General features: G+C 47.2%; 1 protein-coding gene and 1 long non-coding RNA gene across 2 annotated transcripts; both read right to left on the bottom strand.

Moving 5' to 3' along the window:
• Positions 1-21,917: 21,917 nt before the first annotated feature.
• LOC140424864 (uncharacterized) lies at positions 21,918-65,722 on the bottom strand. The gene is made up of 7 exons (XM_072508401.1): positions 65,652-65,722; positions 64,619-64,702; positions 55,548-55,694; positions 52,496-52,551; positions 52,236-52,310; positions 27,946-28,038; positions 21,918-22,590 (listed from the first exon to the last, which is right to left on the bottom strand). Exons 2-7 carry the CDS (start codon positions 64,698-64,700, stop codon positions 22,540-22,542), a joined length of 504 nt encoding a protein of 167 aa, XP_072364502.1. The 5' UTR covers positions 64,701-64,702; positions 65,652-65,722; the 3' UTR covers positions 21,918-22,539.
• Positions 65,723-70,209: 4,487 nt separating this feature from the next.
• Positions 70,210-119,935, bottom strand: LOC140424872 (uncharacterized). Its single transcript, XR_011947713.1, has 3 exons — positions 119,779-119,935; positions 107,544-107,624; positions 70,210-70,284 (listed from the first exon to the last, which is right to left on the bottom strand). It is a non-coding gene; the product is annotated as an uncharacterized lncRNA (long non-coding RNA).
• Positions 119,936-129,368: the final 9,433 nt, after the last annotated feature.

Below are 129,368 nucleotides of genomic sequence, written 5' to 3'. Positions count from 1 at the left end.
GGAGGTCACTAAGATGATTGATGCAGGTAGGGCAGTAGATGTTGTCTATATGGACTTCAGTAAGGCCTTTGACAAGGTCCCTCATGGTAGACTAGTACAAAAGGTGAAGTCACACGGGATCAGGGGTGAACTGGCAAGGTGGATACAGAACTGGCTAGGCCATAGAAGGCAGAGGGTAGCAATGGAGGGATGCTTTTCTAATTGGAGGGCTGTGACCAGTGGTGTTCCACAGGGATCAGTGCTGGGACCTTTGCTCTTTGTAGTATATATAAATGATTTGGAGGAAAATGTAACTGGTCTGATTAGTAAGTTTGCAGACGACACAAAGGTTGGTGGAATTGCGGATAGCGATGAGGACTGTCTGAGGATACAGCAGGATTTAGATTGTCTGGAGACTTGGGCGGAGAGATGGCAGATGGAGTTTAACCTGGACAAATGTGAGGTAATGCATTTTGGAAGGGCTAATGCAGGTAGGGAATATACAGTGAATGGTAGAACCCTCAAGAGTATTGAAAGTCAAAGAGATCTAGGAGTACAGGTCCACAGATCACTGAAAGGGGCTACACAGGTGGAGAAGGTAGTCAAGAAGGCATACGGCATGCTTGCCTTCATTGGCCGGGGCATTGAGTATAAGAATTGGCAAGTCATGTTGCAGCTGTATAGAACCTTAGTTAGGCCACACTTGGAGTATAGTGTTCAATTCTGGTCGCCACACTACCAGAAGGATGTGGAGGCTTTAGAGAGGGTGCAGAAGAGATTTACCAGAATGTTGCCTGGTATGGAGGGCATAAGCTATGAGGAGCGATTGAATAAACTCGGTTTGTTCTCACTGGAACGAAGGAGGTTGAGGGGCGACCTGATAGAGGTATACAAAATTATGAGGGGCATAGACAGAGTGGATAGTCAGAGGCTTTTCCCCAGGGTAGAGGGGTCAATTACTAGGGGGCATAGGTTTAAGGTGAGAGGGGCAAAGTTTAGAGTAGATGTACGAGGCAAGTTTTTTTACGCAGAGGGTAGTGGGTGCCTGGAACTCACTACCGGAGGAGGTAGTGGAGGCAGGGACGATAGGGACATTTAAGGGGCATCTTGACAAATATATGAATAGGATGGGAATAGAAGGATACGGACCCAGGAAGTGTAGAAGATTGTAGTTTAGTCGGGCAGTATGGTCGGCACGGGCTTGGAGGGCCGAAGGGCCTGTTCCTGTGCTGTACATTTCTTTGTTCTTTGTTCTTTGATAGCGTGGGCCTCTTTTTCAACGGATGAGTGCCGAATTTCTGAGGCATGAAGGGTGCGGGAAAAGAATGGCACAGGTCTGCCTGCCTGATTGAGGGCGGCGGCTAGGGCGTCGCTCTCCACTTGAAAGGGCAGCATCTCGTCTACTGCGTGCATCTCGGCCTTGGCGATATCGGCTCTGATACGGGCGAAGGCCTGTTGAGCCTCGGCCGTCAGGGGGAAATGGGTGGACTGTATTAGTGAGCGGGCCTTGTCCATATAGTTTGGGACCCACTGGGCGTAGTATGAAAAGAACCCCAGTCAGCGTTTGAGGGCCTTGGGCAGTGGGAGCTCCATGAGGGGGCGCATGCGGTCGGTGTCGAGCCTCGATAATGCTTTCCCGATGCAGCCGCTGGACCTCGGACCTGATGAAGGTCCTGTCCTGGGTGCTGTACCGTCTGCTCCTGGTGGCAACGGGTTTGCAATCCGAGGTTAGATTTGTGAAGAGGGGGACTTCCGGTGACGGTTGGTGGGAGGCAGCCGCACAATGGAGGGCTTCCATTCGGGAATGGCACTTTTGGGGCTTTAAGCCCGGTCCCAGGGTCCACGGAAGCGGCAAAAGCAGGGAGAAGGCACAGAGGAGGCACAGTGAAGGCACAGTAAAGGAAAATGTCGAGGGTGAGCAAAAAGACGGCCGTAAATAAAACAGCTGAAGGTCCGTAGGGGAATGGAAAGGTCATCACGGGGTCACCAAGGAAAATGGAGCTGGAGCCCCAGGGGAGGCCGCAATGCTTACGGCTGAAGAAATAACTAAGGTGATGGCTGCGGAATTCGAAAGGCAGTTTACAATACATGGAGACAATTAGGAAGGAGATGAGGGAGATTTTGAGTGTGCTGGTGGAGGAGGCGATTTCCCTGGTGACGACGGCGGTGACGAGCACAGTGGCGGAGGTGCGGGAGCAAGGGGTGGCACTGAAGGAAGTGGAGGAGACATTATTGCAGCACGGTGATCAACTTACCTTGATGGGGAAGGAGATGCGGAAGGTGATGGAGATTAACAAGGATCTGCTAGGAAAAATGAAAGACCTGGAAAACAGATCCAGGCGACAGAATTTGAGGATTGTGGGGCTGCCCGAAGGAGTTGAAGGACCGAGGCCGACTGAGTATTTTGCCGCGATGCTGCCAAAACTATTGGGGGAGGGGGAGGAGCCCTCCCGATATGAACTGGATCGGGCTCATCGGTTGTGGAGACTGTACCAAAGGCGAGGGAGCCGCCAAGGGTAGTGACTCTGTGTTTCCGTAGGTACAGGGTGAAGGAGAAGGTCCTGAGCTGGGCCAAGCAGAAGCGGGTGGTGCAGTGGGCTGGAGCTGGTATACGTGTATACCAGGACTTTACGGTGGAGCTGGCGAGGAGGCGGGCTGCCTACAACCGGGTGAAGAGGGCACTGTACATTAGCAAGGTGCAGTGCGGCATTGTATATCCAGCGAAGCTGAGGGTGACTTACAAGCTCAAGGACTTTTATTTTGGAACGGCGGAAGCAGCGGAGGAGTTTGCGAACGCAGAAGGACTGTGCAGAACTGAGAAATGGCCATGTGCCGATGTAACCTCATGACTGTATTTTCTTCTTTTTTGGTTTCACTCCGTGCGGGTGTATGGGCTAAAGGAGCCAATGTTGTATATATTTGGACAAGGGAAGTGATGGGACTTTCACTCGAAATGATGGCTCTTTGGGGTGTAGGTGGATATGTGGGGTTTGTGTGCTAAAAGGGGATTTCTGGGCTTTCCTAGGGCCGGGCAAGGGGGAAAGGGACCCGGGCGGGAGCCTCCACGCTGGCCGGTTTAAGCCGGCCAGTGAATGGGAGTGAGGTGGGGGGAGGGGCTGCGGCCATCGGAGCCTGGCAGAACGGGGTCCGAGTGGTCTAGCCGGGGTGGAAAGTCGGGGGGAAGGAACCGAGGTTGGGGGGAGGAGTTTTACAAGAGGCAGTGGGTGGGAAGAGTTGGAGAGGGGGCGGGGTGTTTACAACTCTAGGGTATCATGTATGGTACTCTTTCAGAGGTTGGGTGGCGTTGAGTGTGTCGGGGGATGGGGGGGGGGGGGGGAGTGGACTCTATAGGTCAATGGTGACCATGGGCGGTCCCGGACTCCTTTTTCTTTTTCTCCTTTGTTTTTTGTTTCCACCGTGAGAGGTTTTGTTTTATTGGATGCATATATGGACAGGTGGGCTGTTGTTTGGGGTGGTGGGAGGCTGGGATCGTTGTTATTGTTAAGGGGATTGATTTTGTATTTGTTACGGTTTACTGTCTGTGGGTGGGGTGTAAATGTTGAAGGAAAATGTGAAAATGGAGAATAAAAACACAAAAAAAAAGATTTGCGAAGAGGGAAGGTGGGTTGACCTTCAGGGTCGCGAGGCCGCACACAGTAAGGGGTGGTAGGGGCCAGCCGAATTTCAGGGTTAGGCTCTGGAGGTTACACTGGAAGTCCAGGCCGAGTAGTAGGGCAGCGCAGAGATTAGGGAGGACGTAGAGGCGGAAGCCGCAGAATTCTACGCCCTGGACCGTGAGTGTGACTGTACAGTATCCCCCGGATCGCCACGGAATGGGATCCGGAGGCCAGGGAGATTCTTTGATTGGCGGGGTGTACCGCGAGGGAGCAGCACCTTATCGTATCCGGGTGGATGAAGCTTTGGGTGCTCCCGGAGTCCAGCAGGCAAGAGGTCACGTGTCCATCGATCTTAACGCTGGTCGATGCAGTAGCCAGGTTGTGCGGACGAGACTGGTCAATGGTCACTGAGGCGATTCGTGGTTGGTCGTCGCTGGTGTCGGATGATGGGGTGCCCCCGGGGGGCACGGGTCCTGGAACGCTGGTGGTGCCCATGTGCCGTGGGGGAGACAAGATGGCGGCACCTGAAGATCTTGGGGAGAACAAAATGGCGGTGCCCATGGGCCGCACGTAGCGGGGGTTGAAAAAGATGGCGGCGCCCAAGGGCCACACATGTTGCGCGGAGGGGAGGATGGCAGCACCCACTGGCCGCGCTTAGTCTGAGGGAGAGAAGATGGCGGCGCCCACTGGCCGCACATGGTCCGGAGAGGTGAAGAGGGCGGTGCCCATTGTCCGTAAACGAGGGGGGTGGGGGCGATAGCGACGACTGCGTGGGCGTGGGCCTGGCACACCGTGACCAAGTGCCCCTTCTTACTGCAAGCCTTACAAAGGGCAGCGCGGACCGGGCAGCGTTGGCTGGGTGTTTCTGCTGGCTGCATAAGTAACATCGGGGACCCCCCGGGTTCACTGGCTGGCGCGTGGCGCAGGCGTATTGGCTGGGTAAGGCCCCCGCTGGGGCGGCCGTCTGTGGGGTCCACGATGCGTAGGAGGGGTGGGCTGCGCGGGTGGGGGTGTAGGCCTGGATATTGCGCAAGGCGACCGTCATAGAGAGCGCTAGCTTCTTTGTCTCTGTGAGATCGAGCGTGGCCCCCTCGAGAAGTCGCTGGCGTATGAGGTCCGACCCAATCCCCGTAACAAAAGAGTCCCGCATAAGGAGGTTTGAATGTTCCGTGGCCGTAACGGCCTGACAGTCACAGTCCCGGACTAGTGGGATTAGGGCCCGCCACAAGTCTTCTATAGACTCTTCTATAGAGAGCGAGTGGCGAGTATGTGCCTGGCGAAGAGCGTGTTCGTCTTCTGGGCGTAGTTTTCTTTGAGTAGCGTCATGGCTTTACGTAGTTTGGCGGGTCCTGGATCAGCGGAAAGACGTTGGAGCTCAACCTCGAGTACAGTCTCTGTATTTTCTGAGCCTCCGGAACAGGGCTTGGCGCCGAGTTGATGTACGCCTCGAAACAAGCTAGCCAGTGCTGAAAGTCCTTTTTGGCGTCGCTTGATTGTGGATCCAGCTGCAGGCGATCCGGCTTGATACGGAGGTCCATCTTCTGAAAATCTTAGAGCAATAAATTGATGCACGATCAATTGCACAAAGACGAGAGTTGAATACAACTGAGACTTTATTGCTCTAAGATGCGTGGCCTCCCACAGCAGCTGGCGAAATGGCTGCTGCATGGAGGACACACATATTTATACTCTGCCTACTGGGCGGAGCCAGCAAAGACATAGAGCTAAATTTAAAATGCTGTCTGAACTGCTTCCAAATACTGAGGGTGAACATCACTACTGGATTCAAAGAAAACATTGCAGGTGAGAATGGCAGCAAGTCAGTTACTAATGCACCCAGGCTACAAGAAGTCGGCTTCATTTGTCCCCATATGGAACCCGGATCACTAAACCATCCCAGTACTTTCTCAATATTGGCTGCCCAGTAATAAAATAATAAATGGGGTAAAGCTAGACCACCTGACTGTTTATCCCTCTGGAGAAATGTCCTACGAATCCTTCGGGTCTTACCAGCCAAAATGAAGAGGACACTAACTTGTTATCTCTGACAAAGAAGGACTCGGGGAGAAAAGTGGAGAGATGCTTAAAAATAAATAAAAACCTCGAGAGGCCATTAGTTTTAATAGTCTGAACCCTGCTCGCCAAGGACAGGGGGAGGCCATCACACTTCTTTCTGTAAGTCAGATTTGACCCCCTTGACCAGACTAGCATAATTTAATTTATGAAGCGAGGCCCAATCGTGGGCCACCTGGATACCCAGATAACAAAAGCTAGATCTGGTAAAGGTAATATCCCCAGATGGGCTTCCCTCCCCAGGGGGCTAACTGGGAAATATTCGCTCTTTTCCAAATTCAACTTATACCCAGAGAAAGAGCCAAATCTCCTAAGTACCTTCATTATCTCCTCCATAGTGGATACTGGTTCCATAACATAAAGAAGCAGATCATCTGTGCACATCTGCGTACAAGGACACCCAATGCTCCCTCCCTCTCCGATTTATCCCCCTCCACTTACTGGAAAATCTTAACTCTATGGCCAGCGGTTCTATTGCCAAAGCAAATAAAAGCAGAGACAATGGACATCACTGCCTCGTACCCCTATTCAGCGGAAAATAAGACAGGTTCAAGGCATTTGTGCAAACACTAGCAGCGGGGGCCCTACACAGTAAACAAATCCAGGATATAAACTTTTGCCCAAAACCAAACCTCTTAAAAATCTCAGAAATATCCCCACTCCCCCATATCAAACTCCTTTTCAGCATCCAGGGAAACAATCACCTCCGGTTCGGACACTGGAAAGGGGGAAAAGGACAATATTTAATAGCCGACATATATTGGCCGACAATTGCCGACCCTTGACGATGCCTGTCTGGTCTTCTGAGATCACCTCTGGGAGGCAGGATTTCAACTGCAGTGCCAGCACTTTTGCAAGTAACTTAGCGTCTGCGTTCAAAAGCAAAATAGGTCAAAACACCTTACATTCCATTGGGTCCTTGTCCTTCTTAAGGATCAGGGAAATCAAGGTAATGAACCCCAGGACAAGGACTCTTTAAACATATCTAAGATTAAAGGGATCAATTGTCCTGCAAACTTCTTATAAAACTCAATGAGCAATCCATCACGGTTGGGAGCTTTACCTATCTGCATCAACTCGATGCATTTCATGATTTCCTCTGGGCCCAGCGAGGATTCCAACTCTTCACACCTCCCTCTCTGCACCACTGGGATAGATAACCCATCCAGAAACTCTGTCATGGCTGAACTCTCCACCAGGGGCTCCGATATATTGAGATCCCAATAAAATGTTTCAAAAGCCGCATTGACCTTAGCGGAAACCAGACTGGCACTCGAGTCCCTTATCTGCACAATCTCCCAGGAAGTTGCCTGCCGCCTCAACAGGAAGGCGACTGGCCTGTTCTGTGTTCATATACCTCATTCCAACATCACAGCTGGCCCACCACCCCACCTGTTGATAGTAACTCACATTGTGTCTGCAGCTTTTTCATGCATGTCAGCAACTCTGGGGTTGGGGAGGGGCGGCACTGTGGTTCGCACTGCTGCCTATGGCGCTGAGGATCTGGGTTTGATCCTGGCCCCGGGTCACTGTATGTGTGGAGTTTGCACATTCTCCCAGTGTCTATGTGGGTTTCACCCCCAAAACCCAATGATGTGCAGGTTAGGTGGATTGACCACACAAAATTGCCCCTTAATTGGAAAAAAAACTAATTAGGTACTCTAAATCTATTGCAAAAAATAAGTTTTTTAAACATCTGGGTTGGGGCAAATGAATATTGATGGTCCACCAGCCTCTGCTGATCCACCCTTGCAGTCCTTTCCATGTGTCTATGTGTGCATTGCAGGAAATTATCTCCTCCTGATGACCACTTGAAGGGCTTCCCACAACTTAGAAGGTGAGATAAACTCATTCTTATTAAATTTAATATATTCCCCAATTTTGGACATGTGTTCGCAAAATCTTTTGTTTGCCAACAAAGCCGTATCCAATCTCCATGGCGGATGGTGGCAGGGGTCAGACTCCAGTATCAAATCCACAAAATGGTGGGGGGGGGGGGGGGGGGGGGGGATGGTCTGAAATCAGAATCGCTGAATAACCCACCCTCTCCACCAAAGGGAGGAGAGACCTACCCACCTCAAAAAAGACAAGGCATGAGTATACCATCCTGCTGGACATGGAAGAAAAAAGAAAAATCTTTATCGCTCGGGTGCAAAAAACGCCACGGATCTGCTCCGCCTACCCCGCCAATCTGCTCTATGAAAGCCAACAATGCCTTTGCCACCCCTGATGTAATCAAGGATTTGGGCCTGGATCTACCCACCCTGGGATCCAGAACACAGTTTAAGTACCACCACCACTCGCCCCCCCAAGATTAGCTGATGCGAGTCCAAATCAGGAATGGAGGCTAGCAGCTTGTTAATAAAACCTGTATCATCCGAGGTTGGAGCATACACATTAATCAGGACCACCAAGGTGCCAGCCAAGGATCCACTAACAATCGCATGTCTACCATTGGGGTCCGCCAAGATCTTAGGGGCAGAAAATTGAACCCTTTTATGGACTAAAATTGCCCCACCCCAGGCCCTATCATCAAAACCCGAATGAAAAACTTGTCCCACCCACCCCTTCTGCAACCTTGCCTGATCGCTGACCCGCAAACCACATCTGCATTCAAACTTTTAAGGTGACCAAATACCCTCAACCTTTTTCACTGGGCCATTCAACCCCCTTTACATTCCAGGTGAACAAATGAATTGGGGGCCTCCCAACCCAAGTGGGCAGCACGGTAGCACAGTGGTTAGCATAGTTGCTTCACAGCTCCAGGGTCTCAGGTTCGATTCCCGGCTTGGGTCACAGTCTGTGTGGAGTCTGTACGTTCTCCCCATGTGTGCGTGGGTTTCCACCGGGTCCTCGTTTCCTCCCACAGTCCAGAGATGCGCAGGTTAGGTGGATTGGCCATGCTAAATTGCCCTTAGTGTCCAAAAAGGTTGGCAGGGTTACGGAGATAGGGTGGATGCATGGGGCTTAAGTAGAGTGCTCTTTCCAAGGGCCGATGCAGACTCGATGGGCTGAATGGCCTCATTCTGCACTGTAAATTCTATGAACCCCTTGATCTGAGTCAGTCATTTCCACCAAGAGGGATTATCCAAGAGCTACATAGAAAGTACAGCAACCAGGCCCACCCAAGATGGCCGCAAAACCCACCAGCAAGACAAAACAATGAAAAATATGCAATCATCATCAGCAAACCATCTTTGTCCCCACCCTCCCGTCCCCAAACAATACCACACCCAATTATACATACGAGAAACAGTAATGCAAACAAAACCCAAAAAAAACTACTTCTACCAGCACGATCCCCAAACAGAACAAAAATATCTAGCTCATTACCTAAAACAAAACTAATATAAGGAGTTATAATCACCCCCACCGCTCCGCTCCAGTTAGCTAACTCTTGGGCTAGCAGGGCGGCTCCTGCCCAGAATAAAAAAAGTAAAAGATACTAACAGAAAAATGAAACAAAATATAAAAACCCTTCAGAGCATAGTACTCCAACAGGGAGCTATGTATTTTCGCAACAGTTATAGCAAGTAAAGCAAATCCCCCCCATAACATTAAACCCTTCACCCAAGTCCAACGTTTGAAACACTCAACCCACACAAAAACGAAGAAATGCAAACATGAACAAGGGACCCCAACAACTCCCCACCCTCAACATCCAAAAAACTTCAAAAACCTCAAAATAATTCGCACCCAGCCTATGCTTCTTTTTTTACAAAAGAATCTGCATCTTCTGGCGATTCAAAAAAGTCTTTCCCTCAAACGTCACTTGTGCCGGGGACACCATCCCAAATTGGACTCCACTTTTATACAGGGCGGCTTTGGCCTTGTTAAATTCCGCCTGCTTCTTTGCCAGTTCCAGTCTTAGCATCTTGATAAAGTCTGATGGCATGGCCTTCCCACTTATAGTCGCGATACTTCTTTGCCCCTCTCAAGACCTGTTCATTTTCTTGGAAGCTGTGAAACTTCACAATTACTGCTCGTGATGGTTCATTGGGATGGGGCTTCTATCAGTGTCCGGAGTGGGCTCAGTCCAGTGCAGGAAGGGAAGTGAGTTCACCCTCCCCCACCATCTTCCCAAACACCTTCATAAAATATCCTGTGGGAGTTGGGACTTCCAACCCCTCTGGCATCCTGCAGATATTCAGGCGGTCAGTCATGGAGGGGTTTGATGGATCGGGTGGGTGGTCAGTCAGGGTGGGGAGTAGTTGGGAGGTGAAGGATTGTGAGGGTGTCAGAACGTCCAGTGGGGGGGGGGGGGGGGGGGGGGGGTTGGAAGGAATCAGTACAATGGTAACCAAAGAGTTGGAAGAGGTTTTAATTTTTCTAACCCCTCCTGGGTAACTATTCTGCAAGGAGAATCAGTACCATTTAAATTAGAGTTTTGGTTGCTTCCTAGTGCAGTGTAATTGCACAAAAGTTTGAACTGACTGGATAACTCCCAGACAGTACTTGTGTGGGGAAGTCGGGGGCGGGGGGGGGGGGGGGGGGGGGAGTTGGGTGGAGAGGTGTGCTTGGCGGATCCTCCAGTGCACCTATAATCTATAATCTTTATTGTCACAAGTAGGTTTACATTAACACTGCAATGAAGTCACTGTGAAAAGCCCCTAGTCGCCACATTCCGGCTCCTGTTCCTGTACACAGAGGGAGAATTTAGAATGTCCAAATTACCTAACAGCACGTCTTTTGGGACTTGTGGGAGGAAACCAGAGCACCCGGAGGAAACCCACGCAGCCACGGGGAGAACATTCAAGTTCCACACAGACAGTGACCCAAGCTGTGAATCGAACCTGGGATCCTGGAGCTGTGAAACAACAGTGCTAACCACTATGCTATCATGCTGCCCCGTGGGATACCTCCAGGCTATGGCCCCCCTGGAGATTGGAAGTTTTGCGCCAATGTTCCCCAGAGTTCCAGAAAAGTGCAACTTTGTATTGATGTGGGAATGTGGGCAGGACCGGATCTTCCTGCATAAAGGCAGCTTTCTTTCAAGTTACAATTTGCAAGAAATGAGGCACCTTTGAGGCCAACATTTGGCATTTTACAAAAATAGTACCCTAAGGTATATTTTGTGCATTTGGTTTTGTGTATTGTTAAAATAATTAAACAAATGGATTTTTCAAATCCATCAAGCATTGACGTAGTTGCTGCAAAGCTGAACAAAGCGATAAAAGGCCACATGTGCCAAATAATTGAGTGTTCACTCATACATTACTTCTTCCATCGGGCAGGAGATACAAAAGTGTGAGAACACGCACAAACAGATTCAAAAACAGCTTCTTCCCCACTGTTATCAGACTCCTAAACAACCCTGTTATGGACTGACCTGATTAATACTACATCCCTGTATGCATCACCCGATGCTGGTGTCTATGTATTTACATTGTGTACCTTGTGCTGCCCTATTATGCATTTTATTTTATTTTAATGTACTAAATGACCTGTTTGAGCTGTTCGCAGAAAAATACTTTTTACTGTACCTCGGTACACGTGACAATAAACAAATCCAAATCCATTACGAGAGAAAATTGGCATGTATGTCACACAACAGAGATCTCCAGTGCATGCACACATGCAGTCTAACACAAAGGTGATAATAAAATGAGATTTATCCTGCGGTCATCCTCTGAAACCCACTTAAGGGGCGAGATTCTCCGACCCCCCCGCCGGGTCGGAGAATCGCTGGGGGCTGGCGTGAATCCCGCTTCCGCCGGTTGCCGAATTCTCCAGCACCGGAGATTCGGCGGGGGCGGGAATCGCGCCGCGCGCCGGTTGGCAGGCCCCCCCCGGCGATGCTCCGGCCCAGATGGGCCGAAGTCCCGCTGCTAGAATGCCTGTCCCGCCGGTGTGGATTAAACCACCTCTCTTACCGGCGGGACAAGGCGGCGCGGGCGGGCTGCAGGGTCCTGGCGGGGGGCGCGGTGCGATCTGGCCCCGGGGGGTGCCCCCACGGTGGCCTGGCCCGCGATCGGGCCCACCGATCCGCGGGCGGGCCTGTGCCGTGGGGGCACTCTTTTCCTTCCGCCTTCGCCATGGTCTCCACCATGGCGGAGGCAGAAGAGACTCCCTTCACTGCACATGCGCGGGGATGCCATGAGCGGCCGCTGACGCTCCCGCGCATGCGCCGCCCGGCAATGTCATTTCCGCGCCAGCTGGCGGGGCGCCAAAGGCCTTTCCCGCCAGCTGGCGGGGCGGAAATCAGTCCGGCGCGGGCCTAGCCACTCAAGGTTAGGGCTCGGCCGGTCAAGATGCGGAGGATTCCGCACCTCTGGGGCGGCGCGATGCCGGGCTGATTTGCGCCGTTTTTGGCGCCGGTCAGCGGACATCGCGCCGATTGCGGAGAATTTCGCCCAAGATCTTTGAAACTATTTTGTGTCAACATGAGAGAACCTATCATCATGAACACTGCCTTGCTCCCAAACACACAAATCCCATCCTGTCCAGGATGGATTTCACCAACAAGAAAAAGTGCTATGGAAAATGGCAGTTCTCAATAATTAAGATTCAATTTATAAAATTAAAAAAATAAAAATTTATTTTTTAAATTGAGTACCCAATTTTTTTCCAATAAAAGGGCAATTTAGCATGACCAATCCACCTAACCTGCACACCTTTTGGGTTGTGCGGGTGAAACCCACGCAGACACGGGGAGAATGTGCAAACTCCACACGGACAGTGACCCAGGGCCGGGATTCAAACCTGGGTCCTCAGCACCGCAGTCCCAGTGCTAACCACTGCGCCACCGAGCTGCCCCGATTCAATTTGTAAAATGTTCAAATCTCAATCTAATAAAATAGAAAGAATTTGGACTGTGCCGCAACTGTGCCATAATGAAAACTAGACACTAACAAATTTTTAAAAATACTTCTGGGTGGAAATATTTAATCGTGATACCATTTGTCCATTCCCTCATCGTGACACCGTATAATGATCTAATGTAACATTCACACTGGGCGAGGCCCTACTGTTCAGAATGCTGCACTCATGGTCTGACGCTGATCAAGCAACTGAAATGTGGAATTTGGCATTCGCTTAAAAGGATAATTTCTCGTGACCTAAAAATACTTTGATGTCTCATCCACATTTTCAAATAAAGTGCTTTTTAGTGCTAATTTTCACCTCTTAACATTTCACCAAAGTGGCTTGTGTTGGTTTGTGAATCTCGACTGTAAATGTTGCTAACTTCCTCTTCCATGGCACAACAGTTGAGCCCAATTCTGATCTCACTCAACACCCAGACATGCACACCAGATCACTCGATGTTGGTCATTATCCCCACCACCAGCAGTTTTCCAATCATGATTGTGAGGCTGAAAGCTGTCATACAGCTTGACCAGATGCCTCCTTTATTTCAAAATTATCCTGACTGAATGACTAAATTGAAGGAGATAACGAGGGAACAGGTTAACAAAGATATGGGGTTAGCTACGGCACTATTCTCACGCTTTTGTTATTGATGGTCGAGGGAAAGTTGCTACATTTTGCTCATAGTACATGTTCACTGCCAGATTAAAATGAGCCGGTGTTCCTTGGTGCAATGCCAACCAAGGTATCATTTACCACAGTATAATAACATGATATCTCAAATAGTTTTCACTGTAATAATTTTAGTTTTTTGTGGCACTTTTTATTATTTAATATTATTCTTGCCAGAGGTGCAGCCAAAGAATCATGACTATTCTGATGATTAAAAGGTCTGCAGCCAAAGAAGTTCACCCTTTTAGATTTCCAAGGACCGTCGATGGCAGAACCTGTGCTTGCTGTGAAAACACCTGTAGATAAAGCGAGAAAGTAGATCAGGGAAGGAAGAAAGTGGAAAGACAGAAGAGAGAGGAAAGAAGTTAGGAGCAATGCTCGAGGAGGTGAGGGAAGGAGAAAGAGTGGGAATGGAAAGTCCTAACCAAGGGAGAGAGGAAGAACTGCTGAGGTAAAATATATCAGCCTGAGCTCTTGGGATTGGTGAAACAGCAGCAAAACAGCAGCTTGAACAGGAGAAAGTGGAAGAGTAGTGTTGCTAACTTTTCGGTTGGTTCAATTGCTCTGTTTTATTACCTTTGCTGTCGAGTTGCCAGGTATCTTTATGATACCGCCACGAGGTTAAAGTCCAAGTAATGATCAATAACTCAATACACCGATTAGTAAGATTCAAATCAAAGCACATTTATTATACACAGTAATCGCTACTCATGCACAAATTCTACGTCTAAGCTACTTCTACAACTAACAGGCCTATACTTAACTTCGGATTGGCCCACCAGGTCAGGGGAACAAATAGCCTTTCGTTCGGGTTCTGAGTCTGCGGGATTCGAAGTTGGTACGGATTGGTAGCTAGGAGCGCCTTTCTCATAGCGAGTGTTGAATTAAGACTTACGGTCTTTCGGCGGTCACGGTCAAGGTTGGTTCACATTGCTGGGTGACCCGGGCAGGAAGAAGAGAGCGAGTTGAACTTGGGGGCTTAACTTTATAGTCCCCAGGGGCTTCCCGCCTTTTGGGCGGACCCCGTATCTGGTCCCAAGTGATTGGACATTGTTCCAATCGCTTGGTTCGATTTCTCCAATACTGGAGCGGTTCCCTGATCGATGGGCGGTCTTGAGGTGTCCGTTAACCTCTTTTGTGTTGGCTCCTGCTGGCGCCGGGGAGTCTGGCTTTGCTTTGTTTATCCCAAATGTTTCAATTGCACCCTGGTATTGCGCATTAGTATGTAGATGGCTGCTACATTATTATGCTGATGGTCTCTGGTATCGATGCTGTCTGGGCTTTTGCAGAGTTTTAATACACAGCAAACCTGCACCTGCTGGTTTCTGCCTGTGTTGGCTGAATTTCCCTTCAGCCTTTGCCGTTCGCCATTTTAAATCGGGAGTTGGCCAACTTAGGTGGCTACACTAGCAACTAAACTAGGCGGGAGAAAAAAGATTGCAGGTTGAATTGGTGTTTTAGATTCCCCAACCAGCAGAAACCATCTCTCAGCAGTTATCCTATCAAGCCCCCATCAGCTGGTTAAAAACTGGTTGCTTTCAAATATTGCTTGTTGCATGACTTTTTGGAAAATTTAAAATAAAGACAGAAAATTAGTATATATTAAGTTTGCTTTGCACGTCACAAATTCCTTATTTTGGCATCCTCACTTTTTAAACACTAGACAGGGATCCATAAGCATTGATTCTATACTTAAAACCTCAGGATAGAGGATGACTTGCTTCAACTCCGGTTCGATGGGTTCAGAGATGGCAGACTGCCACGTATGGGACAGGTGGTGTTTGGAAGGTTGGTAAATGAGTTGTTTGGAGCTGTGCGCAATCACCAATACCTCAACTTCGCCACTGCATAAAAGTCTCTTGATGTGTTTGATGCTTTTTTGAAGGGACTTTCTACATTTCCGTCTGTCACATGCCAGTGGCAATGTTTTACCTCTTCGGGGATAATTTTGAGGACATGGCTAAATCATTTGCACTGTCCTCCGAGGCGTATCCCGCCAAGATCAAGCCCCACAGAGTAGTTGCTTTGGAAATCTGGTGTCAGGCAAAACATTGCATGTTCTGCCTAGCGTTGATGAGTGATTAGTGCTTCAATGCGGAGCATATTGGCTTGGGAGAGGATGCTGCTGTTGGACCACCTTTCTTGCCACTGGATTTGGAGGGTCTTGCAAAGGCACTGCTGATGCTACTTCTCCATTTCTTTGAGGTATCTACTATAGTTGTCCAAGTCTCCAAAAAGCATTCATGAGTTCAGGGATCATTGCTGCCCAGTAAACCATAACCTTAGTCTTGTGTTTGAGATCCTGACATACTCTTTTCCTCAGTCGGCCAAAGGCTGAGCTAGTAGTACTACTGCATTGAAGAAATTTTGCTTTCTCGTCACTCATTTGCTTCATCTCATTAAGGATTTCTCTGCACCTTTAGGGGCCAAGCCCTCACCTCGAGGGGCTAGGCCCGCACCGGAGTGGTTGGCGTGCCACCGGATGGCGGGAAAGGCCTTTGGCGCCACGCCAGCCAGGGCGGAAGGGACTGCGGCGGGCGGCGGACGTCCGCGCATGCGCGGGAGTGTCAGCGGCTGCTGACGTCATCCTCGCGCATGCGCAGGGGGGTCACTTTGGCATCGGCCATCGCGGAGGCTGTGGGCGAGGTGGAAGGAAAAGAGTGCCCCCACGGCACAGGCCCGCCCGCAGATCGGTGGGCCCCGATCGCGGGCCAGGCCACTGTGGGGGCACCCCCCCCCCCCCCCGGGGCCAGATCGCGCCCCCCCCCCCAGGACCCGCCCGCGTCGCCACTCCCGCCGGTAAGGTAGGTGGTTTGATTCACGTCGGCGGGACTGGCATGACAGCAGCGGGACTTCGGCCCATCGCGGGCCAGAGAATCGCCGGGGGGGGGGGGGGGGGAGCGGCGCGGCACGATTCCCGCCCCCGACGAATTTTCGGTGCCGGAGAATTCGGCGGCCGCGGGATTCACGCCGCCCCCCCCGGCGATTCTCCGACCCGGCGGGGGGGTCATAGAATCCCGCCCCATGTCTTTCAGGACTTGTGGGAGTAAACCGGACCACCCGGGGGAAACTCACGCAGACACAGGGAGAACGTGCAGACTCCGCACAGACAGTGACCCAAGCCGGGAATCAAATCTGGGACCCTGGCACTGTGAAGCAACAGTGCTAACCACTATACTACCGTGCCGCCCATGGTGAATTGGACACTCTGAATTCTCCCTCAGTGTATCCGAACAGGCGCCGTAGTATGGCGACTTGGGGAGTTTCAATGCAATGTTAACGTAGGCCTACTTGTGATAATTAGAAAGATTAGATTAGACTATTTCTCTCGGTCATCGTTTAACGTCTCCCTGATGCAAAAATCAATGTTTAGGGCCTTCATGTTATGCTTGAAGCAGTTTTGGGCATCTTACGGTCTTCAGGTTCTGGCTACATAATAATTTAGAAAATCCTCAGGTACACCGGTCTTCCACCCTGTGAAAGTGCCTGAGCCAGTGAAGTCACCTGTTTGGTGAATGCCAACATGCTTTGCAGATTTGGTTTTGAGGGCATGGAAGGGACTCACATGAGGCGGGCATTCATGATTTTGTCCTTCCATGAGATGTACAGAATGCATAGCAAACAGTGAAGATGAAAGTTAATGAGCTTCCTTTCCTGCAGGCTGTCATTGGTCCATGTTTCATAGTCATACAAGGCAGTATAAATACAGGCCTCAAAAAGCAGTACCTTGGTCCCAAAAGTCAACTCGATTTTCCACTATGCACCCGTCCTGATTTGGACAAAGATGGCAGCTGCTTTACCTTTGCGTTTATTGGATTCTGCATCAAGAGACAGAGTGTCGGTCACTGTGGAGCTAAGATAGCAGAATTTGTTAACCACTTCAGTGGGGGTTTAGTGGAGGTGTGAAAGGACGGAGGTGTGACATTCTGTCCCATAGCCACAGTTTTCATGACTCTATCTTAAGGCAGAATAAGTTACAGACATGGGACTGCAATTGTAGCCAAGTTTGTGTGTGACGAGAGCATCATTATCAGCTTAGTTTGCTGATCAAGATGTGCTGTCTTTTTGTCTTCACTTTTTCTGGGCAGATTGTTGAACTTCTGACCTAGTATGCAGGCAAAGTCCTCCCATGTTGGTAGGGAAGGCAAAGGTCATGAGTCTGGAGAAGAGAATACCAATAGAATGCTGGAAGATGCGCCAACAAAGCGTAAAACGATTAAAATTTCCTGGGAAAATGACCACGGCTAATTCCACCCAGAAAATAAATTCACATAAGACCGGAGTTTCTCTTGGAAAAAATTCAAACTTCACAATAATTTCCTTTTGCTATACCATAATTTTTATTCCTCGGTCATTGCTGTATTTTAGTTCAAGATAAGCCATGGATTTTAGCTTCCACAAAAAAAATCTGAAACTGCAGAATATCAAAAACACTAACAAATACTCTAAAAATGCCATGTAAAAAAGAAATGCAACTTATTCAGACACCGTGAAGCAATAGTCTTTAGTCATAGGCCTTTTCTCAGGGTTCATTTTCAGCTGTACGATTCAGCATTATTTGGAAGCTTGCTTTGTTAAGCTTTCCAATTTTGTTGGATGGTATGAATAGGCTTGTGACTCTCATACCCTGATTCCATCATCCTTTCAGGACATAAAATACACAAAGTGAAATAACTGAGCTTGATCCAGTTAATGGACAAAAAAGTAAAAGTACAGATTCCAAGTATAATCAAGCATAATTCTGTTGAGCATGTACATAAAAACATAGGGCATGAAGCTGCACATGTCTAAAGGGTGAATCAAGTGCATTGCTTGCACTGGTTTGCATGTACTAATTTCTAATACGTGATCTGCTATATTAATTAGTACATATAATTTCACTCTTTCCATTCTTCCTTCAGCACACAGTATTCAAGTGATCAAAAACCAAATGCACGCATTTCTGTTTGGCTCCTTTTCCCAAAGGATCTTAATATACAGATCGAATGCTGTAAGTTTCTGTACTGTTGGAAAATAGTTTTGTTTGCAAACAGCAAGAGGCTACGCAATTACTTTCATAATATTTGCAACTTTGGCGACTAGGTGCTTTTCCCAGTAACTTCATTTGAAGCCGACTTGTGACAATAAGCGATTTTCATTTCATTTCAACTTTTGTGCTGGCAATTCTTAATTCATAACACTAATTATGGAGGATTTCTCTGGGTAATTTCTGCACAGCCAGATAGAAGTAACATTCTATGTCTCTATTACAGTGAAATCTCGAAGAGTCAAACTCGGATGACACAAAATTCTGCACGCGTAGAAGTTACCGCTGGCAGAAGAACAAAAGCAATGGGACAGCACCGGTGATTGTCCAGAATTCCACAGCGGTTGATCCAGCCTAGCCGAACTTTGGCAAGGGGAATAATGTTGAAATTAGGGCTCGTGACGGGCTGATCAGAGCAGGATGGCTAGACCCAAGTGCGCTCAAATTATTCCGTGAAGTAACATGCAAAGAAGGCAAGTATGGCGAAACCTATGAGGAAGTTAAATGTGTTGTCAATCGGAGAAAAGGTGAAGCTGATGGAGCAAGTAGAAAACTGTGGTGTAAAGCGGAAAAGCTGGCATCACAAAAAAGTGGGAGGTTTGACCTTCCAAGTTTGTCCATCATTCTGAGAAAAAAAATGAAAACCACTTATTGTCACAAGTAGGCTTCAAATGAAGTTACTGTGAAAAGCCCCTAGTCGCCACATACCGGCACCTGTTCGGGGAGGCTGGTACGGGAATTGAACCGTGCTGCTGGCCTGCCTTGGTCTGCGTTAAAAGCCAGCTCTTTAGCCCTGTGCTAAACCAACCCCTTCTGAAAACCAAGGAGAACATCTTGGAACAGTACAACAAGCAGGCCTTCTCACCAGCAAGGAAAAGGATGAGAATGGCTACCTATCCCCATGCCGAAGATGCTCTGTTGATATGATTCAAGAAAGACCGAGAAGAGAACATGTCCATCTCTGGTCCAATCCTGCAGGCAAGGGAAGTTGCCAGGGTAAAGAAGCTGGGATACATGGAGTTCACCTGCAGCGATGGCTGGCGGGACTACTACAAGACAAGGCACAACATTGTCGTCCACTTGTTAAGTCGTGAAAATGCAGTGGTTAAGGCAGCAGTGACAGATATTTTGGAACCTGTCAGTCGCATCCAAGTCTTGAACAAGTATGCACAAAGAGAGATTCTTAACGCAGATGAAACCAGACTGTTTTACCATCTTTTGTCAGATGCTCTATTATATTTAAGGGGGATGTGTAACTGCGGAAAGTAGAGTAGAGAATGCATCACTGCTTTGGTCATTGCCAACGTGTATGGCACAAAAAACTGCTGCTTATCATGATAGAAATCCACCAAGCCACAATGGTTTTGGCAAAGTTAAGACACTACCTACACAGTAAGAGACAAATCAAAATACCTGGATAACTTTCAGCATTCTTGAGGCATGGGTCAGGAAAGCGTACAAAATGCATCAACGAAAGGAAGATTGCCATCATCGTGCACAACTACCCCACACACCCTAACATTGCTGGTCCAAAGGTTGTCAAATTGAAGCTCCAGCTCATGGCTTGGATGGGGGTAGGAACTTGAAAACCCGCTACTGATGGCAGCTGATCTCTTGGCTTATCAAGGCCATTGATAATGTCATGAGAATGTCGCTTTAAGAAATGTTTGGCTGCTCATATTACTGCAGTGATGTCAGAGTGTGGGTGGAGTTGGGCTGTCAGTCAGCTTTTTACTTTCGTTTTAGGGTTTTTGGTATATACCAATTCAAAGTTATGCCATTTGGCATGAAAAACGCACCAGCCACATTTCAACAGTTAACTAACAAAGTTGTTTCAGGATTACCCAATAGTGCGGTATACATCGACGATCTGGTAATTTTCAGTCAGACATGGACAGAACATTTGAAACATCTGATGGAGTTATTCGATCGACTTCAGGAGGCGGGTTTGGTGATAAACCTAGCCAAAAGTGAATTTGGAAAGGCCCAAGTTACTTTCCTTGGCCATACAAACGGACAGAGTCGAATGGTCACACGGGATGTGAAGACAACAGTTATTAGGAGTTTCCAATACCCTCATCACAAAGGGAAATAATGCGATTTCTTGGCATGAGTGGATTTGATCGAACATTTGTGAAAAATTTTGTAGCGTGATTGCTCCACTGATGGACTTGCTGAAGAAACGTCAAAAATTTCAGTGGACAGCGGACTTTCAACAGGCATTTGACGGCCTGAAAGCTGTGATAACCAATGCTCATGTGTTGGAGAATTACAAGGGACTCTGTGATCAGATTGAACTGAAGTATCTGACTTTAAAGAGACTTGTCGAGGCGTAGAGAAATGGATGGATTGTGCAGAGACCTTGTTGTTCAAAGAGACGGTCAATCGAGAAGGATTCCAGTTGGAGGAAGAAGAAACAAATATTGTCTATATTATTATACCTGTTTGCGTGTGTTGTTTTTTGAAACGAAAAAGTATATTTACTGTGTGCATTTCTTAAAGGATAGTGAAAAGGTGAAAAATGAAACCATCTTGAAGTTGATGGTTTTGTTTTTTTTCTTGGGGGGAGGTGTCAAGAGAATGTCACTTTAAGAAATGTTTGGCTGCTCATATTACTGCAGTGATGTCAGAGTGTGGGTGGAGCTGGGCTGTGTCAGCTTTTTACTTTCGTTTTGGGTTGTGTGCTGCAGGGTGTGTTTTAGTTTAGTTTTCAGTGTTGGAGCTGAAGCCAGACAAAGCAGGTGTACTGTTGATCTCTCTGCCATGAAAAGACTATCTCTTGATCATTTGGTGAATTCAGAATTATAAAATGTTCTCCGTAGTGAATGTAAACCTAATGTGCTTCTGTTAAAAGGTGTTTCTTTTGTCTTCTGGATGTTGTTTGGGAAGTTATTAAGGATTACTTAGTGTTGTATTCTTTGGGGGTTGTATTTGAATTGATGGTTGCCAAGATGTTCACTGTATGTTTTAAAAAGGTGAACTTGAGTTCATAGAATAAACATTGCTTTGCTTTAAAAAATACTTTCCATTTCTGCTGTACCACACCTGTAGAGTGGGCCGTGTGCTCCCCATACCACAATCTATTGAAAGTTGTGGGTCAGGTGAACTCCATGATACACTTTGGGGTTCTCTAAACCCTGGCCCATAACAATAAGCAGGGCTCCAAAGCCCACTGTACTCAAGGCCATGTCGATTCTGAAAAGGGCATGGAAGGTGGTGAAGGAATCCACAATCACAAACTGCTTCAAACTTGCTGGATTAAAACAGGTTACGGTTTCACAAGATGATGAGAATGAGGAGGAGCAGTGTGATCACAACCAACCCAATGTAATTTTCACCTGCGTGAGACCGGTATGGAAATTCTAGCAGGGCAACAATGGAAACTTATGCGGAAATGGACAATGCTGTATTATGCACAACAGAATTAAAAGATAATGCTATCGTAGATGTAGTACGTTCTTCAGCTGAGAAGGCCAAAGGAGGCTGATGACCCTGAAGAATCTGATGAATACACACCCACTGGCCCACTTGTTTCCCTGGCCAATGACACAAAGGCCTGAGAGATGCTCTGGGATCTCGCAGTGCAGCACAAAAACATGTTTTGACTGTGCTGACAATGTGGTGGATTGTATTGTGCACACCTGAAAACACACTAAACAGAAAGATTGTGGGGTTTTTCCAGTGCCAACCCCAGCCTTTCTCAAGGTCAACACAATGTAAACTATGAAGAAATGATAAAGGTATTTTACACATTTTACCATATGTTTTTTATTCTGCATTTGAATCTGAAAAACAAAGTAATAAATGTTAGATGCATTTGTAGGCATACTGAGTTACACAGATGCATTTATGTGGCAAATTGGGCCTCCTCAGCTATCACAAAGTTCTGCTTTAACCGAGTTGAAGGTGGCTCCCCTGGGATTTGACTCATCGAGAATTAACTGTATCGCCATTATAATTATGATTAAAATTAATGTCCATTGTATTTTCTCAGAACTTTTAGATGTAAAAATATTTGTAAACATTGCCTGAATAAGAAATTCTGTCCAACATGACAGCTTTCTGAGCGATGAAACAATCTGAGCTATGATGAACACATTTTCCAAAGTTTGCTTCGGTAAAATAGAGAAATATCCTGAAGGACCCCGTCGTGTTTGTTATTTAATGCGTAATGCAAGTTTCTCAAAATGATAGTCATATTTCAACACAACCTTTACGTCTCCAACAGAAAAGTCTCTGTTGTCCACTTTTGAAGGGATGTTCCTTGAGCTATAAACGAACACATTGATCTTCAGTGACAAAGTTCATGCTGTTAACAGACTCCTGTATTTCATGTTTTAGAAATCCCATTGACATGCCTCTTCCCTACATTGCCGAGTTGAGGAACTGAAGGAGTTCAGCTCGATTTCGGTCTCTCTGTGGGATTGGAAAATAAATTATGGGTTCAATCGAGTGTATGCATGTCATAATAAAAAAAGGTATAGTCTTCATTATTGATTTAACTGATTGGAGAACCCAGTGCATTGGGCGCCTGAGTTCCTGATGCACATTCCTGGGGTACAGGTTCCCAGTCAAAAGGCGAAGTTTCATTCCTACACTACATCGCAACAGACATAATTTAAAAAAAATCTCCCATGCTGGAAATCCAGAAAGAAATTGCTAAAAAATTTTAAAAATGAATAGCAGGCTGATCAATATTAAGAAAAAATATTTGAACCATGTATTTGAAATGTTCACCTAACTTTCTCTTTCAGGTGCAGACCATCTTGCTGTGTAATTTCCATTTTAATTTTATTTAAAAAAAAATTTAGAGTACCCAATTTTTTTTTTTCCAATTAAGGGGCAATTTACAGAACATTACAGCGCAATACAGGCCCTTCGGCCCTCGATGTTGCGCCGACCTGTGAAACCAATCTAAAGCCCATCTACACTATTCCATTATCATCCATATGTTTATCCAATGACCATTTAAATGCCCTTAATGTTGGCGAGTCCACTACTGTTGCAGGCAGGGCATTCCACACCCCTACTACTCCAAGTAAAGAACCTACCTCTGACATCTGTCCTATATCTATCTCCCCTCAATTTAAAGCTATGTCCCCTCGTGCTAGCCATCACCATCCGAGGAAAAAGGCTCTCACTGTCCACCCTATCTAATCCTCTGATCATCTTGTATGCCTCTATTAAGTCACCTCTTAACCTTCTTCTCTCGAACGAAAACAGCCTCAAGTCCCTCAGCCTTTCCTCATAAGGTCTTCCCTCCATACCAGGCAACATCCTGGTAAATCTCCTCTGCACCCTTTCCAATGCTTCCACATCCTTCCTATAATGCGGCGATCAGAACTGCACGCAATACTCCAAATGCAGCCGCACCAGAGTTTTGTACAGCTGCAACATGACCTCATGGCTCCGAAACTCAATCCCTCTACCAATAAAAGCTAACACACCGTACGCCTTCTTAACAACCCTATCAACCTGGGTGGCAATTTTCAGGGATCGATGTACATGGACACCGAGATCTCTCTGATCATCCACACTGCCAAGAATCTTACCATTAGCCCAGTACTCTTGTTATTCCTTCCAAAATGAATCACCTCACACTTTTCTGCATTAAACTCCATTTGCCACTTCTCAGCCCAGCTCTGCAGCTTATCTATGTCCCTCTGTAACCTGCAACATCCTTCCGCACTGTCCACAACTCCACCGACTTTCGTGTCATCCGCAAGTTTACTCATCCATCCTTCTACGCCCTCCTCCAGGTCATTTATAAAAATAACAAACAGCAGTGGCCCCAAAACAGATCCTTGTGGTACACCACTAGTAACTGAACTCCAGGCTGAACATTTCCCATCAACCACCACCCTCTGTCTTCTTACAGCTAGCCAATTTCTGATCCAAACCGCAAAACCACCCTCAATCCCATGCCTCCGTATGTTCTGCAATAGCCTACCGTGGGGAACCTTATCAAACGCTTTACTGAAATCCATATACACCACATCAACTGTTTTACCCTCATCCACCTGTTTGGTCACCTTCTCAAAGAACTCAATAAGGTTTGTGAGGCACAACCTATCCTTCACAAAACCGTGTTGACTATCCCTAATCAAATTATTCCTTTCTGGATGATTATAAATCCTATCTCTTATAATCCTTTCCAAGGCTTTGCCCACAACAGAAGGCTCACTGGTCTATAGTTACCGGGGTTGTCTCTACTCCCCTTCTTGAACAAGGGGACAACATTTGCTATCCTCCAGTCTTCTGGCACTATTCCTGTAGACAATGATGACATAAAGATCAAAGCCAAAGGCTCTGCAATCTCCTCCCTAGCTTCCCAGAGAATCCTAGGATAAATCCCATCCGGCCCAGGGGACTTATCTATTTTCACACTTTCCAGAATTGCTAACACCTCCTCCTTATGAACCTCAATCCAGTCTAGTCTAGTAGCCTGTATCTCAGTATTCTCCTCGACAACATTGTCTTTTCCTGTGTGAATACTGATGAAAAATATTCATTTAGCGCCTCTCCTATCTCCTCGGACTCCACGCACAACTTCCCACTACTGTCCTTGACTGGCCCTACTCTTACCCCAGTCATTCTTTTATTCCTGACATACCTATAGAAAGCTTTAGGGCTTTCCTTTATCCTACCTGCCAAGGACTTCTCATGTCCCCTCCTAGCTCTTCTTAGCTCTCTCTTTAGGTCCTTCCTGGCTAACTTGTAACTCTCAAGCGCCCTAACTGAACCTTCACATCTCATCTTTACATAAGCCTCCTTCTTCCTCTTGACAAGTGATTCAACTACTTTAGTAAATCATGGTTCTCTCGCTCGACCACTTCCTCCCTGCCGGACAGGTACATACTTATCAAGGACACGCAGTAGCTGTTCCTTGAACAAGCTCCACATTTCAATTGTGTCCATACCCGGCAGTTTCCTTCTCCATCCTATGCATCCTACGTCTTGCCTAATCGCATCATTATTGCCTTTCCCCCAGATATAACTCTTGCTCTGCGGTATATACCTATCCCTTTCCATCGCTAAAGTAAACGTAACCGAATTGTGGTCACTATCACCAAAGTGCTCATCTACCTCCAAATCCAACATCTGGCCTGGTTCATTACCCAGTACCAAATCCAATGTGGCCTCGCCTCTTGTTGGCCTATCTACATACTATGTCAGGAAACCCTCCTGCACACATTGGACAAAAACGGACCCATCTAAAGTACTCGAACGATAGCGTTTCCAGTCAATATTTGGAAAGTTAAAGTCTCCCATAACAACTACCCTGTTACTTTCGCTCCTATCCAGAATCATCTTTGCAATCCTTTCCTCTACATCTCTGGAACTTTTCGGAGGCCTATAGAAAACTCCCAACAGGGTGACCTCTTTTCCTGTTTCTAACCTCAGCCCATACTACCTCAGTAGACAAGTCCTCATCAAACGTCCTTTCTGCCACCATAATGCTGTCCTTGACTAACATTGCCACACCTCCCCTCTTTTACCACGTTCCCTGAGCTTACTGAAACATCTAAACCCCGGAACCTGCAACAACCATTCCTGTCCCTGCTCTATCCATGCCTCCGAAATGGCCACAACATCGAAGTCCCAGGTACCAACCCATGCTGCAAGTTCACCCACCTTATTCCAGATGTTCCTGGCGTTGGAAGTAGACACACTTCAAACCACCTTCCTGCCTGCCGGTACACTCCTGCGACCTTGAAACCTTACTGATGACCTCACTACTCTCAACCTCCTGTATACTGGAGCTACAATTCAGATTCCCATCCCCCTGCTGAATTAGTTTAAACCCTCCCGAAAAGCATTAGCAAATTTCTCCCCCAGGACAATAGTACCCCTCTGGTTCAGGTGTAGACCATCCCATTTGTAGAGGTCCCACCTACCCCAGAATGAGCCCCAATTATCCAGGTATCTGAATCCCTCCCTCCTGCACCATCCCTGTAGCCACGTGTTCAACTGTTCTCTCTCCCTATTGCTCGTCTCGCTAGCACGTGGCACGGGTAACAACCCAGAGATAATAACTCTGTTTGTTCTAGCTCTAAGATTCCATCCTAGCTCCCTGAATACCTGCCTTACATCCCCATCCCTTTTCCTACCTATGTCGTTGGTGCCTATGTGGACCATGACTTGGGGCTGCTCCCCCTCCCCCTTAAGGATCCCGAAAACATGATCCGAGATATCGTGGCCAATCCACCTAACCTGCACATCTTTGGGCTGTGGGGGTGAAACCCACGCCGACATGGAGAGAATGTTCAAACTCCACACGGACAGTGACCCAGGGCCGGGATGTGAACCCGGGCCCTTACCGTCACAGTCCCAGTGTTAACCACTGCGCCACCTCTATTTTCCATTTTTAGTTGGCATTTTCTCAGATGCAATGTGCCCATGCTACATTTTTCACTGATTCAAAAAATTCAGTTTTCCTTCATTTTATTCCCAATTTTTAAGAAATAATGATCTGAGATTGAACAGCCTCAAACACAATATGCACATAACGAATATTACATGAAACGTCAGTGAGTAAAACTATCTGCTTAACATTCCAAGTCTTTTGCTGACAATATAGAATGTGATGGCAGCGCCAACCATTAATAATTCCCAAAGGGAACTTTTTTCATTCCATTCAATCAAACTGTACGATTCCTTGTCACAACTTGGGTGGCTCATGCTTTGGAGTCATCCAGACTCAAAACATTAGCTCCCTTCTCGCTCCACAGATGCTGTCAGACCTGCTAAGATTGTTCAGTATTTTCTGTTTTTGCTTCAGATTCCAGCATCCACAGTCATTGGCTTTTAATTCTCTTGGGACATGGGTTCAGATCCTACTTGGGCAGCTGGTGGAATTAAACCTCAATTGATAAATCAGGAATTGAAAGCTAGTCTCTGCAATGGTGACTATGAAACCTCCATCAATTAACACAGAAACCCGCCTGGTTCACTAATATCCTTAAGGAACGGAAATCTGCTGTCTTTGCCTCGTCTAGCTGACATGTGACTCCACACTCTCAGAAATGTGGTTGATTAACTGCCCCCTGCAATGGCCTTGCAAGCTACTCAGATCAAGGGCAATTAGAGATGGGCAATAAATGCTGACTTTACCAGCGACACCCACATCCCATGAAAGAAGATAGAAAAATCCAAGTTGTCAAATCCAACTGCAGAATTATGGACAATGACAAGGGGTAAAGTCAGTCAGACCTCCCTCTCTTTATCACCGCTGGGAAGTGTAGATGTGAGGCCATCAGATGAGAACAAGATTGAACTCAGCTATGATGACTGTCTTGATAGAATAGTCTTCAGCTACACCACAGGCTGACACATAAATTATGTTATGTATTGTGGTACCAGAGGGCGCGAGGCACCTTCGAACCTAACCTCAGCAAAAACCTCACCTTCATAAGATGCGCTGAAAAACTGTATATTGAAAGAACAGTGAAACAGAAAGGACAGCAATCGGTTAGAAAGCCAACAGTTCAAAACCCTGCAGCAACCATTATGGGAGACAGAAACTATTTCAATTTAGGGGATAGTACAAATTTCAAAAATGGGTCCAATTGTGCAATTTCTAAAGCTACGTCAGATGACTGTGGGGTATGACTTAGCGCCTAAAATGTGTGTCCTCCTGAGGGCTGAAGTGGAAATCATGGTTTCTCAGTTGGCATCTTAAATATTGCATATCAGAAAATATGACAGTACATTTAAATTACTGTTCTCCTTTAAGTTAATCTGCTCTGAAGAGTAAAATAAGTTACGTACCTCTTTATCATCTTTGGTCTTTTTAACTTTCATTTTTATTTTCTTTCCTGTAATCATGCTGTATTTATCACTTTTGTCCCTGTCTTTCAGAAACTGCAATGAAAACCAACCATTTTGTAAACGCAAATCCACAGACATTGAAAACCAATGCATTGATCACCATCTTGTGCTCAAAAGATGGAACTGCTACATGTTGGAATTCTCATTTGAACGAGACGCTGGATAACTTCTGGACAGGGATTTAAATATCTCATTTTACTAGCTGGAAGGAAAAGAAAGTCCCTCAACTTCCGAAACACTTTCTTAAGAACATGCAGGGCTGAGAAAAATCGTTATTTTTATAACAGTGAAACATTTGTCACAGCCCACAATGTCATGTGACTTGGTTATGAAGTTGTGGATGCGTAAAACCTATTTAACTTTCTATTCACTGAACATCTGGTGGAACGTTTGTTTCATGGTACGTAGGTGTTGCTGGACTTTAATGATATCACCCGACATCTTCAGAAGGATTTGAATTTGCCAGAATATTAATTTCAAGAGAAAAGCACAAAATGGAGAGTCATAACAGGAATGTGTATGGCTTTTTGAAGTACTATTCTAAATCGTCTAAGTTTCAAAAAAAAAAAAACAGGAAGCATCCATTAGTTAAACCATGCACATGCACAAATTGTTACTGTGCAACTTTAATTTAATTAAAGCAATGAAACAATTATCTACTAACAAGTCCAAATTAGCTGATAGCCGAGCTCTTCCTGCTTCTCACTCATTCCAATTTGAGCTACTAACCTCAATACTTTAGATATAGTGCAAGAATAATATTTGTCTCCTGCTAGTTTATCCCTCTAGAGAACAAAGTATCCAAGTAGATGACTTGCCTGTAAAAAGGGCAGTTCCCTGATAGCTCTGCTTCCTTTGCTCTTTTAGATCAAGAAAACCCCATGAAGCCAATCCTTGAGGCACCATCCACTTTTTTGTTACCTTAAAAAGTATTCCTGACATACTCTCAGCAGAGCAGGAACACTTCTACAAAAGACAAGTGCAAAGTGGCCTCACCTCTGGTGGATCAAATATTGATGCCCAACATGCCTATTGACCAGTCAAGAATATAATTGCCCGCTACGGGTGGCTTATGTTGATCTTAAGAGTATAATAAGAGACATAGGCCATATGGCCCCTTGAGCCTGCACATCATTCAATAAGATAATGTCTGATCTGCTGTATCAACCTCCACCCCCACGAATCCCTCGATTTCCGTAGCATCCAAAAATCTAACAATCTCAGCCTTAAATTTACTCAAGAGCTGAAAATTCATAGGTTTCTGAGAGAGAATTCATAACCCTCTGACTGACAAAAATCATCCTCATCTCAGTAATACAAATCTAATTCCTTGTCTCGAGATCCCAGGGGTCTTTGTCTGGGGGGTTAGGGAGCTTGGGATGCTGAGGGGAAGCACTTCAGTTTCTCCTGGTCACAAGTAGTGCTGTAACGACTCTTCTTCAGGAGAATGAGGAACATAGCAGCCATGTTCGAATGGCGGAGCAGACTCGATGGGCCGAAGGGCCTAATTCTGCTCCTATATCTTATGGTCTTAATGAGGAACCAAAATTTATATAGTAAGTGCATTAATATTTGTAGAGGTCCGATGATCAAACATCCAAGGATGTGATGTTAATATTGGGTATGAAGGAGGCTATGATATTTGTTGTGTTGTGTGACAGGCAGGTTAGGGGAGCATGCTTATTAATGCAGCAGCGATAGACAGCAAAGTCGAGGTGAATTGTATTAATATTAGTCGGAGTGATATTTACACTGTATAGTAATAACTTTTGAAATATCATTCAGGACCCAAGTTCACACTGAAGACACAAAAAAGGTATCCCCTTTATCTGTTGGTTTCTAAGAGTCCAGAAAATAAACCAGCCTCAGTTCAAGTTCCCATTGTTATCACACCACAATGCTTCTTTCAATATTGATTTAGCAATCCCACTTTTATGATCCGTAAATGTAAATAAAAAAGGAAGCATCAAGATAAAGAAGCATGATCACTTTACACAACAGGGCAAAACTTCAGTGTCGCCTTTGCTCAATCAGCACCTCATGAGGATAATATGTCTGACATTCTTACGCTAGGCATTAATATTGGTTATAATAGCTGTTTTAACCACAAATTCCAAAAAGACAGTATATTTAATATTAATTGCAAAATTTAGCAGAGACGGATACAGGCCTATTGTGGATGAATTAGAAAGTGAGATTGTTTTAGATGGACATGATGTGTCTCCTTCCATAGTGTGAACTGCTATGGTTCAAAAATCACTGAATGTGGACTTGTGAGCTGACAATAAATCTCAGGGCTTGAAAATGTACCCCCTCCCCTCCAATTGAGGCAATTATCTAGCATTGCTATGCTTGAAAAGAGGCAAAGAAATACTCCCAACCAGTTAGTAATTTTAAGAATAAATGGGGAGCTCACAATGGGGGTCCAGGCTTGAGATTTTACCTGACCTCCATAAGAAATTACACTTTTTCTCTCCTTTCTTGTGTCAAAAGTGGAGGAAAAGGACATTTTGGACTGAAGAGGATGGTAACCTAAGAAAGGGAGAAGATTGTTGAGAACACTAGAATAATTGATGAGAAGGAAACGGGATAATCTTAAACACAATGGAGGGAGTATCCAAGTACAATCCAAAACAAGAGAAAGGAAAAGATAGTTATCGAATAAGTTCACAAGCTCTTGCCTGAATGAAATGCGAGACATGATCTGTCATTCGTATGTTGTATATGTAACTTATCATAAGTTTTAATTTAAAAATGAAATGTGAGTGTTGAGTTGTTAACAACTGAGCCCTGATTTTACCAAACCCATTTGGTTAAGTGTGAAATCAGGCAGTGAATAATCGGCATCAAATCTAAACTTATCCCATTGCCTATGATTTCACAAGAGTTTGTAAGGCAAAAAATGTGACCTCTAACCATACCAAAAAAATGGCAACGTATCAGTTCCGGTGAGAAAAGTGGTTGAATCCCCACGTGAATCACGTAGTGCTCTTCATGGCCTTTTGCTAATTTGCTTGCTCCGGGGAAACTTAATCACTTGGGAGCTCCATATAAACTCCTTCCCTGCACCTGCTCAAGAATCATTCGAGTGGATGGCTGCCAGGAAGCCAGCACTAAGTTTCTCAGAGGGAGCTCTGACCAGGATATTGTGCAGCAGAGGTGGGACATTCCAGAAAGTGGCCCACCAACAAGGTGGCCACCTCTGCCTAGAAGAGCATTGCAGCTTTCGTTAGTGCCAGCTCCCTGCCGAAGAGGACGGGCAACAGTGCTGTAAAAAAATGAATGACCTTCGTCACGTGGCCAAGGTAAGTCTGCCATCTCAAGTCTCCCACTGCATCACATCACCCACCCCTCCCTCCCACCCACTCAGTCACCTCACAGGTTGCCCACCTTCCACGAGGCCCTCTTCCTCCACCCTGCCTCCTGCCCCCCAAACACATTGGTGCCCTAGTCCCAACTCTGCTCCTCACATCCCAGCTTCCACCCCAGTCCCATGCTCGACCATCTGAACTGGCAAGACTCTCACCTGCACTCTCCTCATCTGTATATCCAGAGGACAAAATGGAGCATAACTAGCGTGAGAGGGCACAGCCATACCGAGTCATGTGGGAGCTCCGCAACCTTATCCCACATGATGAAAGAGCCCTTGAGCGGGCTGGGGAGGAGCGGGACCGTGTCTGGGCTGATGGCAAAGTGGGTGCAGCGAGAATAAGTGAGAACCCCAAGGACAAACAGTTATTCCTCAAAACTCACATGAGTAGTCGTCTTGCAACATTTATCCTCCATGATGTACTAATGCAATTTCCCTCTCCTTGCAGGGCAATCAGAAGAGCAGCCGGATCATTCACTTGCCCCCTGGAAACCACTGATCCGAGCAACTCAAGAGGAGATGTTCTCGGGCATCACCAGAGAAGTCATCACAGATGTCACCCACACCCTCCACCAGTGCAGATACTCACACCACGGTGGGATTGTGTAGTCGGCACACTGGTGAGCACCTCACAGCTGCTGATCCACAGCAAGTAGAGGCAGGGACGTACTGACACTCCGAGAGATGCAGGAGCCCGGGACACTGCTGAGCCCCTGGCCAATGATGTGCCCCTGTGTCCCGTCATCCCTGAGTTGATGGAACTGTAAAGGCAAAGTTGTGAGAATCAGGAAGGAATGACAACATCCATCCTTGGACTGCAAGGCCGACTGGAGGAATCGAATCGCCTTCTGACCGAGGAGGTGGTGCCATCGATGCAACGCAATGAGGCCAACACTGCGAGGGTGGCATTTACAGTGGAGACCTTGGTGCATGACGTTCACTCCATGGAGGGGGAGAACCACTCCATGGTTCAGCTCATGACCTCCATGGCACTCCACCCAAGAACCTCGCAATCGCTCCCAGTATTCGCCCTCAGTATTCACCTCCTCCCACCCACTTTCCAGTTCCCACTAAGGAGACATTCCCTCAGCAGTGATTTGGCCAAATGCCCAACAGGAGGAACAAAGGAAGCGATGGCTGCATGACAACCTCCAGACTTTCTTAAAGCATATATCCTCTCGGGGGTGAGGCCACCAGGTTCAGACTTTTGTAAACCTGTTAAAAATGATGGCGGCATGACTGGAGAACTTTGGGGGGGGGGGGGGGGTTCTGGAGAGAGTGCTTGCTAATGACATGCTAATGAATTAACATGAGGTCCCCAGGCTCCCACAATGTGATTTGCGCTACTCCACCGGAGAGGGGAGGTGAAAATTGCAAAACCCAATCACGCCAGAGAGAATTGCATTTTTCGATTCTCTCAGGGTTTTGAGCCTACAAAATTTTTTCACGGACAGAAAGGTGCAGGCTCAATCACCCCCATAGTGTTAAAAATTTAAATTTACCAAGTGAGAGAAACAGCACAGACCATAGCACCACATCATATCGAGCTTTCAGATAATTCCTTTGATTTTTACCCTCACTAGTCACTCCAGAAATGTATAAATCTGCCGCTGTTCCACTGTTGGAAAACCAAATTTTGAAAAATATGATCACGGCCATTTTCCACTGCATTTTGAGTTATTTAGGGTTATTTTTGAGTTGCCATCTTCTTTGAGGCTGTGCCAATTTGAAGTTGTTCATCAGCCTTTTCTTAGCTTACTGAATTGACATGACTGCAACTGACTTGTACCTACCTCTCTGGAAAGTCTACCTCCAGGCCATTAAAGTAAAACACCGGTCTTAAATTACTCATGCAAATGGATTGAATTGAGACTTCTAACCAATGTCATTTTATTCTATATTCAATGATTTGAAATTCTAAACATTAAACCTTCAATTTTACTGACAAAGACTCAGAACTCACCCCAGTTCTTATTTGTCTGTTTTACTGACCAAGTGTAACACAACTAACAGAGTTCTTCATCTGTTAAAGTGGGAAACTGTTAGCACTCATTTTTTTAGGTGAATGCTCAGAGGGCTCAAAATTGGTATCCGTAGTGTCATGTACTAACTTGTGGATAAACTGTACCAGAGGTCATAATCGAGGGTGCATTAAGTGCATGTACAGTGAAGAGCTATGAGAAGTATATACAGCAGGTAAATCATGATGTCAATTCACATGACACACCAACAGTGCTATTTTGGAGCGCAATGCTCTGGTTAATGTCTTCTAAACTTTGGACAACTAAACTTGCTCAACAGCAGGAAGGGCCCTTCATTCGCACTATTTAAAGGGATCATCTACTATTTAGAAGTTAATTGTTTTCTTGTGACAGTTGCTTCAATTCTACAAGCGCTTGATGCCTTCTACAGTTGTCTAACGTTCCAAATGTCTAGAAGGGGAGGTATGGCACGTGTTGAAGGATTTTTTGCTGACTTTACAAGCCAGTTGCTCCCAGGCACGGATGGACTAGTAGCCATTCCACTTGAAATACATACAATTTGGAGAATGAACTGAGGCTATGCAGAACAGAACAAGGTAGTAGTAGTGGGAAGGGCCTTCAATAAGAGGTCATATCCATTTAGGGTGTTCAAGAAGCAACTCAAATGTGCAAGATGCCTGTGCTACAATAATATTTTAGGGTGAAATCTGCCACCTTCTGCATCCACAACTTCAGAGTAGGGCAAGAACCAAATTGCCAGTGGTTGTAAAAGTGACCTTGGTTTTTATGCACCCTGTTCTTTCAAGGCAGGAGCTAGAGCTATTTGCAAACTCGTGCAATTTGCCACCCATTGCTGGATAAGAATCACAGAATCGTTTCAGCGCAGAGGGGGACCATTTGGCCTGTCGTTTATGTGCTGTCTCTCTGTTGGAGCAATCTACCTAGGCCACTCCCCTTCCTTCCCCCATAGCAATGCACATTCTTCCATTAAGATAACAATCAAATCCATTCTTCAATCCAATTTGCCTTCATCACACTTTCAGGCACTGCATTCCAGATCCTAACCACTTGCTGTGCGAAAATGTTTTTCCTCATGTCACAGGAGGCCACTGAGAGTCTCCATTCAATAAGAGCTGACTGCATTTCATCCTCTTTTCAGGATGCACAAGTGAGCATATAGCTTCCCCATAATGTAAGGTATCATTGACAGCACACGGGTTACTTCGCAGACACCATACGAAAATAACTGCACTTGCTTAATATGTAATTAGCACATGAACATAAGTAAATCATGCAAATCAAGATCTAGTAACCTGGCAGTATCTATGGTGGATATGGCGGTTGGACTAGCATGTTCCACAATATCACCATTGTGCAGGCACAGCCCTTGGGACCAGATGTACAATGATCAGTTGAGAAGCAGGACCATAATGAGGAGGAAAAGAGGTGGCAACCTACACAGCACCTTTCTGTCTCTGATATCTGTGAAGAACTCATCTGCATATCAGCAACTGCAACCCCAAATCTCCATTAACCAACAGTCTCAGAGCTTAATTTCCCTGTCACTTACCATTGCACCATCTCTCAATCACAATGCAAAGATAAAAACCATTTCAAAATATTCCCAACCAAATTTATAAATGAAGTCATATCATATTGCATACAAAAGTCAACTAATCACTGTTGTGCAATTCATTAGTGTCGGTCTTCTGTGTACCTTGACTTGTCCTCATGCTCTCCCTGTGTTACACCAGTGGCTGCAGCAAAGCTGTTAACTTTCAGAAAAGACTGCAGATTGCTGTGGAGGATGACCTCGAACAGTTCTGGGCTTTGGAGACCTGCCTACAGACAGTACCATCTCTGCATGGATGGCATCAGTCTGAGCTAACTAGCAGGCAACAGCAAGGGTGATTTGAAGTGGCAGGGGTAGGAGGATGAAAGCTGTCTTCCCAAGCGATGACATTAGGTTTATGCTCCATGACGTCACTGCAACTGCTCCTGGGGGGCGTTTCAGCAATCCTCGTAAACCATTGATGGAAAGATTGTTCAAAGCCATGACACTCTGCAACCCCCTTTGCACAAAGCAATCAACAGCAGTGATGGCAGAACTGAGTCCACAAGTTTGTGAAATGAGTAGGCCACCGCTCTCACATTAGAAAGGATGGACTCTGTGCAAAGTCCGGTACTAAATTGATGATGGCTTCCTCCATGCTCCTTGACACTAACCACAGCCTTTTTGGCAAATTCAATGCAAGCATTTGATTGGGCATATTGCCATGGATTTGCCTAGTAACAGCAGTAACACTATTCTAACAAGACATAATAGGATGCAATCTTCCTAGCAATGGGTAGAAATCTGCCTAGCGACAGCATTGGCCAGCAATCAAAAGGCAGGATGAGATGAGTCTTTCCCAGTAACAAGATTTCAAAGGCATCTAGATAGAATCAGGTGCAATCACCTATTAGTGGATAAAAAGCTTACATAGGTGATTGGGAGATCAGTAGGTCTATTCATGCTAATTTCTAGAGTCAAGGAATGTGAGAGGGGCAGAATGCAGGATCAAAGGGGAACAATGGTATAATTGCCAGCACCCTCAGAAGCAGGGAGGCCAGTTCCCATCTAGCAGCTTTGAAGCCAGTTTACATCAAACAGCCTGTACGTTATAGAGCCAAGGCAACAAAGGAAATCTTCGTAAAGGCAGTTTAAATTGTCTTTGCTGGACCGGAAGATGTTTCCCAGACTTGATTATCTTCCCTGTATTGTGTGGTAACTATAAGCTGGCTTTGACTTATAGATTTACATAATTTGTATGTTGTTTGGGGGAAAAGGGGAAGTCTTAAGGAGGTCAGGGATTATTCATATACAGGGATTATTCATATATTTAATTGTCTTTGCGCAGTATAATCCTGTTTGTGTGTATTTGTTGCTTCTTTTTTTTTTATAAATGTTTTTATTCTCCATTTTCACATTTTCCTTCAAAATTTACACCCCACCGACAAACAGTAAACGGTAACAAATACAAAATCAATCCCCTTAACAATACCAACGATCCCATCCTCCCACCACCCCAAACAACGGCCCACCTTTCAATATATGCATCCAATAAAACAAACCCTCCCACGGTGGCAACAAAAAAACAAAGGAGAAAAAGAAGTCCGGGACCGCCCATGGTCACCATTGACCTATAGAGTCCACCCCCCCTCCCCCCCCTACACTCAATGCCCTCCAACCTCTGAAAGAGTACCGTACATGGTACCCAAGAGTTGTACCCCCCCACCCCCCCCCCAGTCTCCAACTCCTCCCGTCCACTGCCTCTTGTAAAACTCCTCCCCCCAACCTATTTGTTGCTTCTTTAATCTTAGTCTTTAATAATTGTTACACAACGACTGGGTTGCTTATTCTCACTGGGGCTTTACTCAACTCCTCACACCATTCCAAAAACAAAACTATACATCCCCACGAACTGATGTTCCAAGTTGGGATACCCTCACGATAACATCTGTGTGGTTTGCAACAATATCCATCAGCACCTTTCTTTACACTTCCCCACTGAAGACAACATCAGAACCACTGTCTGACCCTGCACTCCATGTACCTGTGCTGTCCTTGTCACCTGCCCTTCCTGTGGGCCACTTGCCTGTGACATACCATGTGGCGATCCTGCTTTCATACGATTCTCTAAATTAAGTGCAGTATCAGTATCTGAGCTGATGGCTGGTAGTTCAACATCGAATTACAGTATGTTTACATTTTCACTGTCTTCTTGTTCCTCCACTACCTGATCAGATTGCACTTCACGTGCATGTGAAAGGAGAAAAACACAAAGATTGCACTGTGATGCCGGGTTGCTGGTGGAAAGTGCAGCTTGTTAATAAATCAGAGGAGATTAAGGGATGAAGGGGAAGTGGGATTTGAGGAGGAGGATTAGGTGTGAGAATACGATCACCTTCAATGGTTTCAGCTTCATCGTTGATCATAGCCTCTGCAATGGATGTGTCAATAATGGCCAGCACAGTCTCCTTCATGGTCACAGAAAGGTGGCAGCTCAAGATCCAGTGCTTAAGTCCAGGAATTTGATAAGAAGAAGTTTGTTGCAGTGGCGGAGGTGGTGCTGTTCTAGCCTTTTACAAAAAGTGGCCCAACAGACGAAGCCAGAAACAGTGAGTGAGAGAGTTGAAGCCTGGAATTATTAATTTGGTGTGCAGGTAGGTAACTGGTGAGTTTTCAAGTTACATTTCCGGGTAGTAGCTTAAATTGGTATTGGACATAGATATTAAATTTGTAGCCTTTTAAACTTCATAATACAACTAAGGATAATCATTGAATGATATTCTAAATCTGAAACCTATTTAGTTAAATAAAAATCAAGATGACAGGGCAGGGAGTGTGTTGCAGCTGCAGCATGTGGGTGCTGGTGGATACCAGTTTGATCGATGGCAATCACATCTGCAGTAAATGTCTGCAGCATGAGGAACTTTGGCTCAAAGTTGATGAACGGACTCCAAGCCTCCGGCATTGTGATGCATCAGGGAGGGGGGGAACTACTTGGACATTTTGAGACAGTCACATCACCTTAGGTTAGACACTTCAGATTTGGTATGTGAGCAGGGACAGAAGGGTGTGACTGAAAGAGAGGCAGATGTGGGGATCCAGAAAATAGCCTTAGCCCTTGCAATTGTCCAACAAGCTCTGAATTCTTGCAGCTTGTCTGGACGAGAGCAGAGGCTGCAGGGAGGATGAGCGAACTGATCAGGGTGACATGGTGCTGCAAGCCAGGGGAGCAAATAGGAATTAAATTGTAGTAGGGGACAGTATAGTTAGACATGGTTCTCTGCAGCTGAGAATGTGAGTCCCGAAGGCTGTGTTGCCTGACGGATGTCAGGGTTAAGGGAATTCCTTGGAGTTGGAGAGGAACTTGGAGTGGGAGGGGAAGAATCCAATTGGGTACTAATGAAATAGGTAGGATTAAGAAACAGGTTCTGCTGAGCGAGTATGAGCAGCCAAGCACTAAATTAAAAAGCAGAAGCACAAAGGTAATAATTTCTGGATTAGTGACAAGCAAATTAGCATAGGATAAATAAGATCAGAGAGCTGAATGTGTGACTCAATGACTGCTGTGTGAGAACTAAGTTTTGATTTATGGGGCACTGGCACCAGTACTGGGGAAAAGAGGAAGTTGCACCATGGGGATTTCCTTTGGCTGAACCACTCTGGGATCAGTGGCAAATCATATAACTAGGTTTGTGGAGAGGGCTTTTAAACTAAATAGTGCAGAGGGTTCATGTGAGGGGACATTTGGAAAGTTAAAGAGAAAGGACAAGGGTATAGTGCATGGTAGCAATGTAAGTAACGATAACCAGTACATGGCAGGAAGGGCCTGAGAGTACAAACATAAGAGTGCACATACAAATAAGGTTAGAGCAAGGAAAAATGCGAAAAGTACAGAATTAAATGTTCTTTACCTGAATGTATGGTGGGACAAACTGATAGCACAAATAGAAATAAATATGATATGATAGCTCTTCCAGTGACCACAGCTGAGACCTGAATTTTCAAGATTATTTGACATTCCTGTAGGACAGGAAGAAAGTAAAAGGAGGTGGGGTAGCTCTGCTAATCAAGGATCAGATCAGTGCTGTAGTGAGAAATGATCTTGATTCAGAGAATCAAAATGAGTCATACTGGGTGGAGATAAGAAATAAAAAAGGAAACAAGTCACTGGTGGGGGTGGTTTATAGTCCCCCGACAATAGCTACACTGTAGGACAGAACATAAATCAAGACATAATGGGGGCTTGTTAAAAATAAAAGGTACTGCAATAAACATGGGTGATTTAAATCTTCATAGAGATTGGATGAATTAAATTGGCAAAGGTAGCCCGGAGGGGAGTGTAAGAGTGCACTCAGGACAGTTTCTTAGAGCAATAGGTCTTGGATATGGGGGTGGTGGGATCAGGGTATTGATCAGCCGTGATCATAATGAATGGCAGAGAAGGCTCAACGTCTGAATGGCCTCCTCCTGCTTCTATTTTCTATAATTCTATGGAAGCAAACAGGGAACAAGCTATTTTAGACCTGGTAATGTGTAATGAACCAAGATTAATAAATGACATCTTAGAAAGAGCCTCCAGGTGAGGACTTCCGGGTGCGGCTATGCAGAGCTAGGTCGCATATTCGGTAGCTCCCGCTTGGAACAGACTTTTGGGCTCTTTTACACGGCCCCCACGGCATTTGTTTGACATTTCCTGGTGTGGGAAGAAGACTGCAGCATTCCCCTGACAGTGTCCCCCAGGAATGGTATGTCTTTTGGTTACCAGACCCGGCAGAAACAGTAAAAGATTTGGCTTTAACTGCAGGGGAGAGAGGGGCCTCTTTCAGCATGCAGGCGCGGGAAGGGTAAGCTTAAAGCTGCAAGCTGACTTGAGGGCCTCTAATAATGGTGAATTCTAGCAGCAGAGGGAACAACTGTGAACAGATCTATCAAGACCATTGAAGAAGCGGGGACGAGGCTTCCGGTGGCGGCCATGGAGGAGTAGGTCGCGCATTCGGCAGCTCCCGTCTGGAACGGACTCTCAGACCTTTGTCAGGAGTTTCCATAGACTTTTTGGGGCAGATTGGTGAAGCGAACACTGCCAAAAGGATTCCCTCTCGAGACTTCTGGTTGCGACTATGCGGAGATAAGTCACACATTCGGCGGCTCCTGCAAAAACAAACTTTTGGGCTCTTTTCAGGGCCACCAAGGGCACTTTTTCGACGTTTCCCGGCGTGGGAAGGAGTTAATAATAGCTCCCCGTCAGTATATGGCTTTAACTAGGAGCGGGGCGACAAAAAAAGGTGGTGGTGGTGGACCAGAAGAAGGGAGGGAAGGACAAAATGGCGGCGGGCAGAGACCAGGCAGCGTGGAGGCAGTGGGCGGAGGAGCAACAGGAGGGTATCCAGCGCTGCCTCAGGGAGATTAAAACGGACCTGCTAGAGCCGTTGAAGGCTTCTATTGATAAGCTGCTGGAGACACAGACGGCCCAGGGGATGGCGATCTGAGAGGCTCGACAAAAGATCTCTGACAATGAGGACGAGATCTTAGGCCTGGCGGTAAAGACGGAGGCGCACGAGGCGCTCCACAAGAAATGGCAGGAGCGGTTCGAGGAGATGGAGAATCGGTCGAGGCGGAAGAATCTGCGGATTCTAGGCTTCCCGGAGGGGCTAGAGGGGCCAGACATGGGGGGCCTATGTGGTCACCATGTTGAACTCGCTGATGGGAGCGGGGGTACTTCCAGGGGCCCCTGGAGCTGGAAGGGGCCCATAGCCTTGGGCCTCCTCGCCAACACTCTAACGAGCCTCAGCGGGCGGTGCTAGTGGGGTTCCATCGGTTTGCCGATCGGGAGTGTGTACTCAGGTGGGCCAAGAAGGAGAGGAGCAGCAGGTGGGAGAACGCGGAGGTTCGGATATATCAGGACTGGGGTGCGGAGGTGGCGAAGAGGAGGGCCGGGTACAATTGAGCGAAGGCGGTGCTGCACAGGAAGGGGGTGAAGTTTGGCATGTTGCAGCCGGCGCGACTGTGGGTTACCTACAAGGACCGGCACCATTATTTTGAGTCTCCGTAGGAGGCGTGGGCCTTTGTTCAGGCCGAGAAGCTGGACACTGACTGAGGGTCGGGATGGGCGATTGGGGACTGCGGTGGATATGTTATGCCTATTTTTGGTTTGGGGAGGGGGGGGGGGGGGGGGGGGCCTTTGCATTGTTTTGGGTTTCTTTTTCTCCGTGTGTTTCTCTTTCGGGTTGGGGAGGGTGGATGGGGCGGGTTGGGCACTGTTTTGGTTGGTGGCGGGCCTGGTAGGTGGAGAGCGGAAGCTTTTTTCCCGCGCCGAAGACTTGGGGGGGGGGGGGGGGGGGGCGAGGAAGCGAGGATTGTTTCCCGCACTTAGAATGGAGGGGGGAGGGAGAGAGCCTGTGGATGGGGAGCGGGAGGGGAGGGTGTGCCACACAGTGGGAGGAGTCGAAGGGGAGGCGGGAGTGGCCGGGGTCAGCAGGAGTCAGCTGACTTGCGGAAGTGCAATGGGAGGAGTAAACTAGCTCGGATGGCTCCTAGCCAAGGGGGAAAGGGGGGGGGGGGGGGGGGGGAATCGAGTTGCTGCTGCTAAGGTCGAGGAGCTGGAGCGAGTGGGGGGGGTCGAGACGGGGGTATGCCGCTGTGGGGAACGGGCCAGGTGTGGGGTGCGGGTGCGTGGCTGGCCGAGGAGGGGTCATGGCTAGTCGGCGGGGGAGGAGGGCGGGTAGCCCCCTGATCCGGCTAATAACCTGGAATGTAAGGGGACTGAATGGGCCGGTTAAGCGGGCCCGCGTGTTCGCGCACCTGAAGGGGCTCAAGGCGGATGTGGTTATGCTCCAGGAGACACACCTGAAGGTGGCAGACCAGGTAAGACTGAGGAAAGGATGGGTAGGTCAGGTATTTCACTCGGGGCTAGACGCCAAAAATCGAGGGGTGGCGATCTTGGTGGGAAAGAAGGTGTTATTCGAGGCGTCGAGCATTGTTGCAGATAATGGCAGTAGGTTCATAATGGTAAGTGGTAAGTTGCAGGGAGAGAGAGTGGTACTGGTCAATGTGTATGCTCCGAACTGGGACGATGCAGGTTTTATGCGACGTATGTTGGGTCGGATCGCAGACTTGGAAGTGGGGGGCCTGATAATGGGGGGAGACTTTAACACGGTGTTGGATCCGGCACTGGATCGCTCCAGGTCTAGTAGGAAGCCGGTGGCGGCTAGAGTGTTGAGGGAATTTATGGACCAAATGGGAGGGGTGGACCCTTGGAGATTTGCAAGGCCAGGGGCTAGGGAATTTTCATTCTTCTCACATGTCCATAAGGCTTATTCTCGAATCAACTTTTTCATTTTGAGTCGGGCGCTGATAGCGAGAGTAGAGGATACAGAGTATTCGGCAATAGCCATTTCGGACCACACCCCGCATTGGGTGGACTTGGAGATGGGGGAGGAGAGGGACCAGCGCCCGCTGTGGCGCTTGGAGGTGGGGCTGTTGGCGGACGAGGAGGTGAGCGGGCGGGTCCGAGGAAGTATAGATAGGTACTTGGAGACCAACGACAATGGGGAGGTCCGAGTGGGGATGGTATGGGAGGCACTGAAGGCGGTGGTGAAGGGAGAGCTGATCTCCATTAGGGCCCACAAGGAGCGGGGGGAGAGGGAGAGGCTGGTGGGGGAAATGGTGAGGGTAGACAGGAGGTATGCGGAAGAGCCTGAGGAAGGATTGTTGAGGAAGAGGCGCAGCCTCCAGGCCAAATTCGACCTGGTGACCACCAGGAAGTCGGAGGTGCAGTGGAGGAAGGCCCAGGTGGCGGTCTACGAGTATGGGGAAAAGGCAAGCCGGATGCTGGCGCATCAGCTTCGGAAGCGGGACGCAGCTAGGGAGATCGGGGGAGTGAAGGACAGGGGAGGGAGCGTGGTGCGGAGTGGGGTTGGCATCAATGGGGTCTTCAGGGACTTCTACGAGGAATTGTACCGATCCGAGCCCCCACGGGAGGAGGGAGGGATGGGCCGTTTCCTGGACCAATTGAGGTTTCCAAAGGTGGAAGAGAGACTGGTGGCGGGACTGGGGGCCCCGATTGGGCTGGAGGAGCTGATCAAAGGGATAGGAAGCATGCAGGCGGGGAAGGCACCGAGGCCGGACGGTTTCGCGGTCGAGTTCTATAAAAAATATATGGACCTGTTGGGCCCACCGTTAGTTAGGACCTTTAATGAGGCAAGGGAGGGGGGGGCTTTACCCCCGACGATGTCCCGGGCACTGATCTCCTTGATCCTGAAGCGGGACAAGGATCCCCTGCAATGTGGGTCTTACAGACGGATTTCCTTGCTAAATGTAGATGCCAAGGTGCTGGCGAAGGTCTTAGCCACGAGGATTGAGGATTGTGTGCAGCAGATCATCCATGAAGACCAGACGAGGTTTGTGAAGGGGAGACAGTTGAACGCGAATGTGCGGAGGCTTTTGAACGTTATCATGATGCCGGCGAGGGAGGGGGAGGCGGAGATAGTGGTGGCGATGGATGCTGAGAAAGCCTTCGATAGGGTAGAGTGGGGGTATCTGTGGGAGGTGCTGAAGAGGTTCGGGTTTGGGGAGGGATGTCAGGTGGGTTAGGCTGTTGTATGAGGTCCCGATGGCGAGTGTGGCCACAAATAGGAGGAGGTCCGAGTATTTTCGGTTGCACCGAGGGACGAGACAGGGGTCCCCCCTGCTCTTCGCACTGGCGATTGAACCCCTGGCTATGGCACTGAGAGAGTCGAGGAACTGGAGGGGGTTGGTGCGGGATGGGGAGGAGCATAGGGTGTCGCTTTATGCGGACGACCTGCTGCTGTATGTGGCGGACCCGGTGGGAGGAATGCCAGAGGTAATGAGGATCCTTAGGGAATTCGGGGACTTTTCGGGGTACAAGCTCAATATGGGGAAGACCGAGCTGTTCGTAGTTCAGCTAGGGGACCAGGAGAGGGGGATAGGCGAGCTCCCACTAAAAAGGGCGGAGAGGAGCTTCAGATATTTGGGGGTCCAGGTGGCCAGGAGCTGGGGGGCCCTGCATAGGCTTAACTTTACAAGGCTGATGTAGCAAATGGAGGAGGAGTTCAAGAGGTGGGACTCGTTGCCGCTGTCCTTGGCGGGTAGGGTGCAGTCTATCAAAATGACGGTGCTCCCAAGGTTTTTGTTCCTGTTCCAGTGCCTCCCCGTGTTTATCCCGAAGGCTTTTTTCAGGCGGGTTAACAGGAGTATAATGGGGTTTGTGTGGGCGCGAGGGACTCAGAGGGTGAGAGGGTGTTCCTGGAGCAGAGTAGAGATAGGTGGGCTGGCGCTGCCCAACCTCTGTGGATACTACTGGGCCGCCAATGCGACGATGGTGCGCAAGTGGGTGATGGAGGGGGAGGGGGCTGCATGGAAGAGGCTGGAGACGGCGTCCTGTGTGGGTACGAATCTGGGGGCGCTGGCAATGGCACCGCTGCCGCTCCCTCCAAGGAGGTATACCACGAGCACGGTGGTGGTGGCGGCCCTCAATTTGGGGGCAGTGGAGGCGGCATAGGGGGGAAGTTGGGGCCTCGGCGTGGCCCCCATTACGGGGGAACCACCGGTTCACCCCAGGAAGAACAGGTGGAGTGTTTTCGGGGTGGCACAGGGCAGGCATACGAAAGTTGGGGTACCTGTTTGTGGACGGGAAGTTTGCGAGCTTGGGTGAGCTGGAGGAGAAGTACGGGCTCCCCCCGAGGAACACCTTCAGGTACTTACAGGTAAGGGCGTTTGCCAGACGGCAGGTGGTGGAATTACTGCGGCTACTGCCACACACAGTACAGGACAGGGTGCTCTTGGGGGCGTGGGTGGGAGTGGGGAAGATCTCGGAAACTTACCAGGCGATGCAGGAGTAGGAGGAGGCCTCGGTGGTGGAGTTGAAGGGTAAGTGGGAGGAGGAGTTGGGAGAGGAGATCGAAGAGGGGATGTGGGCAGATGCCCTAGGGAGGGTGAATTCTTCCTCTTCGTGCGCAAGGCTCAGCCTCATACAGTTTAAGGTGCTGCACAGGGCACACATGACCGGGACAAGGATGAGCCGGTTCTTTGGGGGTGAGGACAGGTGTGTTAGGTGCTCAGGGAGCCCAGCAAATCACACCCATATGTTCTGGGCATGCCCAGCGCTGGAGAAATTTTGGAGGGGCGTAGCGAGGATGGTGTCGAGGGTGGTAGGATCCAGGGTCAGACCGGGCTGGGGGCTCGCAATATTTGGGGTGGCAGAGGAGCCGGGAGTGCAGGAGGCGAAAGAGGCCGGAATTCTGGCCTTTGCATCCCTGGTAGCCCGGCGAAGGATTCTCCTTCAGTGGAAATATGCGAGGCCCCCAAGCGTGGAATCCTGGATCAGCGATATGGCAGGGTTCATTAAATTGGAGAGGGTGAAATTTGCCTTGAGAGGGTCGGTACAAGGGTTCTTTAGGTGGTGGCAACCGTTCTTAGACTTTCTGGCAGAACGATAGACATTGGTCAATGGCAGCAGCAGCTCGAGGGGTGGGGGGTTTACTTTATTTTTGTTTATGTTATTTACACTGGAGGGTCTGTATACACCTGTTGTGTTAAGTCGGGGTGTTAATGTTAATTTATTATTTATGTACAGGGGGGGGCGTGGAGGGGTTTGTGGGGTTGCTTTTTTAGATTGTGTTTTGTACTTAACCCTGTTGGGTTCTTTTTTCTTTCTCATTTTGTTATTGATATTTTATGAAAACCTTTAATAAAAATTTATTTTAAAAAAAAGAAAGAGCCTCCAGGTAAGAGTGATCATTACACAGGTGGATATCAGTGTAATCTATGCCAACCATATCTGCAATAAGTGCCTGCAGCTTCAGGAACGTTGGTCTGGAGTTGATAAGATGGAGTCCAAGCTTCAGACATTGTGCTGCATCAGGGAGGGGGGACAAATTCTGCATTCAGTTTGAGGTTGAGAAATCTGGGTATGAACTAGTGTTGTAAGGCAATTACAAGTATATAAAAAGAGTAGAGACAGTGGGCATTGGTCTCTTAGAGGGTGTGTCATGTGAGAGCACCCTTTAAGAAATAGGTGTTAAGAAATGTACCTTTAAGAAATGGAGCTGCTCATGTTACTGGAGTGATGTCAGAGTATGGGTCGTGCTGAGCTCTACTTTTGCTTTTTTTAGTTTCAGTTTGAGAAGAGCTTGGGTGTGTTTTTCAGGGAGCTACATCTGAAGTCTGCCATCCAAAGACTATCTTAATCATTTGGTGAATTCAGAATTATAAATGATTTCAGTATTGAATGTAAACCCTAATGTGCTCCTGTTTAGAGGTTCGTTAAGTTTTTGGATGTTAAAAGAACAGCAAACAGATTACTTAGTGTTTTATTCTTTGGGGGATGTATTTGAATTAATGGTTGCTAAGATATTCACTGTTTGTTTTAGAAAGGTTAACTTGAGTTCATAGAATAAACATTGTTTTGTTTTAAAAACCACTGGTCCATTTTCTGCTGTGCCATACCTGTAGAATAAGCCGTGTGCTCCCCATACCACAATCTATTAAAAGTTCTGGGTCAGGTAATCTCCATGATACACTTTGGGATTCTCTAAACCCTGGCCCATAACAGGTGAAACTGGAGAACAAGTAATGGGAAACAAATAAATTACAGAAACTTTTAACAATGATTATTTAATCTGTTTTCACAGTAAAAGACACAAAAAGCATCCCAAGAAAAGTAGAAATGCAGGAAGCAAAAGGGAGAGGAACCAATCATTAAAGAAAAATACTAGGAAAACTAAAGACTGACAAGTCCCCTGGACCTGACAGCTTGCATACTAAGGCCTTAAGGGAAGCAGCTGCAGAGTTAGTAGATGCAGTGGTTGTAATCTTCCAAAATTTCCTAGATTCTGGAAAATTCCAGCAGATTGGAAGTCACAAATATAACACGACTTTTAAAGAGGCAGTTAGCAGAAAAATAATGGCCAATTAGTCTAGCATCTGTCATTGGGAAAATGATAGTATCCATTATTTAGACATTAGTAGCAGGCCATTTAGAAAATCGTAAAATGTGTGGCACAGCGGTTAGCACTGCTGCCTCATGGCACCAAGGACCCAGGTTCGCTGCCGGCCCCGGGTCACTGTCCGTGTGGAGTTTGCACATTCTCCCAGCATCTGTGTGGGCCTCCCCCCACAACCGAAAGATGTGCAGGGTAGGTGAATTGGCCACGCTAAATTGCCCCTTAATTGGAATTTAAAATTTTTATTTTTTTTTTAAAAAGGAAATGGTAAAACAATCAGGCAGCGTCAACATGCCATGGTTTATGAAAGGGAAATCATGTTTGACAAGTCTATTAAAGTTTGTTGAGGATGAACAAACTGGGTGGATAAAGGGGAACCAGTGGATGTTGTGTATTTGGATTTCCAAAAGGCATTTAATAAGGTTACTGTGCAAAGTAGAGTTCATGGTGTTGGGGGCGATATTTTAGCATGGATAAAGAATTGGTTAATTAACAGGAAACAGAGTTGGGATAAATTCGTTATTTTCAGGTTGGTAACTAACTAGTGGAATGCCAAACGGATCAGTGTTCAGGCTCAACTATTGATGATCCATATTAATGACTTGGATGAAGGGACCGATTATATTGTACTTTAATAATACAAAGATAGGTAGAAAAGCAAGTTGTGAAGAGGATAAGAGAGTATATGTAAAGATAATGGATACATTATATGAGCGGGCAAAAAATTGCAAGTTGCAGTACCAAGTGGAAAAATTTGAGGCTATCCATTTAGCCAGGAAAAATAGAAAAACAGAGTATTACTTAAAATGGATAGAGATTACAGAATGATGCTGTACAGAATGATCTTGGTGTTCTTGTATATGAATCACAAAAAAGTTATCATGCAGATACAGAAATTAATTTGGACAACAATAGGAATGTTGGCCTTTATTGCAAGGACATGGAGTATAGAAGTAGGGATGTCTTGCAACAACCATACAGGGCATTGGTGAGTTCACAGTACTGTATACAGTTTGGCCTCCTCATCTAAGGAGGGATATACTTGCATTGGAAGCAGTTCAAAGAAGGTTCATGAGGCTGATTCCTGGGATGAAGGGGTTGTCTTATGAGGAAAGGTTGAGCAGGTTTGGCCTATACTCAGAGTTTACAAGAATGAGAAGTGACCTTATTGAAACATATCAAATTCTGAGGGGGTATGGGAGGGTAGATACTGAGAGGATGTATCGTTTCAAGGGAGAATCTAGAATGGGGGGGGAAAATTTGAATATATGGGGTCTCTCATTTAAGATGGAGATAAGGAGGAAATCCTTCTCAGAGATTGTAAGGTTTTGGAATGCTCTTCCACAAAGAGCAGAGGAGGCTGGGTCATTGAATACAATCAGGTTGAGTTAGGCAGATTTCTGATTGACAAAAGGAGTTAACGGTTATGAAGGACAGACAAGAAAGTGGAGTTAAGGCTATAATCAGATCAGCTATGATCTTATGGAATAGCAAAGTAGATTTGAGGGGCTAAATGGCTTACCCCTGCACATATTTCTCATGATCTTGGGTGAGGACATGCTGGCTTGCTTGTCTCCCTCGCGTTATGTGCCACTTTGGCCTGCAAGAGACAGAGAAGCCGGTGAACATGTGTAATCTGTTTAAATATGACTGGTGGGGTTGATCAGTTGGCAGTGTGTGCAAACTGGTGATCCGTGGGTATATGCCTTGCATCAGTGCTAGATGTAGAAGGATAAGAATGTCAGGTAGGAACCTGATTGATAGATTGTTGGTAGATGAGTGATGGCAGTCCGAACTGAGGCTAGTGGTGCAATTGGAAGGAAATGGTATTTGGATTTGTATTCACGGACTTTGAATACCCATGTGAAGTCATTAAATTGCTTCCTGCACTTAATTTAGGACTTTGGGTCTAGGTTGCTGGTATTGACCTGCACGGTTATCTGCTCTAACAGCTTTCTCAATGTATCTGGAGGACCTCCTGCAGATGCATGACATCTCTTCTCTTTACCACTTCCTCCACAAAGTCCTCAGTGCAGCATTTGAAAAGATTGGAACCGGTTTGCTTTCATACTGTGCAATTTTTAAATGCTTCCCAGTTCAAATTCACTTCTTGCATGCCAGCCATCATCTGCTCCAGCCACAATTCATCTCAACATCTTCGATAAAGGAACGGAGAGTCTCGTAACCAAATTTGCTGATGATACAAAGCTAGGTGGACTAGTAATCTCCGAGGATGCAAAAGATGCTGCAAAGGCAGGTTAAGTGAGTGGGAAAGAAAGTTGCAGATGGTGTATAATGTGAGGAAATGGAAAATTATCCACTTTGGTGTTTAAATAGAAAAGGAAACAGGTAAGTAAATATTGGCATCCAGAGGTCAGGCTAGCTTTAGGTGGTGCTAGTCACTCATGATATTGACCTTCCTAATCACACTGTTCATTGGATAGATGCTGAATGATTGAAATGAGTTAACAGCCCAAAGTTGGTGACCGATGTGGGTTAATAACAATCCTTGCACCTGTTTTCCCTTGCTTACTCTTATACTCCAACCTGGCAATCAAAGCTGAAATCTGTATTCCTAAATATCTGCTGTACCTGCATGTTAACATTTTGGCATTTGTGCACAAGGACACACAAATTCCTCTTGAACAGCAACATTTACTTTTTTCCCCTTAAATTTAGAGTATCCAATTATTTTTTTCCAATTCAGGGGCAATTTACTGCGGCCAATCCACCTAACCTGCACATCTTTGGGTTGTGGGGGTGAAACCCACGCAGATATGGGGAGAATGTGCAAACTCCAAACAGACAGTGACCTGGGGCCGGGATCGAACCTGAGTCCTCAGTACCATAGGAGCTGAGCACTGCGCCACTCCAACAGCAACATTTACTAGTCTCACACCTTTTCAAAAATATTCTGATTTTAAAAAATGTGTTTAGTTTTTTTTCACACGAAAGTTGATAATTTCATTCTCACATTATACTTCGTCTGCCACCTTCTTTCCTACTCAATTTGTCTATATTTCTTTGCAACAGTTCTGTGTCCTCCTCATAGCTTACCTTCCTATTCGGCTTTGTATCGTCAGCAAATTTGGTGATATTACACTCGGTCCCCTCAACAAAGTCACTGATACGGATTGTAATTGGCTGAGGCCCAAGGACTGATCCTGTGGCACTCATTAGTCTGCCAATCTGAAAATGATCCATTATCCTATTCTGTTTTCCGTCTGTTAATTAATTTACAATCCATGCATCCACTTTTGTGAGCCCCCATTATTTCCACTTTCATGAGCCCCAATCTTATGTAACATCTTCTTGTGCAGTATCTTATCAAAGGCTTTTGAAAATCCTCATATACCACATCCACCAGTTCTCCCTTATCAAACTGTGAGTTAAAGATTATTGGCCCTCCCTGACACACTTGATTGATTTTAGTTCAATTGCTAATTGATGTTATAGCCTTAACCTTTGTCTTCAGGCTTATAATGTAATAAAAGCAGCATTTCTGAGGTGTTTCTCCCCTTTTTTCTTATGTTTTAACAATAATCATAATAAATAGTAAGTAAAGTCGCCATAGTCCCATAGGCTGCTTTCCCCATTGAGGGGGAGAGATGACCAGTGGTGATTTAACATGAGGATCACTGCACTTCAAGTGAGGCACAAGGTTGAGACGGTGGGGACGTCATGAATAGCCTCAGCCGGTACAAGAATTGAACCCGCGCTGTTGGCCTCACTCTGCATCATGAACCAGCCGTTCAACCAACTGAGCTAACAATACAGAGAATAGTTTGCAGTACAGCAATAATTTAATAATCTTACCTTTGGTAGAGAAAGAAAATGGGAAAGGAAAAAGGAAGGAAAAAAGATTTTAAAAACTCTCCCAAGTTCCCCCCCCCACCCCGACAAAAATTTTTTTAAAAATCAGCATTTGATCCTGTGTACAGACCGGCACTTGACAAATATTCACTTGGTGGACATCCCTAATTTTGTTGGGAGTAAAATAGTTCCCAAGGATGGCCTCATGGACACTTTCGCAATGTGACAATTTGATCTGTAGCTGTAAATTGCCAAAACCAATCCCAACTTGTGTGTGGTATACATTTTACATAATTAGAGAAAAATATATATATATTTCTATGCTTATGGTTCCCCTCTCTAAACCTACACGTACTTTTCTATCTCTCCAACTTATGTGCATTGGTATTTGCTTATATTTCCCTCTTATCACATCATATTTGTGGTTTTATGCATATTATCGTGATTGAAAATTCTTCTACATTGATTACATTCTGTACCTTGTCCTGTACGCCTGTACTTCTCTCTCATCCCATGTTTCCTGTCTGAACAATTCCTTCTCCTCTCTGTCTAAATTCGGAATCTGGAAACACCTTTCATCTCCTTGAGTTAACTTCTATCTCACTGTTGTGATGGAAGACTGGGGATATTGGAATAAGATCTGCTGCAAGATAATATTGAGAAGGTTTAATGGTGGTTTCTAAAAATTATGAAAGATATTGATAGGGTGAATAGGGTCTTCTCTTCACTCACTCCTGTAACTTTCCATACAAAGTTGTAACTTTATTTTGAATTGAATATTTATTTTTAACTTTCATAATAAATAAGACAAAAGAACACCCGCTTGTCTGTTGGATTTAGTGTAACTTTCTAACTTCCATCTCTCACTGGCTCCGGATGCATCCAATAGCCATTAAGTCTAGTCACCTTCATACTGGATGGTGCACATCCACATCAATTCTACAACTGGCAGGGGTGTGAACAAATTTTATTACAGACACAACATAAGTGTGACAAGTTTTATTTATAGATACAGCTTCCAATATCAATTTATACTTCAGAATTTACAACAGAAGTATAAAAATAAGGACAGAATGCATGATTTTAAAAGGAGGATTGCACGTCCCAGTCCAATTAGCCCCTAGTCTCTTAAGATTAAATTTCCTTTTGACTGTACAAACAAGATTAAAAATAAAGTTTATTGTTTGAACAGAATAACGGTCAGGGTTATGAAATTTGATCCCAAAGCACCAGCAACAAGCTTAGAGTAGCAGTTACTGCAAACTGAATTTAATTTATGCAGTCACTATAAATCAGTAGTACAGATGTTACGCCCTGCATAGCACAAACATTTCTATGGCTTCAAAGCAATGTGTCCTTTTATACATAATTAGTAACACCATGAGAGAAACTAGTATATTTTAAATCTACCTTTGTATGATTTTCAACAATGATAGATGCACTGTGGTTAGTTAGTGGAAGTTAATTAAGATCACCAGTATTCCCCTTTTTCAATAAGTGAATTATCTGTTTTGGTTTCAACATTTATAAACTCATCTGAATGTTAAGATTACCTTAGAAATCTGAACAGGCCCAGAACACACAGTCTTTTTCTTCTTTTGCTTTCTCTTTTTCTCCTTTTTCTCTCTCTAAAAGAATGCAAAATGTATCAAGATATTCAGTAACACTAGAAGGAATGTCTTCACTGGATTGAGTAGCAAACTGTTAGTAGTTTTGTTTCAAAATGTTTTACTTTGCATTTACAGTATTTTTTACAATATATTGAAATGAGAATAAATTTCATGTTTCCCAAGAGCACAGGAGAAATGCTCACCTTTTTGTGTTGTTTGTCTTTCTTCCTTTTCTTTATTTTTGAACGTTTCTGAGAGTCTGCCAAAACAACTACAGGATCAGCTTTGCACATGAAATGCCCAATAGAACCTTTTTCGACAAGATTTTCAGCATTTTCATAATACAAAAAGTTCCCCAAACAAACAAAATAAAATCCCACCCCCTCCCCCAACAGTAACCAACTCCTGAAAGTGCATGATAAACAAACCCAAATAATTGTAGAACCCCGCCCTCACCCTGAACTTTACCTTCTCTAGGGTCAAAACCTCCAGCAGGTCCTTCCGCCATGCCGAGGCACAGGGTGGAGAAGCTGACCCCTACCTCAATAAGACCCGTTCACGAGTGATCAGCGAGGTGAAAGCTACAACATCTGTCCCCACACCCGCCTGCAGCTCGGGCTGATCCAACACTTTGAATATGGCTTGTAGGGGGCCGGGCTCCACATCCATATAAAAGACCCCAGAGATTGTACTGAAAACCATTCCCCAAATCTTTTCCAGCTTTGGGCAGGCCCAAAACATAGGAACATGGTTTGCGGGGCCCCTCCCACATCGCTCACAGATATCCTCTACCTCCTCGAACAGCCGGCTCATCCTTGATTTTGTGAGGTGCACCCTGTACACTACCTTCAGCTGTATCAGACTCAACCCTCCGCAGGCATCACCCTCCGCAGCAGCATCTCACACCACAGTCCCTCTTTTAGTGCCACCCCCAGCTCTTCTTCCCACTTTGCCTTAATCCCCTCCATGAACACCCTGGGCGGGATGCTCCGCCCCGCCCCGCCGCGCTACATTTCTGCCTCACCACGCCGGCGGGATTCTCAGTTACACCTGCTGGTCAATGGGGTTTCCCATTGTAGTGCAGCCCCACACTGTCAGGAACCCCCGGCAAACGGGCACCGGCAAAACGGAGCATCCCGCCGGCAGAGAATCCCGCCCTCTATCTTCCTCCAAGATCCTCCCGTAGATCGCCTAGACGACCCCTCTCTCCAACCCCCCCCCACTGACGGCACCACCTTCAGCAATAAGGTAGCCAGTACCATCAGGAAGACCTTCCTTGCAAAGCCCCGCACCTGCATGAACCGGACTCTCTCCTTCCACGCCAACCCATACATCTCTCCCAGCTCCTCTAGGTTCACGCTTCGCCCCCTACTCCCCCCCCCCCCCCCCCCCCCCCCAAACCAGGAACAAATCCTTAATTTCCCTAACCCCCCGTCTCGTCCCATCCCCCAAACCTCACATCCATCCTCCAAGGCTCAAACCCATGATTCCCCCTACTTACGAATGCCTGCAATGCCAACGCCATACAAGAGCCTGCCTCCATCTTTACCCACAGAGCACCCCCCCCTCATTGCCCCAGCTACTCACCTTCTCCGCATTCGCTGCCCAATAATAATATAGCAAGTTTGGGCGGCCTAGCCCGCCTGCCGTCCCCTCTGCAATACCACCCTCCTTTGCCCAATAGGATTACCTTCATTTTTTTTAACATGCCATACTCAAGGAAAATTGAATCAAAAACATCAGCTCCCTATTTATTGCAAATGAATATTTGTCAATTTTAAAAAATTGTTTTCCCATATTTATTTTTCTCTCCCAACACAAAAAAACTACAAGAAAAACTCATCTGTAACATACCCATAAAACTTTATTGATAGAAAAATTGACGGAGAGAATACAATTCTGCACAGAACACTCATTCTGATCAAAAGAAGTATAGAATATTAATGTTACGTTTTATTGGCACTGGTAGCAAGCAAATAGCCAGCTAACATGTAGATAAATGGCGTGATGCTTTGCTAAATCATACTTGGAGATTCCCGACTACATTTTGCAGAACTCTCTCAGGATATGTGGGTAGAGCTCAAAATGTAATAGAGCATGCATGCCTTGTGAAAAAGGTAGGTCAGCGGCAGGCTCTCCTTTTCCGTGCCATTTTATGAAAGAGATAATCTACTATTGTGGTTCTCAAAACCTTTTCTTCAGACTAGGTTTAATGTTTCAAGCTTTTTTGCAATAAGTTCCAAAGTAAGTTCAATCGTTTCCATAGAGAATCCATAGAATCCCTAGACAGAGGCCAGTGTGCACTGACCCCTTGAAAAAAACGCCCGACTGAGGCCCACTCCCCGCCCTATCCCTGTAACCAAGTAACCCCACCTAACCTGCACATCCGTGGGAGGAAACCAGAGCACCCGGACGAAACCCACGCAGACACAGGGAGAATAGTGCAAATTCCACACAGTCAGCCGGAATCAAACCCAGCTCCCTGGCGTTGTGAGGCAGCAATGCTAACCACTGTGCCGCCCTTGTTTCCTCATCTATAATGACATTATTACAGATGTGCATGGTGCGTCTCCATTCCATCAGTTTGGTTTATCTTCCCCATCACTTTTCTCTCTTGCTCTCTGTGGTCCTTTACTTCTATCTCTCTTTTTCTTCTCCATTTATATTCCTTCTGTTGGCTGTAACAGTGTGCGTGTGTGTGGTCTTTTCCGGAGTAACTATTATTGTAACACTGGCGGAACCATCCGAAGTTAGTGATTTAAATCGCATTTTCAGATAGTTCCCAATGCAGCCCAGAGGAACTGCTGGGCAACTGATGTGCAAACCATTACCGTAAAGCTTTGAGAGGGATTCTCCAGTGCATCTAATGGTCACCTCCCAAATTTGGCGCTGGGTGTTCGGAAGTTACGGTCTAATAAATATCAATTAGATTATTGTCAAGTCCCTCTCTGCAACCCACTGGGACAGGATGTGCCCCATGATTTGAGAACTACTGGTCAATGAACAGTATTTTGAACTGCAATACAATACAGTAATGAAGCACTTCAACAAGTTCTGGATGTGTTACATTATATCACATAGGAAAAGGATTCCTACAATGCTCCGATGGAGAAATGATCACACATACGAGACCAAAATAGAACAGATGATATGCACCATCATAATTCAACTCTGATCATATCTCTGCTTTTGATATTAGCATAGGGAGCCCACCCAGAGCAAGTTTCAGCCAATCACAGTGCTTTAATCACTTACCTCTACTACTTGATCTGCTTCTACTTCTTGAGGATGATGACAACCCTGAAGACAATGAACTTGATGATGATGATGATGATGACGATGATGATGATGTCATGGAGGAGGACCTACTTCTGCTTCTTTTCCTTTCTCTTTTTGTTTTTCCTATAGAAAATAATATTTGCAACAGTGGGCAACAGTTAATCAACATGTAAAACAATTTTCTTTTCATATCATCATACTGCTGAAAGTTAGAAACTGAACCACTGACGTTCTCTTTCAGTGTTACTAAAGGTTTTATTTTAAAACTTTCAGAAATTCTTAACTGGTTACTAGAACAAACTATATGACCACCTACCCCCACCAACACCTGACTACCGGAGACCAATTAATTCAGGATATGCTGGGGTGTATGGTTCAATATCACACCACATACAGAGTAGAGCTGCCCATTAGGTCATCAGCTCACCAATCCAAGTTGATTGAAGTAAATGTTTTGCAGTGTCATTATTGCGGAAGTAACTCACATTTATATAGTCCTTTTAATGTACTGAAACTTCCCAAGGTGCTTCACAGGAATGTTATCAAGCACGTGAGCCACCTCGCGAGATATTCAGGCAGGTGGCCAAAAGTTTGGTTCAAAAAGGTAATTTTGAAAGAGCACCTTGAAAAGAGAGAGGGGGGGGGGTAGAGGCTTCCATACTTGTCTTTACCACACCTTCTAATTTTTAGTGGTACTACTGCTTTTCCAAGTTTCTTCTCCCAACTATATTTCTCCAGGTCGTGTCGCAAATAGGTTTTTCTGCAGTTTATTTAAATTTACAATTACGGCTCATATTTTGCAATTAGTGATGAAGCTGCCCTCTAAGAAAACTTCCCACGAAGATCTAATAACCTCTGTAGCACGTGTTTCCCACTATTTGCGATATTTGTTTGAATCTGGTGCCAAGGCATGGGAGTACCTAGATGTCAAGCAACATCAAGATGGGTTAGCAGTCAATCATTTAATTAAATTTTACTGAGAGTGAATTAAGTAATTGACACATACACAGGGGATTAAAGTAGAAGCTGAAATATTTTAAAAAACTGAGAATTTTAGAAATGTGAAAATTGTAGTTTGAACAGAGTAGGCTGATAATCCACAAATATATGTAGTTTTTCAGGGCGTAGGATGCTTTTCAACAGCAATTATGAACATAGTATACCATTAAACCAAAGTATTCAACAAGATGCAACTTTTTCTAGGTGTTATGAAGCCACGCTTTACATCAGTGCTCTCCAACCTTTTAAAGCACAAGATCACTTTTAGAATCCCGACAGTGCAATGGCTGCCATTCAACCCATCGAGTCTGCACTGACCCTCCGAAAGAGCACCCAACCTAGGACCACTCTCCTGCCCCAACCCATAACCCCACCTAACCTGCACATCTTTGGACACTAAGGGGCAATTTAGCGTGGCCAATCCACCTAACCTGCACATCTTTGTACACTAAGGGGCAATTTAGCATGGCCAATCCACCTATGGCAGTGCCCCTAACAGGAGCGGCCCTTTTTTGCTTTGTCCCGAAGTTTGTTTCCTTTCTTCTATTTTGTTGGTGGACCTCAAAAGAGTGGTCAATCCACCTAACTAGCACATCTTTGGTCATCTTTGCAGCACAATATTTACTCTTAAAAATTTGACTTTACTAAAACCTCCAAAACGTAACACTCACCTATTCTTAGTGTGACACCTGTGCTTGCACACATAGTGCTGTAAAGTCTGGGTCTTAGTTTGAGATGGCCAGTCTCATACAGTCCATCAGATGGGCATCTATGAGACGAGTGCAATACTTGGTCTTTGCCGAATTGCATAAATTCTGTATGCATGGTCTTGTGATGCCATTCCAAATGACCTCTTTTACTCAAGGCTACACGCTGTTGACAAATGGTCTTGCCTTTGACATTCGTAAAATTAAATTAGTTTCCCATTTCTGGTGGAAATGGTAGGTTTTTTGCCCTCTTGGAAGTCCCTGGTTCCTCGTTCATCAATTTGTCTTCAACCAACTTATTCCACGTTTTGGCACCTACAAGAATCTCGTTGCCAGAGTCTCCCGTATTTTTGATGTTGTTCAGCAGGCAATGAGCAGATTCATTCATCATTAAGAGAAATCCTGAGCCAGGAGATTTTTGGTGTGGTTCTGCAGGCAATGAGCAAATTCACTCATCATTACAAGAATCCAGAGTCTAGCGCAATTTGGCTTGGGTCGGCAGGCAATGACAATCGACTGTTTCAGACCCCAGGATCAACCTGTCGTTCATGATTGGCTATTTGGAGACCACTGCTTTACATGAAAAATTACTATGTGGGGGGGGAAATCAAGTGACGTGAGCGTCTGTACTTTCACGGGCTCTGGCTCGGTCATCTTTTAATGCTTTATTTTATTCTAATGCACATTTCATAAATGCCTTTTTTGGGGGGGGATCTATGTCTTGCACAACGTCCATGGTTTATCCTGATTGGAGTTTTTGAGCAGAGTTTAAAGCGTAGAAAATCCTTGTCTGACCGGGCGGTCAGAGTTGGCTAGGGTCGGGCCTAGCTTAGAATCCCTACAGTGCAGGAGGCCATTCGGCACATTGAGTCTGAACCAACTCCCCGAAAAGACACTCGACCTTGGCCCACTCCTCCATCCTATCCCGTTAACCCCACCTAACCTACAGATGCCTGGAAATTAAGGGGCAATTGTATCATGGCCAATCCACCTAACCAACACATCTTTGGACTGTGGGAGAAAACTGGAGCACCCAGAGGAAACCCATGCAGATGGGGAGGAAGTACAAACTCCACAGTCACCCAAGGGCAGAATTGAACCTGGGTCCCTGGTGCTGTGAAGCAGCAGTGCTAACCACTGTGCCGAGTTGGAGTGGCGCTGTTGCTGGTGAACTGACCTTCATTCCTGCGGTGCTGTGTGCATCGAGTTGATGCCCACCATTGAGAATATTGTTCTAGTTGTGGATCTCGGCTCCATGGTGCAGGTCCTTGGAGGTCCACTTTAAGGGACTGAGAGGTATGTTTGGGAGAATGGTGGTGCAGGAGAGAATTCTTGTATTCGTGAGAGCACTTTCCCTGGTAAGGGCACACCTTTGATTAGTTGAGATCCTGCTGCATGGTGTGTCTTTCCGGACGGGTTTTTCAGGTAGGATCTGGGCAAGGAGTGTCGTGACCCCGGTCCCTGGCGAGAAGTTGGAGCTCCCAACTGGGTTTTTTTAATTGGTTGCCAATCTTTAGTAACTGGGCGAATCAGATTCGACGGAGCACAGTGTATTAAGTCTTCAGGATCTGGGGTCGGTTGGACCCCCACGATCACTGTCCCTATATTATCCTGTTATCAATGCTCGTCGTAAGGATTTGGAGGTGGCTGATCACGTTGAGGCATCTTTCTCCCAGCCGGAGTCAACATTGTAGATCGCTTGGGCGTCGCGTGGTGGCATGGTGGAAGTGAAGGTGCTTCATTCGTTGGCATCCTCGAGAGATCCTGAGGAGATGTCGATGATTCTGTTATGGCTTTGGCATCTTCGAGCAACATAGATGGTGTTATTATCCTGCAGTTCTTCAATTATCCTGCAGTTCTTCAATAATCCTGGATGATATTCCTTTTTGAATGTGTAATCAACTGCAGTTATGGAAAGGGAGTGTCTTTTGGACACCCCTTGCCTCGCTTATAATGAAGGTGAGTGAAGCCATGGCAGGGTGATGGATTGTTTACTGGTGTGAAGTTGGGTGGTAGGGCGAGTTAGGTCCTCACTGAGATTGAGGGTAGCCTCCCCGTTAGAGCTAACTGCACCAGCTCTTTATTTTCTTTTTTGTTATTATGAATTTAAATATTCATGCTCGTCTCCTTCAACGGACCGGGCAGATTATGTATCCTGGGAGGGCTGGGTTCCTTCTGACCTTTCCTTGAGGTTGGAGTGCTTTTTGGGGGATTTTGTTTCTTGAGAGCTATTAGAATAGGAAGAATTGAGTGGCGGCGCAAGCCAAGGTGGGTTTGGTCAATCCTTGACTGCTCTGTTGAAGAGAGAGACTGTTTGCCAGGTGTCTACATTGTTGGAGCCCTTCCCTTCATTTCATTTCATTTTGTATGGGTAGGTTTGAGGGGGAGTCAGGCACCCTTCTCTAAGTGGTCTTACATGGTGGCCCCGAAGTATCCTCCTCATTGTGATTGCAATTTCCATGTAGAAGCAATATTTGTGTCTTTGTTGATGCAGGGCTGTAGTTTCCCTGAATACTACTGATGGCAGTGCTGGGAGGTGGCTAATATTCCGAGGTGTGACGAATGTTGGAAGTTTTAATATAGATTGTATTATATATACATATATATATATATCTCTGTTGTGGTAATATTTTTTTAAAATTGTGCTTTTACACACAGGCAGACTGTGTCTGCAAAAGGTGAAATTAGGATGTTGTAAAGGTGAGATTTTCATTCGTTCCAACCATCTATGTGTTTACAAAGAGAGGCCTAATGGACTTTCGTTTATAGAAAGAAGATTCCCTGGAGATTGGATAATTTGAGTCATTGTGTTTAGACTTAGCTAAGCAGGTCAGGATATCCGAATGGGATAAAGATGATGTAATTAATGGGAGAAGCCAGGTCTGTAGCAGGCAGCTTAGCTTTTAGTATTGCGAGGAGTTTTAAGTTGAGCAGCAGCTTTTGCCAAAATCTGTAAGGTTAAGCAGTAGTCGGACACAGACAGAAGGATTTACAGGGTGTTTCCTGAAGGATCTTTCTCGCTCTTCAAGCAGGATTTCCAAGAAATGTCTATACACATGTACAGCAAGTAACCCTGTGTTTGCTAACTTGACTTATAAGTGGCTTTTGACCGGTGATGCGTTTTGCTTAATTGGAGATATAGAAGGGACAAATTAGTTCAAAGAACATAAGAACTAGGAGCAGGAGTAGGCCATCTGGCCCCTCGAGCCTGCTCCATCATTCAATGAGATCATGGCTGATCTTTTGTGGACTCAGCTCCACTTTCCGGCCCAAACACCATAACCCTTAATCCCTTTATTCTTCAAAAAACTATCTATCTTTATCTTAAAAACATTTAATGAAGGAGCCTCTACTACTTCACTGGGCAAGGAATTCCATAGATTCACAACCCTTTGGGTGAAGAAGTTCCTCCTAAACTCAGTCCTAAATCTACTTCCCCTTATTTTGAGGCTATGCCCCCTAGTTTTGCTTTCACCCGCCAGTGGAAACAACCTGCCCGCATCTATCCTATCTATTCCCTTCATAATCTTATGTTTCTATAAGATCCCCCCTCATCCTTCTAAATTCCAACGAGTACAGTCCCAGTCTACTCAACCTCTCCTCGTAATCCAACCCCTTCAGCTCTGGGATTAACCTAGTGAATCTCCTCTGCACACCCTCCAGTGCCAGTACATCCTTTCTCAAGTAAGGAGACCAAAACTGAACACAATACTCCAGGTGTGGCGTCACTCACACCTTATACAATTGCAGCATAACCTCCCTAGTCTTAAACTCCATCCCTCTAGCAATGAAGGACAAAATTCCATTTGCCTTCTTAATCACCTGTTGCGCCTGAAAAGGGTTTCCTTTTATTTTAACACTGTCCAATTCTGGTCACCGCACTACCAGGACGTGGCGGCTTTGGAGAGTACAGAAAAGGTGTACCAGGCTGTTGCCTGGTATGGAAGGTATTAGCTATGAGGAAAGATTGAATAAACTGGGATTGTTCACCCTGGCGAGACGAAAGCTGAGGGGTGACCTGATAGAAGTTTATAAAATTATTAGAGGTACAGATAGCGTGAACAGTTGGAGGCTTTTTCCCAGGGCTGAAATGACAATTAAAAGGGGGCACAAGTTCAAGGTGAGGGTGGAATGGTTCAATGGAGTTATGCGGGGGAAGATTTTTTTTACACAGAGGGTGGTGATGGCCTGGAATGCACTGCCAAGTGGGGTGGTTGAGGCAGATACGTTAGTGACCTTTAAGACTTATCTGAATAGGCACATGAACAGGTGGGGTATACAGGCGGTCTAGATAGGACACGTGAGCGGCGCAGGCTTGGAGGGCCGAAGGGCCTGTTCCTGTGCTGTATTGTTCTTTGTTCATCTTAAATATTCACTCCCTCCAGCACAGATCTAATGCAGTGGTCCAATTTTCCAAGGCTCTGTTCTTTATTGTGTAATAACTGAGAGAACTGGAAAGATCCACAGATGCCTGGTCTGCTGAGTATTTCTCGGGTTTTCTTATTGTAACTTTAGATTTTCAGCATTTGCTTCTGAAAACAGTATAGCTTTTTCAAAAAAGCTGTCAGTTTCCTGGGTTTACAAACTAAGTTCCAGAATAAAGTCAATCGCTGGTAACTTTGTGTTGACCGCTTCTATTTGAGAACTAGCAGATGTTTTGGTTTGGAGAAAATTGAGCCACCAATGACTGCAGACCATATTTGGATAGGGATTATGGGGGAAAACATGGCCCTCAGCTGCTCCCTTCCCAGCCTCTCCCCTAATTAGTCCCACACTTCTCCAAGGCGTGACACATCCTCTACCTCCTCACCTTCCCATTGCCCTCCCTACAACATACCAACAGCTCTTGTAAGACACGAGGGAGAAGCTGGCCAGAGTGGATTGGAAAAAGAGCCTAGCAGGGAAGACAGTGAAACAGCTATGGCAGGGGTTTTGGGGGTTATTCGGGAAGCACAACAGAAATTCATCCTAAGGAGGAGGAAACATGCTAAGGGGGGGGACAAGGCATCCATGGCTGACGAGGGAAATCAAGGGCAGCATAAAAGGAAAAGCATACAAAGTGGCGAGGATTAGTGGGAAGCCAGAGGATTGGGACACCTTTAAAAGCGAGCAGAAGACAACTAAAAAAACAATAAGGGGGAGAAGATGAATTATCAGTGCAAACTAGCTAGTAATATAAAAGGATGATAAGAAGAGTTTTTTTCAATATATAAAAGGTAAGAGAGAGGCAAAAATAAACATTGGACCACTGGAAAATGTGGTTGGAGAAGTAATAATAGGAAACAAAGGAATGGCAGAGGAACTGAACAGTTACTTTGCATCAGTCTTCATGGTGGAAGACACCAGTGGGATGCCAGAGCTCCAGGAGAATCAGGGGGCAGGGGTAAGTGCAGTGGCCATCACTAAGAAGGTTCTTGGAAAACTGAAAGGTCTGAAGGTGGATAAATAACCTGGAACGGATGGATTACACCCCAGGGTTCGAAAAGAGATAGCTCAGGAGATTGTGGAGGCATTAGTGGTGATCTTTCAGGAATCACTGGAGGCAGGAAGGGTCCCAGAGGACTGGAAAGTGGCTAATGTAACACCGCTGTTTAAGAAGGGAGGGGGGGCAGAAGGCAGGAAATTATAGGCCAGTTAGCCTGACTTTGGTCATTGGTAAGATTTTATAAGTCCATTATTAAAGATGAAGTGCATGATAAAATAGGACTGAGTCAGCACGGCTTTGTCAAGGGGACTCGCAGAAGGCAGAGAATGGGGGAAAAGGGATCTTTTTCAGCATGGCAGCCGGTGACTAGTGGTGTGCCTCAGGTGTCTGTGCTGAGGCCGCAACTTTTCACACTATACATTAATGATCTGGAAGAGGGAACTGAAGGCAATGTTGCTAAGTTTACAGATGATACAAAGATCTGTAGAGGAACAGGTAGTATTGAGGAAGCAGGTGGGCTTCAGAAGAACTTGGACAGGCTAACAGAGTAGGCAAAGAAGTGGTAGATGGAATACAATGCAGACAAGTGCAAGGCTATGCACTTTGGAAGGAGAAATGGAGGCATAGATTATTTTCCAAATGGGGAAACGCTTAGGAAATCAGAAGCACAAAGGGTCTTTCTTGGGAGTCCTTGTTCAGGATTCTCTTCCGGTTAACGTGCAGGTTCAGTCGGCAGTTAGGAAGGCAAATGCAATATTAGCATTCATGTCAAGAGGGCTAGACTACAAGGCCAGGGATGCACCTCGGAGGTATATAAGGCTCTGGTCATACCCCATTTGGATATTATGAGCAGTTTTGGGCCCGTATCCAAGGGAGGATGTGCTGGCCTTGGAAAAGGTCCAGAGGAGGTTCACAAGAATGATCCTTGGAATGAAGAGCTTGTCATATGAGGAACGGTTGAGGACTCTGGGTCTGTATTCGTTGGAGTTTAGAAGGATGAGGGGGAATCTTATTGAAATTTACAGGATACTAAAGAGGTTTGGATAGAGTGGACATGGAGAGGATGTTTCCACTTGTAGGAAGAACCTGAAGCAGAGGATAGAATCTCAGACTAAAGGGACGATCCTTTAAAACAGAGATGAGGAGGAATTTCTTCAGCCAGAAGGTGGTGAATCTGTGGAACTCTTTGCCGCAGAAGGCTGTGGACGCCAAATCATTTAGTGTCTTTAAGACAGAGATAGATAGGTTCTTGATTAATAAGGGGATCAGTGGTTATGGGGAGAAGGTAGGAGAATGGGGATGAGAAAAATATTAGCCATGATTGAATGGCGGAGCAGACCCGATGGGCCGGGTGGCCTAATTCTGCTCCTATGTCTCTCCTTTCCACTTAACTCTATAATCTTTTTATCCTGGATCCACTATCACATACTTCACCTTTATCCACTCCCCCACAATGGGTGGCAATATCCTCAATCAGTTTCCCATCTGACTGATTATTTTACCTGGCTTTATTTGTTTTCTAAATTAAAATCATTCATAATAAAAACTCAAATTCATAAGCGAACAAGAAACATGTCTGCCGTCCATATCAATTTGTTTCCCTATCTCTCGCCAGCCATCATCCCCATTTCACACACATATCTGCAATTAGATTAACTTGCGGACTGATTAGGCATGAAGGGCAACTGGAGACATATAGACCCAGGAGTGGCACAGATCTGCAGGCCACACCTGGAAGCGAAAGACAAGTAAGAAAGGTTCCTCCCACCAAAATCCTTCAAAGTTTCAATGGCCAACTGGGGGGTGGTCATTCACAATATGATTTTTTTTTCTGAATGGTTTTAGCAATTCCAATGTTCTTTATGCAATTATTATTTGAGACAAATGGCAGGTAACATTATGAAATCAACCATTACCTTGGTCTCTTTTTTTCTGCTCCTCTGAAGATGTGCTGGGGTTCTTACTTTTCTTTCTGTCACTGTCCACTCGGCCCTCCATAGCTAAAAAGAATCACACATTTTTCACGAAGAAAAAAAAATCCTAATTTAGCTCAAAATAACAGCAAATCCTCTTTAAAGCAATGGTACAATTCTCCAGCAATGGGCCACTAAGCAGCGCCCCGAGACGAATTTAAATGTTTAAACAAGAGCCTGAATCGATCGCCTCTGCAGGGTGAAAGGATCTTTGAAGGGCTTTGCTTAGTATTTTTGACAGTACGACGATGATTATTTCTTCTGGCTCCCACTACAAAGGCCGGCTTTTATTATAACGCGGGTTTGGAAGGGCTGCTCTCGCTATTGTGGCAGGGGGGGTGGCTGAAGATTGGGGAGAGCCCGCGGCTGTTCCACCAGAGGTGCTCCGGGAGGGTTGTAACCAAGCCGGCGCCGTGCAATGGGAAAGGACGCGGATCTGGAATGTAGGCCGAGGCCTGGGCCCCGGGGCCGGCACCTTCCAAATGGGGAACCAGCTGCCAGTCTCCCCCGCTCTTCGCACCGGGAGATCCGGGCGGGCGGATGAGGCCTTTCCAACAGCGCGGGGGGGGGGGGGGGGGGGGGGGCGCGGGACATCCGAGCTCGCCAACAGCCCGGGCTCGCTGCAGCCGCTTCCTGTTGCCCTACCGGCGGAGGGGGAGCGGGCTGCCAGCCGGATCAGCCGCAGCAGCGGCGGTTAAACGGAAAGTCAATAACATTGCCGTCGTACTCCACCTTAAGTGGAAAGAGCTCGGCGCAGCTGCCCTTTGCCCTCAGAACCAAACCGGCTGCTCGTGTTTGCATTTGGATCCGGCAGCGAATGACTGGATTTTGCTTCTCAGGTTGTTAAAATATGAATGCACCTTCGGGAAGTTAAAAAAAAATTAATGTGAGGGGCACTTGTATTTATTCTCAGAAGAGAATTAAATACTTCCAAGCGCCTTTCATAATCACAGGAGTGCAAAAGCGGATAAAATACTTTTTGCACCGCAGCCACTGTTGTGATGGAGAAAACCTGTGGTGATTGTCCGTTTGTGATAAACACCACTGGTCACACACTATGTGTATTACGGTACTGCCACTATACTACAGTTAACACAGTAAATCACAGCCTGCTGGCTCCGCCCAGCAGGCGGCGTATAAAAGTGTATGCTCTCCTGCGCTGCTACCATTCTGGTTCCAGCTGCCGGAGGCGCAACATCTAGTGCAATAAAGCCTCAATAGTTTCACCATTTCGTCTCGTGGTCATTGATGGTACATCACCCTTTAAGGGCATCACAGCAAAAAAAGGGTCGCCAGGCTTGGGGGAGCAATTGGGAGTCAAGAGTGGGTAATCACCCCAGGGGGTGGAGTCCTCTCTTGGGCAGAAGGCACAATGGTGGCCACGGTGCGGCTGTACTGTTTTTTTCTTATTAATAAATACCCTTTGTGTTTCTAATGAAGTCTGTGAAATTGCATCTGACGACGAGGATTACATTATGATGACACTGCCTCCGGCCTGACACCTGTGAGTAAACTGTTTTACTTGAAGTCTGAAGAAAAAGGTACTCACCTGAATGCCTCTCTTTGGGCATATAGACCCATTTGAGATATTTCCAGACGGAGGGACAGACGCAGAACAGATCTGAATTGGCGGGGTACTGTCAAAAGTTTAGAAACATATAGAAAAAAATCAAGAGAAAATAACCCCGAGAAGCAAAAGCTGTGACTTTAACTTTTAAAAGAATGGAACTTTAGTTAAAAAGAAACAGTGTTGCTGCAAAGCTTTTGTTCCAAGGATGAAGAGAGCATGAAAAGCAGTGTTTTTAATTTTCCAAAATGCCCAAGCAACTGCAGCGAGATTTCCCGAGTGTGGGAAAATAAAAAGGCTGAAACTGAAAGCTCGGAGCAGAGCCTGCGGGCGTTGTATGGCAGCAATCCCTGTACCGATGGACTTCAAGCAAGCAGAGAAACTGTTTAAATAAAATTAGCAAATTTAAAAATAGCAGCCCCTTGGACCACGAGAGCACTGGGTCTCTGAGTAAAATGGACAAAAAACTGGCACAACAAAAAGAAGAAAAACCCCAGACTCTCCAACAGCCAGAAGAGGAAAAAAAATCTCGAGAGATGACTAAAAGGGCTTTCCTTTAGGAAAAATTAAGTTTTAAAATTTCAAAAAGGAGCAGCCAGGTTCACGCCTAAACTTCAAAAGCGTGGGAATAATAGAAGAAAGCCGGAAGCTGCTGACAGCTCAGTGGAAAAAAGATCACAGTTTTAAAGTGGCACTTAGCACTTACAGTGGCAACCAAGACAGAACAAATGGCTATGAACAGGAAAATTGGAGGACAACTCTCCATATATAGAGGGCAACTCTCAAAAAGTGGTTCATAAGCAATAAAAACCTCAACAGAAGACCTCTTGAGGAGGCAACGAACACCACAAAGAGGCAGCAACACTGACCTCCGATAAAAGACCCCAGAAAGAGGGCAAAAGAAGACTCCACTAGGAAGCAATATAAGTCCCAGAAGGATGGCAACAAAAGACACTAAATGACCAAATGAAGGACAACGAGAGAAATTGCCGAATAGAAACGAGTCAACTCTTCGTCCGAGAAAGACCTGACCAACATTGAATCCAAAAGGGTTTGGTTCAAGTTCAGACAAGTAGAAATGAAGGTTCCATTTTTGAAATGTGTATTTCCAGTAAGAGCATGATGGATTCTCCTCGGAAGAAATGCAGAAAGAAAAGACTTCGAAAGAATCTAGTTATTTAACATAAAGACGAACCAGCAAAAAGAAAAACGCCAACGCAGGCATTAAAACAACAAAAGAAGTTGCAACAATTTACAAAATTAAGTTAAGAAGGAGATAAGACAACCTAGAATAAGCTTAGCTCCATGAAAAAACGAGAAAATAAAAACAAGCCCAGTGAAGAATTGAATTTGGAGAATAACTTGAAGAAGGGAAGCTTGACAATGAGAAATTAACTGAAGAGTCAAAAAAACATTGAAATTGACAGCAGAATCAGCAAGTCTGACAGAGAAAGAAACTGAGATTACATGCCAGAACAAGATTGCTGAAATGGTCCAGTGAATGGGATAAGGACCAGAACCAATATGTTAAAATGGTCAAGAGAAGAAATTTTATCACACGACCCAAGTACCAGAAACGAGTGCTATGACCATTCCGTCACACGTGACAGACCGAGATTGTGAAGAAACTGGCAAGACTATATTTGGAATTGTACATACAGCGTTAAAGCCTATCAATAGTGGGGGTGGCACAGTGGTTAGCACTGTTGCATACCAGCGCCGGGGACCCGGGTTCGATTCCGACCTTGGGTGATTGGGTGGAGTTTGCACGTTCTCCCCGTGTCGTTGTGGGTTTCGTCCGGGAGCTCCAGTTTCCTCCCACAGTTCAAAGATGTGCAGGTTAGGTGGATTGGCTTTGCTAAATTGCCCCTTTGTGTCCAAAGGTTTTGTGGGGATAGGGCAGGGATTTAGGCCGAGGTAGGGTGCTCTTTCAGAACGTCGGTGCCGATTCAATGGGCTGAATGGCCACCTTCTGCACTGTAGGGATTCTATGATTACAAGTTATCAATGAGCCAGCACTATTGCAACAATAAATAACCCATATTAAGTACATAGTATGACCGTGTCAAAATATTAAATTTCAGTAGTGGATCAAGTTAGATCTCCAGAATATTTGTCTGGAAGACTGAATCCCTGACATGGAGGGAATGATAGTTCTTAAACACGTGGACCACTTGAGTAGAGAGATGCTCCAGCAGTCAGTATTGCCATCAAAAAATGTTGGATTGGATTGGATTTGTTTATTGTCACCGAGGAAAAGTATTTGCGTACAGTACAGACAGATCATTCCGTACATGAAAAGAAAATACAAAGGGCAACATAAAATACGCAATGTAAATACATAGACACAGGCATCAGGTGAAACATACAGGAGTGCAGTACTACTGTTGCTAACTTTTAGTTGGCTCTTAATTCGTAATTTGCTCTGTTTGTTTAACCTTTGCTCTAGAGTCACCAGGTATCTTTATGATACCGCCACGAGGTTCAAGTTCAAGTACTGATCAATAACTCAACACACCAATTAGTAAGATTCAAATCAAAACACATTTATTATATACAGTAAGTCACTACTTATGCATATAACTCTACTTTCTAGACTATTTCTATCACTAAAAGGCCTATACTTAGCTTTGGAATTGGCCCACCAGGTCAGGGGAACAAATGGCCTTTCATTCAGGTCCTGAATCTGCAGGATTCAAAAGCTGGTATGGACTTGTAGCTAGGAGCGTCTATCTCGTAGCGAGCATTGCCTGGAGACTTACTTGGTTGGTGCAGCAGCTGGGCAGTTCACTCTCAGGGGTTGATTCGCGTTGTTGAGTGACCCTGCCAAGAAGACCGATTTGAACTTGGGGGCTTTACTTTATAGTCCCCAGGAGCTTTCTGCCCTTCGGGGCGGACCCCGTACCTGGTTCCAAGTGATTGGACTGCGTCCCGATCACCTGGATCGATTTCTCCAATACTGGAGTTGTTGTTCCCTGATCACTGGGCGGTCCCTAAATGTCCGTTGGCCTTCCTTTGTCTTGGCTCCTGCTGGCACCGACAAGTCTGGCTTGGCTTTATTCACCTTGAGTGTTGCAATTGTGCCTTGGAATTGCTCATTACTATGCAGATGGCTGCTGGTTTCAGTGCTGTCTAGTTTTTGCAAGTTTAAATACACATGATTTCTGCACTTGCTCAATTTTGCCTGTGTTGGCTGAATTTCCCTTCAGTCTTTGCGGTTCTCCATTTTAAGTCGGGAAGTGGCCAACCCAGGTGGCTAAACTCCCTCTTTGTGATCCCTCACGCGAAGCGTGAAGGATCACATAACTGCGTTATCTTCTCTTCCTGACCCAGCGAGCACTCTTCCGTGGCCTCTACACGAACTGTAACTATGCAATGAAAATTTTTAACTAACAGTCTAAGTGGCGCTATGTCAAAACAGGGACATGCATTACAACATTTTAAAAAAACGGTACCTCTAACTATCTCTCATAAACCACACTCATTCAAACATTCAGTCATATTAACTTCCTAAACAATACAAAACAAAAACAGCATTGACATTTTTCCTGGCTTGGCAGTCATGTACAGGGGTGTACAATATTTCCATTTCTTTAATTACAAAAGATGTAACACAAATGGTCTTTATTGTAGATCAAGGGGTTTGGGGGCCTGGTGAAAACCGAAAATAGGGGATCTCATTCTGTATACCGGGGTGCTAGCACGGTAGGCTCTCCTTCGCCATTTCCTCATGCGGATAGTCTGCACGATACTGCAGAGTATCGCCAACACTAATAGGGATTTGACTACGTAGGAAAGGGAGTACCATGTAATGAGCTTATCACACCATGATGGTGTGGCGTTGCCTGTTACTGGGCTCTGGGTGCTATGGGGAAGTGAATCATTAACGGCCGGGGGGGGGGGGGGGGGGGTTGGGGTCAGGGGGTTCGCGTTCACGCGCAACCGAATACACATTATAATGGTGGTGATCAACACGGAGGATGTACTCATTGTTCTTCTTCTTTCTCTTATCTTCTTTTCTTTCCTTGGGGCTTCTGGAGTTCTGTGGGATCAAGCATAGTTTCTGTTACTATCTTGGTTAATATCTTGTCTGTTAGTATGTCTGTCCTTTAGTGCCATTTCCCCTTTACAATTTGTCACCATGTGTGACTCCCTCATTTTTTTTTTAAGCCGAATATTCAGGACAAGACACACTTAAAAAATACTGAAACAGTGCGAGCCGTCTCTCAGGATGTGCGATATACCACCCAAATGTTTGAGGATGTAAATAGCATAAGGATGGCAACCTAAGGGTTGCCGGAAAACACAACAAAACTTTTATTTGAACCAAGAGTGCCGAAATGAGGTGCATATGGCCTCGACGGGTAAGAATTGGATGGACTGACTTCCGGTTGCGGTGAGGATGAGCTAGCCGCACGTTTCGGCGGCTCCAGCTCCGACGGACCTTCGGGCTCTTTTAAGAGCCCCAACAGGAATTTTTTCGGCCGAGCAACCCGGTGTGGGGTGTGTGGGAAGGGAGTCCCCCCCGAACGACGGAGGAAAAAACCGGCGGCGGCGGCTGCATCCCGAAGAATCTTCAACTATAAGGTCAGAGGGAAAGGAGAACAAAATGGCGGCGGAGAAATCGCAGGCGGCATGGGGGCCTGAGCAGGCCGAGGTCGTGAGACGGTGCGTGGACCTGTTGAAGAAAGAGGTACTGACCCCGATGCTACAGGCAATTGAGGGGCTGAAGGAGACTTTAAAGACCCAGGAGACTGAGCTCCGCGTGGTGGAGCAGAAGGTGTCAGGTATTGAGGATGAGGTCCTGGGCCTGGCGGTTCAGACTCAGACGCATGAGGCACTTCATAAAAAGTGTGCGGAAAGGATCGAGGCCCTTGAAAATGGAGCGCGAAGAAAGAACCTTAGGATACTAGGTCTCCCTGAGGGTGTGGAAGGAGTGGACTGTGGCGCGTACGCAAATAAGATGCTGAGCTCACTGATGGGTGCTGAGGCCCCTGCGGGCCCCATGGAGGTGGAGTGGGCAGGTCGGATCCCGGCGAGAAGGCCAAAAGCGGGAGAACCACCGAGGGCGATAATCGTGCGATTCTACCGCCTCAAGGACAGAGAAGTGGTCCTGAGATGGGCTAAAAAGGTGCGGAGTAGCAGATGGGAGAATGCGGTGGTACGGATATACCAGGACTGGAGTGCGGAGGTGGCGAGAAGGAGGGTGAGCTTCAACCGAGCCAAAGAGGTTTTGCACAAAACGAAGGTGAAGTTTGGGATGCTGCAGCCGGCAAGACTATGGGTCACGTATCAGGAGAGACACTATTACTTCGAGACGGCGGAGGAAGCATGGACCTTTATTAAAGAAGAGAAACTGGACCGGAACTGAGGGACTGATGCTGCAGGGAATTGTTATTGTTATTGTTCTTGTTAATGTTATGGTGAAAGTTAATCGAGAAGTAAACAGGGAAGGGGGGGACACTGGGGAAATGTGGGCGCCGGTGAGGGGGGAAAGACGGGACATAGTGGGAGAATGGGGAAGGGGAGGGGGAGGGGAAAGGGAGCTGCGCCATAAGAGGCGGGTCAGGTAAAGGGATGTTCCCGCGCCAGAAAGAATAAGGCGGGAAAACAGGCGCAAGGGAGATCCCTCACATCGGGGGGGTCGAGGAGTGAGCAGGAGTAGCCGGAGTCAGTTGAAGTCAGCTGACTTACGGAAGTGATATGGGGGGAGCAATCAAGCTAGATAGGGATCTGGCGGGGGGACAACTGGATTGCTGCTGCGGAATTCCAAAAGGGAATGACTAAAGAGTGGGTGGTCGGGGACGGTGTGCGACGCTGGGGGAGCGAGTGGGAGCGCGGAGGCGGGATATGGGACTGGCCTAGAGAAGGTAATGGCTAGTCGACACGGGAGGGGGGCAGGTAGCTCCCTAGTGAGGCTGATCACGTGGAACGTGAGAGGCCTGAATGGACCGATAAAAAGGGCCCGAGCGCTCGCGCATTTGAAAGGACTAAGGGCAGACGTGGCTATGCTCCAAGAGACGCACCTAAAGGTGGCAGACCAAGTTAGGCTAAAGAAAGGATGGGTGGGACAGGTGTTCCACTCAGGACTGGACGCAAAGAACAGAGGGGTGGCCATTTTGGTGGGGAAACGGGTAGCATTTGAAGCAAAGAACATCGTAGCAGATAGCGGAGGTAGATATGTAATGGTGAGTGGTAGGCTGGAGGGAATGGAGGTCGTGTTGGTTAATGTGTATGCCCCAAATTGGGACGATGCGGGATTCATGAGACGGATGCTGGGGCGTATACCGGACCTGGAGGCAGGAAATTTGATTTTAGGAGGGGACTTCAATACAGTGCTGGACCCGGGGCTAGATAGATCCAGCTCAAGGACCGGAAGAAGGCCGGCAGCGGCCAAGGTACTTAAGGAGTTTATGGACCAAATGGGGGGAGTGGATCCATGGCGATTTCTTAGACCTAGGGCTAGGGAGTATTCCTTCTTCTCCCATGTCCATAAAGTGTACTCCCGGATAGATTTTTTTGTTTTAGGAAGGTCGTTGATCTCTAGGGTGGAAGAAGCTGAATACTCAGCCATAGCGGTTTCGGATCATGCCCCACATTGGGTGGACCTGGAAGTAGGAGAGGACAGGGAGCAGAGAACACTCTGGCGATTAGATGTGGGACTGATGGCGGATGAGGGAGTGTGTGCAAGAGTGAGGGGGTGTATTGAGAGATACCTGGAGGTCAATGACAACGGCGAGGTCCCTGTGGGAGTGGTCTGGGAAGCACTAAAAGCGGTGGTCAGAGGAGAGCTGATCTCTATTGGGGCCCACAAAAAGAAAACAGAGGCCAAGGAAAGGGATAGATTACTGAGGGAAATTTTAAGGGTGGACAGGGAATTTGCAGAGACCCCGGAGGAGGGACTGTCCAGGGAGAGGAGACGACTCCAGACGGAGTTTGACCTTCTGACCACCAGAAAGGTGGAGGTACTGTGGAGGAAGGCACAGGGGAGGAGGTACGAATATGGGGAAAAGGCTAGTCGCCTGTTGGCGCACCAACTGCGAAAGAGGGCATCAGCGAGGGAGATAGGAGGAATTAGGGATGAAAGGGGAGACACTGTGCGAAGGCCAGGAAAGATAAATGAGGTGTTTAAGACCTTTTATGAGGAACTGTATAGGTCTCAACCCCCAGAGGGAGAGGAGGGGATGCGGCAGTTCCTGGACCAATTGAGGTTCCCGAAAGTGGAGGAGCAGGAGGTGGCAGGCCTGGGGGCGCCGATTGAGGTGGACGAGGTTATTAAGGGACTGGGAAGCATGCAAGCAGGGAAGGCTCCGGGGCCGGACGGGTTCCCGGTGGAATACTACAGAAAATATGTGGACTTGTTGGCCCCGTTGATGGCGAGGCCAGGGAAGGGGGGACTCTACCCCCGACGATGTCGGAGGCGACGATATCGCTAATTTTGAAGAGAGACAAAGATCCGTTGCAGTGCGGGTCCTATAGACCTATTTCACTATTGAACGTGGACGCCAAGTTGCTGGCAAAGGTACTGGCATCGAGGATAGAGGACTGTGTCCCGGGGGTGGTGCACGAAGACCAGACAGGGTTCGTAAAAAGGAGACAACTGAATGTTAACGTGCGACGACTATTAGGGGTGATAATGATGCCCCCAGTGGAGGGGGAGGCAGAGATAGTGGCGGCAATGGACGCAGAGAAGGCATTTGATAGGGTGGAGTGGGAGTATTTATGGGAAGTGTTAAGGAGGTTTGGGTTTGGGAACGGGTTTATTCGCTGGGTTAGACTTCTTTATGGGGCACCAACGGCAAGCGTAGTTACAGGTCGACATAGATCGGAGTATTTCCGATTATATAGGGGAACAAGACAGGGATGCCCGCTGTCTCCATTGTTGTTTGCGTTGGCAATTGAACCTCTGGCCATGGCGTTGAGAGACTCCAGGAAATGGAAAGGGGTGATTAGAGGGGGAGAAGAACATCGAGTCTCGTTATACGCGGATGACCTATTGTTATACGTGTCGGACCCAGCGGGAGGGATGATAGAGGTTATGCGAATTTTGAGGAGGTTCGGGGAATTCTCGGGGTATAGGCTAAACATGGGGAAGAGTGAATTATTTGTGATACATCCAGGGGACCAGAGTAGAGAGATAGAAGGCTTACCGTTAAGGAAAGTGGAAAGAAACTTCCGATACCTGGGGATTCAGATCGCTAGGAGCTGGGGAACCTTGCACAGACTTAATTTGACACGGCTGGTAGAACAAATGGAGGAGGACTTCAAGAGGTGGGACATGCAGCCTTTATCGCTGGCGGGCAGGGTGCAAGCAATTAAGATGATGGTCCTCCCGAGGTTCTTATTTGTCTTTCAATGTCTCCCTATATTAATCACCAGGACCTTTTTTAATAAAATAGATAGGAGCATCACAAGCTTTGTGTGGGCAGGGAAAGTTCCGAGAGGAAGGAGGGGGTTCCTTCAGCGTAGTAGGGATAGAGGAGGACTGGCACTACCGAACTTGGGAGATTATTATTGGGCCGCCAATGTGGCAATGATACGTAGATGGATGATGGAGGGGGAGGGAGCGGCGTGGAAAAGACTGGAGAGAAAGTCCTGTAAAGGGACGAGTTTAGAGGCACTGGTGACGGCACCGCTACCGCTCCCACCTAAAAAGTATACCACGAACCTGGTGGTGGCGGCAACACTGAACATATGGGGACAGTGGAGGAGACAGAGAGGGGTGCGGGGAGCCCTGGTGGGGTCCCCTATCAGGAACAACCATAGGTTTGCCCCAGGAAGAATGGATGGAGGATTTCAGAGCTGGTACCAGTTGGGAATTAGGAAGGTGGGAGATTTATTTATAGATGGGACTTTTGCGAGCTTGGGAAATTTCTTGAGATATATGCAGGTGAGGGCGTTTACTAGACAACAGGTGAGGGAATTTCCGTTGCTCCCGACACAGGGGATACAGGACAGGGTGCTTTCAGGGGTGTGGGTCGGAGAGGGCAAGGTGTCAGAGATTTACAGAGAGATGAGGGAAGAGGGGGAGGAGTCGGTGGGAGAACTAAAGGGAAAGTGGGAAGAAGAATTAGGGGAGGAGATAGAAGAGGGTATGTGGGCTGATGCCCTAAGCAGGGTAAATTCCTCCTCCTCATGCGCCAGGCTTAGCCTGATTCAATTTAAGGTGCTACATAGAGCACACATAACGGGGGCAAGATTGAGCAGGTTCTGTGGAGTGGAGAACAGATGTGGGAGGTGTGGCGGGAGCCCGGCAAACCACGCACATATGTTTTGGGCGTGCCCGGCACTGGAAGGATATTGGAAGGGAGTGACGGGAGTGATCTCGCAGGTGGTGAATGCCCGGGTCAAACCAAGCTGGGGGTTAGCTCTATTTGGAGTTGCGGAAGAGCCGGGAGTGCAGGAGGCGAAAGAGGCCGATGTCGTGGCCTTTGCGTCCCTAGTAGCCCGGCGCAGGATCCTACTTATGTGGAAAGAGGCGAAACCCCCCGGACTGGAGGCCTGGGTAAACGATATGGCGGGGTTTATTAAACTGGAGCAGATAAAGTTTGCTCTGAGAGGATCGGCTCAAGGGTTCACCAGGCGGTGGCAGCCATTTCTCGACTACCTAAGGGAACGTTAGAGGGAAGACAGATGACCAGCAGCAGCAACCCAGGGGGGAGGGGGGGGGGGTTAGTTTAGTATAGGTCAATAGATAACGGGGTTTTGTTACTTGTGTATTGTTAAAAATTTCTATTTTATCGTTCCGTTGGGTTTGTAAGAGGGAAAAATGTTGTTTAGAAAAAATTTTCAATAAAATATATTAAAAAAAAAAAAAGAATTGGATGGACTCCCCGGGTAGGACGGTGATCAATGCTGTATGTACTCTACCCGAGTGTAGCTGACCAGAGGGGGAGGTCCTCAGGCAGGGCGGAGACCAATGCCGTTTCTCCACTGCCTGAGCAACCGGCAAGAACGGGCAAAAAATGTAGTCATCGTGGGGGGGTTGCTGTAAAGGTTCTACCTTCGAACCAGAAGAGCAGTTATGAACGGGGGCTGGCAAGCTCTCAGCGGTTTCTGCCGATGAGCGTGCGGGCAAGTTTTCATAGGTTTCCGCCGACAAATAAGGCGTGGGGCCGTGGGGAAAAAATTGCCGATCTTACATACAACACATAACAATAACAGTAACAAACATTAAACAACATGCTGCAGGTTCCATCAGAAAGGACACCGTAAATCACATTTGGACTGGGGTGTAACTAGCATATGGAGGCAGTGTAGTGTGGCCGAAGAAGAGAGGAAGGAGGAGTGAAACAAAAATGAAGTGGCCTTGCTGAGGTGTCCCTGCCAGGAGAAGTGGTGGGTAAGCGCTCACAGTTTGCATGGGGCAGGTGGGACCTTGTAGCTGCTGTGGGTGGTGTTCTCTTTCCTATCTGGGGGCTAGTCTAGCTGGTGGGGGTCTCCTGCAATCTCGGGCGAAGTGTCCTGACGGCCCACAGTTGTAACATGAGCCCTGGGGCACATAAGGTGGAGCAGGCTCTGGTGCATTGTTCCCTTGGGTGTGGTTCCCTGGGTGGGGGGTCGGGGCTGTTGGTGTCTTTGCTGGTTCGGGGGGCATTTGTGGGCTGATTCCATTGCTGTTTCAGGGGGGCTTGACATTATCGTGCGTAATGTCCTAATTGTCTGTAATTGTAACATTCTTGAGCTTTGGGCTGGGGTTGGCTGTTCCTGCCCTCATTTACCCATGCGGGGTTCTGGTGTCCTTCAACTGGGTTCATTTCCACCTGCTCTTTATCGTGTGCTATAAATGCGGTTTTGCCTGCAATTGATTGCTCCCAGGCACGGGACAATCTTTTTAAAACCCATTTCTCCTTCTGCGCTTCTTCTGAGGGGTCACAGTTGGTACAGGCTTTTTGTCCTGCCTCTGTGGCATGGGAGATAAGAGTGCAGGTCCATTTGGCCATACCATCTTGGGACAAATGGGCGCGGTCTCGATTACCGAAAACGGCTGTAAAATGAATCCACAGGCGTCCAGCAAACACTGTGGGGTGTTCCGTCTTTTTCTGCCTGCACTTATTCAGGCCTTCTACGGGGTCACCTCTTTTGTAGCCGATCACTTCTGGGATCGCTGCGTGCATCTCTGCAAGGGTGCCTCCTCCTACATTCTGTGGGTCGGGAAGGGCTGCTACGACTGAAGGGTCTAAACTCAAAACTGTGAGCTTCATGTGCTCACGCTCATCCAGGCCGTACATGGTCGCCTGCTGCTTTACTCTGGCAAAGAAGTGGTGGGGGTCTGAGGTGGGGAGGAACGGTGTGATTTTCTCGCACGCGTCCCGTAATTGGGTCACGGTTAAGGGGGTGGTATAAAGAAATTCTGTATCTCCATCCGATGTGACTGTGCGGTGGGTGGTTACTGGATTCATTGGTGCCTGAACTATCTGCGATGTGGGGGGTTGGGGCGCTTTTCTCTTCTGGGGCTTTCCTTGCGCACATGTTCCCTGAACATATCTATGCGCGGTCTCATTGAATTCTTCCCAATCCGGGCCATCTTCTGTATCTAACTGGGATCCAAAGGTGCTGTGGAATCCATTCTGAACTGAAAGCAAAGACTGCAGTTCTGCAATCTGCTTCCGGCACTTTGCGTGATCTAATGAGCTTTGTCTCTGCTCCGTGGTGGCAGCATGGAGTGCTCGTAATGCTGCTTTCAGGTCGCTACACTGCCTTTGCAATGCCTCTACCTGTTTCCTCTCTTACCAGGACTGCACGTTGCGTGTCCTGATAGGCCTTTTCGTACTGTGTCTGGAAGCTGCTTAGGTGCGCTGGACAAGACTGTTGTGCCCACTTGGCATCGTCCACCTCTCCGTCCTTTACTGCTAACTTCCTTCTCAACTCTATGTTCTCTTTCTGGATCGATTTCTCCAATACTGGAGTTGTTCCCTGATCGCTGGGCGGTCCCTAAATGTCCGTTGGCCTTCCTTTGTCTTGGCTCCTGCTGGCACCGACGAGTCTGGCTTGGCTTTATTCACCTTGAGTGTTGCAATTGTGCCTTGGAATTGGTCATTACTATGCAGATGGCTGCTGGTTTCAGTGCTGTCTGGTTTTTGCAAGTTTCTGTCACTCATGTGTGCCCGGTGGACTATCTTAAATTGTATCAGGCTGAGCCTGGTATATGATAAGGGGGTATTAACCCTGCTTAGGGCATCCACCCAGAGACCCGTCTCTATCTCTCCTCCGAGCTCATCCTCCCACTTGCCCTTAAGCTCCTCCCCTGGAGTTTCCTCCGCCTCCGAAAGCTCCTGGTAAATATCTGAAACCGTCCCCTCTCCCACCCAGGTACTGGAGATTACTCTATCCTGTATCCCCCGTGGCGGCAGCAGCGGAAAGGCTGGCACCTGTTTTCTCAGGAAGTCTCACGCCTGCAAATACCTAAAACCATTCCCGGCTGGCAATTCAAATTTATCCTCCAAGGCTTTCAAGCTGGGAAAGCACCCATCTATAAATAGATCCCCCAACCTTCTAATTCCTGCCCTTTGCCAACTCTGGAACCCACCATCTAGCCTACCCGGCACAAACCGATGATTATTATAAATCGGGGTCCAAACCGATGCTCCCTCCACTCTCTTATATCTCCTCCATTGCCCCCAGATTCTCAGAGCCGCCACCACCACCGGACTTGTGGAGTATCGGGCCGGCGAGAACGGAAGAGGTGCCATTATCAGTGCTCCCAAACTGGTGTCTTTGCATGACGCCGCCTCCATCCGCTCCCATGCCGATCCCTCCCCCACTACCCACTTCCTGATCATGGCTATATTAGCCGCCCAGTAGTAATTGCAGAAGTTCGGCAGCGCCAACCCACCCTCCCCCGGCTGCGCTCCAGCAACACTTTCTTCACTCGCGGGGTTTTACTCGTCCACACAAAGCCTAAAATAACCTGATTCACCCGCTTGAAAAAGGCCTTTGGGATGAAGATGGGGAGGCACTGAAACACAAACAGAAATCTGGGGAGGACCGTCATTTTCACAATCTGTACCCTCCCCGCCAGTGATAGCGGGAGCATGTCCCCTCTCTTAAAGTCCCCTTCCATTTGTTCTACCAACCGGGAGAGGTTTAACTTGTGCAGTGCCTCCTATTCCCGGGCCACCTGGATTGCCAGATATCAAAAGCTCTTCCTTACCATTCTAAGCGGCAGCTCTCCTAGTCTCTTCTCCTGTCCTTTTGCCTGGATTGCGAACATCTCGCTTTTCCCCATGTTCAATTTATACCCGGAAAAATTGCCAAATTCTCCCAAGATTCGCATTGCTTCCCCCATCCCCTCCAACGGGTCTGAAATGTACAAGAGCAGGTCATCTGCGTAAAGCAAGACCCGGTGTTCCACTCTCCCCGCCCCCCCCGCCCCGAACAGGTCCTTTCCAGTTCCTCGAGGCTCTTAACGCCATGGCCAATGGTTCTATGGCCAGAGCAAACAGTAACTCGGTGTAGTTTAAAGTACCCCAACCTCAGCCGGTTTGTACGCCTGATAGAACAACCGCACCCAGTCAATAAAGCCCTCACCGAACCCAAACCTTCCCAGCGCCTCCCACAGATAATTCCACTCCACCCGATCAAAAGCCTTCTCCGCATCCATCGCTATCACCACCTCCACCTCCTCTCCTTCTGACGGTATCATAATAACATTCAAAAGCCTTCGAACATTGGCCTTGAGTTGCCTGCCCTTTACAAATCCCATCTGGTTGTCCCCTATCACCCCCGGGACACAGTCCTCTATCCTTGTGGCCAGTGTCTTAGCCAGCAGTTTGGCGTCCACTTTCAGTTGAGAAATCGGCCTGTATGATCCGCCTTGCTCCGGATCCTTCTCCCGTTTCAGGATCAATGAAATCGAGGCCTGCGACATTGTTGGGGGGAGGACTCCCTTCTCTCTTGCTTCATTAAATGTCCTCACCAGCAGTGGGCTCAGTATCTCTGAAAACATCTTATAGAATTCCACCGGGTAGACGTCAGGCCCCAGGGCTTTGCCCGACTGCATGCCCTCCAGCTCCTTGATTAGTTCCTCAATCTCAATTGGGGCTCCCAGCCCCTCCACCAGGTCCTCCTCCACCCTCGGAAACCTCAACTGATCCAAAAACTGTCTCATCCCCTCCACCCCAGCAGGGGTTTCGACTCATATAATTTACTATAGAAGTCCTTAAACACCTTGTTCACCCCCGCTGGGTCCAGGACAGTATTCCCGCCTCTACTCTTTACATTACCTATCTCCCTGGCCGCCTCGCTTTTCCTGAGCTGGTGCGCCTACATTCTGCTTGCCTTTTCCCCATACTCATAAATCGCCCCATTGCCTTCCTCAACTGTTCCACCGCTTGCCCTGTGGTCAATAACCCAAACTCCGCCTGTAACCTCTGCCGCTCTGTCAGTAGCCCCGCGTCCGGGGCCTCCGAGTATCTTCTGTTCCCCTGGAGTATCTCCTCCACTAACCTATCCCTCTCAGCCCGTTCCACCTTTTTTCTGTGGGCCCGTATCGAGATTAAGTCCACTCTGACTACTGCCTTCAGAGCTTCGCAAACCGTCGCTGCGGAGACCTCCCCCGTATCGTTTGTTTCCAGGTAGTTCTGGATGGACTTGTTAACCCGCCCACAGATCGCTTCTTCCGCTAGCAACCCCACATCCAGTCTCCACAGTGGGCGTTGCCTTCTCTCCACACTAAGCCCTAGATCCACTCAATGTGGGGCATGATCTGACACTGCGATTGCCGAATACTCAGTGTCCACCAGCTTCGGTATTAGCGCCCTGCTCAGAACAAAAAAGTCGATGCAAGAGTATACCTTGTGGACATGTGAGTAAAAGGAAAACTCCTTCGCCCTTGGCTGTGCAAACCTCCATGGGTCTACTCCCCCCATCTGTTCCATAAACCCCTTCAATTCCTTTGCTGCAGCCGGCCTCCTCCCTGTCCTGGATTTTGACTGGTCCAATGCCGGATCAATGACAGTGTTAAAGTCTCCTCCCATGATCACGTTATGTGACTCTCAGTCTGGGATCTTACCTAAAACCCACCTCATAAATTCCACATTGGCCCAATTCGGAGCATATATGTTCACGAGTACCACCTGCACCCCCTCCAGCTTCCCACTCACCATTATGTACCTACCCCCCTTGTCTGACATGATTCTCCCTGCCTCGAATGCCACTCATTTGCTGATCAAGATCACTATCCCCCTGGGTCTTTGAGTCCAGCCCTGAGTGGAATATTTGGCTAACCCACCACTTTCTCAATCTCGTCTGGTCTGTAACCTTTAGGTGTGTCTCTTGTAGCATTGCCACGTCCGCCTTCAGTCCCCTTAAATGCGCAAACATGTGAGCCCTCTTGACCGGCCCATTCAGTCCTCTGACGTTCCATGTAATCAGCCTGGTCAGGGGGCTTCCAGGCTCCCCCCCCCCCCCCCCCACCTGCCGACTAGCGATTTCCCTTTTCAGGCTAGCCTCTAACTCGCGCCCTCCGCCTCCTCGAGCCCCCCCCCCCTCGGGCAGGCGCCGTTCCCGACCTCCCATTTGTCCCCTAGTAACAGTTCCTACCCTGTCAGCAAAGCATCTCCTCTCCCCCTTCTCCCTTCCCCCTTAGCAACAACACTAGAAACCCAACCCCTCAAGTCAAGCTCCGGCTTAACACCTGCTCACCTCCCACTGCTCTTCCGAGAGTCAGCTGACCCATGCTGACTTGATAGCGCCCGCCCCTGGCACCAAGCAGTCTGTCTCGCCATTGTTCTCTCGCCTCTCCCCCCACATGGACATACATTTTAAAAGCATTACATTCCCCAGTAAAGAAGCATCAGAAACAACAGTGAAGAAACAGCCACTTTGGAAAAATAATCACCCAAAAAGCAGAACCAACCCCAAAGTCCATGCCCCCTCTAACCAGCTTCCTGCAAGACAAAGTTACCTTTAGCCATCCAAACAACCCCTTACTACACATAGCACTACTTATACTTATACAACCCAGCACAACAAATCGCCGCCACAGTACTTCTTTCTCCAAGGCTTCAGTGTCTTTTAATTCGCCTTCAGCCTCTTTCTTTAATAAAAGTCCATACTTCGTCTGGTGTTTCAAAGTAGAAGTCCCGTTCCTCATGTGTGACCCACAGACGGGCTGGGTACAGCATCCCAAGCTTCACCCCCTTCTTAAAGAGGGTCGTTTTTGCCCGATTAAACCCAGCTCGCCGCTTGGCCAGATCCGCACCCAGGTCCTGACAAATGCGCAGCTCACAGTTCACCCACTTGCTACTCCATTCCTTCTTGGCCCACCGCAGAACGTGTTCCTTGTCCAGGAAACGGTGAAAACATACCACCATGGCCCTCGGCGGCTCGTTCGCTCGGGGCTTCTTCGCGAGGGCACTGTGCGCTCTGTCCACTCCCAGGGACCGAGGGAACGCCTCAGCCCCCATTAACTTCTCCAGAATGTCCGTAACATAAGTCCTCGCATCCGATCCCTCACTGCCTTCAGGGAGGCCGACAATTCTAAGATTCTGTCTCCTGGACCAGTTCTCCAGGTCCTCCAGCTTCTCCTGCATCCTTTTCTGGTGGTCGTTCATCATCTCCACCTTGGTCTCCAGCAAGGTTATATACTCCTCGTGCTCGGACACCTTTTTCTCCACCTGCTGGATCGCTCTTCCGTGGGTCTCTTGATTCTGTACAACGTGATCAATCGATGCCTTAATCGGGTCCAGCGTGTCCTTCTTCAGCTTGGCGAAGCAATCTTCGAAAAACTTCACCAGCTGCTTTGTCGACCACTGTGCCATCTCCCCGCGGCCCTGCTTCTCCGCCATGCTTTCCCGTGCTACCAGCTCTACTCGCGTCTTCCTTATAGGACTTTGTCTTCTCACACGGCCATTTCTGGTCCAATTCTCCATACACCAGAGGGGGATTTCTCCTTACTGTCTCACTCTTCACCGATTTATCCCATAAAATCCGGGAAAAAGGTCCAAAAGTCCATCACAGATGGGACCTATCAAATGTGTGACCTACTCCTCCATGGCTGCCACAGGAAGCAAGGGAGAGATTGTTGTTGCTATACCACTCCACTAGGTTCTCCATCTCCCTCCTGTATTCTGACTCAACGTTGTTAGAGATCCAACCCACAACGGTTGTGTCGTCAGCAAACATGTAGATGGAGTTGGAGCCAAATTTTGCCACAAAGTCATGTGTGTATAGTGAGTATAGTAGTGGGCTAAGTACGCAGCCTTGTGGAGCCCGGGAGTGAGAACTATCGTGGCGGAGGTGTTGTTTATCCTTACTGATTGTGGTCTATGAGTCAGAAAGTCACGGATCCAGTTGCAGAGTGAGGAACGATGTGCCAGGTTTTGGAGCTCTGATGACCTTGGCTGGGATTATGGTGTTGAAGGCGGAGCTGTATAGTCAATAAATAGGAGTCTGTTAAAGGAGTCCTTGTTGTTGAGATGCTCCAGGTATGAGTGTAGGGCCAGGGAGATGTTGTCTGCTGTGGACCGATTGTGGCGGTATGCGAATTGCAGTGGATCTAGGCATTCTGGGAGTATGGAGTTGATTTGCCTCATGACCAACCTCTCGAAGCACTTCATTACGATTGATGTCAAGGCCAACGGACGATAGTTGTTGTGCCACGTTGTCTGGCTTTTCTTTGGCACCAGTATGATGGTGGTCTTCTTGAAACGGGTGGGGACCTCGGAATGGAGTAGGGAGAGGTTGGAGATGTCTGCATACACATCTGCCAGCTGGTCTGCGCAGGATCTGAGTGCACGACCAGGGACCCCATCAGAACCCGTGGCCTTCCGAGGGTTCACTTTCATGAAGGCAAATCTGACTTTGGAAGCTGCGAATGTGGCTATGGGTGTGTCCGGAGCTGCTGGGGCAGTTGACAGCGGTTTAATGGTTTCCTGCTCGAACCAGGCATAAAATGCATTGAGTTCATTGGGGAGGGGTGCGCTGCTGCCAGAGAATCTGCTTGGCTTCGCTTTGCAGCCCGTAATGCTGTTTAAGCCTTGCCACAACTGACAAGCGTCTGTGACGTCAGTCTGTGACTCTAGTTTGGTCTGATATTGTCTCTCAGCATCCCTGTTGACTTTGCGGAGGTTGTACCTGGATTTCTTGTGTAGGTCAGGGTCGCCTGACTTGAATGCCTCAGACCTGTCCTTCAGGAGGGAGTCAATATCTCGATTAAGCCATCGTTTCTGGTTGGGAAATGTACATACTACTTTCTTTGACATGCAGTCTTCTACACTATGCTGATGAAGTCTGTGACGATGGTGGCTTACTCGTTTCCGCTGAGTTCTTAAATATGGACCAGTCCACTGACTCCAAGTAGTCACGTAGGAGCTCTTCTGTTGTCTTGGACCAGCACTCCACAACCTTCTTAACTGGATTCTCCCGCTTAAGTATCTGCTTGTATGCCGGGAGAAGGAACACCGTCTTATGGTCCGATTTTCTGAAATACGTTCGGGGGATGGTTCGGTAGGCTCCTTGATGTTTGTGTAGCAGTGGCCGAGGATGTTGGTGCCCCTCGTGGGACAGGAGATGTGTTGGTGGAATTTTGGCAGTCCACTCTTGTGGTTGACCTGGATGAAGTCCCCGTCCATGATCAACAAGGTCTTCAAGTGTTCTGTTTCATTATTTATAGCTGTATACAATTCATCCAGTACCTTCTTCACTTCTGCCTGGGGTTGGATGTAGATTGCTGTGATAATGTCTGAAGTGAACTCCCATGGAAAGTAGTATGGGTGGCACTTCACAGTCAGGTATTCCAGGTCCAGGGAGCAGTAGGTCAGTCGCCACATCCGAGCACCAGGTGGTGTTGAGGAACCAAACCCCTCCACCCTATGTTTTGCCTGATAATGCGTGCGGTCCATCCGGTGTACTAAGAAGCCTGCAGGCACCAAAGTACCTGATCAACCTGTTATGGACATAATTGATGTCTCTGTGTAAGCACGTAGTAATGAATTGCTTGTGCTGAAAGAGGTACCCGTTATTGCAGTTCCTGTTAATGTCAATTATGTAGAAGCATCTCGGCCTACAAAATTATGCCTCTGTGCAATAAACAGAAAACCCCTCAAATACCTGATTTATAATTGTCCAACTCACGTATACAATGTTTAGTTAGAATTTAGGACTGAGTAACTTAGTTATTGAAGATTGTATCAAGGAGTTAAAGGGGGAGGGATGTGGTGATTGTCCCTTTAAGGGCAACATAGCAGAAATGGGTTACCTTGCTTGAGGGACCAATTGGGAGTCAGAATGGGTAATCACCCACTCCTCTCATATCACCAGCACTCTCATAGGCAGAAGATATGTAGAGGACTAAGGCCAACATGTGGCTGCTGTACTGCTGTACAGTTTTTATCATTGATAAACCTTTGTGGACTTCCGGTGGTGGGCATGGAATGAGATGTCACACATAAGGTGGCTCCTGCCAGAAGTCTGATTCTTGGCCCGTTCTGACCATTTTCCTGGGGTATTGTAGGTGAAAACTGTGATAGGATTGAAGAATTTGGTATTCTCCTTCGGTGGTAAAGTCGAAGAGTCACCAGATGAGGAGTGAGTCGAATAAGGGACACTCTTCAGATAGGAGGACACGCGTGGCACTGGAGGGGAAAAGATGGCGGAGAGACTTGTGGCATCGTTACCTGCACAATGGTCGACTGAGCAGTTGGTTGAATTTCTCTTGGCTGAATTTAAGAAATAGAGGTTGGCAACCTCAGAGGATCTGGTGAGAGTGGGTGAGCTGATTTGGGCTTGGAAAGGTCCAGAGGAGGTTCACACGAATGATCCCTGGAATGAAAAGCTTGTCATATGAGGAGCAGTTGAGGACTCTGGGTCTGTACTTGTAGTTTAGGAGGATGAGGGGGGATTTTATTTAAACATATAGGATACCGAGAGGCCTGGATAGAGTGAAAGGGGAGAGGATGTTTCCACTAGTAGAAAAAACTAGAACCCGAGGGCATAACCTCTGACTGAAGGGAACGATCCTTTAAAACTGAGATAAGGAGGAATTTCCTCAGCCAGAGGGTGGTGAATTTGTGGAACTCTTTGTCACAAAAGGCTGTAGAGGCCAAGTCACTGAGTGTCTAAAACAGAGATAGATAGGTTATTGATTAATAAGGGATCAGGGGTTATGGAGAGAAGGCAGGAGAATGGGGATGAGAAACATCTCAGTCATGATTGAATGGGCAGAGCAGCCTCAATGGACCAAATGACCTTATTCTGCTCCTATGTCTTATGAGCTGTCCTGGAGAGAGCAGAGGCTGAAGGCGCAGAATGCATCGATCCAAAAAGTGGAGGAGACGGTGGCTGACCACGAGGTTCGGACCACCTCTTTAGAGGCAGAAATGCTGATCATGGTGGAGGAGCAGAAAAAGGTGAAGGAGAAGGTTGACGACTTGGAGAACCAACCATTGTGGGGCTGCCTGAAGGCATTGAGGGGACGAATTCAACGGAGTACGTGGCCAAGATGTTTGAGAAGTTGGTGAGGGTGGGGGCTGATAGAATCAACTATTTCCTGATAGATCTGATAGGCAAAAAGGCTATTTTAATGTAAATATTAAGACCCAGTTTTAATACCAATTTTAAAATAAGGATTCCAGCACTCATAACCTCGGGTCATGACAAAACACATAGCTTCATCAGACACAAAAAGCCTGACAGATGCATAAACTAATTGGAGATCTAAGCAAGATGAAAAAGCTATCGTCCTGATGAACATATTTTCAAAGTCAGTTTGACATTAAGAAATGAGCTGTAACAGTAATCAGATCAAGGCCAAGTAAGCACCATAGCAATATGAAAGCACCATTGTCCAGAATGTGGATAAAAGCAAAGTCAGCAGAAAACCAGTAGAAACCAGTCTTGATAAAAGCACAGAATCGTATTCCATAACATACACAAATATTCAAACATGAAACATCCAGAACTTATGTTGCACATTAAGGATTGACAGTTAACCATTGAATCAAATCAAATCTAACCCAAACCAATTAGGACAAAATAGAGGTGTAGATAGATGCCTAAGGTCTGATAAGATTCTCCTTAAACATGATGGTCCGCACGGCCATCTTTATCCAGGATCATCCTATACTTTGATCTAACAACTCGCTATCCTTATTTTCATATTTTCACTTTTCCACTCTAATTCTTGAAGTAAATGCAAGCTGTTTTGCCGTAAGCAAGAAACCATTTCTGTATTATTTTGAAAGTTAAATTGTTTATAAGTTGCTTCTCTTTAAGTCCTTTTGCTAGCCGGACTTTATTGAGAATAGATTTAAGTTTCTCTCAATTGTAATCAAATAGAGGCAATAAACATTCTTGTTTGCATCCGAGAAGTTTAACTCCAATTTCTACTGATTTTTAACATAGAAAGACTTCACTAATTCTGCATGGTAGATCTCATCAGGGGCTTTGACCCCCTCCACCTGAAGTGGATCGGGCTCATCGGTCGTTAAGGAGGAAGCTGAGAGTTGGGGAGCTGCCACAAGCAGTCATGGCATGGCTCCATTGGTACCTGGATAAGGAAAAGATTCTGAGGTGGGCAAAGGCCACATGGTCCGTATCTACCAAGACTTGGGAGCAGACATGACCAGGAGAAGAGACGGATTCAATAAGGCCAAGGCTACTCTTTTCAGGAGCAAAGTATATTTTGCATGATGTACCCGGCTCGTCTGTGGGTCACGCATGGAGGAAAGGAGTGTTACTTTGATCGGATGAGGCTCGTAATCTTTTAAGGGATCATAGACTGGGAAACGTTTGAGGACTTTGGATTTTGGGTGGGTTTGCCTACAATTGCTGGACTGTGAAATCGTGCTCAGGGGGGTGAGGGATTGTATATTTTGCACGTGCAGTTGTTATTATTGTTTTATATTCACTTTCTACTGTTAATATTTAGAAGTAGAGTTTTGTAACATTTGCCAACCCGTGTTTGGGAGGTATTAAGTATGTGTGGGGCATGGTGGGAAGCGCGGAGGGGGTAGGAGGTGGTGATGAAGGGGTTTGGGGCTATAGGTATGTAAGGTGGGGCAGGGGGGAATACGGGGCTCCTGGTATGTGGTGGGGGGAGAGCAGCAGCTGGCTACTCTTATTTTTGGGGGGGGGGGGTTGTTTTTTCTAGTTTCTTTGTTTTTGATTTGAGTTGGGATTGTGAACCTGGGGTGGTGGGGTTTTCTTTGTTGGGGATGAGGGGGGGGATGGGCTGCTGATGTGGAAGGTTTTGTTGTGGGGTAGTTGGACGGAGTGGGGAGGCTGTAGCCATCTTGGGAGGTCCTGGGTGAGAGGTGAGACAGGAACCTGGAGGAGTCCATCAAGATCTGGATATGGCTGATTGGGGTTGGGGGGGGGGGGGGGCGGTCTCGGGCCCCCGACCAGATTAGTCTCATGAAGTGTGAGGGGACTGAATGGACCGATCAAGAGGCCTTGGGTGTTCACCCATTTAAAGAGCTTAAAGGTAGACCTGGTTTTTATGCAGGAAACTGACGTGAGGGTTAAAGACTAAACGAGGTTGAGGAAAGGGTGGGTGGGACAAGTGTTCCATCTGAGGTTGGCTATGAAGGGGAGGGGGTCTGCGGTGTTGATCAACAAGAGGGTGGGTTTCTTAGCTAGTAACCTAGTGGGGGATCCTCGGGGGTAGATATGTGATGGTGAGTGGAAGGTTACTGCTGGTTATGCCCCTAATTTGGAAGATGTGAACTTTGTGAAGAAGGTGTTGGTGAAGGTTCTGGACTTAGGTATGCATAGGTTGATGGGGGGGGGGGGGTGATATTAACACTGTGATTGACCTTAGGTTGAATCGGTTGTGTCCCAAGTCTTTGAAGGTGTCTGGCATGGTAAAGGAGTTGCTGGGGTTCATGGACCAGATGGGGGGGGAGTGTGGATCAGTGGTGGTTTGGGTGCCCAAGAGCAAAGGAATTTTCATTATCTTCGCACGTGCATCGGGTGTACTCCCGTATTGATTTTTTTTTTGTTCTGGATAAGATGTTGGCAGGGGTGGTGGGATCGGAGTATTTGCCGAATGTAGTGTCGGTATGACTCTAAGCGTGGAGAAGGTGGGGGGGGGCTCCCAATGGCCACAGCGGAGTTTGGATGTGGGACTGTTGGCGGATAAAGGGGCATGTGAAAAGTTTGGGGTGGCTATAGGTACCGATGTCGAGTTTCGGAAAAATGGGGAGGTCTCCCCCCATGTGTTTGGGAAAAATTGAAGGCGGTAATTCGGGGGAGGGGTGTTGGGAGATAATCTCGATTAAGGCTGGGGGCGGGGGGGGGGGAAGATAATCTCGATTGAGGCACAGAGGGATAAGGTGGAAAGAATGGAAAGGGTAGAGGCTGGTTGAGGCCATTTTAGCAGTGGAGAGGCAGAACTTAGCAACCCCTGAAGAAGGGTTGTTGAAAGCGAGGATGAAGCTCCAGATGGCGTTTGAGCTTGTGTTGATGGGGAAGATGGTGGGGCAGTTGCAGTGGATTAAAGGGGCATTTTATGAGCACGGGAGAAGGCTAGTAGTTTCTAGTAGTTTGCTCGCATACCAGTTGAGGCGACAGCGAGGGAGATTGAAGGATTCCAGGGGTAGGGTGGTCACTGAGCAAAGGAAGGTGAATGGGGTGCTTGAGGCCTTCTACCGGGGGTTGTACAGGTCGGGGGCTGGGGGAGGTGGCGGGTGGGGGGGGAAGGAGGGGTGCGCGTCTCGGGCATGGTGCAGATTTTGGATGGCTTGGATTTCCTGGTGGTGGAGGAAGAAAAAGTGCGGGAACTGGGAGCACCACCGGGGCTAGAGGAGGTGATGAGGTGTATCCGGTCGATGCAGTCTGGGAAGGCCCTGGCCCATCAGATTCCCAGCGGAATTTTACAAAAAATTCACGACCGAGTTGGGGCCTTTGCTAGTAGAAACGTTCGAGAAAGGAGAGCTCCCATCCACATTGGTACAAGCCTCAATTTTACTCATTTTGAAAGAAGACAAGAATCCGGAGGAGTGTGGATCATATCGACCAATGTTGCTTTTAACTGTGGACGCAAAGCTATTGGCCAAGGTGATGGCAATGCGCCCGGAAGTTTGTGTGCCAAGCTGTGATAGCCGAGGACCAGATGGGGTTGAATAGGAGACTGTTTAATGTGGTGATGACACCCCCTATGGGTCAGGAAACAGAGGTGATAATATCCATGGATGTGGAGAAGGGGTTTGACCGGGTGGAGTGGAAGCATCTTTTTGAAATACTGAGGCGGTTTGGTTGTGGACCGGGGTTTTTTGGCTGGATTAGGGTGTTGTATAGGGTCCCCACAGCAAGTGTGTGTACAAACATTACGAGTTCGGAGTATTTTTGTTTGCACCGGGAACGAGGCAGTGAAGGCCACTGTCCCCGTTGCTTTTTGTATTGCCGATTGAGCCATTGGTGATGGCCCTCAGGACTTCCAACGGAGTGGAGGGGAATGGCGGAGGGGGAGCATCGAGTGTCCCTGTATGCAGACGATCTGCTGCTATATATTACAGACCCACTTTCGAGTATAGATAGGATTATGGGAATACTGACAAAATTTGATTCGTTTTCGGGGTAGAAGCGGAATGTGGGAAAGTGCAAGGTGTTCCCAGTCAATGACCAGATACAGGGGAGGGGATCGGAGAAGTTGCCATTCCGGTTGGTTAGTTTAAGTTATGGGCGGCATGGTAGCACAGTGGTTAGCACTGTTGCCTCACAGCGCCAGGGTCCCAGGTTCGATTCCCGGCTTGGTTCACTGTCTGTGCAGAATCGGCATGTTCTCCCCGTGACTGCGTGGGTTTCCTCCAGGTGCTCTGGTTTCCTCCCACAAGTCCCGAAAGACGTGCTTGTTAGGTGAATTGGACATTCTGAATTCTCCCTCTGTGTATCCGAACAGGTGCCGGAATGTGGCGACTAGGGGATTTTCACAGTAACTTCATTGCAGTGTTAATGTAAGTGGGAGTATGGGAGCTGCCGTGTGCAGAGAAGTGGCTGCAACTTATACCATTTTGTGATGGGAATGAGGAAGAGTCTGGACCAATATTCTTTATAATTTTTTATGTTGAATATGCCAGTTTGGCCAGTTGGATAACGAACTGGCTAACCGATAGAAGTCAGAGAGTGGTGGTGGATGGCAAATATTAAGCCTGGAGCCCAGTTACCAGTGGCGTACCGCAGGGATCAGTTCTGGGTCCTCTGCTGTTTGTGATTTTCATTAATTTCACTTGGATGAGGGAGTTGAAGGGTGGGTCAGTAAATTTGCAGACGACACGGAGATTGGTGGAGTTGTGGATAGTGAGGAGGGCTGTTGTCGGCTGCAAAGAGACATAGATAGGATGCAGAGCTGGGCTGAGAAGTGGCAGATGGAGTTTAACCCTGAAAAGTGTGAGGTTGTCCATTTTGGAAGGACAAATATGAATGCGGAATACAGGGTTAACGGTAGAGTTCTTGGCAATGTGGAGGAGCAGAGAGATCTTGGGGTCTCTGTTCATACATCTTTGAAAGTTGCCACTCAAGTGGACAGAGCTGTGAAGAAGCTGTGAAGAAGGCCTATGGTGTGCTAGCGTTCATTAACAGAGGAATTGAGGTTATGATGCAGCTGTACAAAACTTTGATAAGGCCACATTTGGAGTACTGTGTACAGTTCTGGTCGCCTCATTTTAGGAAGGATGTGGAAGCTTTGGAAAAGGTGCAAAGGAGATTTACCAGGATGTTGCCTGGAATGGAGAGTAGGTCTTATGAGGAAAGGTTGAGGGTGCTAAGCCTTTTCTCATTAGAACGGAGAAGGATGAGGGGCGACTTGATAGAGGTTCATAAGATGATCAGGGGAATAGATAGACAGTCAGAGACGTTTTCCCTGGGTGGAACAAACCATTACAAGGGGACATAAATTTAAGGTGAATGGTGGAAGATATAGGGGGGATGTCAGAGATAGGTTCTTTACCCAGAGAGTAGTGGGGGCATGGAATGCACTGCCTGTGGAAGTAGTTGAGTCGGAAACATTAGGGACCTTCAAGCAGCTATTGGATAGGTACATGGATTACGGTAGAATGATATAGTGTAGATTAATTTGTTCTTAAGGGCAGCACGGTAGCATTGTGGATAGCACAATTGCTTCACAGCTCCAGGGTCCCGGGTTCTATTCCGGCTTGGGTCGCTGTCTGTGCGGAGTCTGTGTGTACGTGGGTTTCCTCCGGGTGCTCCGGTTTCCTCCCACGGTCCGGGGATGTGCAGGTTGGGTGGATTGGCCGTGATAGATTGTCCTTAGTGTCCAAAATTGCCCTTAGTGTTAGGTGGGGTTGCTGGGTTGTGGGGATAGGGTTGAGGTGTTGACCTTGGGTAGGGTCAGCTTTCCAGGAGCCGGTGCAGACTCAGGGGGCCGGGTGGCCTCCTTCTGCACTGTAAATTCTATGATAATCTATGATTAATCTAGGACAAAGGTTCGGCACAACATCGTGGGCCGAAGGGCCTGTTCTGTGCTGTATTTTTCTATGTTCTATGTTCTATGCGGGCAATTTATTTAAGTATGTGGCCTCTTGAATCTTTTTGCGTGGCTGTGTGCATGCAACATTTTCAAGGGGCCAACGTCTGCATGGCCAGCATGGGGACTTTCAAGTTGCTGTGAGGAAACGCTGGTGTAGGCAGATCTAATAGGAAAGGGGTCTTCCACATCAGATTGGCATGACTGTCTCTTGTAGCTATCCATGGGTTCTCCTTCACATTCTCTTCAGGCAGTTGCAGCTCCTGTGGCTGATCCCTGCTATCCCGGAGTACTTTTCTGATCCAAGATACCGATTGCTTTCAATGCTCAGCCCATTTTGGCAGGTGGTACTGGCACTGCCTGGAAATGATGGTGTGAAACAGGATCAATTAAAAAATGGGCATGGGTAGTTATGGAAATGAGTAGCGATGACTGTGGGTTTATTCAATATTGAGGACTCAAAATACAGAGAATATTTCAGGAATTAATGATTTTGATTTGTTAAAATTATTGTAACTAAAACATTGTGATAGTTTTAACAGAAGAAATGAAAATATGTGTGAAATGTGAACATCTGTTCTGTAGGTGAGAATTCACGAATTGTGACTTTGCATAGATTATCATAGAATTTACAGTGCAGAAGGAGGCCATTCAGCCCATCAAGTCTGCACAGGCTCTTGGAAAGAGCACCCTACCCAAGGTCAACACCGCCACCCTATCCCCATAACCCAGTAACCCCACCCAACACGAAGGGCAATTTTGGACACCAAGGGCAATTTATCATGGCCAATCCACCTAACCTGCACATCTTTGGACTGTGGGAGGAAACCGGAGCACCCGGAGGAAATCCAACGCACACACGGGGAGGATGTACAGACTCCGCACAGACAGTGACCCAAGCCGGAATCGAACCTGGGACCCTGGAGCTGTGAAGCAATTGTGCTATCCACAAGGCTACCGTGCTGCCCAAATATCAATCTATAACATGCTGGGGACTTCCGGTGGCAGCCATGGAGTGAGTGGTCACATATTTGGCAGCTCCTGCTCAAGGACCTTCTCCCCGGTTGTCAGGTGGATGTTTTGGAGAAAAAAGGTGCAGTGGTGGTGGAGGAAAGCTATACTCCACTGGTGAGGTCGGTGGATGGATCCGTGGACCAGAAGTGGGTCTAGAAGGAAGGAGCTGCAAGAGCAAGAAACTCTTCTTCTGACTCCAGGAAAGATGGCAGAGAGCAAGGGGTCGGCCCGACCAGCCCAATGGTCGATGGAGCAGTTGGTGGACTTTCTGAATGGAAAGTGCAGCTAACAGAGAAGGGAGGCTCAGGAGGACCTGGGGAAGGTGGTTGACACGCTGAAAGCAGGGATCGACCGTGTGGAGCTGAGACTGGAGACGCAGAGCTAGGCGATCCAGAAAGTGGCGGTGGTGGTGGTATGGGAGCACGAGGAGCAGCTTACCTTGTTGGCGGCCAAAATTGGGATGTTGAGGGAGACCCAGAAGTGGCTCAAGGAGAAAGTGAAGGATCTGGAGAACTGCTCCCGGAGGCAGAATTTGAGAATAGTGGGGATGCCGGAGGGCATCGAGGGAGCGGACACAGGCTGTTATGTAGCCAAGATGTTGGAGCAACTAATGGGGAAGAGGCCTTCGGCCGGCCCTTGGAGGTTGACTGGGAACATAGGACGCTGATGAGGAAGCCACAGGCGAATGAAATGAAATGAAATGAAAATCGCTCATTGTCACAAATAGGCTTCAAATGAAGTTACTGTGAAAAGCCCCTAGTCGCCACATTCCGGCACCTGTTCGGGGAGGCTGGTACGGGAATTGAACCGTGCTGCTAGCCTGCCTTGGTCTGCTTTCAAAGCCAGCGATTTAGCCCTGTGCTAAACCAGCCCCTAGTTTGAGCCGCCAAGGGCAATGGTGGTGAGGCTACACGGGTTTTTGGATAAAGAGAAGATCTTGCGGTGTGCCAGGTAGACAAGGAGATGTCCCTGGGAAGGTAATGAGCTCCAGGTACATCAGGACCTGGGTACGGAACTGGCCAAGTGGAGAGCTGGATTCAACCGAGTCATGACTACTCTTTTAAGGGGGTGAAGTTCAGGATGCTGTGCCCGGCCAGCCTTTGGGTGACACACAACGGCTGCGAGTATTATTTTGGAACGCTGGAGAAGGCAACAGAGTTTTTGAGAGACAATGAACTGGCAGGGGAAGGAGGACATTGTACTTTGGAGGAAGTGTGAGGTGGTGTTGGTTCTCCCTGCCCCTCTTTTTGTTGTATTGCTTTGTGTTCTTTTTTGGGTGATGGGCAGGGGAGAACCTCTCTTCTCTCCGGGGCCGTTTAGCTTTTTTACAGAGTTCATAGATCATAGATTTTACAATGCAGAAGGAGGCCATTCGGCCCATCGAGTCTGCACCAACTCTTGGAAAAAGCACCCTACTTAAGCCCACCCTATCCCCGTAACCCCACGTAACTTTTTTGGACACTAAGGGCAATTTATCATTGGGTGTTGGGTTAAACCCCGGACCTGGACTCACACCGGCTGATTATGGGGGTGGGGAGGGACTTTAACACGGTTATTGAGCCGTGATTGGACTGGTCGAGTCTGCAATCGGGGAGGGTGTCGGCGGTGGCGAAGCAGCTAAAGGTGTTCATGGAGTGCATGCGGGGGTAGACCCGGGGGTAGACATGGAGGTTTGGGAGCCAAGCGCGAAGGAAATTTAATACTTCTCCCATGTGTACAGGGTGTACTTGTGGATCGATTTCTTTGTGGTGGGTAAGACTTTGCTGGTGATGATGGTCGACTTGGGGTATTCGGCGATTGTTGTTTCTGAAAAAGCGCCGCACTGGGTGACCTTGCAAATGGAGCAGGGGGGGAGGCAGCTGGAGATTAGACATGGGGTTGCTAGCAGATGAGGATGTGTGTGAGTGGGTGGAGGCCGCCTTTCAGCGTTATGTGGAGTTGAATCACCCGGATGAGGTTTCGGCCGCCATGCTATGAGAGGCAGGGCGGGTTGGAGTTCCCCAAAGTGGAGAAGGACCTGGTGGGTGGCTGGGGGCATCCATTGGACTGGTAGAGATGATGGAGGGTATGTGGGCAATGCAGGCAGGAAAGGCCCTGGGCCCAGATGGGTACCTGGTAGAAATTTATAAAGTTTTCAGGGTATCTGGGCCCCTGCTGGTAAGGGCATACAATGAGGCAAGGGAGAAGGGGGAACTTCCCCCTACATTATCGCAGGCTTTGATATCCTTGATATCGCTGCTAAAAGTGGATGCCAAGCCAATTGCAAGGATCTTGGTCTTGTGAATTGAGGACTGTGTGCCGGGGGTGGTAGGGGAAGACCAGACCGGATTTGTAAATGGAAGGCATCTGTCGGTGAATGTTAGAAGCTTATTGAATGTGATAATGGTGCCCCCGGAGAGACAGGAGGTGGAGGTGGCGGTTGCTATGGACGCAGAGAAGGCCCTTGATTGGGAAGTGGGAATATTTGTGGGAAGTACTGTGATGGTTCGGGTTCAGGCAGGGGTTTGTGGACTGGGTCGGGTCGTTATATAGGACGCCGGTAGCGAGTGTAAGTACGAATCGGGTAAGTTTGGGGTATTTTGGATTCCACCGTGGGACAAAGCAGGGATGCCCACTATCCCCGTTGCTTTTTGCCATGGTGATAGAGCCATTGGCAATGGTGCTCAGAGCGTCAGGAAGTTGGAAAGGGATGGGGTGTGGAGCACAGAGATTCCCACTGGGAGGAATCGGTGGGGCCATGAGCACCTTAGAGGAATTCCGATGGTTTTCCGGGTAAATGTTAAACATGAGCTGCCGTTTAAAGTAGTGGGGATGAACTTTAGGTATCTGGGCATCCAGGTGGTGCGGGGATGGGAACAAGTACACAAATTGAATCTGGCATGGTTGGTAGAGCATTTTAAGAGATGGGACGTGCTCCCGCTGCCGCTGGTGGGTGGGTGCAGAGAGTGAAAATGAGGGTGCTTCTGAGGTTTTTATTTGGTTTTCAGAACCTTCCGATCTTTATTCCATAGGCCTTTTTTAGGAAAATTAATGCCTTGATTTCGGAGTTTGTGTGGGCGGGGAAGTCCCCACGGGTAAAGAAAGTGTTGTTGGAACAGGGACGTGTGTGTGGCGGGGGATGGGGGGGGGGTTGCAGGCTGGCCTTGCCAAATTTAATGAACTATTACTGGGCAGCTAATATAGTCATGGTTAGGAAGTGGGTAGTGGGGGAGGGGTCAGTGGGGGAGCGGGAGGGGTCAGTGGGGGAGCGGATGGAGGCAGACGCTTGTAAGGACACTAGTTTAGGGGCACTGTTGACGGCGCCTCTGCCATTCTCGCTGGCCCTGAGGGTGTAGGGACAGTGGCAGATAGGTGTGGGTAGTGCATGGGAAGCCCACATGTTTTGGGCTTGTCTGAAACTGAAGGGATTCTGGTAGGGGTTCACTGATGTTATGTCCGAGGTACTGAAGGTGAAGGATGCCCCAAGTCCGAAATGGCGATTTTCGGAGAGTCGGAAGACCCGGGAGTCCAGGGGGTGAGAGGCCGACGTCTTGGCCTTTTCTGCCCATGATAGCCCGGAGATGGATTTTGCTGGAGTGGAGGGACTCGGGGTCGCCAAGCCGGGGGTGTGGATGAGAGACCTCGTGGAATTCCTTAAGCAGGAAAAAATATCAAGTTTGCCTTGAGGGTCTGTGGGGCGGTTTGCCCGGAGATTGAAGCTGTTTTTCAACTTCTTCAAGGATGGTTAAGACGTCAGCAGTGGGGGCCGGGAGGGTGGGGTGGGGAGGTGTTATTTATTTGTTATGAGATTTCCTGTCTGTTCTCTTTTTGGTTTTGGTTGTGTTGCATGTTTACACCTATTAATGCCTTAACAAGAATATTTTTTAAAACCCTATAACATGCTGAAAAATATGACAAGCTGCTTCAAAGAAATTGAGACAAACTCAAAAACACTAAGAAAACAAAAAACGGGCCGTAATTTCTGAGCTCCAGGGCATCGTATTAGGGGATACCCCAAAGATGAGCTAGGGATCTCCCCCCCCCAAGAAATTCACAGGTTAGGTTTGCATGGCACTTGCCCGGAAGTGCAAACTTCCCCTGGGAAACTGCCCTCCAGTAGAAGCCATCCAAAAATGCAATTTAAATCTCAAACTTCGGATGGTGCCAACTGTGTTACACCAATAATTAACCAGAAAAAGTTAGAAGAATTAACTTTCGTGCAACTATTTCACATAACCACACCAACCTATTGCGGGACTCCTCCCATAACCACAAACCCCCCAGGGTACTCCCCCAAACCCCTGACTATTCCCTCCTCCATGGGACTCCTTACGGCCCAGAAAGAGAACAGAAATTTGAAACAGCTCTATGAGCAAAATGCTCAAGTGAATATTCGGTCACATTTTAAAGTCCTTATCAGTCTTGAGCTCTGTCACTGCAATAAATTGTTATATACTTTGGGTAGATGTAATTTTTAAACCAATATAAAGGAATGTAAGAGCAGCTTCGTATGCATTGCATGACATGCAGGTAGTAATCTAGTGTTGGTTGTGACCTTTAACCCTTGCGCTAGAATCTACTAAAGTGAGACTGTTTACAGTTTAGAAAATGATACCAAATTGCATCTGAAATTAACTAATCGGGTCTGCCACAAAACTGAACAATACGCTGAGCTCCAACTTTACCCTAGTTAAAAACTTTGAACAAATTGATTTTCAGATTACTTAATGTTTGTTTGCTTTGCTTGTGTTTATGGTACCATTATCAGTATTCTAAAGTTTCCACTTGTAAACTCACAGACCCTAATTTTATTTGTTTGTGTTTTGTTACCTGTATGACAGGTAACATGGGCTACTCAGTTCAGTTACAGCAAAGGCTTTCGGAAGAAGGCTCGAAGTTGTCCAGAAGTTTTACATAAAAGTTTATTGAGTAACACAAGTGAAATAATGCGCTCTTACTTTAAGAACTGTACTAGTAGAAAGGTTACAACTTTTCTATACACTACAACTAGGCCTGACCACACTAGCAGCCCTGAGCTAAATCTCTGTCTTTGTTCTCCTCACAGTCTAATCAGCCAAAGAGCCTTGAGGGCTGCTTGCTCCCCCCTTTATACCCGCCAGTGCTGCCCCTAGTGGTCTTTACATTTCCCATCAGCCCCTTCTGTACATACCCATGTAAAGATCACCCTTTTTCACTTTTTTTTAATAGTTGCAGAGCTGTAACTACAATGGAAAAAACACAGTTAGTTTTATGCACAAATACAGAACAGACCAATAATTGTATCAGTCCCATGTTCACAAGTTCAGACGGTTGAGTGCACATCTGATTCGGGTAGACCTCCTGAGTGGGCATGGAGACTTTGAGGTTTTTACGTCCAGCTTGGCACCAGCTGCTGGTGTCCCGGGATGTCGCATGATAGCATCCTGCAGATCCAACGTCGGAAATACAGGTTGATGAGGTGGAACCTTCAGCAGGTCTCGTTGATTGCGTCGAAACAGCATACCATCATCAGACTTCACAACGTACAATCCACGGCGATACTTGTCGGAGCACCATTGCCATGTTAGACCATCGTCCACCAGGGTGTCGCAGTCTAACCATGTCGTTGATCGCTAACGGATGCAGCACTTTCACATGTCGGTCATAGTGCTGCTTTTGTATGTGACGTTGGTGACACAACTTGTCCAGCACTTGCGAACGATCTGGATCGGTGAAGTGTAACGCTGGTAGCATTGTCCTCACATCTCGATTGAAGAGCATTTGAGCCTGTGACAGCCCAGAGCTCAATGGTGACGAATGATATGATAATAGAGCCAAGTGTATGTCGGAATTCGAGTCATGGCCTTGCTGAGTAGTTGCTTAATAATGTGTACACCTTTCTCCACCCTGCCATTCGATTGAGGAAAGTGTGGACTCGATGTTAAGTGCTTGAAGTCATATTTTTTTGCGAATTCCATCCACTCCCCGCTTGCAAAGCAAGGACCATTGTCGGACATGACCGTTAGTGGGGGGCCATGCCTCGAGAAGGTTTCCTTGCAGGCTTTGATAACTGACGCCGATGTGAGATCCGGGAGTTTCATTACTTCTGGAAAGTTGGAGTAATAATCGATGAGAAGAACATTGTGTCGACCCATCGAATGAAACAAGTCAATCCCAACTTTGTCCCACGGTGACGTGGCCATCTCATGCTGTCGGAGTGGCTCCTTGCATTGTGCCGGTCGATGTTTTTGACACGTGTCACATGTGAGCATCATGTTTGTTATGTCCTTGTTTATCCCAGGCCAGTACACGGATTGCCGTGCTCTTCATTTGCACTTCTCGACACCAAGGTGCCCCTCATGAATCCTGCGGAGCATGTCCGCCCGGAGCGCCAGTGGAATGACGATTCTGTCATTTCGCAGTACGATGCCATCCACCACGGACAGTTCAGTTTTGACGTTTTGGAACTGTGGGCACCGCCCTCTTGGCCAGCCATGCTGAAGGTTGTGCATGTCCTGGAGCAGGGTCACATCTTCTCGTGTTGCCTGACGAATTTGCTGTAGCTTCTCGTCCGTTCCCGGGAGTGTCTCTCTGCACAACTGTGCAAAAGCTTCTACATCATTAGTGGATGCCAGAAGTGTACTGTTAGCATCAATGGCTCGGGACAAGGTGACAGTGATTATTAGGTCCTTCAATGGAGTGTAGACCAGCGTGAAGTCGTACCTCCTCAACTTCATCATCAGGCGTTGTAGGTGCGGCGTCATGTCATTGAGATTTTTGTTGATAATGTTGACCAGTGGTCTAAGATCAGTCTCCACTAGAAATGTGGGAAGGCCATACACATAGTGGTGGAATTTTGTTATACCCATGATCAATCCTAGGCACTCCTTCCCTACCTGTGCATACCTGCACTCTGTGGCGGTCATCGCTCTAGAAGCGTATCCCACTGGGACCCAGTCCAATTGGTCATTCTGTTGAAGTAGCACCGCACCAATTCCATGTTGACTGGCGTTGGTGGAGATCTTTGTGGGTTTTGTAAGGTCGAAGAATGCCAGGGTTGGAGCTGCCATCAATTGATGCTTCAGATCCACCCACTCGTCTTGGTGGCGTGGAGTCCAATCAAACTCCGTTGCCTTCCTTATCACATTTTGTAATGCTGTCGTCCGTGCTGCTAGGTTCGATATGAACTTGCCGAGGAAGTTGATGAATCCAAGAAACCTGAGCATTACTTTCTTGTCACGTGGCCGCTGCATGTTCTGAATTGCCACGATCTTCTCAGTGTCCAGTGTCACACCGTGCTCTGATATCGTGTCACCCAGGAAGGTCAGAGATGAATGTGCGAAAGTGCACTTGGATTGGTTAAGCTTCAGCCCAAATTGGTGGATTCTTTTGAAGACTTGCTTTAACTGAGCAATGTGGTCTTCCTCTGTCGTTGACCATATAATGATGTCATCAACATATACTCGGACGCCGTCAATGCCCTCCGTCATCTGCTCCATAATTCTGTGAAATATTTCGGATGCAGAGATAATCCCGAAAGGCATACGATTATAGCAGCATCGTCCAAATGGTGTGTTGAAGGTACACAACAGTGGGCTGGAATCATCGAGCTGCATCTGCCAGAAGCCTTGTGAGGCATCAGGTTTGGTGAATATGCAATTTTTTGGCATGCTGAGGAATGGTGAGCTGCCTTGGCTGCTGACAGATCAGGGGGGAGGGGGGAATACCTCCTCTTGGTGGTTCCCCTATGCCCATTGGGTGCATCCCCCCACCACCCCCCAAGATCATACCCCACTTTATCACTCCCTCCCTAGCCTCTAAAACCTTTTTTTTAATTCTGTTTATTCAAACTTTTTCCAATAAATGTTTACAAAACACTCCAGAAAGGAAAGAAAATATACAAAAGAGAAAGAGAAATACAAAGGGCATTATGGCAACCACAAAGCAACTTAATCCTCTAACCATTAAACTATCTAACAAACTAAGAACAAAATTTGGGCAAATGCCCCTTACATAAACCAAAACAAGAACCCCCCCCCCCCCCGGGTTGCTGCTGCCATTGATCTCCACCTAACGTTCCGCAAGACAGTCTCGGAACGGTTGCCACCACCTGGAGAACCCCTGCACAGACCCTCTCAAGGCAAACTTTATCTTCTCCAACCTGAGAAACCCCACCATGTCATTGATCCAAGCCTCTACGCTTGGGGGCTTTGCGTCCCTCCACATTGGTAAGTTCCTTCTCCGGGCTACCAAAGAGGCAAAGGCCAAAACTCCGGCCTCTTTCGGCTCCTGCACTCCCGGCTCGACTGACACCACAAATACTGCTATTCCCCAGCTCGGTTTTACCAGAGTATCCAGACTCTGGACATAGCCCTTGCGAAGCCCCTCCAAAACCCCTCAAGCACCGGACACGCCCAGAACAGATGGGGTGATTTGCTGGGCTCCCCGAACACCTCACACACCTGTCCTCTACCCCAAAAAACTTACACATCCTCGCCTGTCATATGCGCCCAGTGCACCACTTTAAACTGGATCAGGCTGAGCCTGGCACAAGACGAGGAGGAATTAACCCTGCCCAGGGCATCAGCCCACAGGCTCTCATCCAGCTCCTCACCCAGCTCCTCCTCCCACTTGCCCTTCAGCTCCTCCACCGAGGCTTCCTCCGCCACCTGCAGCTCCTGGTAAATCGCCGAGACCTTATCCTCTCCGACCCACACACCCGAAATCACCCTGTCCTGTATCCTCCGGGCCGGCAGCAGCAGAAATTCCCCTACCTACCTCCTCACAAACGCCCTGACCTGCATATACCTGAAGGCATTTCCCGGGGGTAACCCAAATTTCTCCTCCAGCGCCCTCAGACTGGCAAACGTCCCGTCAATGAATAGGTCCCTCATCCTTTCAATTCCCGCCCGATGCCAACTTAGAAATGCCACCAATCCTGCCCGGTGCAAACCTATGGTTGTTCCGTATCGGGGACCATACCAAGGCCCCCACCTCCCCCCCCCCCTGCCGTCTCCACTGCCCCCAAATCGTCAGTGTAGCCGCCACCACCGGGCTCGTGATGTATGCGTCGGCGGTAGCGGCAACTGGTGCTGTCACCAGTGCCCCCAGGCTAGTACCCACACATGACGCTGCCTCCAGTCTTTTCCACGCCGCCCCCTCTCCCTCCATTACCCATTTCCGAATCATTGCCACATTAGCTGCCCAGTAGTAGCTACACAGATTCGGCAGTACCAGCCTGAAGTACTCTGATCTCAGCCGATTCGTCAATACGCTTGGCACCGGGGCCTGGTATAACAATTTTACCCATCCTATGAACCCCTCCCCGAACGCAAACCTGCCTAGCACTTCCCACAGGTACTCTCACTCCACCCGACCAAAGGCCCGTGTCCATTGCCGCCACCACTTCCACCTCCCCCCCCCCCCCTCCGGGGGCATCATGATCACATTCAGGAGCCTCCGCACGTTTGCATTCAACTGCCTGCCCTTCACAAACCCCGTCTGATCCTGATGTATCACTCCCGGGACACAATCCTCAATCCTAATGGCCAGGACCTTCGCCAACAACTTGGCATCCACATTAAGGAGCGAAATCAGCCTATATGAGCCACACTGCAGCGGGTCCTTGTCCTGCTTGAGGATAAGCGAGATCAGCGCCCGAGACATCGTCGGGGCAAGAATCCCTTCCTCCTTCGTTCGTTGAAGGTTCTCACCAACAACGGACACAACAGTTCCACAAACTTCCTATAGAATTCGACCGGGAACCCATCCGGCCCCGGGCCTTGCCCGCCTGCTAACTCCCCAACCCCTTAACCAGCTCCTCCATCCCGATCGGGGCTCCCAAACCTTCAACCTGTCCCTCCTCCACCCTCGGGAACCTCAATTGGTCCAGGAACTGCCGCATCTCCTCCCCCCACCCCCCCCTCTGGGGGTTCTGACTTGTACAGGTTCCCGTAGAAATCCCTGAAGACCTCATTTATTTTGGCCAGACTCCGCATCGTGTTGCCCCCTCTATCCCTGATTCCTCCAATTTCCCTCGCCACCTCCCTCCTCCGTAGCTGATGCGCAAGCATCCGGCTCACCTTCTCCCCATACTCATGCGCCGTCCCTTGCACCTTCCTCCACTGGGTCTCGGCTTTCCCCGTAGTCAGCAAATCAAACTCCGTTTGGAGGCTCCGGCGCTCCTTCAGCTGCCCCTCTTCAGGGGAATCCGCGTATCTCCTATCCACCCTCAGTATCTCCCCCGCCAATCTCTCCCTCTCCTCTCTGTGAGCCTGATTGAGATTAGCTCTCCCCTGACCACTGCCTTCAGTGACTCCCAAACCACACTAACTGGTACCTCCCCATTATCATTGGCCTCTATGTACCTTTGAATGCACCCCCGGACCCGCCCACAGACCTCCTCATCCGTCAGCAGTCCCACATCCATGTGCCACAGCGGGCGCTGGCCCCTCTACTCCCCCAACTCCAGCTCCACCCAGTGCGGGGCTTGGTCCAAAATCGCTATGGCCGAGTACTCCGTCCCCTCCACTCTTGGGATCAACGCCCTACTCACCACGAAGGAGTCTATCCGTGAATAGGCCTTGTGCCCATGGGAAAAGAAGGAGAACTCTCTAGCCACTGGCCTGGCAAACCTCCACGGATCCACCCCCCCCATCTGATCCATAAATCCCCTCAGAACCTTGGCCACAGCTGGCCTCTTGCCCGACTTCGACCTAGATCGATCCAGTGCTGGGTCCAGTACCGTATTGAAGCCCCCCCCCCCCCCATTATCAGACTCCCCGCCTCTAGATCCGGGATCTGGCTCAGCATGCGCTTCATGAACCCTGCATCGTCCCAGTTCGGGGCATAACATTCACCAGCACCACCCGGGTCCCCTGCAGTTTACCACTCACCATCACATATCGGCCTCATTATCCGCCACAATACTCATCGCCTCGAACGTCACCCGCTTGCTCACCAGGATTACAACCCCCCTATTCTTCACATCCAGCCCAGAGTGAAAGACCTGCCCCACCTATCCCTTCCTCAGCCTGAACATAGCGATGCCTGCCTTCAGTCCCTTTAAGTGCGCGAACACCCGGGCCCTCTTGACCGGCCCATTCAGGTCTCTCACGTTCCACGTGATCAGCCGGATCAGGGGACCCCGCCACCCCGCCGACTACCAGCTCCTTTCTTAGGCCAGTCACGTGCCCACGCCTCCCGCACCAACACCCCAGGCGGGGGCTCCCCGCCCCAACTCTCCCTCTCACCTCCAGCTCCCCCTCAGTCAGTACAGCAGCAACCCAGTTCCCCCCACCCACCCCCCCGGCCAGTCAGTTGCCTAGCCCCCTTGCTCCCCCCATTGCACTCCTGTTAGTCAGCTGACTCCTGCTGACCCCGGCCGCTCCCACCTCTGCCGACGATCCCCCGATTGAATTCCCCCTCAAAGCCCCCCCCCCCCCCCCCTATGAACCGGTGTGGGCTCCCATCCGGTACTGCCCCCTGCGTCGGGCCACGCCCCCCCTTTTTGCGCAGGAAAAAGCCCGCGTTTCTAGCCTCTAAAACCTGACCACACCCCATCCCCTGGGTTTGCCAATCAGCCCCATCCAAACTCCCTGGACTCACTGGAGCTTTAGGGTCCATGGCGTTCCATCTTCAGAGACTGCTTACAATCCCAGCAAGACCCACTACTCGATCTTAGAACAGCTGCGACCACAGATCTCCCAGCCAATCTAGGGCAGGACTCTGAGTGGTGGAGGTTTCACTTAAAATAATTAAGGCTGCCCCCAATGCATTATAGCAGTGGGCCAGCTGGATTTCTGGTCGTGATGTGCGGATGGACTTTTGGACCTGGGGGATGAGTAATCCATCCACCCTGAAAAATTCACCCCTTCATTACAGGTCCTTGACTTGGCATACGGTAGTTCAATTATCCCTGTGAAACTTAATCTCAGAAAATCTCCTTAACACTGAATATAAAGGAAAGTCTGCAGAGCCCACATGTTCCCCTATATCCTACAGACTGGCGGACATTAAAATAGGCATGTACCTCAACAGTAGATACTGATCACAAATACAACACCATAGTCTTCTACACAATAAAGGAGCTGTTTAACGTTCCCCTACAGCCATCACTGAGTGCCAACCATGAGGCATGTCTGTATAGTTAGGTTTCTGACTAATCAAGTTCCTGAAAAAGATAATGATGTACATATGAATAAAATGAAAATGTAATGCACGCTATTTAGATGTGACACAGTGAATTTCGGAAAAACACCCATGCCACCTTTGTGCTCTCACAAATTCTTAAGTTTTCTTTTCCTACCACTGCTTCTTGAAGTGACCCCGACAACAGCAACTGAGTTGGGGTAGGCCGCTGAGTGTGATGACTCACTGCCTGTGATGCCTTTGGCCTGCATTCTCTGGAGGGCTTGGGCCTACTCAGCTGGTCCTGCATTGTTGCAAGGATAACCTCTTTGATCATGCCTACTTAAGGCAATGGGGCCAATAGCAAAGGGGATGAGGAGAGGCTGCTCGTCTTGCAAGTGCCCTGAGAGCCCTCAAGTCAGCTGGCACCTGCTCATTGTCCATCTAGGTGCGCAATGACACCTCTGTGTGAGGATTCACTGGTAAGGGGCTGTTTAGCACACTGGGCTAAATCACTGGCTTTGAAAGCAGACCAAGGCAGGCCAGCAGCATGGTTCAATTCCCGTACCAGCCTCCCCGAACAGGCGCCGGAATGTGGCGACTAGGGGCTTTTCACAGTTTGAAGCCTACTTGTGACAATAAGTGATTTTCATTTCATTTCAATTTCCCTGAAGAGGAGGTCGAGATGCCTCCTCTCCCAAATAACTGCTGCTGTGTGGAGCCCATAGCTAGTGCAGGTCAGAGCACATACAGGCTGCTTGCTCAATATGGCTCTCCATGGCAGTTGTCAACCTCTCCATGGAGGAAGCCATGTGCTCATATGCCCGAGACATGACAGAACTCATGGCGTGCATGGCTTCCTCCATAAGCTGTGCAAAGCTGTATATAACAGCTGGCATCACTGCAATATGTTTCCCTTACCTCTGCTGCATTTCTACTACATTTGTTGTGGCCTGGCTCCAGCAGGGGCTTGTTCCTCAATATGTCCTTTGGTGTCTGGGACCTCGGCTGTCACAGCCTCCATTAGTTGCCGGAATGTGTCTGTAATGTGCTAACATGAATGTTGTTCCAATTTTAAATGCGTCCCCTCCATGACTTGGGTCTACACTGGAAGAGAGTCTGGGGATTCACTGGTGAACCAGAGGTGGACTCTTTGGCCTCCTGGAGACTGAAGCCCGGGGTCTGGTTTATGGGGCGCTGTAAAAGAAAACAGAACGAAATACATTAAGGTTCTACAGAGCCGGGGCAGCATGGTGGCGCAGTGGTTAGCACTGCTGCCTCACAGCTCTGAGGTCCCAGGTTCAATCCCGGCTCTGGGTCACTGTCCGTGTGGAACTTGCACATTTGCCCCTTGTTTGCGTGGGTTTTGCCCCCACAACCCAACGAGGTGCAGGGTACGTGGATTGGCCACGCTAAATTGCCTCTTAATTGGAAAAAATTGAATTGGGTACTCTAAATTTATAATAAAAAATTTGTCTAGAGTCTATGAGCACAGCACTAATCCCTACATGGTCTTCGAATCCCTACAGTGCAGAAAGGCCATTTGGCCCATTGAGTTTGCATTGACCCTCTGAAAAGGCCTACCTAAGCCCACACCCCTGCAACCCCACCTATCCTTTGGACAATAAGGGGCAATTTAGCATGGCCAGTCCACCTAAGCTGCACATCCTTGAGTGTCCATATGGCAACACCTGGTTGAATTCATTCTCACTCTGGTGACTTGCCAGTCCAGCCTCGCCTTCAGCTACGGCTCAGCTGCCCTGGTCTCCCCCTACCTGGAGGGCCTCTTCCTCAGCAGGGATTAGGACCCCTCTGTTTCTCCTTGTCTGTTCCTTCAAGTTGAGCATCTGTTGGTCCTGTGGGAGAAAGTGGAGATTTAGTTCATTGGCAAATGCCAGCTGAACGAACCTCTCGTCTGCACGCATCCTCGTCACATATAACGGCCCGTCGATGTGTTAGATTTCACCTAATCACTCACAAAGTCACATGCTTTGGGGCAGGGTAATAATGGGGGAATAAGTTTGATGAGACTGGGGCGTGTGTTGGAAGGGTGTACAGAACTGGCGGCTCAGTCATCTTGACAAAAAGGTGAACAAGAGAGTTCAGGCCTTGATGCAGAGCCTTCCTGCTTGTTCAGGCAGCTCTTTTATAGTTCACCTCGATCTACTGAATTGTTACCTGTCGGCAGGATCCACCAATGAAAATCCGCCTCTGCCACATACTTGCACTTTTTTCTCACATCCGCTGCCAGCCACATCTGAATCGTGTGGCGAGCAGCTCCCAACAGAAAAATGGAAGTGATGCCTACTTCTAGTTCAGCCACTGGGAACGACGAGCCACAGGTTAAATTGTGCCCCTCATCTTATATTTTAGAAAAGGACATTGATGAAGCAGGTAATATGACTGGATTAAGAGAATTGCCCTGGGAGCACGGTAGTATTGTGGATAGCACAATTGCTTCACAGCTCCAGGGTCCCAGGTTCGATTCTGGCTTGGGTCACTGTCTGTGCGGAGTCTGCACATCCGCCCCGTGTGCGTGGGTTTCCTCCGGGTGCTCCGGTTTCCTCCCACAGTCAAAGATGTGCAGGTTAGGTGGATTAGCCATGCTAAATTGCCCTTAGTGTCCAAAATTGGCCTTAGTGTTGGGTGAGGTTACTGGGTTATGGGGATAGGGTGGAGGTGTTGACCTTGGGTAGGGTGCTCTTTCCAAGAGCCGGTGCAGACTCGATGGGCCAAATGGCCTCCTTCTGCACTGTAAATTCAATGATAATCTATGAATTTCATATGGCATTGTCCTCGGCCATGATGATTGGCCTCCAATAATCACAATTATATATTTTTGTCACGTATGAATCCAACTTATGGAGCATTTTGACCCCTATTAACCTCTTTTTTTCTAGGCCCTTTTTCTATTTTCATGTCAAAGGAAAGTCACAATCACATCTTCTCAGTACTCTGCCCTTTTGTCCATCCCTGCATCAAGGTCACCTGGGTCTGAAAGAACCCAAATTTTGCATTACTGTGTCCGTTATTGATGAATAGGTGTCACCGGGCAGCACGGTAGCACAGTGGGTAGCACTGTTGCTTCACAGCTCCAGGGTCCCAGGTTGAATTCCCGGCTTGGGTCACTGTCTACGTGGCATCTGCGCATTCTCCCCGTGTCTGTGTGAGTTTCCTCCAGGTGCCTCCGGTTTCTTCCCACAAGTCCCGAAATGTGAATTGGATATTATGAATTCTCCCTCTGTGTACTCAAACAGGCGGCGGAATGTGGCAACTAGGGGCTGTTCACAGTAACTTCATTGCTGTGTAAAAAATGTGAGCCTACTTGTGACAATAAAAAGATTAAAAATTAATTTGATTACATTATTGATGATTCATTTTGTTGATACTTGGGAGGAAACTAAGAGGAAACTAACTAATCACTAAATGGTGATTTGCTGGATTGGAATTGGTCCCCTATTTGTGATTCCCATGTATTTGAATTCTACATATTGCCAGTTAGATGCAAGCATCATAATTGCACTGGAATAATTTGATACGGCAACTAATGAGCTGTGGACATCAGCAGGGGAGATGGCAGTGCAGTGGAAATGTTACTGAACAACGAAGCCCAGGCTAATGTTGTGTAGACATGGGTTCAAATCCCACAATAAAGCTGGTGGAATTTAAATTCAATTAATAAAATCTGGGATTAAAAGCTAGTCTCAATAATAGTGACCATGAAGCTATTGTTGATGGTCATAAAAACCCATTTGGTTCCCTAATGTCCTTTAAGGAAGGAAATCTGCCATTCTTACCTGGTCTGGTCTACATGTGATTCCAGACCCATGCCAATATGATTGATTCTCAAATATCCTCTGAAATGGCCTGGCAAGCCACTCAGTCCAAGGGCAACAAGTGCTGGCCTTGCCAGAAATGGCCACATCCCACGAGACAATAAAAAAGAGCATTAATGGCATATAGCATTTAATAACAGATAGCAAATTTTCACCATGTCCAAAGAACTCAACCATTTCTTAATATTATGTGGACTGAACTGAATTGCTGGACATTGGCATCTATGAGGCGAGGACCTCACAAGGTCATTAGAATTGAAGCGTAAAGATCTAGAATACTAATATTACCATATTTAAAGTTAATTTTGAACTTTCTTTAGCTCTTTCTGAGCAATGGACCCTTACTGAAATGGCAGGCAGTGGACTTTATGTCATGTAAGGACAGTGCCAATTTCCAACCAGAAACTAAGATGTGCATATAAGCACTGTGTGCAACTTTATTATTTTTCCCCATTCTGCGACAATTTGCCCAGCTTCCTCAAAATTACCATCCTTGACTCCGCATCGAACATTGACAGGTTCAGGATATGCAGGGATCAAATGCCATTTTGCTAATTTACATTGTTTTCTTCATAGCTCTAAACCAATGTAATACTGAAGTCATTTGTAATTTTGAAAAGTGGGCAATAGCAAATTGGACGTCAGTTTTACAATCCACACATTTTTCTCAGTAATGGAAATTTTAATTATATTATTGTGGGGGTAGGTTCCGTTTTCCCCTCTCTTCCATCGAAGATGTTCACTCTTTCTGGAGTATGGTTTAATAGTGGCCAGCTGCCATAAGGCAACTGAACTTATCATTCTTCACATATTGGCTGAGTCAACAAGAGCAATGACAGAGTCAAGCCTAATCCTTCCCTCAGCCAATAGTGACAGTCATCAGGAACAGGAATCAAACTGGACAGATCAATCAGCTTCAACCTAAGCATTGGATTCAGATATGAGAAAGGCATATCCAACTTAGTCGACCCTAGAAAGTCCACCTCAGTAACATCTGGACGAGCTGTCTGACAGACTAATCAAGTGTCAGGTAGTTGTAATGAAATTGAAAGTAAAGAATTAAATAAAAAATACTCAAAAGCTGCACTGAGGACTTGTGAGATGCAGATGAGCCTAGTAGCAGAGTGAAACATATACTTTGTTGAGCAAAGTAGAGACTGGCAATTTAGGGAGGTAGATTATAGCCATACCCAGTTGCAACGCAGAGCTCTCTCTCAAAATCAAGATGTTGTACAGAAAAGAAAGCAGCAGAAGTCTGTCTCTGCCAGACCTCAATTTAACTAATAATAATAATAGCTTGTCACAAGTAGGTTCCAATGAAGTTACTGTGAAAGCCCCTAGTCGCCACATTCCGGCACCTGTTTGGGGAGGCCGGTACGGGAACTGAACCCATGCTGCTAGCATTGTTCTGCATTATAAGCCAGCTGTTTAGCCCACTGTGCTATACCAGCCCCTATCCTAAACTAAAAGAACTATTCCTAAAAGAAAACAAGTCCTGTGTGGTAATTATTTGCTGGATTTAGCTCATAGTGCTAAAACCTCTGGGATGTTGTTTTGAGAGAGGTGTATTCTCAGAGTTTAGTTAAGTAGATAGATTTGGATTTGGGCGATATTTTAAGCATGCTGTCTGGTTAACCATTACAGTAGTTAATTGTAAATCTTGTTCTTTACTGTTGCCATTCTTGTTGTGTGTTTTAAAGTTTAACAAACGTTTTGATATTTGAATAAGTTACAACAAGGCCAACCCCTTTCCAAACCGGGTTTCATCTCTTTTCTCACATTTGTCTCCAAATCGCAAAACTAAATTGTTAAGAACGAGCATTCCGAGTTTCTCTTCTGGGATTTGGGATTCACTTGCATTCAACATCAGCAGGGTTCATAACACCTAACAGAATCATATCATTCAACAAACACTCCATCACTCCCTATCATGTCTCACCAGCAGGCAAATCTAGCAAAGGAGGCATCACAATGGTATACCGCCAGGAGGGCCTGGCCCTTGGAGACCTCAACATTGACTCTGGACCCTTATGAGAGTCGCAACCTGATACTACAATGTCTTTTTTAATGTCCGGTGCCCCTCTCAAAGTCCATCTTAATTGCAATGTGAATCACATAGGCCTTCTATTCAGGCAGAGATCTATATTCTTGACCCCCAACTCCATTCAGTATTAGAATTAAACAGTCTAAATGATAACTATTTATAAAATCTGACATTCCTAACACCAGTGTTAGAACTCACACTCAGGTTGAAGAGGCTGGGTCTGTAAGGATTTTAAGGAGGCTGGTAGATTCGCCTAGCTTGGACTTCGGCAAGGAAGTTCAAGGAAACTGTCACCGTCAAAGTCAGTTCTGGAATTATAAGTTACCTAGCTGGAAAAGGGAAAAGGAAGCAAGCCCCTGGGAGTCAGAAATAACTTGGGTTTCTGTATAATGAAATGTCTACTTAAGGGACACTGTAAAATCTAACCAAAACGGGATTTTATCAGCCATATTAAAAGCTTGATGTCGAATTTCTGTCCTGTAGTTTAAGATTTAAGTTGCTTCCAAAAATAGTCAGTCAATGTTACTTTTACTTTGTTTGTTAGCTACAGTAAATATCTAAAAATTTTAAATCTTGTGATCCTTTCAGTCAGTAACTGGAAATTCAATATTTCTTTCTGAAGTTATCGGTCTCTTTGGGGACCTATAATGGTGGAGCCCAACACAAAAGTGCAAAAAACAAGGCTGAAGCATTTGCACCATTGTCAGCCAAAAGTGCCCAATGGATGATCCATTTTGGCCTCTTCCCGAGGTCTCCACCATCACAGAAGCCAGTTTTAGTCAATTCGATATACTCCATGTGATATCAAGAAATAGATAAGTGCTGGATACAGTTTCGGGCCCAACAACATTCAGACTGCAGTGCTGAGGATCTATGCTCCAACTAGCCATGCCCCAGCCAAGCTGCTTCAGTAAATCTACAACACCGGCATCTACTCTACAGAGTGGAACATTGCCCAGTTATGTCCTAGCCACAAAAAGCTAATCAAATCTGGCCAATTACTGCTCCATCAGGATAGTGATGGATGGAACCCCCAACAATGATATAAAAATGGCACTTGCTCAACAATAACTAGTTCACACATGCTCAGTTTGGGTTCTGCCAGGAACATTAGGACCTAGACCTTATTACAATCCTGTTACAAACATGGACAGAAGAGCTTAATGTAAGAATTGGTGAGGTTAGAGTGACTGCTCTTGAAATCTAGCAAGATTGACTTTGTGTGGTACCAAGAAACCAGAGTAAAATGTAAGTCACTGTAAATCAGGGTAAAAATGTCCACTGGCTAGACTTATAGTAGTACAAAGCAAAATAGTTGTGTTGTTGGATGCAAATCATCTCAGCCCAAGTCATTTTGCAGAAGTTCCTCAAAGCAGTGTCCTAGACAAACCATGGTCAGCTGTTTTATCAGTGACCTTCTCGCCATCATAAGGCTAGAAGTAAGGTTTGCTAATGATTGCCCAATGTTCAGCGCTATTTGCAGCTCCTCTGATAATGAAGTAGTCCATATGCAACAAGATTTGGACTAGATTCAGGCTTGGGTCGATAAGTAACAAGTAGCATTTATGCACACAAGTGCTAGAAATGACCATCTCCAACTTCAGAGAGTCTAACAATCTTGCAATGATATGCAAGGGGAAGGTCAAATCCACCAGAGAATTACCTAGACCTAAACCTATAAAAACAATGTGACCACAAGAGCAAGTATTCTGTGGTGATTGGTTCACCATCTGAATCCCCAAAGCTTTTTCATCATCTACAAGGCACACTCTTCACTTGTTTGGATGTCTCATCCACTATCTTAATCCCTCACTCCCTCCATGATTAGCACACAGTGGCTGCAGTATATCAATCATAAGCTGTACTCCAACAACTCGTATAGGCTTCTTGGGCAACAGCTCCTAAACCTGCAACCTTCAGCACCTAGAAGGATCAGCAGGTGCCCAGGAATAGCACTATGTCCAAGTTTTCCTCCAAATTGCACACCAACCACACTTGCAAATATATCACAGTTCTTTCATCATTATTGGGCAATATCCTGGAACTCCCTATCTAGGAGGATTATAGGAGTGCCATCACCACATGGACTGGATGGATGGATTTGTTTATTGTCACGTGTCACGTGTACTGAGGTACAGTGAAACAAATGGACTCATAAGCGATAGACATCATGGTTTTGATGTGGAGATGCCGGCATTGGACTGGGGTGAGCACAGTAAGAAGTCTTACAACACCAGGTTAAAGTCCAACAGGTTTGTTTCAAACACTAGCTTTCGGAGCACTGCTCCTTCCTCAGGTGAATGAAGAGGTATAACATATATATAGACAAATTCAAAGATGCAAGACAATGCTTAGAATGCGAGCATTTGCAGTTAATTAAGTGTTTACTTAATGTAAGAATTTGTGAGGTTAGAGTGACTGCTCTTGAAATGGGTCATCCCCACACCCCCACTACTTGCCTTCAAACAACCGCGCAACCTCAAACAAACCATTGTTTGCAGCAAACTATCCTGCCTTCAGAACAGCGACCACGACACCACACAACCCTGCCATGGCAATCTCTGCAAGACGTGCCAGATCATCGACATGGATACCACTATTACACGTGAGAACACCACCCACCAGGTACGCGGTACATACTCGTGCGACTCGGCCAATGTTGTCTACCTCATACGCTGCAGGAAAGGATGTCCCGAAGCGTGGTACATTGGCGAGACCATGCAGACGCTGCGACAACAAATGAACGGATATCGCGCGACAATCACCAGGCAGGAATGTTCCCTTCCAGTCGGGGAACACTTCAGCAGTCAAGGGCATTCAGCCTCCGATCTCCGGGTAAGCGTTCTCCAAAGCGGCCTTCAGGACGCGCGACAATGCAGAATCGCCGAGCAGAAACTTACAGCCAAGTTCTGCACACATGAGTGCTGCCTCAACCGGGACCTGGGTCGCATTACATTCACCCCCCACCAACTGGCCTGGGCTTGCGAAATCCTACCAACTGTCCTGGCTTGAGACAATTCACACCTCTTTAACCTGGGGTTACCCCTATCTCTGGATATGTAAACACTTAATTAACTGCAAATGCTCGCTTTGTCTTGCATCTTTGAATTTGTCTATATATATGTTATACCTCTTCATTCACCTGAGGAAGGAGCAGTGCTCCGAAAGCTAGTGTTTGAAACAAACCTGTTGGGACTTTAACCTGGTGTTGTAAGACTTCTTATCATGGTTTTGTGAAGGGAAGGCCATGCCTCGCTAACTTGATTGAGTTTTTTGAGGAGGTAACAAAAGATGATTGATGAGGGGAGGGCGGTGGATGTTGTTTACATGGAGTTCAGTAAAGCCTTTGATAAGGTGCCTTATGGTAGACTGGTACAAAAGGTGAAGTCACACGGGATTAGAGGTGAGGTGGTAAGATGGATACAGAACTGGCTCGGTCACAGAAGGCAAAGGGTATCGGTAGAAGGGTGTTTTCTGAATGGAAGGTTGTGACTAGTGGTGTTCCACAGGGATCTGTGCTTGGACCTCTGTTGTTTGTGGTGTACATAAACGATTTGGAGGAAAATATAGCCGGTCTGATTAGTAAGTTCATGGATGACACCAAGGTTGGTGGAGTGGCAGATAGTGTTGAGGATTGTCGGAAGATACAGCAGGATATAGGTTGGAGACTTGGGCAGAGAAATGGAAAATAGAGTTTAATCCAGACAAATGTGAGGTAATGCATTTTGGAAGGTCTAACATATAATATTCCGTAAACGGCAAAACTCTTCTGAATATAGAAAGTCCGAGACCTCAACGTAAAGGATATTAGATCTTTGAAAGTGGCAACACAAGTGGACAAGGTAGTCAAGAAAGCATACGGAATGCTTGCCTTCATTGGATGGCGCATCAAGTATAAAAACTGGCAAGTCATGCTGCAGTTGTACAGAGCCTTGGTCAGGCCGCACTTGGAACATTGCGCACAATTCTGGTCAGCACACTACCAGAAGGATGTGGAGGCTTTGGAGAGGGTGCAGAGGAGGTTTACCAGGATACTGCCTGGTCTGGAGGGTGTTAGCTATGTGGAGAGGCTGAATAGACTCGGACTGTATTCATTAGAAAGACGGAGGTTGAGGGGCGACCTGATAGAGGTCTACAAGGTTATGAGGGGCATGGACAGAGTGGATGGGCAGGCACTTTTTCCCAGGGTGGACGGGTCAGTCACCATGGGGCATAGGTTTAAGGTCCGTGGGGCAAAGTTTAGAGGAGATGTGCGAGGCAAGTTTTTATGCAGAGGGTGGTGAGTGCCTGGAACATGTTTCCAGGGGAGGTTGTGGAAGCAGATACATTAACGCATTTACGGCGTTCAAAAGGCATCTTGACAAATGCATGGATAGGATGGGTATAGAGGGATACGGTACAATGAAGTGCTGAGGGTTTTGGCAAAGGTTGGCATCATGACCGGTACAGGCTTGGAGGGCCAAAGGGCCTGTTCCTGTGCTGTATTGTTCTTTGTATTGTTCTGCATGCAGTCCAGACAGATCATTCAATACATGAAAACAAAACATAGGGCAAACATAAATTCACAATGTAAATACATTGTGACAGGCATCGGGTGAAGCATACAGGAGTGTAGTACTACTCAGTAGAGAAGATGTGTGAAGAGATCAGATCAGTCCATAAGAGGGTCGTTTAGGAGTCTGGTAATAGCAGGGAAGAAGCTGTTTTTGAATCTGTTGGTGCATGTTCTCAAGACTTTTGTGAGGTGGCTCACCACTATCTTATCAAGGGGAGTCAGGGATGAGCAATTAATGTTAAACTTTCCAGCGACATCCACATCTCAAAAATGAATAAAATGGGTATTGAAGCCAATTGTGGCACCCAATAGATTTCTTGGTGGAGATCAGCTAACTAAATACAGATTAATTCACATAGTAGGTTTGATTAGACATTTATTTATATAGGGAACTAACTATTAGTATTTGCTATGTGTATTCATAAAACATGCAGCTATCAAAGTGATGCCGACAATTTAACAATCGTTTTTTTTTTTTAAAACATGAATTTACAGTAACCAATTCATTTTTTCCAATTAAGGGGCAATTTTAGCGTGGCCAATCCACCTAACCTGCACCTAACCTGCAGTTGTGGGGGTGAAACCCACGCAAACACGGGGAGAATGTGCAAACTCCACACGAACAGTGACCCAGAGCCGGGATCGAACCTGGGACCTTGGCGCCGTGAGGCTGCAGAGCTAACCCACTGCGCCACACAATTTAACAATCATGGTTTCTTGTTCACGCCTCAGCTTATGGACTGGCAAAGTCACAATGCCAGCTGATATGTCCATGATGAGTATCAGAATACTGGAACAACTCCAACAAAGCTTTCTCTTCCCATCCTGGTATTGGCACCCCAAAGATCACCAAGGATTCATTCTTGCCCCCCTCTGCTTCATCTATCTGCTATCCTTTAGTGACATAATTCACAGAAATGATGCTGTCTTCCACATATATGGTGATAACACTCTCCAAAATCTGGTTTAGCCACCGCACCCCCCGCCGCCCCTCCACCAATGCCTCTGTGCTGTCACACTGCTTGTCTGACATCATGATTGCGATCGACCAGCCATGCTGTGTTTGAGCAAAAACATAGCTCAGCTGGCAGATCCTAGGAGAGGACACCTGCGGATTTCCCGGCAGCCTTAGATCTTGGGAGACGTCGGAATTAGAACATCGCCCAAAATAGGGGTGAACAAGTGGCGCATGCCTAAGTGGGCTTTAAATCTACATAGGCAAGCTTACCCGGTATCTACCAGCAACCAGGGATTTACCGCCGCTCCCTCCCCTCACCCCCAGGAGGCCACAGCCGGGTGCTGTTCAGTACTGGTCCACACATCATAGACCAGGCAGAACGGTACCCGGGGGTCTCTCAGGCCATCATAGGCCCCCGGTTGGCCAGGGATAGTGCAGGGTGGCCCCCTGGCCCTCCCTTTGGAATGCAGGCACCTTGGCACTGCCTGGCTGACACCTTGGCACTGCCACCCTGACACTGCCAAAGTGCACGGGCAGTACGATAGCACAGTGGGTAGCACAGTTGCTTCACAGCTCCAGGGTCCCAGGTTCGATTCCCGGCTTGAGTTACTGTCTGTGTGGAGTCTGCATGTTCTTCCCGAGTCTATGTGGGTTTCCTCTGGGTACTCCGGTTTCCTCTGTTATGGGAGACGTGCTTTCAGAACCCCAAAATGTATCATGGAGTTCAACCAACCTCCCCCTTTAATGTATTTGTTGCTTTTCCGAGCACACGGCTTGTTCTCCAGGTGTAATACAGCAATTATGGATAAATGGTTTTTAAACACAAAACAATGTTTATTCCATGAACTCAACTTAACCTCGTAAATAAACATTAGATCTCTTAACACCCCTTACTTCAAAGATAACCCCGAAAATATTACAACACTAAATAATCCTTCAGTTATTCCTTTCAACATCCATGCGACTTAACACCTTTAAACAGAAACACATCAGGTTAAAGGCTTTACTATTATGAGTTTAAATCACCCAAATGATCCAGAGATAATCTTTCATGGCAGAGATCACAGCTAATCCAACTCACTGCAAACACAGACACACACCCAAGCTCTTTTCAAACTGAAACTAAACTGCAAAATGGCTGATCTAAAACCAAGCTCCACCCACACTCTGACATCACTGCATTTCTTAAAAGTACATTGCTTAAACATCCATTTCTTAAAGGTACCCTCACATGACACTCCCACAGTCCAAAGATGTGCAAGTTAGGTGGATAGGCCATGCTAAATTGTCCTTTGCGTCCAAAAAGATTGGGTGGGGTTACTGGGTAATGGGAATAGGGTGGAGGTGTGTGCTTGGGTAGGGTGCTCTTTCCAATGGCTGGTGCAGACTCGATGGGCGGAATGGCCTCCTTCTGCACTGTAAATTCTATGATTCTAGGAGACCCAGGTGGCACTGCCAAGCTGACGGGAGCATTCCCAGGGTGCCAGTGCTACTGTCAAGGGTCAGGACCGGAGGGGGGGCCATGCCCATGAAAGGAAGATAGAGGGGGGTTATGATGGGTGGGGGGGGGTACAGCGCAGCTAAGTAGGAGCTTGTGGAAGGTTGGGGTGGGTGATGGGTGGGGTCCTGAAGAGGTGGGGCCCCATAGCAGGGAGCCCTCACTTGGGGTGTGTGGGGTAATATGCATATGTGTGGGGGGTGACATTGCCCATGGGTGCTCACAAGCTTCCATAGAGATCGGGGCATCCTTTCAAAATGGCGGCCCAATCTCAGAGTTCAGCTTCCCAGTGATGAAAATAAATCTAAGTGTGGGCGAAACTGTTGAGAAACTCCCCAGGGCCCAAAAAAGCGACTACAGATGGGATTTAACTAAATTGGAACAAAGTCCCAGAGCGATCACGTTTAGCCGCGTGTTTCCCGGCGTACCCAGCACCGAGAAATGCAACCCTATAAAACGGCACCCGGTATAGATAGGGGCCAAGGCCGCACATAGTCCCATTTTGTGCACTGAGGAGCTCCGCTTGCCGGGCCCTCCTGCCCGTCCGTACACTCGTCCCCAACCCCCAGCCCAAACACAATGGCTCCCACCACAAAACCTCCTGAACTCTTCAATTCTCTGACTCCAGCCTTTTGTGCTCCATCATTTCATCTGTGGTAGGAGATACCCTCAATTACAACTCAGGAGAGGAGTTCGGTAATAGAAAGGCTTTAATAACCAGAAACCCAGACAGCTGCCGAGAAGTGTGCTCACTGCACGCTGTCTACTGAACGTAACCTTATATACAGCTTCCTGGGGGCGGAGCCAGAGGCGGAGTCCTCCAAGGTTCCAAACCCGATCTTAAAGGGCCTACGCATTAAGGGTACATATGTATACAGATATCATTCACCATATCATCTATTGCATATTTTGGGAGCAAGTCTATCTTACAGTCATTTTCATCTTCGTAAAGTGTCAGGTTTGGAAACAAATATTTTTTTAAATCCAAAATTTCACATTTGATAATCCACTAAACACACAATTGTTGCCTGAAGGAAGGTTTCCCTTCAGTCACCTCCAAAATCTAGCTGGAATACCACCCCCACCCCTCTGTTGTTACAAATCTTCCTCAAAACCTACCTCTCTGAGTCAGCTTTTGGTTATTTCTCCTTTTGGCTGTGTGCCCTTTATCCTCTTGCCTGTATGGCATGCCTTGGGTGTTTCTCTATTTTAAACACAAATTTAGTTGGCTATAGTTGCACTGTTTAACTGCATTTGCCTGAGCTCTCGGAAAGTGTGCGAAAAGTCTGCAGAACAGCATAGAAAATACAACTTCGATCGATTAGTTCAGTCTGATGCATGTGAATTCGATTAAAAACTGGCCAAGGTTGAGATTCCTGCAGCATCAAAGTGCAGGTTACATTGTTTATCTGGATGCGATTGTGCAAAAAAAAGTTCTACTTTTATGGACTGACAATGCCTGCGGAAAACATCAAATCTCGAGTAAAAAGGCAGTTGCCATTTACTGGTTTTACCAACTTTCAGGGCAAAAGGGGAAAATGTCATGCAACCGAGATTGACCAAGAAAACCTGCTTCCAATTGACCAACAAATTACATTGGAAAATATAAAGCATTTCAAAACTCGGTTAAAACAAGTGGATATCCTACCGACTGTCAAAGAGGTCCAGGAAACAGCAGATGGACAATGCGAGAGCCTCAAAGAGCCACAACAAACCAAGAAGATGTCAAATGCTAAAAAGATCCACTTCGCTATGCTCCCAGACAAATACGAGCCTTTGATCGAATCTTTGGGAGAATGCCGAAGTGAGGAGAGCAAAGCGGACAGAAAATACAAAAGGAAGCAAAAGCTTAAAAAATGCAGGAAGGTAAGAAAAATATCCGAAGAATCTTAAACATTTTGAAAATTCGAATGGTTCAGTAAACCAGTGCGTTAATTGCGTGCAAGTAACAGTAGACGTGTTCCTGAATTGATCTCTTAGCAAATAAACTGATACAATTACCTCACCGCCGAACTTTGTTTTGCCGATACAGTGGCGAAGCCGGCCAAATGGAGACTACTTTACAAATGAAATGTAACCTATTTGGAAATGTGGGATCACTCTTCACACTAATAAATTTAAAGGAATATGATCTAGGTTGATGAAGCTTGATTTTGGGATTTCAACCCTTTAGTCCATGGGCAGATGGCGATGTGGAGGTGAACGGGGGGGGGGGGGGAAGAGACAGGCTCATGATCTGAGGACTTGGGTCCCAATCCAACCAGGCCAATCTGGGTATATAAAGTTAGTCTCAGTAGTGGTGATCAAGACGGCATGTGGTGCAGTGGTTAGCACTGGGACTACAGCGCTGAGGACTTGATTTTGAATCCCCGCTCTGGGTCACTGTCCGTGTGGAGTTTGCACATTCTCCCCGTGTCTGCGTGGATTTCATAAGAACATAGGAACTAGGAGCAGGAGTAGGCCATCTGGCCCCTCGTGCCTACTCCACCATTCAATGAGATCATGGCTGATCTTTTGTGGACTCAGCTCCACGTTCCCGCCCGAACACCATATCCCTTAATCCCTTTATTCTTCAAAAAACGATCTATCTTTGTCTTAAAAACATTTAATGAAGGAGCCTCTACTGCTTCACTGGGCAAGGAATTCCATAGATTCACAACCCTTTGGGTGAAGACGTTCCTCCGAAACTCAGTCCTAAATCTACTTCCCCTTATTTTGAGGCTATGCCCCCTAGTTCTGCTTTCACCCGCCAGTGGAAACAACCTGCCCGCATCTATCCTATCTATTCCCTTCATAATCTTATATGTTTCTATAAGATCCCCCCCTCATCCTTCTAAATTCCAACGAGTACAGTCCCAGTCTACTCAACCTCTCCTCGTAATCCAACCCCTTCAGCTCTGGGATTAACCTAGTGAATCTCCTCTGCACACCCTCCAGTGCCAGTACATCCTTTCTCAAGTAAGGAGATCAAAACTGAACACAATACTCCAGGTGTGGCCTCACTAACACCTTATACAATTGCAGCATAACCTCCCTAGTCTTAAACTCCATCCCTCCAGCAATGAAGGACAAAATTCCATTTGCCTTCTTAATCACCTGTTGCACCTGTAAACCAACTTTTTGCAAGTCATGCACTAGCACACCCAGGTCTCTCTGCACAGCAGCATGTTTTAATATTTTATAATTTAAATAATAATCCCTTTTGCTGTTATTCCTACCAAAATGGATAACCTCACATTTGTCAACATTGTATTCCATCTGCCAGACCCTAGCCCATTCACTTAGCCTATCCAAATCCCTCTGCAGACTTCCAGTATCCTCTGCACTTTTTGCTTTACCACTCATCTTAGTGTCATCTGCAAACTTGGACACATTGCCCTTGGTCCCCAACTCCAAATCATCTATGTAAATTGTGAACAATTGTGGGCCCAACACTGATCCCTGAGGGACACCACTAGCGACTGATTTCACCCCTACAACTCAAAGATGTGCAGGTTAGGTGGATTGGCCACACTAAACTGCCCCTTGATTGGGAAAAGAAATAATTGGGTACTCCAAATTTATATTAAATAAGTAGTGGTGACCATGATGACCATCACCAATTGTTGTAAAAACTCATCTGGTTCACTTTTAGGTCTTTTTAGGGAGGAAAGTCTGCTGTTCTTACCTGGTCCTGCCTACTTGTGACTCCTGATCCACAGCAACGTGGTTGACTTGTAACTGCTCTTGGCCATGGGCAACAATCATCGATGGCACAGTGGTTAGCACTGCTGTCTCACAGCACCAGGGACCTGGATTCGATTCTGACCTCGCGTGACTGTGTGAAGTTCTCACCGTTTCTGTGTGGGTTTCCTCCGGTCGCTCCGGTTTCCTCCCACAGTCAAAAAGGTGTACAGGATGGTGGATTAGAGTGCTAAATTGCCCCTTAGTGTTCATAGATTGGGTTATGGGTATAGAGTGGGGGAATTGGGCCTGGGTAGGGTACTCTTTTGGAGTGTTGGTGCAGACTTGATGGGATGAATGGCCTCCTTCTGCACTGTAGGGATTTTGTGGGAAATGCTGGACTTGCCAGTGACACTCACATCCCAAGAAAGAATAAGGAAAAGTATTATTTTGGTAAACCTGTTCATATTCTGCTCTCCCTCCCCTCTGGCCAGTCCTTCATGTGGTGCGGTGCTCAGAACCCAAACCCAATTCCCGAGATCAATATCACTATAACTCCACTGATTTCCTCATCTACCTTGAAATGAATGAAAATGAAAATGAAAATGGAAATGAATGAAATGAAAATCGTTTATTGTCACGAGTAGGCTTCAATGAAGTTACTGTGAAAAGCCCCTAGTCACCACACTCCGGCGCCTGTTCGGGGAGGCTGGTACGGGAATCGAACCGTGCTGCTGGCCTGCCTTGGTCTGCCTTAAAAGCCAGCGATTTAGCCTAGTGTGCTAAACCAGCCCCTGGGTAGGGTACTCCTTTGGAGGGTCTGTGCAGACTTGATGGGCTGAATGGCCTCCTTCTACACTGTAGGGATTTTGTGGGAAATGCTGGACTTGCCAGTGACACTCACATCCCAAGAAAGAATAAGGAAAAGTATTATTTTGGTAAACCTGTTCATATTCTGCTCTCCCTCCCCTCTGGCCAGTCCTTCATGTGGTGCGTGTACTCCCTAACACCCTATGTCCTGTGAACAGCCTATGCCAATCATTGAAACCTTCCACACTAGCACATCCAATTTGTTTCCCTTTTCAACAGAGAATACCCTCCCCCACTCACTGCTGTGATTGACAGGGCCCTCTACTATGTGTGTTCCATTTCTTCTCCTCTGCTCTTGTATTGTTAGGGCTGTAGGGTGCTGTCAAATTAAACCTGTCCTGAACAGTGTTGTGCTTCTTGAGTGTGGCAGCAGTTTTTGGGGAGGCCATGTGGAACAGCTTTTGAGAGATCAGCTGGTGAGTCGGAATTCTGGACCCATTTTGCCTTGCTCTGGGGTACAGAATTAAAGGATTGCAAATATCTTGAAGAGTTGTGGAACTTGTAATATTCTTGTCGGATGGTCTGATTTATATTATAAGAACACTTGTAGCTAAAGCTATAAATTATTTATTAACATTACTGTGGGTCTAATATATACAAACAACAGATGAATAATAGCATGACCATGCACAACCACCCTCCCTCCCAGCTCCCTACTCAGTCTGAGGTCACCTGACTCTAACATTCACTTCTCTACGAATGAGACTCCTAGTGGTCAGCCGGTGAATTACAACACAGCCATGATATCACAACAGAACTGAGGATTGTTTTAAGTGGTCTGTACATAGAATTTGTTTTTAAATCTGAGGTGGAAAATGCATCCTGCCAAGTAAAAATAAATTCCCTTTTCTGACGTACATTCCAAAATAGTCATTGTATCACCACACACAAGATCAAAAGTTTCCTTTTTGAGTTCCTTTGCAAATAGATTGGGACAAATTCCAAATGCAGCAGATCTAGTTTAACACCTAACTGTTCCGACTCACTCCTCAGAAAATAATGGTCTGGATTTAACGAGGAGTCACAGTCCCCACCACCCCACCAAGCTGAAAGGTTATGGAGGAACCTGCCCTGCCTGCAATGCAGCCACTTACCACTGGGAGTAGTGTTGAGTTGGCGGGTGTAGTGTCAGCTCGATAGTATGTGCTCCCCACCTTCAAATCCGCTGGCTTGAAATGTCTAATACAGCCTCATGAGTTGCGCACTGGATCTGGATTTAGATCCAACAATTTATTAGGTAGTAAGGCTCCTCTGTGAAATAGCTTTGGGCAATCTCTACCCAGTTCCTAAACAAATAGTTCAGAATTATCCATAATTTGGCATTAAATTATTTCTAAAAGCTGTAAGAGTTGCTGATGTGTAAATCCGCTAGTGCAAGAATGTATGCTTGTTTGTAGGTTGAGGTAAAAATATTGCCGGGCAGAATAAATGGAACTTAAGGTTATTAAATGAAAGGACAACATAGCAAACTTGAAGCTGACACTGAGTGGTAAAGTATATTATTTCCCAAACTTTTGACAGACGTCACCTTCATGACGCTAAGATATGGAAAACCAGCATTGAAATTGATTTATTAGGAGGTACACTTTGGTTTAAGTTATGATATGGCTTACATTCAGTCAGAATTTGTGACTTTACTGGTGAGTGGCACAGTGGTCAGCACTGCTGCATTACAGCACCAGGGACCCAGTTCAATGATGGCCTTGGGTGACTGTCTCTGTCTGCATGGGTTTTCTCCGGGTGCTCCAGTTTCCTCCTACAGTCCAAAGATGTGCAGGTTAGGTGGATTGACTATGTTAAAGTTACCCCTCAGTGTCCAGGGTTGCAGAGATAGGGAAGGGGAGTGGACAGAGGTAGGGTGCTCTTTCAGAGGTGCAGCCTTGCTGGGATGAATGGCTTCCTTCTGAACTGTAGGGATTCTTTAAGAAAAATATTTTATTCATTTACGGGATGTGGGCGTCGCTGGTTAGGTCAGCATTTATTGCTATTCCTAGTTGCCCTTCAGAAGGTGATGGTGAGTTGCTATCTTGAACCACTGCAGTCCCTGAGGAGTAGCACCCACAGTGCTGTTAGGGAGGGAGTTCCAGGATGTGGCTTCAGTGACAGTGAAAGAATGGTGATATATTTCCAAGTCTGGGCAGTCACTCTCACCTCACCTCTGGCATTTAGCTCTTTTGTTCATGTTTGAACCAAGGCTATAATGAGGTCAGGAGCTGAGTGACCTGGCGGAACCCAAAATGAGTATCTATGAGCAGGTTATTGCTGAGTAAGTGCCGCTTGATAGCACTGTTGATGACTCCTTCCATCACTTTGCTGATGAAGGAGAGTAGACTGATTGGCTCGGTTGGATTAGTCCTGTTTCTTGTGTACAGGACACACCTGGGAAATTTTCCACATTGCCGGGTAGATGCCAGTGTTGTAGCTGTACTGGAACAGCTTGGCTAGGGCTACGGCAAGTTCTGGAGCACAAGTTTTCAGTACTGTTTCCAGAATATTGTCAGGCCCAGAGCGTTAGCAGTGTCCAGAGCTTTCCGACATTTCTTGATATCATGTGGAATGAATCGTATTAGCTGAAGACTGACATCTGAGATGCTGGAGACCTCTGGAGGAGACCGAGATGGATCATCCACTCGGCACTTCTGGCTGAAGATTTTTGCGAATGCTCAGCCTTGTCTTCTCCACCTGTGTGCTGGGCTCCTCCATCATTGAGAATGGGGATATTCGTGGAGCCTCCTCCTCCAGTGAGTTGTTTAATTGTCCACCATCATTCATGGCTGCATGTGGCAGGACTGCAGAGCTTAGATCTGATGCATTTGTTGCGGGATCGCTTAGCTCTGTCTATTACTTGTTGCTTATGCTGTTTGGCACACAGGTAGTCCTGTGTTGTAGCTTCACCAGGTTGACATTTCATTTTTTGGTATGCCTGATGTTGCTCCTGGCATGCTTTCCTGCCCTCTTCATTGAACTAGGATTGATCCCCTGGCTTGGTGGTAATGGTAGAGTGGGGGATATGCCGGCCCATGAGGTTGCAGATTGTGGTTGAAGACAATCCTGCTGCTGCTGATGTCCCACAGTGCCTCCTGGAAGCCCAGTCTTGAGTTGCTGGATCTATTCAAAATCTATCTCATTTCACACGGTGGTAGTGCCACACAACACGATGGAGGGTATCCTCCATGTGAAGATGGGACTTTGCCTCCTCAAGGACTGCGGTGAATTCTGCCGATATGTCATGGACTAGCATTAGGGGCTTGGATGGAGGGAAATTTGTTGAGTGTATTCAGGAGGAATTTCTCATTCAGTATGTGGATGGACCGACTAGAGAGGGGGCAAAACTTGACCTCGTCTTGGGAAATAAGGAAGGGCAAGTGACAGAAGTGTTAGTGAGGGATCACTTTGGGACAAGTGACCATAACTCCATTAGTTTTAAGATAGCTGTGGAGAATGATAGGTCTGGCCCAAGAGTTAAAATTCTTAATTGGGGCAAGGCCAATTTTGATGGTATCAGACAGGAACTTTCAGGGGTAGATTGGGGGAGACTGTTGGCAGGCAAAGGGACGGCTGGTAAATGGGAGGCTTTTAAAAATGTGTTAACCAGGGTGCAGGGTAAGCACATTCCCTTTAGAGTGAAGGGCAAGGTTGGTAGAAGTAGGGAACCCTGGATGACTCGAGATATTGAGACTCTGGTCAAAAAAAAGAAGGAGGCATATGACGTACATAAACAACTGGGATCAAGTGGATCCCTTGAAGAGTATAGAGATTGTCGAAATAGAGTTAAGAGGGAAGTCAGGAGGGCAAAAAGGGGACATGAAATTGCTTTGGCAAATAATGCAAAGGAGAATCCAAAGAGATTCTACAGATACATAAAGGGGAAAAGAGTAACTAGGGACAGAGTAGGGCCTCTTAAGGATCAACAAGGACATCGATGTGCAGAGCCACAAGAGTTGGGTGAGATCCTGAATGAATATTTCTCATCGGTATTCACGGTGGAGAAAGGCATGGATGTTAGGAAACTAAGGGAAATAAATAGTGATGTCTTGAGAAGTGTGCATATTACAGAGGAGGAGGTGCTGGAAGTCTTAAAGCGCATCAAGGTAGATAAATCCCCAGGACCTGATGAAATGTATCCCAGGATGTTGAGGGAGGCTAGGGAGGAAATTGCGGGTCCCCTAACAGAGATATTTGAATCATCGGCAGCCACAGGTGAGGTGCCTGAAGATTGGAGAGTGGCGAATGTTGTGCCCTTGTTTAAGAAGGGCAGCAGGGAAAAGCCTGGGAACTACAGACCGGTGAGCCTAACGTCTGTAGTAGGTAAGTTGCTAGAAGGTATTCTGAGAGACAGGATCTACAAGCATTTAGAGAGGCAAGGACTGATTCGGGGCAGTCAGCATGGCTTTGTGCATGGAAAATCATGTCTCACAAATTTGATTGAGTTTTTTGAGGGGGCGACCAAGAAGGTAGATGAGGGCAGTGCAGTAGACGTTGTCTACATGGACTTTAGCAAAGCCTTTGACAAGGTACCGCATGGTAGGTTGTTGCAGAAGGTTAAAGCTCACGGGATCCAGGGTGAGGTTGCCAATTGGATTCAAAATTGGCTGGACGACAGAAGACAGAGGGTGGTTGTAGAGGGTTGTTTTTCAAACTGGATGCCTCTGACCAGTGGTGTGCCTCAGGGATCGGTGCTGGGTCCACTGTTATTTGTGATTTATATTAATGATTTGGATGAGAATTTAGGAGGCATGGTTAGTAAGTTTGCAGATGACACCAAGATTGGTGGCACAGTGGATAGTGAAGAAGGTTATCTAGGATTGCAACGGGATCTTGATCAATTAGGCCAGTGGGCCGACGAATGGCAAATGGAGTTTAATTTAGATAAATGTGAGGTGATGCATTTTGGCAGATCGAATCAGGCCAGGACCTACTCAGTTAATGGTATGGCGTTGGGGAGGGTTATAGAACAAAGAGATCTAGGAGTACAGGTTCATAGCTCCTTGAAGGTGGAGTCGCAGGTGGACAGGGTGGTGAAGAAGGCATTCGGCATGCTTGGTTTCATTGGTCAGAACATTGAATACAGGAGTTGGGACGTCTTGTTGAAGTTGTACAAGACATTGGTACGGCCACACTTGGAATACTGTGTGCAGTTCTGGTCACCCTATTATAGAAAGGATATTATTAAACTAGAAAGAGTGCAGAAAAGATTTACTAGGATGTTGCCGGGACTTGATGGTTTGAGTTATAAGGAGAGGCTGGATAGACTGGGACTTTTTTCCCTGGAGCGTAGGGGGCTTAGGGGTGATCTTGGAGGTCAATAAAATAATGAGGGGCATAGATAAGGTAGATAGTCAACATCTTTTCCCAAAGGTAGGGGAGTCTAAAACTAGAGGGCATAGGTTTAAGGTGAGAGGGGAGAGATTCAGAAGGGCCCAGAGGGGCAATTTCTTCACTCAGAGGGTAGTGAGTGTCTGGAATGTGCTGTCAGAGGTAGTAGTGGAGGCGGGTACAATTGTGTCTTTTAAAAAGCATTTAGATAGTTACATGGGTAAGATGGGTATCGAGGGTTATGGGCCAACTGCGGGCAACTGGGACTAGCTTAATGGTAAAAACTGGGCGGCATGGACTGGCTGGGCCGAAGGGCCTGTTTCCATGCTGTAAACTTCTATGATTCTATGATTCTAAGATGCATCTGCAGCAGGCAGATTGGTGAGGATGAGATCAAGTATGTTTTTCCCTCTTGTTGGCTCCCTCACCACCTGCTACAGTCCCAGTCTAGGACCCGGCCAGCTCGGTCTGTGATGGTACTACCGAGCCACTCTTGGTGATGGACATTGAAGTTTCCCAGCCAGAACATATTCTGTGTCTTTGCCACTCTCAGTGCTTCCTCCAAGTGGTGTTCAACATGGAGGAGTACTGATTTATCAGCTGATGGCAGCCGGTACCTGGTTATCAGCAGGAGGTTGCCTTGCCCATGTTTAACCTGAAGCCATGATACTTCATGGGGTCCAGAGTCAATGTTGAGAACATTGTGGGCAGCACGGTAGCATTGTGGATAGCACAATTGCTTCACAGCTCCAGGGTCCCAGGTTCGATTCCGGCTTGGGTCACAGTCTGTGTGGAGTCTGCACATCCTCCCCGTGTGTGCGTGGGTTTCCTCCGGGTGCTCCGGTTTCCTCCCACAGTCC

The sequence above is a fragment of the Scyliorhinus torazame genome, chromosome 1 (genome assembly GCF_047496885.1).
Source record: "Scyliorhinus torazame isolate Kashiwa2021f chromosome 1, sScyTor2.1, whole genome shotgun sequence".
NCBI classification, from domain to species: Eukaryota; Metazoa; Chordata; class Chondrichthyes; order Carcharhiniformes; family Scyliorhinidae; genus Scyliorhinus; species Scyliorhinus torazame.
This window is presented reverse-complemented; position numbering and strand designations above follow the sequence as displayed.

Bases quoted from the DNA above. Each gene is read 5' to 3' on its own strand.
- LOC140424864 (XM_072508401.1), bottom strand. From the start codon at position 64,700: ATGGAGGGCCGAGTGGACAGTGACAGAAAGAAAAGTAAGAACCCCAGC. The intron at 52,552-55,547 runs GTAAGTGATTAA...TTGTTTTGGCAG, and splicing joins AAGCAGATCAAGTAGTAGAG to ACTCTCAGAAACGTTCAAAA. The intron at 22,591-27,945 runs GTACGTAACTTA...CCAATCCCACAG, and splicing joins AGACCAAAGATGATAAAGAG to AGAGACCGAAATCGAGCTGA.